The sequence below is a fragment of the Oreochromis aureus genome, linkage group 2, assembly GCF_013358895.1.
Source record: "Oreochromis aureus strain Israel breed Guangdong linkage group 2, ZZ_aureus, whole genome shotgun sequence".
NCBI lineage: Eukaryota > Metazoa > Chordata > Actinopteri > Cichliformes > Cichlidae > Oreochromis > Oreochromis aureus.
This window is the reverse complement of record NC_052943.1, coordinates 16,019,504-16,138,241: the sequence shown is the minus strand read 5'-3', so window position 1 is coordinate 16,138,241 and position 118,738 is coordinate 16,019,504. Positions and strand designations below refer to the sequence as shown.

Sequence of the window (118,738 nt, the reverse complement as noted above, 5' to 3'; positions counted from 1 at the left end):
TTTGTACAGTGCAACATTCAGTTTTAGATGTGTGAGGTCATGGATGCTAAAACAAAAACAAAAAAACACCAACAGCCAGTCTGTTTACATATAAACTGGTGTGCTGGTAATAAAAACCCAGTGCTTTCAACACCATCCAGCCACGACTTCTGAGGGACAAGCTGGAGCTATCAGGAGTGGACCACCACATGTCCCAGTGGATACTGGACTACCTCAAAGGATGTCCACAGTATGTGAGGACACAGGGCTGTGTCTCTGATATGCTGGTCTGCAGTACGGGGGCCCCACAGGAAACTTTGCTGGCACCGTTCCTCTTCACCCTCTACACTGTAGACTTCTCCATCAACTCCCCACGCTGCCACCTATAGAAGTTCTCTGACAACTCTGCCATAGTCGGCCTCATCACAGGTGAGGACGACTCAGAGTACAGAGAGTGGACTCTGGACTTTTTGGACTGGTGCCAGCAGAACTACCTGCTGATGAACGCCGGAAAAACCAGGGAGTTTGTGCTGAGAGGAAGAGGTTGGATAAAATCATCAGGAAGGCCAGCTCTGTTCTAGGATGCACCCTGGATCCAGTGCAGGTGGTGCGAGACAGAAGGACTCTGGCCAAAATAACATCTCTGAGATTCTCCCACCCCATGCATGTAAATGTTGCTGAACTGCAGAGCTCCTTCAGTGACAGACTGCTGCACCCTAGATGCATGAAGGAGCGTTTCTGCAGGTCCTTCCTCCCTGCAGCTGTCAGACTGTACAATCAAAACTGCTCCCAACAAACATGGATGTTTACATCAGCGCTGTAATTTGCACTAATCAACCGAACAACTACTACTGTTATAACTTGCCCATATATATATATATATATATATATATATATATATACTATAAACTATACCTAATCTTAATAACTGTACAGTACTCTGTTTTTGTAACTATTGTCCATGGTGTAAATATTTATTTATACAGCAACTAACTGTACATATACTTATGAGCATTATTTGGAACTTTATCTTGAACATCCACCATTGTAGCAGTGTGTGGACCCCACAATTCAGTAGCTTGTAGAGCCACCTTTAGTATGAATAACTTGAAGTTATTTCAGGTAGAGGTCTGGACTTTGGCTGGGGCATTGCAAGAGCCTTTCTTTTTAACCCATTCAAACACTTTAAGTTCTCAGTTAGAGTAGAAAAGTGCTATATAAGAACCAATCCATACACCAAATACTATTTTACCATTTTATTGTAGATTTGCTGCTTTGCTTGGAATTATTATCTTATTTCATGACACAGTTTTGGCCAAGCTTTAGTTGTCGGACAGATGTCCTCACATTAGACTTTAGAATACTTTGATATACAGAGGTGCACAGGTCCTGTGGCTGCGAAATGAACTTAAATCATCAACCCTCCACCACCGTGCTTGACAGTTGGTATGAGGTGTTTGTTTTTTACCAAATGTGTCCACTTTGGTCTGATCTCTCCAGAAGACATTACTAGAAGTGCAATGGATTAATTGATTAGTAGCACTTAATTCAGTAGTTACTTGGTTTTCCTTTGGTAGCAGTAAATGTCTACTTGGGTTTTTATGAATGCGCACTCAGCCACAGGGGGAAGGAAGAACTCTGTTTTAACAAAAAGAGACCTCTGCCAGGCTCAGGAAGGAGCAGCCATGGATAAGAGTTTAAACTGGGATACAGCAGATGCATGGTACACAGCCTGTATTAACTGTGTGATGTGGTGTAAGGTAACTAAGAACGTTTGCTCATGTACAGGCCTTTAATTTATATTTCAAACTGTCACTGTCTAAATGTGCATTTCTACCATCCCAGTTAATTAACTTAAAAACTGTGTTCTGGGTGGTGAAATGTGAAGTGTGATACTTGCTATTTGAATCCCAAACTAGTGAGCTTGCAGCACACTTGCAGAGCTCTCTAAAGGGTTCCTGCTCTGTATCTGAAAAGGCCGAATATTTGAATCACTTTATAGCAGCGCAATAAAACATTTCCCTTTGGGTTTTTTTGCATGTCTTGACTTCAGATTTGCATCAAAGTCAGCATGAAAATTTTAGACAAAATGTACTTTGTACATAATCACTAGGCTATAGTGGATATGATTATCCACAGTGGCCGTTGTGATTATGATAGCCGATGCATGTTATGTGTTTTTCTAATTAACTGACAAATATACAAATGCCAGGAAGTTTAAAAAAAAATTTCCCAGCACAGTAACTCAGAACTAGCGAATGCTGGCATTTCCCTTAATAAATCACTTTCCAAACACCTTTGCAAAACTGTAGAAAAATACTAGCAGTTTTGGCACTGTACCAGTTAAAAGGGCTGTGACACATGGACAGTGTAAAGCACGATACCCCCTACAGAAAGGAAGGGAAGTCTCAGTGCCATAAAACCTCTCTGTGAAAGCCTGTTCACCCCAGGATTTATAGCTGTGGTAGGAAGCTTCAATTCAAAGTGACATTTGCTGATACAAGCTCACAGAATGAAACTCTCCACGAGGCAATACAGATGTCACTTGGTCTATATTTCATAAGAGAGCAGGGAAGTCGGGCCGCACGTCTTTCATGATTTTTAGGGTTTCTTTGCTGACGTTATTATTAAAATTAGAATATAAATAAATCAGTTGTAAAAGCACAATGGAGCACCTTTCATTTGATTTTGTGGAAAGATGTTTGCATAATGTAAAATGCTGTGATTGCTTACCCAACATTTTCAAAACAACAGAAAAAAGAGCAAATATCTAACTAAAAGTCACTTTAAAGTACTCCAAACAAATCACACGAAGTGCTTGTATTTCATGACAACAGTTTTTGGTGTCAAACTTAAACAAGTCATGCCAGAAACATTATTTACAGCAAGCACGTTGGTATGTGATACATGTGAAATGGGTCACAAAAACTTTGAGGGCCTCCATGTGTTGGTGAAATAGATGAGAAAGAGTGACACCATGTGTTTAGATTAGGTACTATAACTCAATTTCTTAAAAAAACAAAAGTACTAAATGCAGATACATATAAACCCACTAATAAGGCTACACACATATACACATATTGGTAACCGTTTATCTGTGGTTTTGATATTGATTGATTAAACATGAAACAAGATATCTATCAGAAAATCTCATTTCAATATCCAGAGCCACTTATCCTTTGTACAGATCTGGTTTCTGTCATTGCCAAAAGGCATATGTCTTTCTTTGTCTTTCTTTTTTTGAATTTTTGCCCCATGATGAGAAGGTTGGAAGTAAGTTGCAAAGACAGATAAAAGACAAACAATGGCCAAACAATAAAACGTATCCCAAAGTCTCGCTCTCGCACACACAGAAAGGACCCACAGCTCTGTGTTTGACTTGTGGTGCCTACAAACAAGAAACAGGCTGTTTGTCTTCCCCAGGATCAGTAAACATCCTCAACACAAACAAGTTCTTCTGGAGTGAGAGAGGAGAAACTCACACCATCAGGGCAGCTGCACTCTCACTCCACCTCAGCCTTTGATGTCCTTCAGAGAGAGCTGATAATGAAGGCTCCTTACATCTTAATTCTTTTAATTGGAGTGTGGATGTAACAGGTTGCTGATACCAGAGTCTTTTGGCTTGATGAGGAGAAATTTTGTCCAGTTTATTTCATAAAGAGTCATACCTCTCCTGATAGATCACAGTAAAAAAAAAAAAAAAAAAAGACATACGGGGCATGCCTTCAAGCACAGCTCACAAATATTCAGTTTGTTTTCTTTGCTTTCAAAATGACACTTCTCCGAAACAGCTGGGTGCTGTAGTTGTGACCAAACATGACTTCAGCTGCAGTAAAAAGTGTATTAGTCTAGTGTTCTTTTCAGGTTTTACACACTGGCGCATGTGGGATTACATAAAATACATTAAAAAAAGCCACCACATTCACTGTAATGAGGTAAAAGGTCACTGTGATGTGTTTTTTAATGATTTTTTAGTCCACTGGGGACCAATGGCTCAGAGGTATCAATGACACAACAATGCATGTAAGACCACATCATTTAAAGCAACTTGATGAGAATGAAGAAAACTACTAGTTTCCTTCATCTTTATAGTGTAACGCTTCTCATTGGGCCTTACTTTGCAAATGAGCGAAGGGGCGTTTGTGTGTGTGGTCTTTTGTTTTTAACTGTTGCTAAGGGGAAACCAAGGACACTGTAACGCTGCAGCAGCTTGCCTACTCCTCCTCTGGCCACTCCAGGCAAAAGAAAGAAAATAAAAATAAAATAAACCTTCTGCACCTCGCCCTGGGCAAGACAACGAGGCATTTGGTTCAGGCAGCAGCTTGCACTGTAGCCTCAGGTCCTGTCTGGCTTGCACATGATAGATTTTAATCAGTGACTTATGACCCAAACCAGACTACACTCACTGCATTCAAGCTTCAGTAATCTCACAGTCAGCTGTGGTTCATTTTGGACAACCCCGCTAAATATTTGCTGAATCATAGTTAGATAATCATAGTTGAAACTGCATTTCAGTACACTACTGTGTATATTGTTGTATTGACAATAAAGTTCTTGAATCTTGAATCTGGAATTGAATGAATCTCGAATTCGTTACTGTTATTTTCTTAGAAAATTACACGTTATTCGTAAAAAGATATAAGTCAAAGAAAATATAAAATTTATGTGTTTGTGTGCGAGTCTAGGGTTCTCCTGTGTATGTGTGCTTAAGACCAGGATGATCTTCAAGGGCCTGCTTGTTTGTACCTGCTGTGTCATTCTGCTCGTCCTCTCAGCATGACACCCTGTAGCCTTGGATCAGCCCCTTTGACATCAAAAGACTTCTGTGATTCTTATCAGATAATATTCTTGTCCCTCTTCCCTCCCTCTTGAGTCTAGTCTCCTCACACTGTTGACCTGGATCACGCACACTGTTCGTTATGGCCCCTTGGTCTTTCCTCCTCTTATCACCGTGATGGCCAGGCCATGATAAGGCAGGTCCAGGCTCAGGACACAGGGAGGGAGGGAACTGAGCACTCTTTTAAGCAGTTGCACAACTTCAAGGCAGTAAAGCACTAATCTTAGCTGTGTGCACGAGGTACTGTTGTTTACACACTCACAAAAGGGACATATTTTCTTAAATGTATTCTGACTTGTGCAATGCAGCTTAAACTTTAAGTATTATTTTAATGTCAAGTTTATATGAATGTGATTTAGGAGTACACCTGACCTAGTCATACTCATCTTCTTAGTTCAGCTACATCTGACATGTGACAACAGCACATCTGTCTCAGTGGCACATGCATTTATGAGTATACCGGCTAGGGCAGACAGACAGAGGAGACTGGTGTCCAAAGTCACGACCCTGCCCTGACCTGAATGAAGGAAATGGTCACACTGCTTGAGACAAAGCAGGTTAAAGGAGAGTCTGAGGGGCTGGCTGGTCAGGCTCTAACAATGGGTTCGTGCTCTAAGACTGTGGGCCACACAAAGGCCACAGAAACCCCCTTTTTCTACTCCCACATTGCAAAAGAGATGGCATTTCACACCGGCCTGTGAACAGCCATTCAATCAAACTACTGTTTAACCCGACCCCTGGCCTTAACAGAAATTAAGATGGGTCTGGCGGGATGTATTTAGGTAACTGGCCACACTGAACTCACTTCACCTAGCCAGCATCAAGTGAACCAACTGAACCAACGGCTTCCTTTCCAGTTAATATTACAACACTTTGAATTCAAATCTGAAAATGCATTCTACTTTGTAATCACTGCTAATAAATAAATAAATAAATAAATAAATAAATAAATAAATAAATAACATGCCTAGTGATGGGGTGTAAGAAGCAGTAGCACCCTGGGGAATAAGAAACATGACCAGACCCTTCGTCTGGGTCAACTACCCTCAAGCTGGGGCTGAAAGAGGCAACCACATGACCCTCTCTCTTCTCAATGGACTGCTCCTCCCTTCTACCTGTACGTGGCTCGGATCAAGGTGTGGGGGCTGAATATCAAACAGACTGAGGCCTTTGATGTGGATAGAAACACAAACACTGATTTGAGCAGAGTCGTAACAGCTTATTTGTTCCCTTTAGTCATTCATTGAGCTGCTTGTTGAATGTGCATGTCTTCAAAGGACCGCTGCATGCACCAGTGGTACAGTAGCCGAGGAGGACCTGAGAGATGGCTGTCCTGGAGAGGTTGTGGGAAGGCCATCTGGCTTCCTGTTCCATAGATTTGATATTGATTTATTGACTGTACATGGCAAAGATAAGGGGGGCAGCAGCTGCCAGAAGTTCTCCACCGCATCCTCACAAACAATGGACCTCCTGGTCATCTGCATCCTGACTAAATAGTTAATGGATCATTCATTCATAGGTTTTTACAGGGAAAAACATGTGTTACAGAAGAAACAAGTGTAATATAAGGTTTGTCTTTTTAAAGTAACGAGAAATGTCAAAGCTCACTAACACAATTACACAAATTAACCCCTTTAAGGCCACAGATTTATCACTAATTTTACTCTTTATAGTGTATTTAAACACATTTACTGCTCTGCAGAGCTGACATAATGGCAGTTTTAATGTTTGTTGTAATAAAGACTGATCCCAATAATGAGGTGCAAAATTGCATTTACTATTCCTAACAAACCCTAACAACCTTTCACAGTTTACACAATCACAGAAACCATTAATTCAAATTTAGGCTCCTATGAATAACACATCTCCCATTCCTGTTAAGTGAGCCAGGAGCAGTTTGGCCTGATCCCTGTTGTTAGAGGTGTTAAAGCAGTGCCACAGTAAATTGTACTCAAGCCTCATCACCAGTGCAACACCCCCACCCCCCTTTAAAGAAAGACACACTCACACACAGAGAGAAACACTTGTGTCAGCTACCCAAGCCTGTTCCTCTTGCCCACCCCCGAGCCTTTCTTCCCTTTCCCTTCCCCTGCCCACACAAGCCTGTGATGTGACTGTATGAGATAATGAGGTGAGAATTTTATTGCAGAGCTCTGTGAGCCTGGCACCAATCTGTGAGGAGGAGAGCCACCGGCCTCTGGTGTGCAGGCTCTCTGGTGTGGAGCGCCCTCTGTTGATTGCTGTGAGCTCACAACCACTGCTCTCGCGGGTCTGCAACGCACTTCAAAGTGGGAGATCAAGGGTCGACTTACGCATGACATCCAGAGAATGACAATGCCTCAGCCAGCCTGCACCTACTGCAAGATACCAGTCCCTGAAACACAAAGGGATGCAGGCAGCGCCCGCAATACTTTTCTTCATGGAGGAAGCACATATTCACGACAGTGATATACATACAGGAAGAAGGTAGTGCTCTATCTGCATTCTACACAAATACTGGTGGGCAGAGGCAGTGTGGGAAAGGACAGCAAAGGAGACATACCGGCAACAGATTCTTTCAGGCGCTCTGTTTGACTGCTGAAGCATTAATTGATAAGATACACAAGAGCCGTCATCACACCGCTTATCTTTACAGAAAGATACCTCATTATCTTGTGTATTTCAAGACAAACATGTATAACAGCGTGATCAAAGCGTTTTCAAAGTGGGCTCTTTCGGCTACTTTGATATTCTATAGTTGAAGCACAGATGTGAGTAACAGTCACTCCAGCTCCTCTTAAATAAAAAAAAAGCAGAGCAGTTGCATGAATAGCAAATATAAACTTGCAGGTTTAGTTGGATCCTGCTCATAATCATTACTGCAACTGCATCCTGATTGTTTCGTGCAGCAGTGAAAGCTGCTTTACCATTCACACACACACGCACACACACACACACACACACACACACACACACACACACACACACACACACACACACACACACCGACACACCCTTTTCCACCCCAGCAGGCAGCTAGAGGTGAGCCTCTTGTGATCAGGCTGTCGTTTCCTCCGGTTGGCTCTGTTATTCCAGAAAGCCTTTGTAAAGGAGCCAAGTGGCCCAGGCACAGACAGAAGGTGGGCTCCTCGCATGCATCTGAGGATGTCAGGCAGGGGAGGGAGGGAGGTGCTCCTGGCAGGCAGAGACAAGAAGAAAACAAACATGGCGTTGAAACAAGACAGCAGCATTAAATCCTTGCTGATTTATACAGTAAATCAGACCAGATTTACATTGTTGTTATAATAAAGAAAATACATCAAGGATTTACCTGATTGACACGTGTTAACAGATCCAAAAAAAGGGTTGAGATTAAGAGTATGCTCACTTTAAACAAACCATGTGTTGCACAATTCTGGTCAACACGTGTTTGGAGAAGAGTACAACTCAAAAGAGGATCCTGAAATTAAATAAATAAGAAAATTGGAAGTCTTTAACTGTCCGAAGTCTCTCAAATCAAGCATTATCTTTTAAAACTCAAAATCGACCTTTAGCTGAGTAGGAAACTCAAAAAACTGACAGAAAAGACAAGGGTTGGCGTCCTGTTGCTGACAAGTGCTTTGTGCTTTACAAAGTGTTTTATTGTGTGGTCTGAGCTGGACTGCCATGTAGTAGCCATGTGACTTTTCAGAGCCATGTGACTATAATGTTTTGTAAAAAAAGCGACTATGTAAGGGTGTGGGTGTGGAGCCTGAAGCGGAGGAAGCGGTCCAAGCTACAGACAATATTGGAAAATCCTGCACACAAAGCATGACATGCTCGATAATTACAGGAGCACGTTTATCAAAGAACCGTTCCACCTCAGAAGATCACAGGAAATCATTCCATCAATCTTTACAACTCCTCCCTATGATTGTTATTGGGAATACAGACCTACCCCTGGATTATTTTCACTTCCCATTATCTTGTATGTGATTGTTTAGCTTTGTTCAGCTTTGGAGTATTTATTTTAACATACAACACTTCTTATTTTTCTACCTTTCATGTTTAAATTTAAAGTGAGAACATTTTAACAATTTCTCCCCCGTGATTAATAAATTATTCAGATTCAAAGCATGTAAGCCTTTAAATAAAAGCCTGGCTAAGGTTGCTTAATAGCATTACTGCTTACTGAGCCAGTGTTATAATTTTTTCATTAAGCACAGTTTGAGTTTTTAATTTTTTTTTAAAAAACATAAGACTTTATTTTCTAATGTTGAACTTTTTAAGTCAGAATTGTTTATTTTATCTTTTTCAGATGGTGCGATAAAAAGTCTACGAAAAAGTCTAGATTAATATTGTAATTACTGCTGCAGTAATTACAATAATTTACAGAACAATACTGTGCAAAGGTCTTGAGCCACCCTTCAATAATTTATATCCTGCTTCCAAGTAGTCAGACTTTCTTTTAATTTTAAAGTTTTCTTGTGCAGTAGTTCTCCAGACTTCCTTAAGGTCTTTTAACGTTTTTCTTCAGACATTGGCTGCTTTTTAAATTATTTCCTTAGGAAATAGACAAAGGATTGGAAAAATGCATCTGGCTTTTCAGATGATCAATAAATCATCTGACGCTTCATAAGAAGAGGTCTCAGTGGAAGGGCGGCTCTCAGAAAACCATTCTTAAGGAAGGGAAACTGGGAGTAAAGGCTGAGGTAAGCCAAAGTATCCAAGAACTGGACTGAAAATCAATGGCAACAGGTCTTATGGCGTGACAAGTGCAAATTTGAAAGTTTTTGTTCAAATCATTGTCAGCATGTATGGAGAAGGCCAGGAGAGAGGTCCAACAGTGAGTGTTTACAGCCATCTCCTAAACACAGTGGACACTCTGTTATGGTTCGGGGCTCCATTTAAGTTGGTGGTGTTGGGCATTTTGTAAAAACTGATGTAAATATGAACACAGAAAAGCACCATTGGAGTTTGAGTCACCATGCAATGTCATCTAGAAAGCATCTGATTGGAAACAGCATGAATATGATCCCAAACACATAGCCAACTCAGTAAAAGCATACCTGGATAGAAAAACAGAAGGTCATGAATTGCCCTCCCCAGAATGTGGACCTCAACATTATTAGAGCAGAGAGGGGTCATCTTGACAGAGAACAAAAGGCAGCAAGGAAGAACTTTGAATATCCTTCAAGAAGCCAAAGAAAGTTCAGGATGTGTTGAAGAACAAAGGTGCTTGTACCAAATAATGATTTTGAAGAACTTTTGACTATACTTTGACTACGTGTAATTTCACTTTTATGCTTCTACTCGGCTATAATCGGCAGGCATGACTCACACTTGTAGGGACTTTGATTTGCGGCATTGCATCATCTGTACGTAATAACTGATCTGAGGTCGAAGCGCGCCCTCTGCTGTTCAGTGCTCACCCACGGTAACGACCAAAGTGACGTGACTGTCACATTACACCGCCGGTCGGGATGGGTAACAGACACCTCCTCGCCGTCTATATTTAGATGTTTAACCTGTATAAGCAAATCCTAGAAAACTGCAACCATCGGAGGAGCCAGGCGGTTTGGAGCATTAAGGCCAGGCAGCAATGGCCACAGTGAAAAGGGACGACAGGCTGACGAGGTCTCAGAGCTTCGTGTGCGTCGGTTTCGCCGGGTTTTTTAGCAAAACTGTCACGTCACCTTTAGAGGTGGTCAAAATTAAAAGTCAGGTGGGCACTTTTCACTCCAAGAGGGGTTTCTGGCAAAGTTTTCTCATCATCTACCAGAATGAGGGGCTTAGGGGATTTTGGAAAGGAAATCTCGCCTCTTGCCTCCGGTTGTTTCCCTACAACGCAGTTCACCTCGCAACATACAGAAAGTGAGTAAAGTTACTTATATTTATGGTTTGCATCACGCTGTGTCGACTGCATAGCATTTTATGTAATCGTTTGACCCAAATTTATCCTAAATAGTTTGTTATTCAACTTGGGTCAGGTGACGTCGACTTTGTGTTTGTGTTTTGAAGTGTAAAACGGAATGAAACACGCTGAAGTTACAGAAAAAATAATATTCAAGTTAATTCTTTATGTATCAGGACCTAAAAGAATAAAAAATAGTTGATTTAAATGGTCTGTTTGCTTTTATCCCTGAAGTTAAAGGTGCACTTCCTGTTTCTCTATGTGAGTCGCACGCTCCATTTTAAGCCAATCAGAAGGCTGGATTTTCTCAGCCGAGTTTTAAAGTTGCAGGGTTGTCTCTTCCCCGGGTTTTGTCTCGCAGGTAGTGTGCCGTTATTAACCATCGTATCCCTGAGGCTCAAAATAATATATATATATATGTATGTTCCCGAAACTGGTAGAAAATGGTAGAACTAAGTCCAACTTTACGTTTATTTTCTCAAAATTTCGACTTACTGTCGAAATTGCGTTTAATAGATCGAAATGTCCAATTTTGACTTCACTTCAAATTCAGTCAAACCTTTAAGCCGTCCCACTTTTTGCAGTAGACTCAAGAATCCTTCAAATTTATTAGGTTAAACTGTAGAAAATAGTTGTTTTTGCTTGACAAATTGCTCAAATTATTAATAAAACTACATCCACAATATTTGACATTTTGGGTTTCGTTCTTTGAAGATGTCTCAAATTTCCCAGCTCCGCTTTGTTAGGGCTTATTATATGTTGCAGCTCTGATACGTAGCAATATAAACAGCAAGCACATTAATACGTTTATCATCCATGTTGGATGAACTTTGGTTTGGGTCTGCGAGTCCTGTGGTTTAACAAAAAAAAAAAAAAATCCCCGTGAGAGGAAATAATGCCTGTGAGGCAAAAATGAGGGCATGATATACCGATTCAGGGTTAGGTAACTTAAGGACAAAAGACAGGCAGTAAGCAGCCGGCAAGACAACTGTAATCCCGCAAAGAATAGCAAATCTACTGCCTACTATCTGTATTAGTCATTATGTTTCCCGATGACGTGTTTTTGTTTCGTTTCGTTTTGTTTCTTATACGCGTAAATAATACGTCCTGAGTGGCCAACCTGGTGTTCTATGCTGTACACACAGTTCCAGGAAAAGCAGGCCTTTCCCTATATGTCTGTGACCCCCCCCCCCACACACACACACACACACACACACACACACACACACGTGGATTCAGTTATTCACGTGCTTCTGTGTTGGAGGCTTCCAAGAAGTGCTCTGAAATAAAAATAGTGTCCAAAAAAAATATTTCAAAGCAGCAGAGCTTGCCTGACTGCTCTGAATACACTTAATGTCATTTGCATGTGTATTAAATGCTAACGCGATGCATAAACAAACAGAGTGGCTTCTTGTCTTGTCTTTTTATATATATCTATTTATATATGTGTATCTATGTATCCATGTGTATGTATTGTGTTGGACCGTCTGCAAGACAAACTGCCTTACAGGGACATCTGAGTTTTATTTTTCATAGATTTATTTCTTTCCTCTGTGTGCAGGATAGTCCACCTTCACATGGATGAACTGGGCTTCATCTCTCAGTGGAGAGCCATATTTGCTGGTGGACTGGCCGGTGTTGTTGCTGCTCTGGCCACGTACCCACTGGAGGTAGCAGAAACCAGGCTGATCATTCAAAACTGCAGGCAGCCCACATACATCAGCGTGGCTCACTCCTTGTCAAAGATCTACAAGAACGAGGGGCTGCTCGCCCTCTACAGGGGATTTTCCCTCACTGTCTTGGGTTCGTATACACTTTACTACAAACTAATTCGTTTTTAGTAGATCGTGTAAGATTTTGCGTATGAATCTCACGTCACAAAACTCCACCTTTACGTTAAGTTTCATGTCCTTACAGGTGCAGTTCCCTTTTCTGTCGGATGTTATGCAGTTTACATGAACTTGGACAAGCTGTGGCAGGAGCCTCCTGTTCGCTTCACTCCCCTGCAGAACTTAATAAACGGCTGTTTGGCAGCAGGAGTGGCTCAAACCCTCTCGTACCCTTTTGAAACTGTAAAGCGGAAAATGCAAGTAAGTTTACAGAACACTTTTTCTGCTTGTGGGGTATGTTTGGAGAACTGAAACAGGACTATTTTTTGTTTTTCAAGCTGGAAGTATTTAAAATAGAAACATAAAGATAGACAATACACACCTTTGGTAGATATTTTTTAAGGTGTTAAATAGGAGTGTACAGCTGCATAGTGATGCTGGAAATACTGTGTTGGTCTTTTTAATTAAATTCATATTTCTTCTTCAAGTCCCTCAGCTGCTGACTGAGTAATTGGGAAATGATTGTAAACACAACAGGTTTACAGTGTAGATGCTCCTGCATGCTGGCTGTAGTACCATATTTAGTCCATAAGATGGCAGTAGATGTTTGCCTAAGTATGGGCTGACCTTAGCCACTCAATGATTTTGAGTATGGAAAGTTAACATCAGAATTGCTTTAGTAGTGATTTACCTAAATATAAAGAGAAGAGATTTTTACTGCATGTGTTTTAAAATATGGTAATCACAGCAGATTATGTTGGTCTGCACCGGTGTCTATACGCTGGAAAGGACACATTGGGAACAATGGTGTGGCAAAGGACAGGATTCTACATCCGGTTTTATCTGCCTATTATTAGATGGGTTCAGCAGAACAAGGTTCAACAGCAGCTGGGAATGTGAATGTGTCCCAGCTCTGCAGAAGCTATAGATATGTTCTCTAAAGATAGCCAGCAACTATCACACAGCCGGCGTGTGTTTCCAGTCTACTGAAGCATCGCACCAACGTCACTTACTTTAAAGAACAGTCGTGCATAATGGCTTCATTTAGCTATTCAGCTGTAGTGTCTGTCATTAAAAAGCTCAGAGTTAAACATTAATTCAGGACAGAACACAGAGAATGGGGGAAAACAGCGGATGATGTTTGCTGAGGCTTAGGGTAATGATTTAAGACGTGTATAGTTTAACTTGTTGGCTAGCTTGGCTAGCTTTAAGTGTCCTCTACAGATGAAGCTGTTTGAATAGTCCTGTTGGTCTCATGCTTTATCCATGAAACACGATAGTCTACTTCTGATAGTTACTCTCTGAATCTTTGGCACTACTTTGGTGGCCCCTCCTACAATATCAAGATATTTTATACTTACCTGATTGGTCCTGTCCTTTTGCATTTACTGATAAATGACAGCTGAATTAAATCAAGCACATAGTCACATTATGTCCTCTGACCTTCCCGGTTCTGAGTTAATAAGCACCTTCAAACTCTGATTCACCATTTCCTATTTTGGCTTTCATTCTTTTTAACAGGCACAAAGCGCCCGTCTTCCCCACTTTGGAGGAGTTGACGTCCATTTCACTGGAATGATCGACTGTTTCATACAGGTGATTAAACACAACGGCGTCCTTTCACTGTGGAACGGCCTTACTGCCAACACAATAAAGGTATGATTCACTTATACATTGGTAGCAATTTCTTGTTATATGGCCGAAGTACGGGTCTGTTTGATCTTCTGTTATATAAATAAGAGCATGTACATGTTTTACGCAGGAACAAGGGGCGGGGCATGGAAAGTAATGTTTAGTGTGCGTAGTTCACAGCAGGAATTTCACTACCAAGGTGGAACAGCATGCTCCGCTCTTAAAGCTACAGATCCCTTCATAGCTCAATACTGTTTTTACTTGTGACCGTTTTAATGAAAATAAAGCGCATACCAAGTTCAAGTTCTCTGTTGATCTGTGATCAAAATAATAAAGTGTTGGCGTGACTTTAAAATGCAGTTGTCTTTTGTCACTCTTCCACAGATTGTTCCCTACTTTGGCCTTCTTTTCACCTGCTTTGAGATGTGCAAGCAGGTCTGCCTTTACCGCAACGGTTACATTATCTCCCCCCTGAGCTACAAGCTCACACCGGGGGTCGACCAGAGCCTCGGGCCGAACGAGCTGGAGGAGGTCAAGCGCCACTTGAAAAACAGGAACTTTGGCTCAGGGGATTCGTCTTTGAGAAATCGATGGTGATGCTTTACGTGAAAAGATGTCTGGTTTATAAAAAAAAAAGAGAGAGAGAGAGGGAGCGAGAGACTGAAAAATGACACAACAGCAAATCCAAGGGCATCCAGGAGCCTACCTCTCTCAAACTTTTACATTTTATTTAAAAGTATTTTAAAAAGTTGTTTACCCATCCATGTTTTACGATGGCTTTTTACCTGACATGTGCCTTTTGGGATAAATATTTATTTTGAGCTCTTTGCTGCATTAGAATTAGTGCCATAGTCTGCTCACATAAAATAGTTTTTAAAAAAATGCTCATGGATTTTGTGAACTGTGAGCGCCATGTGACAGGTTATAATTTTAATGTATGAATGAATGTAAATTTTTAATGCATTTTAAGTTCAAGTGTGTCATTATTGATGACGTATTGCGCTAACATGGAAAGAAAGAAAAGTGTTTGTGAGGTTTAAATGATTTGTTTTTCATTCTGAAGGTAAAAACATTGATTTAACCTCCTGTTTGCTGAAACCCACATTCCTCTACGGTGACTTTGCCCTTAAGTTGTCTGTCAGCAGTCTAACCTGTTTTCAGTGGTTTAAAGTTGCTATGGATATGGACCTTATTTAAGGTGCTTGTACTTTACAGTAGTATTTCTATTTTCTGCTAGTTTAAACTTGACATGCCCTTTACCGTTTTGTTTACTCCTACAAGCTACTTGTCAGATTCTGTAATATGTGACGCATTATTATATGAAAAGATAATAACAAGAATTTTTTTTAAAGCTGAATACGTTTACTGGTTTGTTTCTGCATTTTCACTTTGGTGGTTTTACTTGAAGATCCGGTCAACTCTTCCACCTCCTCTTTTGCTTGTAGTGGTAATTTGCTTTAGGCCAATTTGTTATTTGGTTTAAAGGTCTGTGTGCTCAGGTTGGGAGTGAAATCAGTCAGGTGATTGTATCACGTCAGCTCACGTGGGCAACTCAGTGGCAGCCAAAGGACATTAACAGCTGGGATGACCTTTACCTACCATAGCTGTGAGGCCTCATCTGCCCCAGAATGACATTTGACACGACCTTCAGGTTAATCTGAATAAGAATGGTAATAATATAACGCTGTGACGGTGCCTGTCACTTCTGTTCAGACGCGACTTTGCAAGTTTTAAAAAGTCGCCAAAGTAATTCAGAAACTTTCCCACATGTGGGACTGATCTCGTGCCTCGATTTATCTGAGTGACAAGGGAAAGCTCCAAATCTGAATCGAAGGTCATCGCTTGGCCCCGCCCACTACTCCCAGAGCCGGCCAATCGCACAAAAGAATCGAAGTTCACGTTTTTTCTCGCGTACAGCCTCCTTAAATCCCCTCACTTCTAGATAGGTTTCGGCCATTTCAACCCCACCAACCGAGGAGCTGGACGGCGGCTGATAGCAACTGAAGATGAGTGAACAAGCTATTTCCTTTGCCAAGGACTTCTTGGCTGGTGGTATCGCCGCTGCCATCTCTAAAACAGCTGTAGCTCCCATCGAGAGAGTGAAGCTTCTGCTCCAGGTGAGTGTGAACTCCTTATATCCCTGTGCAAACACCTGAAATCCTAATGATACTGTAATTATAGATATCAGTCAGATACGTGTGTTGAATACTGCTGTTGCTCATTTGCAGCTTTTTTTTTCTTCTTCTTTCTGTTGTGTGGAGGGGAAATTATTAAGATGCTTGTGCATGTTGCAAATGGTTTAAAATCTAATAGTAATGGAAATCTGCTGCATCGTCAGGAGTAGAAACTGGGCTAAAAATAGTAAATCGAAGCGGCTCTTTCAGAGATTGGTGCAGGCACAGATGAGGAGCGAGCATAATCGAGGCGCACCAGACTTGTTATGTAATGGACCGGCCTGAATGCTCGCAGCCTTCCCAAGCATGAAAAGCAGCACTGTGACAGGAGAATGTAACCGTCTGTTGCCACTGTAGTGTTTAAAGTTATTCTTGTGTCAAGACAGGTCATTAGTTTGGCTTGACATCAAACAGCCAAGGTCACAGCAAGGTTTGCGCCATGGCGCTTCACTGCTGCATTGGGCCCGGCCTCAGCAGCAGCAGTGGCAGGGGGCGGGGCTGCAAACTGTTGAATGAAAGGGCTGTCCTCCTGCACATGAGGGCAAATGTGTGTGACTCAGTAGAATAACGGGAATCTCCCATCTTAGGCAATTCACAAGGTGACCAGGTGAAAGCTTGAAGAGGAAACGGGATATGATGAGCTTCACTTGTTACTGCCTCTAATGCACTGCGCTGTCTCTGCTTTGTTTACAGGTGCAACATGCCAGCAAACAGATTGCAGTCGACAAGCAGTACAAGGGCATCATCGACTGTGTCGTTCGTATCCCCAAAGAGCAGGGCTTCCTCTCTTTCTGGAGAGGAAATCTGGCTAATGTCATCCGATACTTCCCCACTCAGGCCCTAAACTTTGCTTTCAAGGACAAGTACAAGAAGATTTTCCTCGACGGCGTGGACAAGCGGAAACAGTTCTGGAGATACTTTGCGGGTAACCTGGCATCTGGCGGTGCCGCCGGAGCTACCTCCCTCTGTTTCGTCTACCCCCTCGACTTCGCCAGAACACGTCTCGCCGCTGATGTCGGCAAAGCTGGCCACGAGCGTGAGTTCAAAGGTCTGGGAGACTGCTTGGTGAAGATCTTCAGGTCCGATGGCCTTAAGGGTCTGTACCAGGGCTTCAACGTTTCAGTACAGGGCATTATCATCTATAGAGCAGCTTACTTTGGCATCTATGACACAGCAAAGGGTGAGTGTTTGCTGAGAGACATTACAGAGCTTTGTCTTTTTACATAGCAGTTTTTAGCCTTTTAATCTCACCGGCTAATGTTTCTCCTACAGGCATGCTTCCTGACCCTAAGAATACGCACATTATAGTGAGCTGGATGATTGCTCAGAGTGTGACTGCCGTCGCTGGTCTTACGTCCTACCCCTTCGATACCGTCCGTCGTCGTATGATGATGCAGTCTGGACGCAAAGGAGGTAATAAAACCCCAACAAAATCAAAGTGTAACTTCCTCTTCTTTTTTCCCCCCACTGTTCTATTTAAATGAGGTTATAACATCTGTGTGATTGTGTCTCTTCCCCTTCAGCTGACATCATGTACACGGGCACCATTGATTGCTGGAAGAAGATTGCACGCGATGAGGGCAGCAAGGCCTTCTTCAAGGGAGCCTGGTCTAACGTGCTGAGAGGCATGGGTGGCGCCTTTGTGCTCGTCTTGTATGATGAGCTTAAGAAATTCATCTAAGATGTTTTTGTATGTTCACTGTTCATGTTGTGAAGTTTAACTGTAACATATCTTGTACATTTGGAAGGACTTAAATGCCGAGCTATATTTATAGGGACCAACTAGTATTTTCTACTAGTTGTACCGGGGGAATATGTTATGCACTCTTCTCTTGGCCCATTCATTTTCTTTTTTGTTTTGCCCCTTACCAGAATGTCATTCCCTGAACACAGGAACCTTGCCAGTAAGCGAGAAATAAAGGCAACCTACAGAGTCAATCTCCTGCCTGGTTTTGAAGTGTAATGCCATGTATAAAGTGTACGCGACAGAGTGTGACTGAGATTCCCGGCTGCGCGTCTCCTCAGTCACGCCTTCTGAGGAAGATATTTGGCTGCCTCTTGTGAGAAATGTAATCTTAGACTTGCAGGTTGTAGTTGGGGGGGCGCCAAAATCAGCTGCGAACGTTGACCCGCTGACGATATTTTAACCGTGACGTGCTCGCAGCGAAATGATCCACAGAAAGTCATTAGCTTTAGCAGTCTCTTGTGCATTTACAGAATTATAAAATAGTTTCGAAGAACATTTGCACAAGTGACTTCCTCTAGGATTACCTGTTGTAAGGTGGATTATTCCACCCTTCTAAATATACTTTTATCTCCTGCCAAGCCTCTTCTGACTCCCAACTGGTGTGACTGATGACTCTGACCTTGAGCCATTTGTCCAGTTACCAGTTTGACACAAGTTATTTACTGAAGGGATCTTAGGATGAAATGAAAGTGTACTGAAGGAGATTTCTGCATTCTAGCTGGTTATTAAAACGCATCAAGGACAATGTAGAGGGTTTCTAGTGGGGTGCACTGCTTGTGTACACGTGTATTTAAAGGTGGTGTCATAAATTGCTGCTGATACATGATCCTGGCATGCGTAAAGAGGCACATGACTGTCGCTTGTGTAGGACAGGACATAGTGTTCTTACTGGTCCAGCTAATCGAGGGTGGGCAGGCCGTTCTATAAAAGTCAGCTGCAGACTTTGTGCTCTTTGGTTCAACTCAACTTTGGTTCAGGTCTGTCTGTTTAATTTAATTCAAATCTAGCTTGATGTCCAAAAGTCAAGAGAAGTGTATATTTAAACAGTTTGTAATCTAACAGTGGCATCCTGGCACATGCTGGGCATGAGACCATGGGGACACTCGGCAACTTTAATCTCCTCTCTTTATTCAGACATGATAGAACTGCTGCCCCCTCTGAACATCATCTCTGCATTTATGGTTTAAAAACAAACTTTCATTTTTAGAGGAAACTTGACAAATGTTACTAGTAAAAAAAACTAGGGGGAAAAATCTTTGTAACCCAGGTTCTGGATCAGTGGCAGCGTATTCACAATCTCTAGCTGTTTTGGACTGTTAGCGCCCCAGAAATCCTCCATGAGTCTTAAGTCACTGCTGCTTTAATTACTCTTACCATGAGTGAATGAGAATATTAAGGTCTTTGACTCACTGTGCAGCTCTTAAAGTTCATCAGAAGTTTAATTCTGTCACTGGCAATGTGCCTTTAGTGTTTCCCACTCTTTCATCCAGTGATATGTCCTCAAACTTAATCACTTACTTCCAAGATGACAAGCAGAATTAATCAAATTAATCTTGACGAGACACAATGACTACGACTTGGACACTTAACCCAAATTGATCCTGAGTGGAGGACACAGTGCTGCTAAAAAGAGGCTAACAGATTACATGATTTACTCAGCTGGACTAATCTTGCTTTCAGTGATTCACAAAGACTTGGACCCGACCTCTTACCCACAGAAATTAGTTTTAATGCTGTTTTCTCCAGTCCGGTCTGAAAGGCTCTTCTCAGCAGGTAGCCCATAGTTAATCCTTCATTCAGTAGGCCTCACTTTACAGCTGTCTCATTACAGCTTTAACAGGGATCACAACCTTTTACTCGCTGTCTGCGTGGCTTAAGATATGCCACAGCTCCTTGAAGTCCTTTACTCAATTCCTCGGTCATAAAAATAGATGAATTTTGCTGGTGGACTGTATTACTATTTCTCAATATTATTTCACAGTGGCTCCATCGAGTAGTGGTTTACACATTTACATAAGAAAGATTCAGTCCTGGGAGGAAACACAAAGCACATCCACTGTAAAATCTCTGACAAATCAAACATGCAGAGCTGCCCACTGTGGCAACCCCTCGTGAGTAATGGAGCAGCCAAAAGCAGCAGCTTCTCATTATTTTTAGTACCTTTATTACAAACAGAAACACACACTGCTCCCGGACATTTGCAGTTTTTATGATGGAGAGTAGGCGATAGCTTCTTAAGTAAAGGTTGCACTGCCACAGGGGAAAAAAAACACTAATGACATGTAAACCCACATAAAAAAACATTACCCGAAGCATAACATGACCAAATATAAACATAAACTCAGCCCGTGAGTGTTATCTCTCTGTTTTACTACTAAAACTGAGGCTGTAATGTCTCATTATTAGTGCTTTACTGTTATGTTATTATGAAAAAATGTGGTGTAGTTAAAAAAAAGTAATATTTACACAAACTGAGTACAATGCTGTGCTTATGTAAAAGTACATAGTTACATTCCTGTACTACGCTATGCAGGTCTACGGATCACTGAAGATATCCTTTACTACCCTTTACTCTGGGCGATGATAAACTTCTGTCAGCCGGGCTGTTGCGTAATTTCAGCTGTTAGACCGAATTACGTCACGGGGTCATGACCTGAGAGCTTTCCACTCATAGCAGTCTTGTCTATGGTATCTATCACATGATCCCAGTAAAAACAAAGACTCGTATAGTCGCATATGATATTTGCTCTAATACAACGATTCTGGTACATTTAAATGTTACTATGTTGAGATCATTATGCGGGTACTTTTTGTGTGCTAAATGTGTACATAAGCCAACAATTACAAAACGTGCTGAAAACCTTTTAGTTTGAAGTTTTTCAGCACGTTTTGTAATTGTTGGCTTATTTACACAATTTAATCCTGCCAGACATCAGACATGGATTTTTAAGATTGAATTTTTAATAACGACAAAAAACACAAAACAAAATTAAAGAGCAGTGATTGCGCCACCTTGTGGTCTTTAGACGAAACATCACAACACAGCTTTGCTAAAAGCTCTAAAGTTATATTTAATGGAAAATGAAGCAGCCAGAGTCTTTCATGTTTTTTTTTTAAATAACAATAATACTCTGTTTAATGTAAGCTTTCATGCACGCACACACACCTGTTGTTATCTTCTTTCTCTCCCATTCACGCTTTGTCTGTTTAAAGAGCTCCACATCCTTTTCTTCCTTTCATTGGCCCTTGCCAGTATCACAGTCTTGCCTCTGCAAGAGTGCTGAAATAATGAAGTAGTGCTCAGAGAGCTTTTCTTGGGATGTGAGCAGAAGGAAAAGAAGCAGAAGGAATAGACTTGTTTTTCTTGTCTAAATAAATAAATAATAAGTTAAAAATATGGTTGAACCTGAATGTTTAATTTGGGATAGATACGTCATATAATAATATACTATTCAGAACTTGTCACTGTGTATTTTACAATGTGAAGTTGTTTTTATTAGTGTGTGTTCAGACAGTTTCACAGTCCTTGTACTTTATCTGAGTATTTCAGGTACTGTGTGATTTGCAGCTTAAGATCCACCAGCAAAACTTCGTCTTTCAGGTGCTCCTTCTAGGGGTCACCACAGTGGATCATTTGCCTCTGCCTCACCCTGTCCTTATCACGCCAACCCTCCCCATGCTCTCCTTTTACAAACTCTCCTCCTGCCCTGGAAGCTCCATCTTCAGCACCCTTTGTCTAACACATCCACCATCCAAACTGCTTTTTAATCCTGTCCATTCTGGTCAATCCCAGCAAAAACCCAAACATCTTCAGCACTGCCACTTTCAGCTCAGCCTCACATCTTTTCATCAGTGTCACCTTCTTTAAACCATACATCATACTAGGTCTCACTACTATCTTCTATATCTTCCCTTCACTCCTGCTGCTGTCTTTCTGTTACAAATCACCCCTGACCTCCACCCTGACCTCTACTACTGCTTTGGTTGGTTCGCCAAAGCAGTAGTATTTAAGATAAACCAGCAACAACCCCCAAAAAAAAAAAAAAAAAACGATAATAAAAGATTAGAGATGCGGTCTAAGTTAATGCTTCACTGAACAAAGGAGGGAATCACCAATCAAGTATCATTTTCGTAAATAACTCGTGTTTTGGTGCTTATGGATAATTTTGAATAGAGCCGTATTGTGCCACTCTCGCTGTCAGGTAAAGGTGTCGCCTGTAGATGGCACCCTCGTACAATTAACTAGTCAGCACGCGGGGCCTGCCCCCAGCCAATCACAGCGCAGCTTTAAAGCAGTTCAACAAAGTTCGCTTTTTTCCGCTGTGCGACTTCGCGCTAAGAGGAAACAGTCGCTTCTTGTCCGTGCAAAAGATGTGGACGAACAAACCTGCTCTGGCTGAGTGTAACACAGTCAGGCTTGAAGTCACAGATACGAGCAAAACGAGCCTGTTGTAAGGAAGGAACATGTATCTATGGCGCTTCTCCATCGCCATAACCCTCGGCTTGGTTTGGTATTGCTCAGACTGCGGACGCACACTGATTGAGTGCTTATGCTTTCTTTTTTGCATTTACACCCCGCGGCTGCCTGCAGTTAGCGGGCGAGAGAGCGGCACACAGACGGACGAAGAGGCGAAGGACGACACAGTTCAGGTAGTCTGCGCAGTTGTTTGTGTTGACACTAGTTGCAAAACCACCGTAGAAGTGTTAATAATTACAATTGTGAGCGTGAGGTGCGTTTCACAGTCACCTGATGGTATTTTGTATCACCTTTTCACCTTTCTATGAATCAACAGTGAGGGTTGAAATGAGGGTTGTTGCTTGTTTTACTCATAACTTTAAAAAAAGACCACACCAAAGCGTAGGTGTGTCATCTCCCATGTTTACACACATACCTGAACTCTGAAAATGTACATTAAAAATGAAAGTGTAGCCTGGGATGCTTTTTTTTTTTCCTACCGAGGCCTGGAAAAACAGGTTTACAGAGTCCTGCACTTTAATGCTGTAATTTTTATAGCCCCTGACCCTTGATTCATAGTGTTCCTGTTTTCCAGGAAACTGCTGTCGATGACTTGATTGATGGAGACACACCGGACCTGGCTGTGTCGCTGGAGTCTCCGTATCCACATGTGAAGAGATCTTTACAGCAAGGTGAAGCATGTCTTTCACAGTGGAGTAATTTGTCTGTAGGGGACAGGACTGTGTCTGTCATTGCAGGTTAGCAATGCTTTACATGAGGACTGAAGGTGAGGGGTAAAAGTCGGGCGTCTCTCAGCAGATTTTCAGTTCTGTTTCTACTTGATATAGTTGGGGGAAAAAAACAGTTTTGCATTGACACAGACTGGAACTGGAGCTCCAGTTACACAGAATGGGGAGGGGTTTCAAGGAAGAAAAAGCTGAACTGCACACCCACAGCAGATGGGTATGCTATACATCACTGTGACTGTTAAGTAGGAAATAAGATGGAGGTTTTCATAAAGCTTTTGTGTTTATATATGCTCTTTTGAGCAGTGGTAATTGGTTTGTGGTAAGCCCAGACCATATGGGTTTTTAAATAGTTTTTCCTCTTCTTGCAGAGATCTACAGACTCTACAGACATCAAAAACTGTGATAAAGTAAAAAGATAATACAGCTTCTTGTTTTTCTTCTTCCTGTTTTTATAATGATACAAATGAATAGGCTGTCTACCATTTGGAGCTTATGTCTGTATCTATTGGGCACCACAAACATCTCTAAAGTCACTCAAGAATATTTATTAAAAACACTTTAATTTTGAATAAATCTTGTTTCAATTTTATACAAAGTATACAGAAAAATGCCAGATAGTTTGCAGGTGTCTTGTACATTAAATATACACCCACCTGGAAGTTTGATTGGTGCACCTGTAGCTGCTCTTAATGCAAAAAATCTAATTAGCCAATTGCATGGCAGCAACTTGGTATATTTAGGAATGCATATAAGTCAAGGTGACCTGGTGACACTTTAAGTAGGCATGAGGAATGGGACGAAAGGTGACTTTAATGTGACATAAGGTTTTGGTGCTACATGAGTTGGTCTGAGTATTTCGCAAACTGCGTATTTACTGGGGTTTTCACAACTCTCTTAAGAGTTTACAGAAAATTGTCTAAAAAAGAAAAAATATCCAGTGAGCAGCGGTTCCCAGGGCTTAAAATGCTTTGTTGATGCTAGAGGTCAGAGGAGAAGTTCGAGTCAGTTTGGAGTAAACAACATGAAAGCATGGATTCATCCTGCGTTGTATCAACAGTTCTGGGTGGTGTTGGCGATGTAATTGTGTAGGGGATATTTTCTTGGCACATTTTAGGGCTCTTAGTACCAACTGAGCATTGTTGAAATGCTTCGGCCTATCTGAGTATAGTTGCTGACAATGTCCCCCCTTTTATGATCACAGTGTGCCCATCTTCTGATGGTAGCTTCACATCATGGATGTGAAGCAGACAAATCTGCAGCTACTGTGTGATGCTGTCATGTCAATACAGATTAAAATCTCTGAGGATTGTTTCAGCACGATGTGGAATCTGTGCGAAAAAGAAATATGGCTGTTCATAATGCAAAAGGGGTACTAGCAAGGTGTAACTAATGAAGTGGCCAGTTAATTGCTAAATATTAATAATTCTCAAATATCCCTGAAAATTAAATGAGAAACCGTAACAGCCCCACAGTAACACTTGTATTTGACGTTTCTCAGCGTATCTGTGAAATAAAACAGAAGTTGTGTTAATATGAAAAAAACGACAACAAAAAAACATGCTCAGTGAATTCACAGCTGAGTAGCTGAACTCCAGATGGCCTGGTCTTCAAAATCTCGTCATGGAAATGTGTGCCAAGATTTGAGATGAATAATTCTGGACCTCAGAAGTCGTTCAGAAGTTGGAGCTTGAATTTTGCTTTAAAAAAAAAGAAAAAAAAAAGAAAGCTTAAAAGTCAGCTCAGTCCTTGAATTTGATGCTCAGGAGGTGAGCATGGGAGCACAGTGTGAATGTAACTTTCCTTTGTGACTGACTTGCTGTGTGCCTGCTGTTCTCGCAGTGTTTGAATGCGCCTACGCTCAGCTGGTCCTGCCTTGGTACACCGTCCCTGAGTCGTGCGAGCAGCAGCCCCTGCACCAGGTTCTCGGCAGGGAATTCGACTTTGTAATCGACCGCATCATTGAAAGGGCCAAAGACTTTGATGTCTCCCACGCAGTCGTGGGCTCCATTCGGATTTTGACCCAGCACTTGCATAATGCGAAGCAGTCTGACAGGTGAAGCTTTACACTTTCTTTTATTTAATAGGATTCAGAATTCATGCTGTTGCTTCTTTGGTTGTTCTTTGCACTCAGTAACATTTGAGAACTCTATAAATACCTCCAGTGTTTTTTTTTTTTTTTTTTATCGCCTATGAATAATTTACTTTTTACTGTACCTTGCGATAATGCATTTTTCCTAAGGCACATAGAGTTTTAAAAGTGGTGTGCCACATCAGAATTAAGATTATGATCACGCACGCACTTGTGGCGATAAACACTGAGTGCTTACTCATAGTTGCTGTTCTCGTTCTTTTGCTTTCTGTTTCAGACAGCTCTTGTTTAGGTCCAGAGCAGAGGAGATTGTAGTTCTCCGAGAGCTTTCTGATGCTCTGGTACGTAACCTTTTTCGCAAATCTCTCTGGGGCCAAGAAGTCAACCGCTGTGCCTTAAATGAGATCATTGCCTTAAAGGGTAAGGAAGCATTAAATCATCTCTGCAGCAACAGTCTTATATAAGGACTAAGCCTCCCATGAATTCTTTGAGGAGTGCGAGTTGTGTGTAATCCCTTATTGTCAGTGGCATTGTAGAGCTTAGACATGAATCTTAGGTTACATAAAAAGAAGCCTCCTTCTGCAGTGATCTGCCAATCCCCCCCTCAGGGTTTTGTCATTTTTATAGCAACAGATGAAATGCTTCATCTGGAGAGAGACTTGCTGTGGGGTAGGTTTTTGCAATTACGCATGTTGTTCAGTGACAATAAGTGATTTTTACAGCTGTAGTTAAAAAATTATATGCATGTCCATTCTGCTCTGCTGTTTGGTGGTTAGAAAGTGCTCATTTCTGGCAACTGCTCATAGATCTGTAACTAAAAGATTTGGAGTAGTTGGCAATGTTATTTGTAGCTTCAGTGTTGCAGTAAAAATTCTGAATACTCATTTACTCTAGCAATATGGTTTCTTTTATCAATTACAGTTATTCATTTCACAGAGGAGTTGATGTGACACCTTTAAACACTTAATATTTTGAGGAAATGCTTTAATTTTCTCTTATTGCAAGTTTTATGAGAGCACTGTCTTAAATATAAAGCTCAAGCCAGCATGTTGTATCTTGCATAATATGTGTAAAATCTGAAGTGCGCATGACACATGCTTCTTTTATGGGCATTGTAGGATAAGTATCAGGGGTGTGTCTAGCGCTGCTTTTCTGCTGGCCATTTTGAAGACGCAAGTGGCTTAGTTACTGCTTCTCCTTTGGATTATCACCAAACCTCAACGCTTGCATGTGCAATACAGACATGCTTAAGTGAAGTACCACCAGACTTACCTCTGAGAAATACACCTACAGTATTTGGTAACTAGGAAAATCAGGTTGCTGGTCAGTTGGGTCGTTACCTTTCCTGTTTTACTGATATTCTGGTTAAAGCTCCATTCCAGTATAAAAAAGACACCTAACTCGAGGGATGAACCAGTGTTGTATGAACAGGCAACTTGGTACAGAACCCATTTTGAATTGTACCTTCAGGGACTTTGTATCTATGGAATTTATGAAAAACCCCAAAGACAACACAGTTTGACAGCAACAACGAGGTGATTCTCGTTGAGAAAACTGGACAAGTGGAGGGTGGGTGTCAGGCACTCCTTCATATAAGAAGGAAACTGACAGAAAAGACTGTAGCCCTGTAGTTTCTACCCATACTACCTTAAATTGAACGAGTAGTTAAGAAAATGGATGGATAGAAATCTAGATTTCAACACTTCCAAGTCGGGGGGGGTACGCCTTAAATTCCTTACAGGCTCTCAAAAGTTGGCTGATTTAGTTTGTTTACTGATAATCCAGGCTTTTAGGCTTCGTGGGTAGCTCAGTGGTAACTCCCCATCAAAACACAGACTGAAGAGTGTTCAAACCACAAAAGCAGATTAATTAACATATAAATGATTTGTTTTTGTCTTACAAGCTTTCATAATGAGAAAAGGCAAACTTATATTTTAAATGAAAAAGCCTTTTAATCGTGGCTACATAACAGCAAAAAACCTTTGAATGAATACAACGAACTCATACAGTGGTTGGAACAAAACCCCTCAAAAGTCAAGTTACATGTAATTCGCAAAGCAGTTTAAGTGCAGTATTAAACTGTTAATGTGTTGTCTTAAACGCCTGCGTGGGAGTCCTATGTTACTGGGTTACTGCAAAGCTAACTGGAGAGTCGCCAAAAGGCTGTGACAGTTGCTACTCTCGTGGGAGCTGCTTAGCAAAAAATGCAATCTGACTCGAGCAGACATAACTCACGGCTGTATTTAGAGGTTTTTAAACAGTTGAGAATGCTGGTCATTAACTCAGTTTTCCTGGCAGCAGCTTGCCAGCCAGCTCGAGAGCTATGAGGCGAAGGTAACGCAACCTTGCAGGATTACACTAAATTAACAACTAACCAGGAGGCCACTGTTAAGTTGTATTTATTCAGGCAGGGATTTCAGGCTGAGTGTATTTCCCAGTACATTTAGCCAGTCATTTAACTGTTGGAGCTACTATTACTGATCAAATGTGTATATTAGTGATTCAAACAGAACCGTGTATTAATGTTGGCTGTTTTCTCAGGATTGGGACATTTGGTTGCATGGCTGTCTGACCCTGACAATCTGAACCAGCTAGTGGTGAGCCAGCTTGCCATCGTGACACCCAAAAACTCTGTGGAGGAGCTCTATGGATCAGACACTGAAAAAGCCTCTCTGGCTTCACAGGAGAGCAAAGGCGAGGGGGGAGATAGTGATGTGTGAGTGGCTGTCATCTTTTGCACCCCGCTGACTTGACTGAACCGTAGTGAGCCTCAAAGCAATGACTGTAACTGCCACCTTCTGCGTCTGAAATTGGAATTGACCTGGATTTGTTTGGTGGCTTTTTTTTTTTTTTTCTCCCCCTGCAGGAGCTCGCACGGCACAGGGATTTCAGACGGCACCAGGACCAAGGGTAAAAGGAAAGGTGTGTTTAGTGATCGAGCTGTAGCAGCTTATTCAATCCAAAGCTCTGTGAAACTGTGGGAAATGCTACATGTGGTTTCAAGTTTTATCCTTTTACCAGCAAGAAAACATTTTAAACATGAGGGACTTGAGGGAGAAGGCAGATGGAGTGGGTGGTGGGTGTTCTGAGGATAGATGACCGTGCTTGTGCAATGTCTTGTACTACAACTGTTTGATGAATGTGTTGCAAGCTATGTGACATGTTGATTTCCTTTACCAGCCTCCCTTTCAGTGCAGAATTAGTCCCCTGTTTATCTTGCTTGTGTGTCCAGACGGCTAATTACACAAACGGCAAGCAGAATGCCAAATAATTCCTGCCATGTCTTCATGCAACTCTGATCACTCCAACAGTAATGATGTCTTAATAAGAATTGATTATGTCAGGATAATGAACCTTTTGATATGATAAATATACAAATCTTCTCCAACGGTTGCATCAGAAACACTCATCTGTTATAATCTGACAATTATTTAAGTCTGATGGGACTTTTATTAATTGTTATGCTGTCACATGGATCATAAAATTGAAAGGCTGATCATGCTTGCCTGCTGTCATGCCTAACTGAGCACGTGTTGTTTTGAGACTGGTTTTTCTCTCACATTGTCTCATCACCCACTGTTGCTACACTTCCTCACAATACAAGTGTTTTCCTGTTTTTCAGCCAAAGTGGTGTTCATTATCGAGAGTTCATTGTTGTTGTATGCAAATACAAATGCATATACTCGCGAGAGACATAATTTGAGTATAAGGGTGAGTGAAAATAAAGATGTTTCTTGTGCAATGTAATGTATATGTTTTGGGCTTTTTTTTTTTTTTTTTTTTTTTTTTTCCTTCTATTTCAGGCAACAAGTTAAAGGAAGGATGGTCAAAGTTTGTGGACAAGATGAAGTCCAAGAAAGCCAAAAAAAAGAAGATGAAAAAGATGGAGCAGAAGCGCTTGCTGAAGATCACAGCCTACATGGGAGACTTGTCCAGCGATGACAATGTCAGTAGCAGGGAGGGCTCCATTCGCAGCCAGGAGGAGGAAGACTCTGACGGGGTAAGGCTGCTTCATATAATGCAGTGTTATAAAATGAAGACAATAATTTGCCAGACATGACAGATTCATTACTGCTTTTGGCCAAACACCATTAGGAGGACGGCGATATGGAGGACTACCTGACAGCCGTCCAGGAGGACATGATCGAATTCAAGCTGTCATATGAGATGTGGCGCGTTGGCCGCTGGGCTGTCAGCATCCCGAATGTGAGTTATAAATATCAGTGACAGTGTGGAAAGTCCTGGAGGCTTGTTATCTGTCTGCAGAGGCCTTGTAATAGCAAGCACAATGTCCTTGGGTGACATGTTAATGTTTTGAGCTGGATTTTTTTTTTTAACAGTGGTTTACTGCATTGCAGGCTGACTGGGAGGATGAGAAGCTAATCTTCACTGTTCACCTGGAGGAAAAAGACAGTCCTGAGAACCTCCAATGGGACATCAAGAAGAGCTACATGGATATTGTACACTTCAGCAACAGATGGCAGGTAAAAGGACAAATGAAAGTTTTGTTTTGTTCTATCTTTGTTCCCAGTTTTCTCCCTTAAACTGGTTTACTGACTTCTGATTTGCACAGTTATCAGTCTGTTTGGTATATCTTAAATGATTGCACTCTAATGCAGTTCTATCACAATCAGTCCTACGGTGAGAAGATAACAATTGTCATTCTCTTTCATGAAAATAGAATTTGATTTCACTCTTTATTATTTTTGGCAGGCTCTGTGCTCATAAAGTGAATCTGTAATGCAAACACTTTTAAAGCCTCAGTTGAAGCACTGTTTCATGTTACTGATATGCTACCAAATAATACAGCTGAATTGTTTCTTTTTAATCGTTCATATATGCATTATACTCACTGACCACTTCATTAGTTACACCCAATTTCAGTTCAGTTTTATTATATTATATAGTGCCAAGTCACAACAACGGTTGCATCAAGGTGGTTTATCTTGTAAGGTACAGACGCTACAATTATACAGAGAAAACCCCCAACAATGCCCAACAAACAACGCCCCAACAATCAAAGATTTTGGTCCACACTGACTTGATGGCATCACACAGTTCCTGCGGTTGGGTGCACATTAATCATGTCAGTCTTCCATTCCACCACATCCCAAGGGTGCCCTTACTGGATTGACATCTGGAGATTGTGGAGGCCATTGTCGTGTTCACTAAACCAGTTTTGAGTGCTTTCCCAGTCGCCGTTTTCCTTTTTTGGTGGGTGTTATCGTAATTAACTCAACTCCTTTCATTCCTATCCCGGACGAGCCCCCACTTTGTTACGTCCCCACATGAAAGCTAGGCGAAGAGGGTGGGGGACAGTAACAGTTGGATCCGGGTTGAAATGAAAAGAACGCCAGGCAGAGGTATTTAACACAAAATGAGTCTTTATTGAGTTAATTGATTATAATAATCATATAAATGGTAACAACAGAAAGAGACAGCACCGCTGCTTTAATGATAACTCAGACAGGTCAACCCAAAGAGAATGGTGACCACTTCAACAAAGAAAACAACTATAAGGCTTCAACAGAAAAAGACAGCAACGCTGCTATTGGCAATAACTAGGCAGGCCAAACAAAGTAATAGAGGCCGCCGTCACTCAAACAAAACCACTGCCTAGTTGAGCTACTCACAACAAGCCACGCACGGTGGGGCTGGTCACACACACACACAGCAGGCCTTTTCCACACCTAGGCTGGAAACACACACTGACCAACACAGGAAAATCCACCAGAAGCCTCTCCCCCCATCCACACTGCTCTCCTCCAGCTTATATCACCTCTGAGGGTAATTGGTGGTCAACGAGGGCAGATAAGCAGCAGGCGTGTTCTAAAGCAGAAGGCAGGGCAGAGAGAGACAAGGGGAGGGGCAAGAAAGAAGGAGGAGGAGAGGGAGAAGACAACACCACGCCCACACACTCCCACAGCCTCACAGGATGTAACAGTGGGGGTGTGGGAATTGTAGCCCGAGTTTCCTTAGCCGATACGAGTGGAGCCCATTGTGGTCTTCTGCTGCTGTAGTCTCTGCATGTTGTGTGTTAATATATTATTCTGCATGCCTTGGTTGTAACTTTACATTCCTACCATTTCAAACAGTCTGGCCATTCTCATTTGGCCTCTGGCATCAACAAGACATTTTCACCCAGAGAGCTGATGCTGAGTGGATAATTTTCTCTTTCCTGTGAACACTAGAGATGGTTGTGGGAAAATCACAGGAGAGCAGCAGTGTCTGAAATATTCAGATCAGCCCATCTGTCACCAAAAAACTGACAAATTCCAAATTCAAACACAGTTAAATTGCCTTTCTTTCTCATTCTGATCCTCGGTTTGAACTTCAGCAGATTGTCTTGACTATGTCTGCGTGCATCGACTGCCATGTGATTGGCCGATTAGATATTTGTACTAAGAAGCAGTTAAACAGATTTATGTAATGAATTGCTCAATGAGTGTAGTTATCATAAATAGAATAAATAAAGTCTTAGTTGAAATTCATTCCTCCCTGTCATTAAGTTAAAGCCATTAACTGAGGAAGAAGGAAAATCAACCCACAACTACTTTTTGTTGTTGTTTTTGTTGTTGTTGTTGTTGTTTGTTTTTCTTTTCTCCTCCTAAAAGTGGTAAAAATGACACTCTACCTGAGTAGATTTACTTGTCACTGGATTTGCTTCCCTTCCTTTCACTAAGCTGAACTGTGTTTGGGGAGCTATGGAGAGTCTTGTTGAATTATATCAATTATTGGCTTGATCCTCTGTGAATTGAATGATTATCTGAGTCATTGACTTCGCATGCAGGGAGGCACTGTGAAGCAATGGTTAGCACTGTCACTTCAGAGCAAGAATGTTCCTGGTGCAATCCTCCCGGGTGGTTGGGGCCAATTTGTTTTCTGTGCAAGTTCTCCATGTGCCTGCGTGGTTTTCCTCTGGATATTTGCGCTTCCTCCCACAGTCCAAAGACATGGTGATTTGACTAAATCTGACTGTGAGAGAATCTGGCTGTGTGCCTCCTTGTGTAGGCACTGTGGTGGATTTAAGGTGGATGGATGGTAATGTCCAAGTCGCATGCAAGCAAACGAGATAATGATACAGAAGTGAGAGGACGTCAATCACCTTTTCAATTAGTGTCTGTCAGTTGGTTTTTAAAAAGTGCTTGTCAGTGAGTGATGAGAAGGCAAGCTATGTCCTCAAATCAAATGTCTAAAGGACAAGTTTTCATTCCAAATAAAACTTCCACCTATTTTAAGTCATCCTTTCTCCCTATGCTGGCTCAGAAAAGTTTCAGTCTTGTACCAAAAACAGTGCAACTTGGGAAGATGTCAGTGAAACCTCATGTTAAATTCAGATCAACTTTAAAATTCACTTTTTTTTTTTTTCTTTTTTTTTTTGTTTACATAGGATGGATTCTGACTCGGTGTGTATGTGGACATAGAATAGTGTAGAAAGACTTTGCTGGTGGTTTCTACAGGTTAGGTTGCTAGGAATGCCACCGCTGCTGTGTGCATTAGCAATAAAAAGGTCTTCATCACATAAAAAAAAAATACAAAAAAAGAAATAAAATACAAAATAGCACACCTTGCTCTTATGCTTTATAGTTATATTTCATCTTAACACTGTTACATTTACAATGTAATCTCATGAAAGACTTGCTAATTTTGGCATTTTCATTTACATTCAGGGCAGCATTGACTCAGGAGTTGAGGTGGAGCTGGTGTGAACAACAGTGCATGTATTAACTTCTTGGTAGCAGTATAGTGAGACTGCATTTCCTAAGAATTAAATGAGTGACCTATTATTTTGAAATGCCATGCGCGCTTTTCCAGTCTGTATTCATTACGAGGCGTTCCCAGCAGCAGAAATGTCAGCATGAAACATTGAGAAATGTTTTCAGTGATATTGACTAGTATATGCCCATTCTACACTATTATTATTTTTAATTATTATTATCATTAGTCAGAGGTGATTCCAACATCATATAATTGAAGCTTTGTGGATGTAAATGAAATGTTGTTATACGGATATCAAAATGGTATGGATGCTTTTCTAAGTTGCATAGATGCTACAGATGAGTTGTTTAGCACGTTGGTGCTAACTTCAAATGCCTGAGCTTGCACAAATCCTCATCACGTACAAGGAGTTCACAGGTGAACAGACAGTGCTTTGATGACCACCTGTTACAGTGGATGAGGAAATGGATTACAGTTCTAAGCCTTCAACTGTAAAAACTGATTAAGATCTCTTAGGTCAGCTTTAGGCTTTTAATTGGTTTTTTTCTTTGTTTTTGTTTTTTCTTGTCTTTATCCAGGACTCCGCCAGCCTACCCGGGGTCTTGGTGCTGGAGGAGATGGACGGCAACGATAAAGTTAAAGAAGAAGCTAGAGTATCAGTGGAGCACTTCCTGCAAGTGAGAGAGATCACAAGGCTCGGATATGTTGATAGATAAACACTTAAAGTGTCATGTCTTAACAATGTGTCATTTTCCTTCCCAGGAACTGGTTTCAGATAATCTGATCGGTCACACTCAACCGGTATTTCAGTTCCTCTGCCCGCTTGACAAACTCCTGAATGAGAAGAAACATTATGGTGGCGTTTGGGGCCTGCTCAGCGGCTTGGCTTACTTCCTCACTCCCAGCTACGAAGAAGATGAGGTAATGTCTCACTGCCACTTTTAATCAACTTGTCATTTTACAGTGTTTCCAAGGTAACTGAGTTTTGCTTTTAGTTCTGGTAATATTAAGAATGATTTCATTGAGGTTTCTGAAGTCTCGTAATGCTGAAAAATTGTCAGATGGGATAAGAGCACAGAAGCAGACAGACTTGTGGAATATGCCACATCAGCTTCTGGGCACACCTGATTGATTGTGCCCAGAAGTCCAGAAGCTGATACACTGTGTAGTGCATCATAGTTAAATGGATACCAATGTCGCATCTCGGACACCTCATGTCCTGAGGGAAAGGGGGGGGGGAAAGAAAAAAAGGCCAACATGTCATAATTTGTCATGTGACAACTCAAACAGCTTCAGTAATAGCGGCCCGGGACAGTCTTCTGACTGTGGTGACGTGAAAGATGGACTAAAGGACATACAGTCTTGAAAAATGTTGGTACACGGCCATTTATTCTTCGTTTTTAAACTATTTTAAGGCCTCTTAAAAACCACTTACAGCATTACTCGCTTGCTTCCAGGAGTTGTTCCCTGGCTCTTCCTCGTAATAACATCATACAGCATGTGAAAGATTCTGTTAATATAGTGACGAACATGGAGTATGTTACGAGTCTCTGAAGTCTCAGCAAGAATGTCTTCTATCCGTTAATTTTCTTAAGTGCTTATCTAACTCGGGGTTCAGGGGTGGGGGTTGGTGATCTGCAGCCCTGCTGTCATAGGACGAGAGGTATATGCCCAACTAACTACACAAAAATTTGGGGTAGTCTAAACCTGCCATTAGACAGACTTATTTTTCGGAGAAAACAAAAGCAAAAGGAAAAATGATTACTCAAACTGTCAGCTGTAAGCATCGCTCAGAGTGACTTCCTGGTTAATATTGGCCTGATTTCAGTTGTAGACACAGATGCACACACTGATTTCCTGTGCAAAGATCTAATGGACATTTATAGATGTTGTGATATTTGCTCTGTCTACAGGTGCAGCAATTGTTCGTGTATAGTTGGTTTATAAACCAGATATTACCAAATTTGGAAATTGGCAGTGGGTAGAGACCAGTAGCCACTGCCATAATTTAAAATGAATTAAACTAAAAGGCCTGCGTGGGTTTTCTGCAGGTACTCCAGCTTACTCCCACAGGGCCGGTGTTATTGACTGTAGGTGTTAAGTGTAACTCCAGATTGAAGACCAAAAGATTTGGCATAAAAAGCACAGCCAGTGCCTGCTGTGGACAGTTTGGCACACCGTTTCACTTCAGTTCTTTGTGTGTTTATAATTTCGCTTTGTCACCGCTGACTGACTGACCAACAACAGCACAAGCAAGCATGATCCACACACCGGTTGTACCACACACTGTACAGTGTCTCTATCTGGCAACAGAGCTATTTGTAGGCAGACGGGCCATCCCCGGACTGCTAGCGGACAGTGAACGTGCCACATCTGCTGGACTATAAATTCCACTTGAATGGTTGGTTGTCTCTCTGACCCCTGTAATAGAATGGAGACTGCCCAGGCTGGGCTCTGCCTCTTGTCCTATGACAGCTAGTGTAGGCTCCAGCTTCTCCACTTTTCTGGAGTTAATTGGAAATAAATTCCCAGTATAGTTGTCACAAAATAGGGAAAAAATGCTACAAAGATCAAGTTGATTGCCAAAACAGTTTTCATAAAGTTTTACATTTTAAAAGTTGGGAATTGACTACAGACAGGTAAAAGGTGGCATAGCTTCAAGGTGTGAAAAGAAGTCCCTCAAAGCAACGTGGAAGAACCTTAAACCTGCATTCTTTTTAATGGCCATCAGGGGGCAATACCTGTAGTTGTGACTGCAGGTATTGGACTACAAAAACTGCATAACAAAAACTGGGCACTATACACATGTAGCATGCTATGCTATCCACACCCCAGCAAGGATCTGTAAAAATCGTTTTACGTTATATGTCAGTTTCCTCAGTTAAGCCAAAAACATATGTATTGTAAGTGTATATTTCAAATGTACTTTTTTGTGTGTGTGTGTGTGTGTGTGCATGTATGAGAGGGAGAGAAAGAGGGAGAGGTTGAACAAACTGATCAAACAATTGGGCCGGATCTTTTGGGGAAGTGAAAGCAGGTCAGCGGGGAACTAGTGATGCACAGTGGTACCCATAGCTAGTGCACATACACCCATAGTGAAGTTGAATTTTGGTCTGCTGCTTCACATAATTCAACTTGATAGCCTGCAAATGCATGTTGGTAGCATCTGTCTAAAGGTCAAACTGAGAAAATGTTGTTGTAGACTTCTTCTAGAGCTGCAGAAATGATGTACAGCATTCCATGTAACAAGAAACATCCTGTAGACTTGATGTAATTCCCCTTTAAATATTTCTTAGTGAGCCAACATATGGATTTATTTAGTCTCAGCTCTGTCGCTGAGTACAGTCAGAAAGGCCAGTGCCTCAGGGACAGCCTTCACAAAGAGATTGTTTTGTTTACTTTGCAGAACTCGAGCATACAGCCTGGAGCCCCAGATGAAAACACAATGTCATCTCTGCCTCTAGAATCAACAGCTCAGTCTTTGGAGAACCACAGTGCCTCTGATGTCCCCAGTCAAACTCTTCCATCTATTGTTATCTCCCAGTACGATTCCCCTTTAGAACTGCCTGAGGAGACTGAAATTAATCCACAGCCTTCTGTTGACTCAAAGTCCTCAAATGAAAATGGCTCCCAAGAAAAAAATGAGGACTCTGATAATCCCTTAACCTCTCACTTTAAAACACTCCTCAAAGGATTTGGCCGATATAGATCACACGAGTCTCTGGCCTCAACAAAAAACGGCAGTGACGAAGACGTGCCCGACTCGGGCTTGCAGCGGGAGGGTCCAGAGGGCTCGTCGCGGCTTCACTTCAGTGCGAGGCCCAACAAAAAGGAGAAAACGTGTTTTAGGTCCGGAGGACTGAACAAGGCGAAGGGAAAGGAGGCACAGGCTACACTGCAGAGAGGGGACAACTCCCAGACTCTAAAGAACCAAGTCAACAGGGAACAGCCGGAGGCGACCAAAGCCATATTTGATCTGCTGAAAGAAATATCCGGTTTGTTTTAATGTTTGAAGCCACTTTGTACTGTCATGTATACTTCACTCAACATTTTTAAAGCACATTGTAGCTTTTTATATTTATTAATGCATTCCTCTGAAGACTAGGCAAACAGCTGCTTTGGTTTATTTCAGTATAAGAACAAAATTAACCTTTAGAGACTTGAAACTTGCCTGAGAAAGTTAATCCTTTGTAGTGAGTATTTGGTCTGTGTGAACTGTCATGTGGTATTTTAAGGTGAGAGCGTGGCTTGTTTTTAAAAGCCCAAGAGTGGTGTATTCACACTCTCTCACACAATGAGGGGCTGACAGCTGGCAGCCGAGCCGCATTATGTTCTCAAAAGATTTTCTTTAAAAATAAAAATCTTTCTGCATCGAAAGTGCAGATTAAAATCGTGCAGGTCACACAAGAAGTCTTAGACAAAGATGCAGCCTTGATGTTTGCTGTGATGATTTATCAACCTCAGGCAAACCTCACAATCATGAAAGCCCCACCCCCCCCACCCCTCCCTGAAATGAACTGCAACAAGCTCAAAGGCAGAAAAATGTCTGTTTATATTCTTTATGATAAAAGCTGTGGTAGTTCAGAACATCTATGGATATGTTTTGACACTTAAATTGGATTACATTGTATCTTTTTTATAATTTGACACTTTGAGAGAGTTAACAAGCCAATTTTATTTTTATAGCTTAAATCTACAAATTAGAGATTTGCCTCTGGGCTTTACAGTGGTGTTGTACCTCATGTTGTGCAGACGTCCATCTGTGCAGCTACAGCTTGATGTGCAGATGAGAACAGAATTATTAGCCCACCTATGATAGTATTTCCCAAGCGGTGTTAAACGGAGCGAGGAATGTTTTAGCACAGGTAAACATCAAAGTTTTATTTTGGATGATTACATTATTTTTACTTTGCACACAGAAATAAAATTATTTCATAAAAGACAAACTACCAGGGGCCAAATGATTTGCCCCACTGATGCCAACAGTCAATTGTGATTGTTTTTGTTGACAGCCTGCCGTCGTTTAGTGGTGTTTTCAACAAGTCTTGCATACGTCTCCTGAGCAGTCGCAGCCCATTCTTCTTCATCTCTTTATTTCTTCCAGATTTGATGATCTTTTAGTCATCTAATTTAATGGGACGCGACTAGTTGCTGTCATGTTTGAAGACAAAGCAATAAACCACACCCAGTTTTGCTGCTGACTGCTTGAGGTTTTCTGTCAGAATATTCACATATCCTTCCTTCTTTATGATTCCTTCCACCTTGATGAGATTCCCAGTTTCAGCATTCACACCGTTATACTCCCACCACTGTGTTTCACTGTGGGGACTGTGTTCTTCAGATTGTACACCTCTGCTTTCTCCAAACATAAGCAGCATCTCTTTGTTCAAATAGCTCTAGTTTCACTTCATCTGTCTACAGGACAAACTTCCAGTATAGATAATCTTTCTCCAGGTTATCTTTAGCTTACTTCAGTCTGGCTTGAAGTTGTTTCTTCTGCAAAAGCTTTGGTCTTCTTTGAGCCTACAGTTCCCATATTGGCCAATTCATGACAGTTGTTCTTTAGTCACATCGCTCACTAGTTTCCTTTCCACACTCTTCCTATCTCTGGCAGGTTTGTTCTTTATCGTGTGGCTTTTTGAGTTTCTTGATGATACTTCTCGCACCAGTTCTTGACATGTGGAAATGCTGTGATAACTTTGTATATCCATCCCCTGCTTTGTGAGCATCAACAATTCTTTTTCTCAAGTCTAAACTGATTTCTTTTGTTTTTGGCACGGTGCTTTCTCAAATGACAGCTCAAATCTTTGAAGAAGTTTTCATACTGTGTGTAAATTGGAAGATAACCTTCAGTTTTAACTTGACTTTACAAGCACTGAGCATTACAAAGGTAAAGCCTGTCACTGCACAGCAGCAGGGGGGGGTAATAATACTGGACCTTTTTTGTTTTCCTGAAATAATTCTGTTATTGTGTGCAAATAAGGCAAAAAAGCACTTCACACTTTACATTAGAACCTACACAACCTTCACAAACTTCTAGAAGCGTCACCTTATGTATGATGCTTGTATTTGGCACTTTGGTACTGAACACAGTGCAACATTTAGTGAGCTAATGATAGTTTTATAAAGCTATGCTGCTGTGTCTGATTACTTGGATGTTTTTCCCACCCTTTACTGGCAAGCTAAAACATGCAACATAGTGCTGCTCTAAGATGACACTAACACTCTTATTTCCCTTACAGGAAACTCCATCCTCATAAATATCTTCGATACTGTTCTGAAACCTTTTATGCCCATTTTGAAAAAGTAAGTGGCACCAGTGCGCTCCCACGGGTCAAATATTGTTATATCCCAGTCTATGAATGACTCATGAGTTTTGCATATTCTTCTCCAGGAAAGTGAACTCCTTCCTAAGAAAGGTGAACCCAACACAGGTGCAGATGGCTGCGTACATCGACAATCTGCGTAGCAAACTGTGGCCAGAATCTCCTCCACCAATGCCTCATCCTCCTCGTACCGATGAGGAGAAGGACGAGACCAGGGATCGAGCGCATAACCTCATCAATGCCAAATGTAAGTGACACCTCTCTGCAGTGCAGCAGTTGATTTGGCACCTAATAATCCATCTAAAGTTGTTGTTTTGTTTTTTTTATGTCTTTGCCATAGATTCAAATGTTTTGGTCCTGAAGAAGACAGATGTGGAGTCTGTTTTCAATCTTTTCCAGGACAGAGAGGAAAACAAAACCCTGGTTTATGTGAGTATCCAGACTTCCTTTTTCAGCACACCTCATTTATTGTATGGAATTTTCACTATTCACTGTATGTTCCACATAAATCTTTGTTCTTTCTCACGTCTCCACTCCTGTAACAGATGCTCCTGTCATTTCTATTGAGAGAATTTCTCCCCAGTGAGTTTTCACTGAATGCGAGTGCTGCTGTTCTGCAAAAAGTGACCAGCTCTACCAGCTGACCGCCTGTTTTTTACCTGTGCTGAAGTTTTTAAAGTATCCAGTTATTTATTAATCATCTTAAAATGCCTTAAGACGTTTGAGACCACATGTTTCGCAGCTTTTTCATACGTATATAATTTTTACCTCAAAAGTACTGTGAATATTTTGTATTGTGAACTGCTTTTGTATACCTTCACATGTCAGGTTAATGAATTGTGACTGGTGTGTACTGAAAAACATTCTTTGTGGAAGCCAACTTTGAACTTTTATTGTTGACCTCGAGAGAAGAAGGTCACCTATACGTTATATTTCCAGGTTGAATTTCACTCTTCATGATTTAATAGATTGTTTTTCAAAAAAATGTTTTCACTTTGAGAATTTCTGTATGGTTTATACTCTGTCAGAGTTAACTTTTTTCAACTATTGTGAAAACCGAATATCTCACAATTTAAAATCGCCTAAACGTGTCAAAACCCTGCCGGCACTGCTGTCAGTGGAAATTTGAAATTATGCAAATGTGAATTGTTCAGAATAAAATATTTTAATAAAGGTTATCTCAGTCTTTATGTTTATAAGTTAAAATTAGACTGAAACTGCAGTAAATGTGAGCTCTAAATTGGTTTCTGATACCAGCAGCACATTTTCTTTGAAGCAAAACCTGAGTAAAAGAGGATTCATGCGGTTTAAATGGGTTAATCCTCTAAGGGAAATCGCGTTAGTGAAGTGTGAGGTGTATGAAAATAATTACGGTTATAAATTCACTGGATTAAAATACCTTGTTAACGTGCAGACACCATTTATTTATTTCATTCCCAGTCAGCTACGATCACATATGTTTAGCGGGGTCTACACGTTTGATATAATAATGGGTACGGTCTTGAAAAAATGAGGCCTATTCAGATTTTTAAAAATGGGAAATGCTTTTGTTTTTCAGTTCTAATTAAAAGAACAAAACAAAACCAATGTTACTAGATGCTACTTTTATATTCATCGGGTTTCATTATGAAAATGTTACAAGAGAGGATTATTCTGGTCCAGGTCACACAAGGGAGATTATGGGCAGAGTAACATTCATTTTTCATTCTCCTACTTTGAGTCAGGTAACAACACCGCTGAACCAAACGTTCATTTTCACAAGAAAACTGTTAGATCTGATTTAATCCTATTATCAGCCTCAGGTGATCAATGAGAAGTCAGCATAATCTCATGACAAATATGCAAGTGAATTCTTTCCCAGACCATCAACTTGTTTATTAATTCACTTTGGTTGACTGACACAAAAAAAACTAAAGACTGTCTTGCAGGGGGATCATACCAACTTCAATGCCTGTGAATTCTCAGGCCACTACAATCTATTAAAATGTAGGACATATTTATATACCAGACAAATACATTGTCTGGTATATAAATACATTAAATAATGGACATTACTCCCCCAAACCCATAATGTAATGTAGCAGACATAAGCATTAACATTATATTGAAACATACTCACTGGCCACTTTATTACACAGCAGCAACTCTGAAATTATGGACGCACACATGGTCAAACTGAGCAAGTTCAAGTGGAAGAAAGGTGATTAAGTGAATTTGAACGTGGCATAGATGGTGATGGACAGGCTGCTCTGAGTATTTCAGAAACTGCTGCTCTACTGGGATTTTCTCACATAACCATCCCTAGTGTTCACAGAAGAGAGAAAATATCCAGTGAGCAGCAGTCCTCTGGGTGGAAATGCCTTGTTGATATCGGAGTTAAGAAGAGAATGGCCAGACTGCTTCCAGCTGAGAGGAAGGCAAAAGTAACAGCAGAAGAGCACACTAGGTGCCACTCCTGTTAGCTAAAAATATGAAACTGAGGCTACAATTCATCCAGACTCACTGAAATTGGACAAGAGAAGATTGAAAAACGTGACCTGTCTCGATTTCTGCTGACATTCACTTGTTAGTACCAGATTTTGCCATTAACTGGCTGTAGTGGGGGATGTTTTCTTGGCATACTTTGGGTTCCTTGGTATCATCTGATCGTCTTCATTGCTTTGCAAACATCTTCTGGTGGTTGTGTCCAACCAAGCCAAAATCATCTCAAACGTTTTTTCTTATTCTTTTTTTTAAACATGTACTCAAATGGCCTCCACAGTCAACAGATCTAAATCCAATAGAGCACCTTTGGGATATTGTGGAAGAGGAGATTCAAATCATGAATGTACAGCCAACAAATCCTCAGCAGCTGTGTGATGCTATCATGTCAATATGGGAACAAAACAGTTATTTAAGTGAGTAAATGTGGCATAGTCATTGTCGCCAGATGAGCTGCTTTGAGTTTTTTTTAGAGAAAGTTGGTATACAGGCCCTCAAAATGTTGATGTTTTGTTTGAATAATTGACTACATTTAAAAATTAAAAGTTTCAGTACGATAACCTATTACCACCTAATGCTGGATGTGCAATAAATAAGGGAGATTACGTTGACTTTAACTCTGCTGAAGTGTCCTTGAGCAAAACTCTCTTTCCGGTTTCCCCAGCGGTTACAGTTCCTCCTCCCGTCCAGCAGGTGGCAGTGCCGTGATGAGCAGGCGCAAACAGCCCGCGATGTTCAGTAATCCAAGATGTCTGCGCCCTGAAGGATGCTGCTGACGGCGTGAAGGTACAGCACAAGGGACAGGTAAGAGGACAGTGTGGCTTTTCCCGTTTCGTTTGGGTTCAACACGGCGCCGTTTGACCTGCTAATGAGGTTTAAAGCAGAGACGATGTTTGATATGTGTCTGTAGCTTCGTCTGTCCGGTCAGTCTGTGGTCACAAAGTGCTGCTGCTGCTCTGCGTCACGCTCATTTCTGGCTTTTCGGGGTTACAGTTGCCCATCATCGCGTTGTTTGATTTATTAAGATGACAGGATGGAGTCTAAAACGAATACTTTAAAGCACCCGCTAATATTAAAGCATCTGCTCGTTTAACAGCTGTGGACACATCACTGGTCAAAAACTAGATCCTGTAAATCAATGGGAGCCACTTATATCCCGGTATATGTATCAGCTGTCTTTTGTTAAGTGGCAACACTACAAGATATCTAAAGATGTTAGCATATCCAAATGAAGGACCTTGGAAATATCAAGTTTCTTACTTTGAATTTTGCGTAGAAGGTTTGTTTTTTTTTCTTCCTAGATTTCATTTTGTGTGTTTTAAGTGTTTTGGGTAGATGATGATTTTCTGGTGGCAGAAACAGAGGCGTTTACTGGGGTTTATCAATGGGGTTACACGTGGATACCAGGGAGAGACATGGGGGAGCAGTTTTGATACATTGTTTGCAAAACAGTTGGCAATTTGTGAAAATTGGCAATCCAAAAGAGTCTGAAGATGGAATGAAAGTAGACTGAATAAGGTTGCATTTTTGCCCTAATTTCCCAAAGGATCACCAGTTTATAGGAATACAGTAGAATTTTTAATATGTTATTTAATAGAATCATAAATATATATTTAGCAGTGTTAAATTACACCTTCCAATAAATGAATGTGTTCTCACAAACTTAGATTTAATCCATTAAAAGCGTATAGAAGTGGTTGCTGGTTTGTGGAATCCACCATGTTGATCTGACATCTTGAATACAGTGGCTGCGGTGGACATCGCTGTTCTGCCTAATCACGTTTTTTACTTATGTGACTTAAGACCAGCCACATACATAGCATGCCAAAGGCGGAGCAGAAGAGAATTCATGTGCCATAGAGACAAATTTTAAGGTCTGCACCTTGATATTTACAATTTGAAGGATCATAGCCATGTTTTATAGTCTCCGAAGGGGTCGCCTTCTCCAAAAAAAAGTGAAAATGCTAAGGAAAGAGACAAAGCCAGAGGCATCTAGATAAAATGTCATCCTCTTCCTCCTCACCTCAAGCCTATTCTCCTGAACTGAAGTCATGGCTCTAACACACAAAAACCTGCATAAACATGCTTATTTATTCCTGATATTGTCAGCAGATTAGACATGCAACCCGTCTGTCTCCAGCTGTGAGCTGGCTACAACAAAAGTGAGAGCTGGTTATAAGCTAACATTATTCCAGCTAATGTTAGGCCTCCGTCTGATAAACAATTTGATTACATTTTTACATCATATGAGAGTTTATTCACCGAGTGTCCAAGTTCAACAGTGTTAGATCCAGCAGCCAACTAAGAGCTAACAGAGGCAAAAACAGTGGTTCTTACCTGCAGAGAAGTTCAGGAAGTTCCTCAACGACTCACTTCAGTGTCGGTCTTATTAGACAGAAGTGAGCCTCACTGACTCATATCGTGATCCTTTCACAAAGTTTTACAAGCTCGTCTAGAGCAAATAGACATAAACACATATTGACAGCTGAGGTAAACAGCAGACTGGCAGCCTACACTCAGAAATAAATGGCAGATATTGTTGTTTGTCCTAGAGTGACCACCATAGCTACAGTTATGCACGTGGGGAGGGTTAAAAAACAGCATTCATTGGCAGCAATCTACAATCTACTGACGTCTGTTGGTGAGATTTTAAATACCAATTTTAATCTTACTGAAATAAGAGGAAAAAAAAGAATAAAAATATACCTAAAGGAAAACATCCTTGTTCAATCGTCCACATTGTATTACTCAATCATAATTATTGATTCATTAATGTGTCACAGTGTTGCAGCTGGAGTTTAATGTAATTAACTAGATACTGCTAGTTTGCTTTATCTATAACAGTAAAGCATAATCCATTTCTACATTTGCAAAATAAGAAGAAAGTGTACAAGTGAGATGCTGCAGCAGCGTGAAAAGATTGACTGGTTTTGACTTCTTCTGCCATGTGGAGGATTTGTCTGAGGTGCAGAAGAATATTATGGCGAGGTTTGCTTTCGTTGCCATGCCACTGTCTCTCATATCAAACAAGAAGATAGTCCTTCAGAGCGCTTTGGATGAATGTTTCGCAAATCTTTTCCTGCCATGCCCACCTTCAAATGTTCGTGCCCTTCAGCCCCCACAAAATATATCAGTTATTAACAATAAAGAAGGACCCAAATTACATTTCTCCGAGGCAAAAGTTCACACAATAGCTTTCCCAAACTCAGTTATTTAATTTTCCCTACATAAATGATAAATCATAGATATTTAACTTAGTTTCACTCAGTGTTATTCCCCTAGAGTAGCTTAATGTCTCACCAGGGGAAACATCGGTGTAGAGAAACACAGGAAACAAAGTACCCTGGCTGAAATTCATGCCACAGATATTGCTTACAGTGGATGCCCTCTTAGTCTCTTATTCATAAACATGGGACTGAGATTTGCATGTTACAACCCTTCATCAGGAGTGTCTGTCCTATTAAGTGTAATATTCACCCACCCTAATTACGTGAACATCGAAGCCTGCTTGTTTCTTAATCATTTTTGAGTCTGAGTTCATAGCCAGCTTTTGAAAAGGGAATGCACACATGAAGCTAAAAAACAGATAATTACTGCTTCGTTTTAGCAATTATTACAGCACAGTGCTGTGATTAACTGTTAGTGGTTTACACATTCACCCAGCAGGCTGTGGTGACTGTTAATTGCAACTGTGGTTGAAAAGCTAATAAATTATGTGACATTAAAAGCTGTGCTTATGTCCATTTTCACTACCTTCACTCACCTCCTGATATTTGGATGCATAATTCCAGATCATATCTTAACCTAAGAACTTCGATTCAGGTAATGATAAGATTATATTTCCTCTAAACCTGCCTTGCACTAAAATTTAGTTGCGTTAGGACTGAATGTTACTGCAGGCCAGAATATTCAGGTCATGAAAAGCTTTTAAAGGCTTTTTGATCCATTGTATCAGAGGTTTAAATTGGCTCATCGCACTTCCAAGAGTCGTTCAGCCAGAGAGAGGTTCCCCCCCCCCCATCATCTACTGTTTTATATTTTACTTTTAGTAGTTTTTCATGCAGAACAATATAAGATTAAAAAGAATTTTCTCTGGCTGGGTTTAGTGTTTTTTGTCTTTCCTCACCTGGTTGGAACCTGCTGATTGATATTAGAGTCGTACTGTGCTTCCTTTGTCCCTGAAAACTTAAAGGTATTCTCTTTAAATTGCAAAACAAAGTGAAACTCAGCTGTCTGCTGCTTGAGATTAAAGATTGTTTTAAGTAATAAATGACCAATATGTGGTGCGTATCAGCAGTCACTGCAGGTTCCTTGTAGGTATTCAGTCTCTGCTAATTCTGGTCTGTGTTTTTGAGGTCACTAAGCATCCACCCGCTTCTGCTGTTATATATTAATGATACTTCCTCAGTACTGTGACTGTGAGGTCCAGCTGCAGCGGGAGCTCAGACCCAGAGGGGCAGATGGCTTCAGAGTTCAGACTGTTTACTGTCACATTCTGGCTGCTGTCACACTTGGCTTGCAGTTTCTGAAGAATGAATTTTATAATGTCAGAGCTGTGTGTATCCACATGACACCCGGAGATGGCTGAGATGCTTCTCCTGTGTGTAATCATCGAGATGTGTAGCTGTACTACTTCTCCTCCTCCTTCCTCCTCCCGTATTACTTTTCCTCGTTGCGGCGTCCAAAACACGGGGAAGTCTAATGAGGCCACACAAATCACAGATCCTGCCACTTAAACCTACAACATCCTGTTGTGAATTCGAAGATATTAGTTCTAGCTGAACATGCAGTCTAACTCTAGCATGCTTTTTAAGACACCAGTCGGTGGTTTTGATGTGCATTGTGCTTTGATACCAGGAAAAAATGGCTGTGGTGTAGCCATAAAATATAAAACAAGCTCCCCGACTGCAAAATATATCAGCAAATAATGCGGAGTCTGTGCTGTTTTCACTTTTATTAATATATTTCTCAAGTACCCTCTCTGCTGCTGATTCGTCATTGTTGTTGTTTGTTACTTTTTCTAGATTTATTCCAAGTACAAGCAGTTTGTAACACATTCTGTCTTGCCAGTCGAAGATGATGGGGCGAGGGAAATGTAATTCAGAAGAGCCAGTAAAGAAAACTGCCTCCCTGGGATTTGATCACAGGCAAGCAGAGATAATACATGCAGAGTGTTGGAGGGCCGGGAGTCATCACTATTCAAGTACAAGGTCCTGGTTTAAACCTGAGCCACAGTGATGGGCATGTGCTGTTTTAGTAGTCGAGTTCCCTGATATTAAACACGATCATTAAAACAATGCAGATGAGAGCTGCGGCTCATTAACTGTCTCCTTTTTGCATGGTGGTTTCTTATGAGTTTGGCAGGAGATGTCACTCGCTATGTGGCTATTTGACAAAACATGAGCATCTTATTAAATGAGATAGATTTGCTCCATTTAAGCCTCATGAACATCTGTAGGGTAGGATGCTGTTGTTGGACTACATGGCACTGATGTTCCAGTCGATCTAAAGGTGATGGATGGACCAGAGTTTAGGCCTCTGTGCGGACCAGTCAAGTTCTTTCACACAAGACTGGGAAGCCATGTGACTTTCCTGGAGATATTATCTTACTGAAATGATAAGCCACCATATCAATGTAACATACATGTCAGAAAGTTGGGAAAAGGGCAATGAAACACTGGAAAAGCTGTGTAATGTCTTGGTTCCATTTGTTTAACAGCCAAATTTGTTGATTTAGTAACATGATTGGCTACAAAAAGATCATCCCAGATCCCACAGAGATAGAGTATTCAAGAAGTAAAAGTTGAGTAAGGTTTCACCACTTTAAAGAGTGTATGTGTGCAAAAGTTTAACATAAAACAGCAAATCGGCTCTTCAAATGCCTCCCACATGACCATCTCAGATTAGCCTGATGACAAAATTCTCAGGGAAAGATACCTCTTAATAGGATAAATACAAAATATCAGGCCCCTATTGTTATTATTTTAGTGGTAAAAGATATTTCAATATAAATGAAAATGAGAGAGAACCTCATCAAAAATTTTGTATATAATATTAACAGACTTGCTATTTCTAAAAATGCTCATTTGAATTTGGTACACAGTGATCCCGGGGAACTTCACACTGAAGTTGGATGAAAATGAGTTCTTCTCCATATTCAGGCTTTAATATCTGTGAAAGCATTCACCTGATTTAAACTGTTTATTAAAAAAATGCCACGTGGCTTCTTTATGAGAAGCTGTAAATGAAACAGCAGTCCCCTGCATGGAAAGTTGTGATTTCTACAGGCCTCCAAATCTGTTGTCAAAGATCAGACATCTGTAAATTTGGGGGATCCATCATTGTATGCTAACTTGTTCATATTCATAGTCATAGCAGCAGATATTTACCAAACACGTTTGAAGGACCTAGCTCAATTAAATTTTAAGATGGGTAACTGGCTTGGTCAGCAAGTTGCAGCCTCAAGCGGCGGGCTTCAAGATTGCAGTGTTTGTCATATCTGTGTCGGCTATGTTTTTTAACCCTGGAGGTGTATGCTCGGCTATAACTCTATCACATAAAGAAAAAGACATAGAAATAAGCAGAAATGCTGCCTTTTGTGAGCCTGACAGACGGAAAGTGAAAAACAAGAAAATCAAGAGGAGCATCCAGCTTATTATCTGTGATTAGTTCAGACGTGTGGCTATTATTTCTCCACATGGCTGAATTCAAAATAAGCATACACAGTTATGTCCACCTATTTTAGATGCTGGTACAATTGTTTTTTGTAGCTATTATTCATTAATTAGCTATTAATCATCAAGTATGCAAACAATTAAACAATGTCTCTGCCATTTTGAGGTATTAGAAACATTTTTAATGCACCACTCCTATTTTTGGGGAGTCAAAAAGCAACCTTGCAAATGAAAATAGTTATCAATAAATATTGACACTTACTACTATACTTATTTATTTACTTACTTATTAATGCTTAATATTTTGAGAGGAATGCTTTGCAGATATCGTGTGAAGTCAGAAACCAAGGTTTTCTCTTTTGTGGTGCTTTACCAGGCCTTTACTGCAGTTCTTGTTGTGGGTATTTCTGCCTTGAGTTTCTCATCAGTAAGTGAAATTCATTTTGGGTCAGGTTAAGATGAGGTAATTCACTCAGCCGTGGCAGAAATTCTGACCTTCAGAAACCCCTTAGTAGCCTTCACAGTCTGTCAGTCTGTACTGTGAGGCACCATCCATGCATCTTTGCTGCTGTTGGGTGAGTGTAAGCAGAAAGTGTAACTCTATTCGCTTCAGAATTCATCCATCTGTCTCGTGTCACATCATCAATAAAAACTGATGACCTCGTGCTATTGCAAGCCACTAAGATCCATGTAATCTCTACATTATAGTATGATATATCTACCTGCTGGGGAGGTTTTTTCACTAAACTGGATGCTGTGGGTTTTTTTTTTTTTTTTTTTTTTTTTTTTTTTTTTTTTTTAAATCATGGAAAGGATTCCACGATCATCCACTCCTGTTGTTTTTAGTGAGTTCATTCACTAATCTGATGAACCAATGAACCAATCTGTTGATATTCCTCCCTGTTTGATTTGTGTTGCTATTATTGTTGTTGTTATTATGGACTGTGTCACTTCCATAAGATCTCATTTGTGGTTTTACAGCCACAGCATCCAAATATGGCTCAACTCCAGACTGTTCACTGGTTTTTAATTTATGAATAAATAATATACACAGCTCACACCTAAAAAAAACAAAACAAAAACAACAACTTATGAGTGAATGGTACAGCTACATTTCAGGTCCAGAAAACAGCGGATTGGCTGTAATTCCACAGGACCTAATGAAATATTTACATTGAACCCCTTCAATCCAAGCTGGAAGTCTGCACTTTCAGCATGTATCCATCATATATTTGTAACATTATAATGAGATTTGGTTTTATATAAGGCTATTTTCTGTAAAATTCATTTCTTACTGAAATGGAAGTAATGAGTTGTTTATTTCTGAAATGCGCAGCCAAGAGCCCAGAGAGATGAGACCTGCAGGTTCAGGTTTGGGTTAAACCAGGTTGTGCAAGTTCCCTTATTCAGTCTTGAGGGATCATTCAGACTCTTCTTGAGTTCTTCTTTTTATTTGACTGGCCTTTAGCACTTGGCATTCAGCAATCAATAGCTCCAGGGCCGGAGTTTGATGGGATGAATACTAATGTAGTGGAACAGCATTGGCATATGACTGGCTCTCTATAACTTTATATCTGACGTTACCTCTTAATCCTATTGAGAGCGTCCTGTGTGGCACAGTGAATGATGACAGCCCAGTACATTTGTTCTGTTTGGTCACTGCATTAAGCCCATCGATTACAGTTAATCTGTAGCTTCTAATTCATAGCATGGTGCCATCCAAACAGATAGTGTATCCAAGAGTTTCTTACTGCCTGCTGTGAAGGACCTTCCCGTGCAGTTTATTTTGCTGTTAACAGATATTTTGTCGCCTTTTTTCATTCAAGGACACCAGTCGTTTATTGCGGCTCTAATGCAATGCAGACTTTTCTGCATAGATGAGCAGAAACATAAAATTGCTATTATAATTTTAATATGCTTGTGCTTTTTTTCTTCTGGTATCCAGGGACTTCAGCTTGTCTCCAGGGCTTTCCTCCTGTTTATCTTTAATATGCAATAAAATGTTTGACAGCAGAGTTGTGTAGCAGTGGCAGTGGTTATCTTAGAAGTCACATGCACGTGTACCACTGACTCATTGTGAATTTCCCTTATATGAAATGTAAAGGTGATTGTTGCCACTAGATGGACTGCCAAACTAAGAGTTGAATAAAACAACATGTCAGAGGTGTTTTAAAGTCTGCCTAGAAGATAAGAAAGAACTTGGTCCTTTTTATTTGGAATTTCAAAGAATACTAATCATGGTTTCTGCTTGGAAAAAGATGCTGGCAGGTTTTTATCTCTTTAAAGACGTGGAAACAGAAACTGTTTTTTTTTTTCTCTTAAGGCTGACTGATGAGAGCAGAATAAGAATACTTCAGTTTCTGTCAGGGTATGACAAGATTATACTCTCAGGACAGGAAATATCGAGTAATGGATCACGCATTGTAATCTGCTAAACTACAATCCTCCTAATTAGGGCTGGGAATTATCAGCCGAGCTGCAGATACCATGTTATCAAAACACATGAGACACACAAGCAAATCAAGTCGGAGAAAAAAAAAAGAGCTCTGCTAGTTAGAAAATAAGGGTCGTGACATTGATAAAATTCTCAGCTGATAATGACAATGCTTAAATGCAGGTAAAAGATCTTAATAGATGCTGTTTAGCAGGTATAATGTTTATCATTTTAATTAGTGTTTTACCATGCAAAGAATTCCCAAATGAGCTGTGTAGCTGAGGGTGATGTGAATGTCTTTAATTTCCCAGTATTAGTCCATAATTAAAGTACTTGAAATTTTGAGATACACGATTCATTGTGTTAGAGAGAATGTACCAATTTTTTATGACAATCTAGTCAGTATTCATCATGACATTTCACTTAAAACCTCAAATGTCAGATACATGCAGGAAAGACAGGGGGATGGCAACAAATCTGATATAATATTTCATGAAGTGCAAAGTTTTGACCTCCTCGCTGTACTACATCAAAAGTCAGGAGATCAAAAGTCTTTAGGATTTTTCCTGTGGGCATAATGGATATTTGTATCAAATGTCAAGGCAATCCATCCCATAGTTGTCACGACATTTCTTTCAAAATCACAAATGTCAACCTCAGGAAAAGTCAGAGGATCATCAAAGACTTCATTATCTGGGCGCCGTCAACATCTGTACACAATTTAGTGGCAGGCCTTCAAAGAGGTGCCATGCCACCAGTATGGGTAGAAATTATAAATAAAATATGAGAGCAGTAAGTTTACATATAAGTTTCCCATCAGCCATAATTTGACCTTAGTTGCTGGAAAAAACAAAACACTGAGGCGTGTCTATAACTAAGTGTAGATTGGGCGGCTCTAGATGACAGATTACCAGTTTTAAATAAGTGTGGTGATATCTTTGGTTAGGTCTCTTGAACGGTGGTTGAACGTCACACAGGGAGTGTTTCCAAGCAACCTTTTAAACTTTCAATCATTCTTTCATGAAAGGAAATGAGTTAAATATCATCCTACAATCCATAGTGTTGCACCATTTGACAATTATTAAAAACAAACCATAAACATAACAGAAAAATGTTAAACAATAGTTTATTTTCCGTTTCATGTGATAACATGATGATATGTTTTGAACCTTTAACAAGGTCATGTCTTTACAGGACTCTTTGTGGTTTGATGAAAATCCAAGTTCACCCCATGATTCAGTAACTTGTGGAACTACCTTTAGCAGCAATAACTTGACTATTGGTTCTGCAGCCTTTCAATCAGGTTGCGGTCTGGCCTTTGACTGGGCCATAGCAACACCTTGATTCTTACTCAGCCATTCTGTTGTCTATCTGCTGCTGTGTTTGGGATCATTGTCCTGTTGCATGACCCAACTTTGCTGCCAAGCTTTATCTGCCAGAAAGATGGCCTCACATTTGAGTCTAGAACTCTTTCAATGACTTCAACGTACAGGTACTCTGGCTGCAAAACAACCTCAAATCACCATCTCACAACCGCCTGCATGACAGTGAGTATGTGGTGTTTGTGCTGATTTGCTGTAGTTTGAACTTTTCAGATGTGGCGCTGTGCATTATTATCTCCACTTTGGTCTGATCTTTACAAAGGACATTGTTCCAGAAATCTTGTGGTTTGTTCAGATGCAGCTTTGCAAACTTAAGCCATGCTGCCATATTCATTTTAGAGAGAAGACGCTTTCTCCTGACAATCCTTGTTTAGTCTTTTTCTAATTGTTCTGTCATTCATTTTCATATTTAACATGTTAACTGAGGCTTGTAGAGCCTTAGACCTCAGATGTTGTTTTCGGGTTTGTTGGATTTTCTATAAGCATTTCATGGTCTGACCTTGGGTTGAATTTGCTGGGATAGCCACTCCTAGAAAGATTGTGGAATTGTACTAATGTATATCTGAATGCTCCAGACCAGCAATCCTGATCATCCGTTAATCAAGTCAATTTGATTACAACCACCTTGCTGCTTCCCAGCCTTGTAATTTCTGTGTTTTTTTTCACTGGACTGCATAGAGTCCTATGTTCCTATATAGTAGTATATTTTTTTTCATTAGTATAATATAAAATAAATTCTACATGTGTCAGGTTGTGTGCCAATATTTGCTGTGTAGTAGAACTGAGACATTAGTCATTACAAAAATTTATTTGAAATAATATTAAAATTCTCAAACAAAAAAACATTCAACTTAAATATATAAAATATAACTATTTACAGAGAGACGAATCAAAAGGACACAGCTTAAAGTGGAAGAGAAGGAGCTTTGGCTGGACCTGCCTCTTAGAACTAGGTCAGAGCATCATCACCAGGCTCCTGGTTGGTTGTCGCGGCGACTTGAAGCTGGAGTTCAGATTTTTCCAACTCCAGCGGTAGACGCGATACGTGCAAATGCACAAAATGCATTGTTGATGAGGCATTGAGCGTCGTTTACGAAAATTGAATTTCGGCGATTATATTTGAATCAGTGAAATTTTGGCTCAGTCAGAAATATTATAATTCTGATCACTTATCAGTACATATCCATATTTTTATATCTATAAAAACAAAGCTGACACTTGTGGGACTTGATCAAAGGTGTAAGCATCACAGCAGATGCCTTTATGTCAAAGTAACTGAGGATAAAACACAGAAAAACATGAAGGAGATTTTCCTGGCATGGGATTTTATAGTACGTTGGGGTTTTTCCCGGTGGATGAGAGGGTTTGTTCCCTGCGCCTCAGGGTCGGGGAACGGGTCCTGACTGTCATCTGCGCTTATGCACCGAGTGGCAGTTCAGAGTACCCAGCCTTCTTAGAGTCCCTGGGGGGGGTGCTGGAAGGTGCCCCACCTGGAGACTCTGTTGTCCTGCTGGGAGACTTCAATGCTCACGTGGGTAACGACAGCGAGACCTGGAGGGGCGTGATTGGGAGGAACGGCCTCCCTGATCTGAACCCGAGTGGTGTTTTGTTATTGGACTTCTGTGCAAATCACAGTTTGGCCATAACGAACACCTTGTTCGAACATAAGAGTGTCCATAAGTGCACGTGGCACCAGGATGCTCTAGGCCGCAGGTCGATGATCGATTTTGTAATCGTATCACCAGACCTGCGACCATATGTTCTGGACACTCGGGTAAAGAGAGGGGCTGAGCTGTCAACTGATCACCACCTGGTGGTGAGTTGGATCAGGTGGCGGGGGAGGACGCTGGACAGACCCGGTGCACCTAAACGCGTAGTGAGGGTGTGCTGGGAACGTCTAGCAGAGGCCCCAGTCCGCGAGATCTTCAACGCACACCTCCGGCAGAGCTTCAACAACATTCCGAGGGAGACTGGGGACATTGAGTCCGAATGGACCATGTTCAGCGTCTCCATTGCCGGCTGCTGCATTGAGCTGCGGCCGCAAGGTGGTTGGTGCCTGCCATGGTGGGAATCCCCGAACCAAATGGTGGACACCAGAGGTGAAGGGAGCCACCAGGCTGAAGAAGGAGTCCTATCGGGCTTGGTTAGCCTGTGGGACTCCAGAGGCAGCTGACAGGTATCGACAGGCCAAGCGGAATGCGGCTCGGGCAGTGGCTGAAGCAAAAACTCGGGTGTGGGAGGAGTTCGAGAGGCCATGGAAAAAGACTTTCGGACTGCCTCGAAGAGATTCTGGCAAACCGTCAGGCGTCTCAGGAGGGGAAAGCGGTGCTCTACCTGCACTGTGTATAGTGCTGGTGGTGTGCTGCTGACGTCGACTGAGAAAATTGTCAGACGGTGGAAGGAATACTTCGAGGACCTCCTTAATCCCACTGACACGTCTTCCGAGGAGGAAGCAGAGTCTGGGGATGAGGGGAATGACCCGCCAATTTCTGGGGTCGAGGTCACTGAGGCAGTTAAACAACTCCTCGGTGGCAGAGCCCCTGGTGTTGATGAGGTCCGCCCGAGTTCCTGAAGGCTCTGGACGTTGTAGGGCTGTCCTGGTTGACACGCCTCTACAATGTTGCGTGGAGATCAGGGGCAGTACCCTGGACTGGCAGACCGGGGTGGTGGTCCCCATCTTTAAGAAGGAGACCGGAGGTGTGTTCCAACTACAGGGGATCACTCCTCAGCCTCCTGGGAAAGTCTATGCCAGGGTGCTGGAAAGGAGAGTTCGTCCGTTAGTCGAACCTCGGATACAGGAGGAACAATGCGGTTTTCGTCCTGGTCGCGGAACACTGGACCAGCTCTTTATCCTCTCAAGGATACTTGAGGGTGCATGGGAGTTTGCCCAACCAGTCTACATGTGTTTTGTGGACTTGGAGAAGGCATTCGACCGTGTCCCTCAGGGTGTCCTGTGGGAGGTGTTATGGGAGTATGGGGTGTCTGGCCCATTGCTACGGGCCATTCGATCCCTATACAACCGTTGTAAGAGTTTGGTTCGCATTGCCGGCAATAAGTCGGACTCGTTTCCGGTGGGTGATGGGCTCCGCCAGGGCTGCCCTTATCACCGATTCTGTTCATAATTTTTATGGACAGGATTTCTAGGCGCAGCCAAGTGGCGGAGGCTTTCACTTCGGTGGCCTCAGAATCTCATCTCTGCTTTTTTGCGGATGATGTGGTTCTGTTGGCTTCATCGGTGAGGGCCTCCAGCTCGCACTGGAACAGTTCGCAGCCGAGTGTGAAGCAGCGGGAATGAGGATCAGCACCTCCAAATCTGAGGCCATGGTTCTCAGCCGGAAAAGGGTGGAGTGCCCACTCCGGGTCGGGATGAGTTCCTGCCCCAAGTGGAGGAGTTTAAGTATCTCGGGGTCTTGTTCGCGAGTGATGGGAGAAGGGAGCTGGAGATCGACAGACGGATTGGTGCTGCGGCTGCAGTGATGCGGACGCTGCACCGGTCCGTCGTGGTGAAGAGGGAGCTGAGTGTAAAAGCTTAAGCTCTCAATTTACCGGTCGATCACGTCCCGACCCTCACCTATGGCCACGAGCTGTGGGTAGTGACCGAAAGAACGAGATCGCGGATACAAGCGACAGAAATGAGCTTCCTCCGAAGGGTGGCTGGCCTCTCCCTTAGAGATAGGGTGAGAGGTTCGGCTATCCGGGAGGGGCTCAGAGTAGAGCCGCTGCTCCTCCACATTGAAAGGAGCCAGTTGAGGTGGTTCGGGCATCTGACAAGGATGCCCCTGGGTGAGGTGTTCGGGCATGTCCCACCGGGAGGAGGCCCAGGGCAGACCCAGGACGCGCTGGAGAGATTACATCTCTCGGCTGGCCTGGGAACGCCTTTAGTGTTCCCCGGATGAGCTGGAGGAGGTGGCTGGGGAGAGGGAGGTCTGGGCTTCTCTGCTTAGGCTGCTGCCCCCGCGACCCGATCTCGGATAAAGCGGATGAGGATGGATGGATGGGATTTTATAGCAGATAACCTTAAAAATATTCTGCAATAGATACATTTGTTCAGTATTGAACTGAAGAAATTAGGCTTTGTTGTTGGAAGTTTAAAACTAAAAAGCAGTGGCAGACAGCACTGTAAACAACGGTAGCCTGGTGGGTAATAAGCAAGCGAATAAAGCAGAAAACAGATTTTTTTTATGGGAATCTATTCCTGAGAGAGAGAGAGACGGAGAGCTCTGCATGAAGTGTGATTTTTTTTTTTTTTTATTTATTTATTTTTTTTATTGTGGTGGAAGCAAAACAGCAAAAGTAAGAGGGAATTCATGACGATGTTTATGTGAAGCGAAACGTGAAGCTAGTTTGGATCTTCTTTTGCTGCTGGTTCAGTCAATGTTGTTTTGGAGAGAGATCAAACCCGCAGCTTCAGAATCTAGCGCAAAAAAGACAAACACAAAGAGCGGAGCCACCGAAGTGTGGAAATGTTTCACTCAGTACAGTGCGCTCCAGTTGTGAGGCTCCAGCTGCTGTTATGCAGCTGATGAATTGGTAATTGTGCACTGACTGGTCCTGGTATTCTCCTAACCCCAAAACTGTTGCTGCTGAGAAAAATGTAATTTACACAGCTGGAGAAGCAATGTACAGGAAGTACCTCCCCATAACTACACTGCTTTTTCTGATTTCACAGTAGTCCTCCAGTCTCTCTCCCAGTCATTCTCACACAACTCCATAACTATGTTGGTGGTACACAAGGTTATTATCATTAACGAAAACTAACGAAATAACGAAAACTAGAAGTGAAAAAACATTTTCGTTAATGGAAATAAAAATAAAAACAAAAAAAGGAAAACTAACTAAAACTGTAATGAGTGTTCACAAAACTAACTAAAATTAACTGAATTTATAGCAAAAATGCGTTTAGTTTTCGTTGATGTGTGCGTGTCATACAATAGTCAAGGGTGAAAAGAAGTTTAGTTTCAGGTTTTTTTTCTTGCTATGTCTCATTATGCCAGCAGGTGGCAGTACGTTAGTCGAGTCGTCTGTGTTGCTGCTCCGTCCCACGCCGCAGAATCATGTCAGGAAAAGTCTGGAGAAAGCGCCAGAGTCCAATTTGGGATTACTTTGAATATGACTGTGTTTTGGATAAAGCAAGTGTGTTGTAGTGGAACGAGACAAATTATGAGGGACATTTCTAAAAGGAAAAAAATCCCACAAACCTTAAAGTGCACTTGAAAAGCTCACACAAGAAGGCTAACCTAGCTTACCTTGAGAAGGTAAGGGAGCACACTCAACCCTCATCCCCAGAAACAGAAGCTAACCCCAGGCAAGGCAGCGTGATGCATCCCGAGACAACAGGACTGGGATATCTACATAACTGTGTGAGTCAATTGCCTTAACACCCGGTGCTGCAAGAGTTAATAGTCTCATTGCGGCCAAGATATACATTTTATAGTTGCCTGGTATCAGTGGTTGTTCATCTGCCTTTATTTATTTATTTAAAGAACCCATAGGTGGGAATGTGAGTTGTCTGTCTCTGCGTGTTAGCCCTGCGACAGACAGGCGACCTGTCCAGGGTGCAGGGTATGGTAGCTGGAATAGCAACATACCCAAGGATAAGCAGAAGAGAATGACTGATATGATGAAACTGGGATTTTGTTACACTTTATTGCAAACACAACTAAAACTATAACTGAAACTAATCAAAACTAAACTGAAACTAAGGATTTTCAAAAAAATAAAAACTAAACTAAACTAGCAAACAATTGGTAAAAACTAATTAAAACTAATATAAAATTGAAAATCTGAAGTCAAAACGAAATAAAAATAAAAACTAATGAAAATTGCAAAACTATTAAAACCCTGGTGGTACAGGACCATTGTTTTATCTACTCAGATAATCACTGTCAGACACGTAGTAGTAAACAAAACAAAATCAAACATCAACATTTTTATGTAGTTCCAGATTTTTATTAATTGTATTGTAATGGCTGATGGATGGTGAAGACTTTGCAATATAACTGTTGTTGTGAATATGTTCACAACAACAGTTATATGTTCACAACAACAGTTGTGAATATTTTCACAACTGTTGTTGTGAAAAAACAACCCCAACAATCAAATGATCCCCTATGAGCAAGCACATGGCGACAGTGGGGAGGAAAAACTCCCTTTGAACAGGAAGAAACCTCCAGCAGAACCAGGCTCAGGGAGGGGCGGCTATCTGCTGCAACCGGTTGGGGGGTGTTATTTATATTTTACTGCTGTTAATATTTCCATGTCTGTAATAAGCGTGATAGGCAAGGTGCAAGAACCCTGTCTTAATTTGTAATAATGGGGGCACGCCGTGTTTTCTGTGGTTTAATAGGAAGAGGAGGCAGGGGTGGGATTAAATTTTTATTTGTGTTGATGTCCCACGTCTCTAATAAGCGTGGTGCGTAAGGTGCATCAACCTTGTATTGGTTTTTAATAATGGGGGCACACCGTGTTTTCTGTGGTTTAATAGGAAGAGGAGGCAGGGGCGGGATTAAATTTTTATTTGTGTTGATGTCCCACGTCTCTAATAAGCGTGGTGCGTAAGGTGCATCAACCTTGTATTGGTTTTTAATAATGGGGGCACGCCGTGTTTTCTGAGAAACCACAGAGTGGGGAATAAGTTTTTTATCATTAGCTGGTGAGTCTTTAGCTACAGACACACGCCTGTTTGTTTTATTAATTGTTGGCAGCTGAACTTGTTCCGTTTTAGCTGTTGTTTGTTCTGAGCTGCTGCTTTCCTGACAAAGGAAGAAATGAACTCGTTTCTCCCTTTGGAGGAGTGGTTCTTTTGGCTTTGGTTGAAAGTCATCTGAACCTTCCTTTTCTAAAACAACACTATGTTTTTCCCCCTCTGTTCTGTCTAAAACTGGGATGTTTTTACGAGCGGCTTTGAGAAGTTCCAGCTCCATATCGCGACGACGGCGTTCGTTCTCGGTGGCCTGACGTCGTTGCTTTAACAAATACTGTGTTTGTGAAGGTTCTCAGTCATCCAGGTCATCGTAGTCAAAGGAGTTTGCAAAGAAAAGCGTCTGGACTTCTTTGAGTTGCTTGAAGACGTTTCACCTCTCATCCGAGAAGCTTCTTCAGTTCTAAGGTCAAATGGCCGAGAGTCCCAGATTTAAACCCAGTGGGAGTATCCCCCCAAGGAGGGACAAAGGACCCCCTGGTGATCCTCTAATCACATGCGCCAAGGTGTGAAAGCGGGTGTGGGACCTAATCAGCCAGGGTTTCGGGTGAGTTCATTGTGAAACCTGGCCCCACCCTATCATGTGATTTCCTGAGGTCAGATGGCCCAGGATGTGAGTGGGCGTTAAGGCGTCTGGGGAGGGAACTCAAAACTGGATTATAGATGGAAGACAGTTGGTGTCGTAAACCACCGCCTCTGTTCAAAGATGGTCGCTCACAGTGGACATAGATGGCCTCTTTCACTCCTCTTTCAAACCATCTGTCCTCTCTGTCCAATATGTGAACATTGGCATCCTCGAAAGAGTGACCTTTATCCTTAAGCTGCATCTTAAGGATAAAGGTCACTCTAACATCTCCAAATATCTGTTGGTGTGTTCCAGACATTTTCATTCCGGTAAGTTCTAAATATGTTCATATCACTCTTTATAGCCTATTAGTTTTATTTCCGATGCACTCTGAGCTCATAGCAAATTAGAACAAACATCCTACTGACTCACACAACTGATGTTGGTGGTACAGGACCATTGTTTTATCTACTCAGATAATCACTGTCAGACACGTAGTAGTAGTAAACAAAACAAAAGTAAACAAAATCAAACATCAACATTTTTATGTAGTTCCAGATTTTTATTAATTGTATTGTATCCTGGCTGAGGTTTGGTCCGTTTACAGCATCCTGCCATGCGATTACATTTGTTCCTGACCACTGAGAATCCTCACGTTAACTTTTATCGAGTGGACGAAAGTTAGCGTGTTTATATTATGCTCACATAGCTGTGTCGCTAGCGGTCACGTAGCACATCATTATATACCAGCTAGCCAAACTTCAGTAACCCTACAAATGTCACTGCTGTTTAGTTTTCTGTCTTCATTTATGTTGGAAGTGATAGCAGAGCTGTACGTTTGAATTTGTTTCCAAAATCCCTTAGTCAGGACATGCTATATTGTATTTAGATGGAAGCTAGCGAGCTAACTTCCTGCTAATTTCTAACTCTGTTAAATGTCATAAATTCCGTTTTCACGGATACCTGGATGTTAAACTCAATTGTTACACCTGGTAGAGCAGAACGCTGATCATTTTATTACAGATGAAAGACTTTAGACAGTTTTTCAACTCTCAGTGATGCCACAGTGATCGTTTGACTTTGGGACCTGCAGCGGAGTTTGAGCCCAGATACGGCTAGTGACCTCAGACTTAAAGACCGGATAGTACTTTTTCCTTTGGGAAGGTACCATCTGTGCATTCTGCAATTCTGTTGAAGAAAGATGTTGAATCTATTTAATTATTGTAGAAAAATAATTGATTTCTGTGCATTTGTTTTACACTTGCATTAAATTAAAGTTGATTACATTGATTAAAGGCGGGGGGTAGTTCCCCAATATTTTTGCTGGGAGTTGGCAACCCTATTAGTTAGGTTGCTTAATATTTCCACTAAGTACTCTTTAAAATACCAGAATAGGGAGGATGGTGTAGGTTTAAATTTATTAGGTTGATCAGTGTTGCTGAACTATAAAACGTTTTGGGTGCAGTGTATTTTTTGCATAAAGGTATAAAAGAATAGCTTCAGTCTCTTGTTTTGTTTTTTGTTTTTTTTTTAAACTTGACTATGAACTTATACAAAATGCAGCAAGATATATTATAAAATATATCTCTAATATATTATAAAAAACAGTTTTATTGATTACAAAATACGCTGTATCGGATTCATATCAGTATCGGCAGATATCCAAATTTGTGATATTGGTATCGGCCATCAAAAAGTGGTATTGTGCCATCTCTAATATCAATGTATGCTCTCGGTGTTTGCTGATATCAAACTGTGGTGTGAGGACCACTGTTGGTAATCTTTGTAGTGATACTCAGAAGGTCTATCTTATAAAGTCCTTGTTTTGTTTTATTTAGACCTGGTTTACTTCTGGCCGTTGCAAGGCCTGGATTGTGTAGCAGCCAAAAACTCCTCCAGAGAGGCTGTCCTGGTGAGGGAGAAGTTCATGGCCCACTTCTCGGCGGAGGGAGCAGTGTCTTGTCAGCCAAAAGAATAGCCTATTTGAAGTCCCAGTGACTTCCCCACAACGGCTCTTTTAAGAGCCACCCACAAACCTCTAAAGAGCGTTCCTGCCTTTTTAAAAATTTTCTAAATAAATGGAGCTTGCCTCCAAAATAAACTAACCTCTCTTTATTCTCTTAAATAATTGGTCTTCACTAGTGCTGGGTGATATGGAAAAAATATTTATCACGATATGAATTATTTGATATCACGATAACGATATATATCACGATATACCACCTGACCTGTGGTCATCTGGAAAGTATGCAGTCTATAAACAGCGAGTGGAGAGGGTGCAGTCTTTGTTTTGAGTTACCGTAAAGCATGTCGCAAATCCGGGTGCACGTAAAGCAGCACCATGTCGCAAAACCACAAGACGGAGTTTCTTTGCGAAAAATATCATTTTTTTATACTTTATTTTCTCTTGCATAAAGTTAAAAGTATGTATAGTGAGAAGACAACACTAATATATTTGCCACAGGCTATTTAACCCTTTAAGACCTACCATAGAACCAAGTCCGCCAGAGCTTATCTTTACATTTTACATGCTGTAGTGCCATTTGTGGGAGCATTTCAAGTTGCTATACATCAATACAACCGTTATAGCCCAAATTTTAATAATATGTATGCATTAAGTCCATAGTAACTACATAAACTACAAAAAAATTTAAAATCGTTTTTGTTTTGTTTTTTTACATATATTTCTAGTTAGAGAAATTTAAGAGGCTTATCCCTCAAAACTGTAAATACAAAAAAGTTGCACAAAATAGTTTCGGACAGGTAATGGCGGACATGCGATAGTTCGCGCTGACTTATATTCCAACGTAGGAAGTGTTATGAATAGCTGATCGGATCGGCAAAGCGTGTTTCTGGAATATTATGTTTTTGTTGCTGGAAGTGCTTTTTATGCAATCTTTGCAAAGCTATATGTGGAAGGAAACCGTGACTTAGGACAAGCTAATGGAATAAGATGTAAGTACAACTCCTACGGTTTCATATGCAAAAAGAATTATTCCGCTACCTTACCTGGTTCCAGTTGTACAGGGATTTAAAAATAGTTAGGCAAAACGGAGTGTGCCCGCTCCGACCGGTTGTAAAGGGTTAATGATATATTTTATGTAATAATTTATAAAATTAGGGTTAGAAACGATAGAAGACAAATGGCACGATAGACACTTTTCTATCGTCCACACGATATATATCGTCATATCGCCCAGCACTAGAGTCCTGTGAAAACTTTCTTTTGGCACGACTGTATGAACATAATGCTGTGATAAAATCAGCATGATCTGCAAATAAAGATTCTGAGCTTAAATAAAATTGAGTGAAGTGAATTTGAGGTTCAGTTCGCATTAGTTATGTCCTCAGTGGCGATGCTGCTGCATTGCCAGCTTTTAGGATTATTATTAAATCATTTCACTTCAGTCACAGAAGCCTTAATAAAAGCAAGAGTTACAATGGATCAGTGGGAAAAGGGAGATATCAGTGGACAGGATGAGGAACTAGTCTCACCACTACAAGCATTTCATTTCACTTTATATATACATTACTTTGAAAACCTTGATAATAAAGTCATATTTTTCATCAGGTAAGTATCTGGGAACTGAGGAGACCAGCTGCAGGATTTTAGAAGATGAATGTTGTCCCTTTCCTGTCTGTTATAGAATTTTATCTGCTTAACAGTCCTGAACCTTCTTTGTCATATTTCTTTTTTTCATTTCATGATTCTCCAAATGTTTTCAAATGCTGAAAGGTGTGAACTGCGGGCAGGCTAGTTCAGTACCTGGGCTATTTTACTATGAAGCCATGCTGTTGTAATAGCTGCTGTATCCAGTATAGCTCTGTCTTGCTGAAATATGCAAGGCTTTTCCCAAAAAAGACGTCATCTAGATAGGAGCATATGTTGGCTAAAACCTGTACATACTTTTCATCACTGATGGTGCCTTTCCAGGTGTGCAATATCTGATAATGTCTTCATAATAAAACTCTTCTTTGGTCCAGAGCATGTTTTCCAAAGGTAATTTCAAATTACGATTTGTCTGACTAGTTTTCCACTTTGCCTCAGTCCATTTGAAAGGATCTTTGACCCAAAGAAGATGGTGGCCATTGTGGATCTTGTTGTTCTTTGCATTTGTGGACAGATGACAATTTCTGGAAGCGTTCCTGTGCCCATGCAGTGATTTCCATGATACAGTCGTACCTGTTTAAATGCAGTTTAAACAGTCCTGTTTAAATCCACCTGATCCAAAGATGGTGGATTTCCAAAACTAATATTCAGCCTTTTCTCTTATACACAGAGATTTCTTCAGATTCTCTCAAACTTTTGATATTATGATGTACTGTAGATGAGATAGTCAGACTCTTTGCAGTTTTACATCAAATAAACTTGTTCTGAAATTGTTCCACAATTTGTAGACAGGTTTTTGCAGACGGATGAACCGCTGCACTTCTTTTCTTCTGAGAAACATCCTCTAAGATGCTCCAGCTTTTTCTTTTTAGTATCACTTAGTTTTCCAACTCCATGTTAACTTTTTTGAGATTTATTGCTTCCATCAATTTCAGAAAGATATTTTTCATGAAATAGTACTATGTTTCACTTTAAATATTTTATGTGTTTTCTATGTTCTATTGTGAATAAAATATGGGTTTATGGGCTTTGCGTTATACATGGTGTCCCAAAACCTTTGGAACCAGGACTGACATGTGCACTTTTTACATTAAAGTCAAGAAAACACAGGACACAGGATTATTCGACCACAGCACTTATTTGTGTGACATTTCTTCCAGTTGTTATTAATTTCGTGCCAAGGGGGAAGTAGCATGGAAATAAATAGTGCAGGCATTGCTACTGTTTGTCGTAGCCCTGAGGTATTATCATCATACAGTTTACATTCATCAAACCTGATAGCCCGCCCACGTTTATTAGATCCATGTCATGCAGTGTGGATTGGTTGCTGAAATCTCACAGCTTGTAGGAGCCTTCAAGTTTGAAAAATATGTACCATGGTGAATTGTTGAGGCAAAAGTTTAATTTTTTTGTTCTGCAACAAAACCGTGTGCCATCTGTGAAGCACGATTGGTTTGAGTAGCATCAGATCTTTTTTTTTTTTTTTTTTTTTTTTTTAATTCTCTATTTAAGGTGAATGTCGGGCATAACAGTATAACAAGTTTTCAAGTTTATGTATACCACGGTCGGCAGGGTGGTTCTAATTCAAAGGGTGACACCGCAGGGAGAAGGATTGCTTTTAAAGATGCCAGTGATACTGTTATCTGTTGGATTGGCAAATGCAACAAAGAAAAATCATTATTATCAATGTGAAGTCACCGTTTCATATCTTACTCTTGAAGTGTCCGAACCTGACATAACCCTGAGATTTTTCACATGTGAATGAGTAAAAGACAACTCGTCTTCCAACCAGTCTTCCAACAGTATGTCAACCTTTCTGTTTTAAATATTTCCAATATTACATCATGCCAATTTTCTATTGTTGATGGGGTAGGGTTTAGCCATTTTCTAGTAATAGTCTTTTTACTCCCCGCCAATAGTACCTACAACTTTATATCCCTCCTCAGTATTAAGCAAGGAACATAACCAAGGTAAATAGTTTCAGAGTTTAGAGGTTTTTGTTTTTTAAAAACACAGTTTAATGTCTTTTGAACGTCGATCCAAAACGGCTTAGGCTTTGCTTACGCTTAAGCTTTAAGTCCTAAAATATAGGACTGCCCATATTTGTCTTGATGTTGGGCTTTGAAATATCTCATTATGATGATCTCTGCAAGTCAGAGAGTTAGCTGAAGACCATTGGAACTGGTCTTCAGTTTTGATCGGTTAGTCTGAGCTGGGTCCGCTCTTGCATTTTTAGCGTCTCCGATAAAGCCTCCTCCGTTTTTTGCAGCTTCTCCTCGTTTTCCTGGATTCTAGCTGCCGCCTCATCCAGGCTTGTGTTGGTTTTCGCCTTTTCTCCTTTTAAATCTCGGAGTTGTACATCTTGACTAGGGTTGCAAATTTCTGTGAGAATCAGGGTTAAATTCACCGGGTCCTCCCCTCCACTCGCGTCAGCCAAAGCAAGGTTATCTGTGTGACTGCTGGCATTAGTTTCTTCACGTGACTGTGTGTCGTTGATTTTATCGACGGGTAGAGCAGATTTCTTACTTATAATCGTGGACATCATCTTCACCCCTTTCTCAGAATTAGAGGAACTACGATTACCTCTCTTTCTATTATCTTCAGGGTAGTTCATGTTGGCTTTCGAGGTTGTTGACTATGCTGCCATTTCTCACAAACCAGAACCGCAAATCCCATCATCATGTCTTGCAGTTATTGAAGAAACAATGAATTTAAAAAATATGTTTAGAAATTTTACAGGAGAATGTCAGAGCAACAGTTCATGGCCTGAAGCTTTGGAAGGGTTTGCTGATGCAACAGTGACCCAATGCACGCAAGTAAATCAACAATTGAATCGTTAAAATGTGAATAAAATTTGAAAGGGCCGAGCCAGAGCCCTGACTCTTTGACCTGCAGTGAGCTGTAAAATCACTCGAAGAGAAATTTGATGAACTGAAACAGCTTTGTTAGGAGGAATGGTTACTCCTCATCATCGGTAAGGCTCATAAGTACCACCATCCTGAAATATATTTATATTTATATGAATATTGGCCAATAGATTCATATTTTGCACTCACTACAAATTGCTACCAGCACCTGCCTTAAAAATCCAGCATTGGTCAGGCTCTAGTTAGTACTAAACCTTGGCAAGCACAAGTCATTAATAAAAGCTGTAGTCTGGTGTGCATGAGTTCCCGCAGGCCTACAGAGGGAATAGCTGTTGAGAATAATAAACCAACCGCATAAAGGTGCTCTGATAGAAATAAAATGGGAAAAGCCTTCAGTGAGGCACAGTTTTTATATTAACACACACTTACACTTGAATCTATGTCGCTATGCTCCTTTTGATGAGATAAAAAAAGATATATTCTTCATTTGAAACGCAATCTGTGTAGCTGGGAAATTGTTCTTTTTTTTTTTTTTCCCCCACTTCTTTTAGTTAGTTTGTATTTTGCGGAGATATGAAGACGGGAAGGCAGATAATTTGCAACAAAGGTTATTGAACTGCTCTTGATTAGATGTTGTTCCAGGTACAAAACCAGATCCTGCTGAGAAATTAATTACTGTTCAGCTTTTATTTCATCAGAGTGCAACTAAAAGATTTAAAAGATATAGAGAGAAGAAGAAAAAGACATAATTTCCTCCAGGCTGATACAGTGTCTGTGTCATTTATATTGAGCATTCACTTTCAAACTAAACACACTGCTTCGAGACCATTTTGTCCATTTTTCAAGACTGTCATTTTATAGAAAATCAATACCCGTAACCTTCACTTGTAAATAAATAACAGATTTAGAGGCCTCATTGATGTTGACTACAGTTTGGCTTGCCTCCTAATTAAGACTAAAGAGAACCTAATAGCCTAAACAACAAACAGCGGTGGGCTTCGCCGGTGCAATTAAGCCCACATTTTTAATACCAAATTGATTAATTTCTTTAATCAAAGTCAGCATTACCCTTGAAATGGAGTCACTTTTAATTATGCTGAAACACAAAACCGAAGCTGCTGATACTGCTCTGTGACAGCCTGTAGAAATTTCGCAGGCATAATAATGGGCAGGTGATATAATATAGGAGTCTGGTTTCAGATGATCTTTTGACAACAGTCTGTGTAGACCTGCATATTATCATGACAGGTGGAATTTTTCTCGAGCTTTTCCTCCAGTGTGCTCAGTTTTATTGACATGTTTACTTCTGTCAAAGATGCCCCCGATCAGTGGTAGTTTATTCGACAGGCGGCAGGGGAGCTGGAAAAGTTCCAGATTTTCTTGGAAGTATTATTTTTAGAGTTCTGATTTTGGTCATCGTGGCTGCTTTATTAAGGCCAACTGTACGAGTCGATGATTAGAGACTTGTTTTCACGTCCACGGGGAATACCTTTGAGACTGAGCTATGAATTTGACTCGAAGTGGCAATTTGGAGTATTGTCCTAGATTTGCTTCGGTTTGTGCTCTATTATAGCTCACCTCACCTTCTTCTATTAGGCGGTAATTTAAATGCTGGGTTTGTGGCCCGTCATTTATCAAGCATGTTTTAACAAAGTGCTCTCACGCAGTAACTCTGCACGGCCCAAACAAATTGCTCTTTCTGTCTACTCCTTGTTATCAACGAAGCTGTTGCCAGTAATTGCAGTAGGAATGTAATATTCCGCCTAAAGAGCAGCTCAAAATTGTGTCTTTTCCTTTCAGATTACTTTGGCTTTGATTTGATTATTCACAGCAAAAGCATTAAGCTAGCTCTGATTGAGGCTTTTCATGCAGCCTTGAACCATGTTTTCCTGCTTCTGCGCTGTTAATGCAGCTTCATTCCTTGACTCTAATGTAAATTGTGCTGGATGAAACGCACAGTCAGTGCAGTTGTGTTGCCTTATGTAGGTCAATTCTTCTCCGGCGTTCACTGCTTGGCCTTGTGATGAGTGATTTCATTTTGCGAGGGAACTGCAGTTTTATTATTCATACTCCAACAGAGATTGGAGTTGCGGTGCATTAAAGCATGACGTTGTCATTTCCCCGCTCGCAGAGGCGTTATTCCCTTTGCTCCAAATTGGAATTAAACCCAACATGTGATGCTGTCCCTAACTGTTTAGGAACAGCAACCCTCACCACACTGTTAAGCCTCACTCTCTGTGGATTGTGCAGTGTGTCATTTTATTGGTCAGTTATTGTTTTTTTTCCCCGCCTCTGTCAAATTGGTGTTTGAGTTATTTAGCTAAGCTTGCCAGTTAAGCATTCATGAGTTTTTCATGAGTCATTGTTTGATAACAGAAGTGGCTTTTCTCACTTCAGATTTAATGCATACTGGTTCTCTGCATTTTTAACTGCCTCCAAAATTGATCTGACTGCCAACAATTTTCTACAATGAAGTAGCTGAGCACATTAGGTGAGTACTGTGAAATTGACCTCAGAAAAGTAGCAGTGTATGTGAGTCACATTGTAAAGACAGCTATTCAGGGAATCCAGACTAAATGGATTCTATTTGGGACTCTTTCTGCAGCGTGCGTATAACCTTAATGCCCTTACAAATATTGCCTCACAGTGGCTGCACTTTAACGGCTGCTGGATAATCAGCAATCCACATAGAATCGCAACTTTTCTTGGGTGTAGCTTCCCACTGTTTGTTGCTCTGAAGCAGCGTGAGGTCCCATATATCTTTCTGGTACTGTCTCTTCTGTTGATCTAATTGGATACCCTCTGTTGCCTACAATGAATCATTGCTGGACCCCTTCCCTCCCCTCAAGTACTTATTTTTATTGAATGCAGGGTTCCCCTGAATCACAAGTCTCAACTTTAAAACTTGTATTTGTCCCTTGGCTCCAGTCAATGATCTTTTTTTTTTCTTTTTTCCTTTTTTTTTTTCTTCCCCTACAGCTGTGTTAGTATCACTTTTATTCCAGCAGGGGATTATAGGACTCCTTTTATGTCTTTTGCTTCCCCAGAGAAAGGCCAGGAGTTCAGGCCATTCTTCCCACTCTGCTAATTGTCTCCTAATTTGGCAAATGCATTTTAAGGTGGAATGAAGAGAGCCGACCCCTCTTTGCGTTCGTATGAGGCGGTGACACATCCGCACCTTCTCTGTGTATATTTATGAATGCACATCCCTCTTCTATCCTTGACCTCTACAGATGCAGGGGAAGCTTTGACGGAGCACAGACAGTTAAGTCTCGGCACATCTCAAACAGAACTGAGGCGATGGAGGCGTTTTTGGCATGCACTCCATGATTTTTTCTTTTTTTTCTTCGAGAAGTTTAAATCCTGCTAGTTCTTAGGCTCTCCAACGTGGCAGGCATCTCACTCAGCTGCTGATCCACACTGCAAACACCTCCAGGAAAGTGGCTCTAACTGAGCCGATCGAAGGCAAAGATTTTTTTAATTACTCGCCCGCTGCAGAATGGAAAGGCTCGGGTTTTGCCTCTGGGTATTCGTATCGACTTGGGTGTATGATGTTTTAATGAGCCTGGCGTGTGAATGATTTGTTGCTGTTGTATATGCGCGAAAAACCTAATTTGTTTGTTTTTCTTGTGCATTTTCAGTGGATGGATTCTCAGTTGACTTGGAGGCAGATTTAAGACTTTCCAGACAGACCAGGATGTCAAAGATCTCCAAAGCAGCCAAGGCCGTGAAGAAATTGGATGCAGGCAATGTAATCCGGGCTATTGTGAGGTCAGGACAGGCTGCCCCTGGACCTCCGCTAGGCCCCATTCTGGGACAGGTAAAATTACTACTGATTTCACTTCTTGTTCTATCTGTTCGCTCTGAGTAATCACAAGTATTAACTTAATTGAAGGAGCAGCGCTTCATTTTATCAACCGACCTTCTGAACACAGCGCTCATTAACCGCGAAGCAACCCGATCCTTTCCTATTTTCACTTTGCCAATCACATAGTTGCCTCTCTCTCCTCAGTCACCTCATCGTACATCCCCACCTCCACCTCCTTCTCCTCCCTATTCATATTCCCATTCTTATTCTAGTCGCACAGCTCTATTGTGCAGGTGGGTGCCACACACTGCCTCAGTCTGCAACTATTTTCTCACAGTTTCCAGGCCAAACACACCAACAGCAGCAGCTGTCCATATACATTAGCCTCACTCTTTACAAGCCAGCTGATGAAAAGGGATTGAACCTGCGAAGGTTTTGTCTTAAATTCTGGTGTACTTCTTTCTGCTTCAATTGCTCCACAGAGACAGCTGAGGTAGTCTTGTTTTTTATTGCTCAGGGATGCACCACTACAACTTTTTCCCCACTGATGCCAATTCCGACTAGAAAATCTTATGAATTGGCCGGTACAATAATAAAATAAGTCAGCAGTCCTCGAGCAATGAGCAATGAGCAATGATCAAAGTGACGAGAGTGGATAAGAATAGCAGAGGCAGAATTTACTTGGCCATTCACTGCTGATGCTCTGTTCATTAACCTCCTCTTTGTTTCTGATCACAAAATTGCATCTGCGTTAAATTTTTCTTGTAAAGTTTAGATTTTATTTTATGCCATAAAAGGTTCTATCTGCTGCAGCTTTAATAGCCATTGAGGAATTAAAGTTTAATTGTCCTTTGAGAGATAGAAAGAAAGCAACCCAAAGGCTCATTCTCTACATACAAATGGTTCAGTTAGCCTCTTTAATGGACAGTACTCATCAGCCGTGGATGCTGTTGCACACTTGGAAACCAGATCAATTCTCACAGCTAATCCATCTCTGTGACATAATGACGACACTCAGACAAGAGAATGGAAAAATGTACATAATTGCCAGAAAAGCGAGCGCCACATGATTTATAATATCACGGAAGGTAGCTTTATAAGTGAAATCAATTGAAAATATCGTATTTCTCTTAGATGACATCATCAATAGCTGCACCATTACTGTAGCTCTTCTGTATTCTACTGTCACCAGTTGAACAACATTAACCACAACATAAAAATCTGGTGGCTGCGCACTGCTTCTAATAGCTTAAATACAGGTAATTCATTTACTTACAAGGGTTAGTAACGAATAGCTTAACTTAGCCTGGTCTCTATGACAGGCCAGGACTTACATTTGGGGCTTAAACCCCATAGATTTTAGATCATTTTAAGCACGTTTCTCTATGACAAATATTTTCTCCTATTTAATGACAAAATAAGCTAACTTGATCGTCACAAATAATGACAACACACTAACGAAAAATGTCCTGTCTTCCTCCCCCAACCCCAACCAGTCATGGCAGTTGGCTGCCCCTCCCTGAGCCTGGTTCTGCTGGAGGTTTCTTCCTGTTAAAAGGGAGTTTTTCCTTCCCACTGTCGCCAAAGCACTTGCTCATAGGGGCTCATATGATTGTTGGGGTTTTCTTTGTGATAATGTAGGGTTTTTACCTTACAATATAAGGAACCTTAAGGCATCGGTTGTTGCGATTCGGCGCTATATGAATAAAATTTAATTTAATTTAATTGATAAAATTGTTTTTACACTAAAAAGCCAAAACCTTGAACATTTTTGCACTTCATGTGTTTGATTCAAATATACCATACTATTACACAGGTTGAATGCTAGATTTTTGATGTTGATGCAGTAGTGTTTTGATCGCTGAAAAAAAAAAAAACATTGGTCAGTGTTTTTCATATAGATTTATGTACGCTCACTGTTCAGTTTATTGGGTGATATTTTGGTCCATATCAACGTGATAAAGCACACAGTTTCTGCATTTCTTAGCTGGATAGGAATCTCCCGTTCACACCCCAAAGGCATTCTACTTGATTGAGATCTGATTTTGATATGGTCTGAGCTTTCTGACATGGTGGTTATTGTGTTGGAAGCAGCCATCAGAAGACGTGTACACCCTGGATATAAAGGGATGGATATGGTCAGGAACAATACTGTACATTTAAACGATGCTCAGTTGGTATTAAATCTCTACTAGCCTGAACCATTGATGCAAGCCAGGATGGATCCTTGCTTTCAGGCTGTTTATGTCAAATTCTGACACAGAAATTGTAACTCATCAGACCAGGCAATGATTTTCAAGCCTTGTATTGTCCAGTATTGGTGAACCCCTGTGAAGTCTAGCCTCAGTTTTCTGTTCTTAGTTAAAGGCTGGAGGCTGGGAACCCTCTGCGGTCTTCTGCTGCTGTAGCTCGTCTGCTTGTGTTGTGCATTCAGAAATGTTGTACCAAGTGGTTATTTTGAGTCACTGTTGCTTTCCTGTTATCTTGAAGCAGTCTGGCCATTCTGGCCTCAACAATGCATTTTTACCCACAATTGCTGTTCACTGGATATTTTCTCTTTTTCAGACCATTCTCTGTAAACGGTAGAGATGGTTTTGTGGGAAAACTGCAGAAGATCAGCAGTTTCTGAAATACTCGGGCCAACCTGTCTGGCACCAACAACCACGCCATGCACAAAGTCACTTTGATTTCAGCAGGTTGTCTTGACCATGTCTACATGTTTAACTTTTTCTCCCTTACATATGACACCTGACATCCTACCCCTTTACTCTTAATGACACATCAGTATATATGAATAAAGTTGTGACTTAATGACTATTAGAATGTGCTCTGTGCTTTTCCAAGGGTAGCTCGAGTAAGCTGTGCAGGCAGAGATCAATTTTTACTAACCTTTGACATGTCATGTGATTAGGTATTTGTATTAATAAGCTAATGAGAATTTTCTTCCAAACATAATATCTGTATTGTTTCTATGCAGATGACATAATTTTTCCTCCCCTACAGTCTAGTGAGTTTTTCAGTTACTCGATTTTGGAAATCAAAAGGAAGGACTGTCTTAAACCCGCAATAACAGCTCACATGATTTAGTGGAATAAAACTTGTTTCCGGCTTCAGGGATTCTCGGCTCTACAGAAAACTCGGCATTGTTAAAGTCATTGCTTCTGGCCTTGATTTAGTTTTGCTGCTCTCATAGTGGTGTTTACAGTCCCATAATTGATTTAAAAAACAGTGCTGCACACTGCCTCCTCAGCACCAAACAGAAACAGTTGGCACAGTTTGCTCGTGAACTTTTTAAAGCATCTACAACTGAATGGCCAGAAGGAATATTGGATTTTTAAAAACTCCACCTCCAAATGAATGCTATTTATATCCTTATCTGTGGGTTGTGTAAATAAGCAACTGTTTGCTTAAAGGTTTAGATATATAAACTTGAGAGCTGATAATCGTCACGTTAAGATGTTAATTCAGATTTTAGAAAATATGCTTTATTTTTGTAGTACATCAATGATGATTCCTTCTGGAAAACAAACAATCGTATTCTTTCTGTCCAAAAATAAAGTAAGTGGTGGATCTATGCTTTCATCTGAGAGCACTTTCCGCTGCTCTCTCATTGTGCAAGTGGTTGGCACAGTGGCTGGATCCATATATTTGACTTGACACAGATTTTGCACCAGATGCCTTTCCTGACACAACCCTTCCATTTCTGTGCATTTGGGACTGGCACAAGTCACAAACATTGATCTGGCACAAGGAGTGCTCGGGCTTCTGACCCCCTGAGGAAGGGTTTGTGTCTCCTTGAACCGGAGTGCTTTCGCATGTAAGGCACATATGTTAACCACTGCACCCTGGAGCCACAGGATCTCTGCTTTCATCTACCATCTTTTATCATCTGCTCAGAAATATAGAAGCCAAAATTTAACTGCTACCATGTGTAGAGACTGGGAAAACCCAGTTTTATCCTCTCTTTGCTGTTTACCAGTTAGATGTATAATTGATTTTAAGATTTTTACCGATCATATTTAAGGCTTCCTTCCCCTGCAGCTACACTGGAGACCCTGAGTTCCCCTGAGCTAAAGCTGAGAATTAAGAAACTCGCTTTGGCTGTCAGTCAACTCTAAAGGTCATTGAGATTTTACATCTGGCACATTTGGAGCAATTTGGGAGCTTCAAAGGTTAATTGAAAATGAACCTTTACAGCTTTCTGTCTAATTTTCTATAACATGAGACGTTATAAATTTGAAACATTTGATTTGAAACTCCTTTTGTTTTTTAATAGAAAGATCCGTGTTTGTGACTGACAGTTGACATATTTTTACTGGCAGCTAACCATCAGACATGCATAAAGACTCAAACAATAGCAATCATGTATTTATGAGCAATCCTCCTCATCTCTAACATCTTCTTGTCAGAGTAACGTGAGTATTGATGTATCTGCATCAGTGGGAAAATGGCATTTTTTTATATATATATTTAAAGTTTTCTTCTCCCTGAAAGCACCGTTTCCTTTCCCAAAGATGTTATGGTTCAAATTTGATTCCTTTTAAAGATGCTTGGATTTTTGACACCTCACTCTGACGCCGAAACTAAGAATAGTGGTTTCTTTACCAGCCTCACCAAGTATGCAGTTTCGTCTTCTCTGCCCGTCTTTGTTTGTATGGCCTGTTTCACCTTTGAACACTTGTTCCTCGCTGTGTCTTGTCAGAATATTCTGTTTGAGCACGAACTGTGTTAAATAATGCATAGAAGACTCCACTGAGTCTATTTTATGTGATTAGTTTGAGATTTTCTTACTTTCTTACACCACACTTGGTTTTTATTTTTAAAGCCTTCTTTTTAACATCCACATTTAAAGGTTTTGATTTCATGGTTGCAGTATAAATACGAAGTAGCTGCAACATGAGACAAATGTAGTTCTATTTAGGAATCTCTGTATCTCTGTATATTATATACTGAATCAATACCTTAATCTCACACAACGTACAGTGTCGTCAGATAGTGACATAACGACTTTTACATCAGCCTGGAGTTCACTGTATCCTGTTTATAACTCAACTTTTATAAAAATGCAACGCCTACATTTTTTGTTAATTTATTAATTTATTTTAAGGCTGCAAAGTATGGTAACTTGGTAACAAAATGGATCTAGCTTTTGTTGTGCCGTTTCTGGAAATAGTACTTGACTGGACTGGAATCCAGTATTGGGGTCTTTCTGTGTGGGAATTGAATTTTCTTCCCATATTTGCATGGATACCCCAGCTTCCTGCCACCATCCAAAGACATGCATGTTAGATTTACTGGTGATTTATAAATTGATTGTAGGTGTAAATGGTTGTCTGCCCCTCTGTGTTAGACTGTGATAGACTCTGCCTCTCACTGCATGGGCACTGTGTTAACCTCTAGCCCCTCATGACCTTGAATTAGATAGGTGGACGAAAATGGATAGATGAATATAATGTAAATTGATGCCATCAACATTTTTTTTTTGCCATTTTGAAGCCTTGTATGGTACATTTTTGGTCTGGCTATCCTGGTATATTGGAGCTGGTCTATATTTAGACAGCAGGGTTGACTTGGGAACTTATCAGCTAATGGTAGAAAGCCAATTTACTTGGCTAACAAGAGTCATCTGTAATTCTTTATCATATTAAATGGGGTGCTAATTTTGGCTACTAAATCGGGCTTAAAACAAAAGCTGAACTTAGCTGAACAACGGAGTCTCATTTACCCGTCACTGAAAATAGTCACACCCCTAAATCTAGAATAAGAAATCGAGACTCATCTGACCAGGTAACTTTTTCCAATCGTTTGTCCAGTTTTGGTGAGTCTGTGTGAACTGTAGCCTCACTTTCCTGTTCATAGCTGGTGGGTGTGGTCTTCTGCTGCTGTAGCCCATTTGCTTTAAGCTTCAATGTTTTGTGCATTTGATGCTCTTTGCATACTTTGGTTGTAACTTGGGGTTATGAGTTACTACTGCCTTCCTACAAGCTGCAAGCAGTCTAGCCATACTCCTGACCTCTGACATTGACAAGTGTTCAGTGGATATTTTCTCTTTTTTAGACCTCTCTGTAAACCCAAGAGATAGCTGTGTGGGAAAATCCCAGTAGATCAGCAGTTTCTGAAGTACTCGGAACAACCTTTTTGGCTTAACAGCCACTTTAGTGACCTGTCTTCCCCATTCTGACGTTAAGTTTGAACTTCACCATGTCTGCGCACCCTAGATGCTGCCAAGTGATTGACTGACTAAGTCTTTGTTTGAACAAGCAGTTTAACAGGTGTACCTAGTAAATTGTACGGTTTAAATACATTTGCGGAATATTTAAATAAGGGAATTTCATTCCCATTAACCTCTGTACATTTGTCATGAATAGAAAAATTGACTATACAGACCAGAAATTTAAATCCCTGTGGGGGGTTACGTGCTTTTGGAGGCATGCCCAAGTGGCCCTTTGAGGAGCTGGGATTCCTTCATTACTTTATGGGTGGTATTTGACACTAATTTACAGTTTTGATTAAGCACAATTAAAAAGCCATGTTTTTTTTTTCTGGAATTCTTTAATGTCACTAATAGACTGATGACGAAGACACGACGGCGGCTATATTTCAGAATTCTTCCAAGTCACTTTTATCTAAACAGCCCTGGGTTATCAATTTTTGCCTTTCATTTTTACAGCTCTTACTGAACAAATCTGGGGATGTTTTTCAGGTATAAATTTTAAAAACAGATAGTGTAGGGCTTAAGGGATTAAACTGCATTGCTGTCAGGACCTCTATAGTAAAAGGGAGGTTGTTATTTCCATCTGCAGTAATTTGTGTTTGGCTCTGTTCCCCAACTTTTCATAAACATGCAGAAAGCCAGACAAGAGGAGAGCAGCAACAGTAAGACCCGAGCAGATAACAAAGCAGCCCTCATACTGACAAACAGCTATGACATCAGTAAGGTCAAACACACATGAGGGTGGAACTAGGAAGGAGGTGGGTTGCAAAGCAGCTTGCAGAGGCTCGGGGTAGACAAAAGAAACTCAAATAGTGCGCCGTATATAAAGCAACCAATTGGCTGAATTTTTTGTATCAGACCAACTTCCAGAACGTGATTAAATTTAGTAATAACCAAGTAAATTTACTTACTGTAGTGCTACATCGAGGTATAGTGAAGAGTTAATTGTACTTTTGACAAATTCCATTTTATTTCCACATATCTTCATTTCAGAGTTGTAACACTTTTTACTCTGCTGCTTTTTTGACAGCTTTACTTTCTGTGCAGATTTAATAAAGGATGTGATAGGATGAGGAGCTCAAAGTAGAGCCGCTGCCTCTCCACAACGAAATGAGTCAGCTTACGTGGTTTAAATATCTGTCTAGGAGGCTTCCTGGACACTTCTTAGATTAAGTATTTCAGGCCAACAGGAAGAGGACCCCAGCGAGACCTGACACTCGCTGGAAAGATTGTCCCTCGGCTCGCTTGGGAATGCCCCGGTGTCTCCTCTGTAGACCTAGACCTAGAGGCAGGGGCTGAGGAGGGTGGTGTGCTTAGAAAAAGGATAACGGGTGCAGTCAGGAAATTAATCATAATGCATTACTTGGTTTAGTGTGACTAGCAAATTATAAAGTAACAAATGATCCCCGTTTGTAACAGCTGCACCACGGATGAATGATTACACGCAGATGCAACAATAAGCATAATCTAATTCGGTGTTATTGTGAAACAGACTACCCTGCATAAATTACACTTAAGTTGATTTTGATGCTTAATTGATGCTCATACTCATGATACAGTCATATTTACTTTAACAGGGAGACGCTGGCATTATTTTTTCTTAATATTTTCCTCCCACACTTTTTAGAGTGCAGTATAATACAGAACTGCAGCAAATCTTCAAATTTGAAAAAGTGAAATTATCAGCAAATTGGCACTAATTGATTTGACATAATGATTTTTTTAAATTCTCAAAGTGGTTAGTATGTAACTTTCTATTAAGTGACTGATCATTTCGACCTTTGTTCTTTTTTTCTTTTTTTTTTTTGACTTTATGTAATTTCGGCATTACGTAAATGTCACCTTAACGTCTGAGACCTGTATTAGCATGCGTTTGTCTCCACTATTGCATTGCATATCATAAGAGTCTCAGATTCTTTTGCATCATTTCTTTCTGTTAGAGTATACTTTGAAGTTCTCTCCAAAAGCAGCATTGCTGATGGTGTGCGTGCTCTGATGAATGATTTAGACATCTGTCTGTTAAATGTGTCTCCTTTTTTTTTGCCAGAAGAGGTGGGTGTGAGCTCGTAGGCATACTGTAGCTGTCGCCGCGTCAGGGGTAATGAGGTGAGATGGGTTGCGACGAAGTGCTCAACCAAGCAAAACAAAGCCATATGTTTGTCTAAAGGTGCCTCCTTCTGGACTGTTTGAGATGTCATTGTTGTCGGAGCAGCGTGTTGTGTGTATTTGTCTTTGTCTGTTCTCTTGTTCCATCAAGCTCACTGTGTGTGTGGAGCAAACGCTAAATAAATGGCAGTCAGCAGCCACTCTGCTTCAGGCAGTAGCCCCGTTCCTTTAATCTTAGCCAGCCTTTCCCCCTCAGCTTTTTTTTCTCTCCTTGTCTCTGACTAACCACTCTTGACAGGGGAAGTGCAGAGAGGTAGGCTGCCTGTCGGCTGCAGGGCAAATTTAAACAAACGAGAAAAATAAAAGAAGGAATACAAGACCAAAAAAAAAGGGAAAAGTGACAGCTCTGGTACATGAGAATAATTACAGGCTAGAGTGAAATTAGCACAGGCGAGAGGAAGGGAAGAATAAGGCGCACCGGAAAGAGCGGCAAAAGAAGAATGGAAATAGGTGCGCAGCTCGAGCACTTTTCTTCAGGTTATGGGAGTTGGTGGGAGCTGAGGGAAAATGCTGAGCATTGTATTCAGAGTCTAACAGGTGTAACAAATTCTAGGAGGTAGTCATTTGCAGAGGCAGCTGCCTATGTAGCTGCTGCTTTTAGTATAATAGAAATATGAAGAGGTGCCCAACAGGGACTGCATCCAGAATGCATGTGTTTGAAATGTAGAGTGGGCAAAGTAGAGGGAGATGAAAGAAAGAGGGTAGGCGAGAGTTGGATGCTGTCTACTACACTCGATATCCCTCTGTGGTTTTTCCTTAAAAGTGTCTCTGAACTGGAGAAAAATTCCCCACAGAAACTTTAAATGAATTTCTTTCTGTGGTGAAGCATGTACATTAGTCTTAATACATGCTGTAAATACAGCCTGTAAATCAAGCATAAAGCAGCGAGAATGAGCACTTGCATTTTGACAAATAGCCTCAATTTCAATTAATAGGACCATTAAAGCTCAGAGGACAGGCTGATGGGTGCATTCATAGCTGCTGTGAGCAAAGAGCCAGTTCCCTCTGAAAAACATCACACGCACTTACTACAACTCTTGACATGCGCACCCCATCACATCAAGACTTCTCCCTCTCTCAGCATTAACGGCAGACAACACAACAGCACACTCAAGGATTACCGCGAGAGGATCCGAGCTGATGGGGCCGCTGGCATAATTGTGATAAATGACGGCCTTTCGTCAGTGTGCCGCTCCATGGAGCAAAGAGCGTGCTGTTGTGCCGAGAACATTTCGGGAGGCTTCCATTCGCTTAACCAGTTCAGCATGAGGACAACATAAAAACATGCAATTTCCTGTGACTGCACAATGAGAGCTGACTGACTTTAATATAGTGGAGGTTTTGCAAGGAGGAGGCGATTATTTGCCTCTGAGGTCTCTTGGACTTGAATAATTTGGACCGACTCCTTCTGTTTGTTTGTGTGTGTGTGTGTGCGCGCGATTTTCTGCCAATAATGCCTCTTTATAATGGCCAATGAACTGTCAACACTAGGCGACTATGAAATACTTTATTAGTTTGCAGTCTGTCCTGGAGGTGTAGCTGAAAACAGCTGTGGAATAACTTCACAGTATACACATGGCATATGTCCAAGTTCCACATGGTACACACAATGTGTACGACAACCCAGGGGCTCGTTGCACCATGAGGAAACAAGGCACTTGACTGTACTGTACACCCTTTACGCCTGCCGCTCTGACCCACACTCCCACATTTGCCCGACATCTTGATAAGTTTGTGAATGAATGAATTCACCCATTTTTGAAATGGATTTAAAAAGTTGACTTTTTTTTTTTATATAAAATGAAAAAAGACATTTGACGGTTGGATACATGGCTGGAATCAATAACACTTTAGGACAAGAAAAGATCACAAAAAACATGAGTTTTAAATGCATTTTGAACCTCTAAAGGGATTACTTACATTGGTATTCAGTCTTGGTAAACAATTTAGTAAAAAAAGAGCTGTACTGTACACAAAGATGACGCAAAATGCTCGTTGCCCACCTTTAAGCCCAGCCAGTGACAGATTGCATTATTGCAGACAGCATCTTTTGTAGCTGGCAACTTGACTTACGCACATTTTGTTGTTTGTTCAAATTGCTGCTGGATGATTTAAACCGGAAACGTTGACACATTTGTATATTTGCCAGTTGTTGAAGTGAAGTCTACCTAACTGATGTGCATTTAAGTTAAATAAAACATGCCATAAAAATTGTAAACAAAGTTTAGAGATGTTCTACGGTGATGCCCATGAGTCTGCAGGTTTTCACTCCAACTAAATGACAAAGTGACTGATTCCTCTCATTAACATTTTCTTCCAGACAAGACAAACTAGTACATAATATCAATGAGAGAACAACCTTGGTGCAGGGACCCTCCAGAATATATCTGGGAAGTCATGAGAAAATTAAATCTATTATAGAATACAAGAGGGGAAAAAATCTGAGCTCCTCATCCTATTACAATATTGTGGAAAAACTGTATAATTTTACCTCTTCGGGCATGTAAGAAAAGAAAATCTTAAAGTAGAATCACCTGCAATCGTGATTAGACTTTGATTTAAAGGGTCATCATGTTAGACTGTGCATTAACATACTGAAGCACAGTGAAGAGTTCTTAGTGGTAGATGGCTTTTGAATGTTGGCTCTGAAGGAAAAAATGAATCACCACTTCTGTGTATTAAAGTTTTCTCTGTAAAAGTACCCTGTGAAGTGAAGTGAGAAAATGTACACTGAAAGGTCAGAAGCTGTGTTTTGGCATCTAATGGTCTTTTGGCAGAAGTCGTCTGATTTTTTTTTTTCTTTTTTTTTTTTTCCTGAAACCTCATGAATCTGTGCAACAAATTTCTGTTTCTCACCCCTAAACAGATGCAATGAATCAGTGATAGCAGATATTTATCAAGAAAGCAGAATTCTTTAAAAAAGGAAAAAAACAGAAAGAAAATCTGACAATGCAATTCCACAAACGTGATGACAGTTAAATCAAGATTAAACCACGATGAACAATAGCAGACTTCAGCACACATTTCTGAAAAAGTCTTTACAATCTGACAGATGTGTTCACAGTGTTGACTTTTAAAAATACACATCCACAAATCACAGCACTGCTTTTAGAGTTATTCTGAGCACAACAAGATGTGCACAAAGCCAAGCTTGCCAAATGCAATTCCACAGTTCTGCATTATAACCTCTGCTGTTGTACTGAAATTCAGTACAGTTATCTGTTTGGATGTGATACCGGCTTGGCTACTCCAAATTTTCACTGTGGTTGTTTGTGCACGCCTGTGTGCATGCGTGCACGTTCAGAGTGATTCTCTAAAGTTCATGGGAGATGAAAGAGGGTCCTAAAGGCGTCGCCGTGGGCTCCAGGCTGACGTGGGAGAGCGAGTGGCTTTGAGAATGAGACAGTGTGTGATAATTAGAGGGAGGCGCTTTCCCCTGGGCCTGGCCCTCTCCCTGCTCTGTACCCGGGTTTGGCAAGGTCGAGTCTCCCGGTTCTGCTCCTGCCACAGTCCCGCCTCCTGCAGCACCGCGCTCCTGTTTATGTCTCTCCCAGGCTGAGTTCAGCTTCACAGCCAGAGCCAGCAGGTTCTTCCCCAAAAACACAGTGGACACGCGGGGGTCCCTATACCACAGCATCCCTGCACCCCTCAGGGCTAGGGTGAAAATATTGATAGTGACCAAGCTAAGCCAAGGGTACAAAGCCTCCTTGCGGGGTCCTCTCTGTCCTGGCAGACCGGTGGCTCCCAGCTCTGTGAGTGCCACACACGGCAGCAGCAGCAGGAGGGCATAGCAGTAAAAGAAAACCAGACCCTCAGCCCAAATGGGCAGCCTCTGCTCTACAATCCCTCCAGTAGCGGCTGCAGACCCTCCTTGGGCTTCCCACAGCCCCGCCTGCAGGTCCAACACATCCAGCAAGTCAACCACCACCCACAGGAGCCGGCCCCGCACCTCTTGCTTCCTCCGCTGCGGGGTCATGTGGTCAGCTCCCGTCAGGATGAGAAACAGGGAGGGTAGACAGATGGACAGCAGCAGTGTCAGGGTCTTTCTGGCCAGAGGATCAGGTGGCCGACGCTCCTGCCTGTAGTTGTGGCAGACGAAGAAGAGCTTGAGCTGGAGCAGGGACAGGAACAGGAACCAGAGGGCGTTGGCAAATCCACGCCGTGGCGACCGCGCCTCAGACACCACGCCAGCTGAGACAAAGCGCAGCGCGAGCAGGAAGCCCAAATCGCCCAGCAACACTGCCACATATTGCCACACACTAGGTCCTGAAAGACCCCGAGCTCCCAGCATGCTCTGCTCCAGCAAGTAGAGGTCCACCACTGCCATCGTGCTCACCGTGACCAGGGTTGATACGCACACCTGGGGCGTAGGCACCATGCCTGAAAGAGAAATACACAGATGCACTGTGGGAAATCTGTTGCATCGACAAAATTCAGAGTCTGCTCACATCGATGTGCTTGGTGCCATCTGTCCCCAGTAAAGCCGACAAATCTGCAGGATAAGAACATGCTTGTTCCCCCCTGAAAACAAACATGTAAAATAATTTAATGCTGGTTGCTATGGTTAAAGACAATAGCTGCAGAGTAAGCAGTGAGAACCCTTCATCTTTGGCCAGAGCTACATCCACCCTGGCTGCTCAAGCTGGGAAGCCTATTAAATTGTTTTTTTTTTCCCCCTCTGCAGCTCTTTGAATTAAACAGTCTTCATTTTCCATAAAGGTCCTAACATTGCTGCTGTTTCGGAGATCAGAGATTTTTTCCCCCCGAAGTTCTCAGCTGTTACTTTTTTCTGTTTATTGTTTCTGATCCTTTTTTTTTTCTACTCAGCTTATTCATTATTAATTAATTGCATTCAGGCGCAGCTAGGTGCCCTGTCAAAGCCTTTTCTTTGTCTCTATAGCGTGCCATGTTTATTCTCATACTGTGCTGCAGCCTTTAATCATCCCAAATTCCCCTATCATTTCGGATGAATATTGATATTTTTGCTATTTGTTCAGAGATGCGATCGTCTCGTGTCGTTGTGTACACACTGTGCACTCGTGTGAGTGCAGGCTGGCAATGCTAATTTGGCTGAAAATGAGGTTTCACGTTATTTTGTCACAGCTCCTATCTCAGCCACAGACGGTATAAACCCCAGTATTGATTTCAGCATGAGAAATAATCACTGACTTTACAGTGCAGTCGAACCAATGTCTCTTTATCGTATTTAGCTGAAAAGCACAGCACACACCACTGGACTGTCTGTTATCTGCCCAGCACCACTCCTGGGTGTCAACCCATCAACCGGATCGATGGCATTATAATATAAAATCATTACCAGCTCAGATGTGTCCTAACAGCAACAGTTGAGCGTGATCGAGCGAGAGATTGTCAGCATGATCGCGGCCTCTGAGAAAAGTCTGTCCGTGAAAAATGTGTATTGATATCTTGCCGATGGAAGACACATCACTTCCCCCACTGTAAGACTAACAGGAGCTCTGCCATCTCCTCGGTGCTGTCTGAATCATTGAAGAGGGCTGAAGAACTCCACTGGGTAAAAAAAGGGTTTTGAGATAGTGTGTGTGTGTGTGAGAGTGAGAGAAAGAGGAGAATAAGACTGCAAGTGAAAGATTAATAGGCCTTTTGGCTGTCTACATGCCTAATAAAGTGTTACTGCATGATGGTAATAGTTCATAAATAAGCTCAGGGGGAGAGGGGGTGAAAGTGATGAAGAAGGAAAAGAGTCAAATGCAGATAGAAAGTGACTTCCACCCACTTATATGAACGCGTGCGTTTCACGAGCCTGCTCGGTCTGGATGAATCCAGATGCATTCATCACGGCGACTATTGAAGAATCACAGACATTAAAGGTTTGTTCTGAATCAGATGAATCAAAGAGATGAGGAAAGGAACGATCTCGACTGATTAATCTCCCCGGAGGCATGGTGGGAGGACAGGCGTGGATCATGCCAGCAATGTCTGATTGTCTGTGAAGCCTTTTGTCTCACCGCACACGGAAACTTGATTATCATTTCCACAAAATTGAATAAATTTCACCAAGCGGCAGATTGAGAGGATATTGGAATTTAAATTTGTTTCTTGGGGGACAACCCCAGCCTTCAGGAGAGGAGCAGGAGGAGTTGAAGAAGTTCACATCTACAGTTGCAGCCGGCTTTCACGAGGTCGTGGCTTTCGCGTTATTCCACAGGCACCTTAAATTTTTACCCTGCAAATCTATCCGTCAGCCGGGGTTTATGTTTTGACTCCCTGTCAACGCTGTGTAATTTATTCTGCTCTGAGTGAGAGACCGGGATGACAGCCCGCGTGTCCACTCAGCTCATCAATAATGACCAAATTCATCATTCTGCTGTCTGGGAAGTGACACTGCTGTTGACAAGGTGAGGCAGCCTATTCCACTGTAAGCATGAGTAATGGCACATAATAGTGTGCAGCTTAAATATTTGTGTATTAGCATTAAAAATCCATTTTTTTCCCAGAAATGTATCCACCTCTTGTCTTCCTCACATAAGGCATGAGTGCACACCCTGTACACTATTGAATAGGTAATCATCCAAAAAGCACTTCAATTCTTTCCAGCACACACACACTCTCTCTCACACACACACTGACGGAAATAAAGCAAAGGGGGTGGGGTTGCCACTTGCATTTGTTTCCTATTAATACTAGGTGATTCCCGGTTGAACACAAATGCATGTAGAGCAAAGATTAATTTGTCTGCACCTACAGATCATCTCCATAAAACACCCACCGAGGAGCTGCAATTTTCCTCACAGACAAAAATCCTTCACAACTTATCACAGGTGGCACAGGAGCACCAAGGGCATCGGGACAGCATCTGAGCCATTATGTGCAAACTCATTAATTAATAGAGTCAGGGGTGAGCAGCCTCTGATAATGCTGAATAAATCCTCTCCCCAGACATTAAAACATCTGTTGATTTATCAGGTAACAGCCCCAGAGTCTCTCGACGGTCTCTCTGTTGTATTTCTACACAGTTAACACATTTTTCTTTTCTTTCGGGTTGAAATGTGGTTATTTGGAGCTGCCCAGCACGCAGTGCTGCCTTGAGACGTCCTGCATCCTTTAACGATCTCTATTAAAGCGCTTCTCTGCAACACCTGTTTCATAACCGCCCCATTAACAGCAGGTATTGTGGCTTTATCCGAGGATGCCTGTTGGTAAAGTAAAGCAAAGCTTTTAGTTACCCAAACCATTCGTCTTGCACTTGGGCTCGATCTTCCTGGCTTGATTTACAGCAAGTAATGAGGGGTTGTTTTTTGTTTTTTTTTCCCCCGTTTCCTCCGCCAAGTAGAAGCGCTGTCGGTGACCAGTAAAGTCTTTTTTTATTGTCGCTGATGAGCCGGGCTCGGCGATAAAAGTCTTATTCTCTCAGCACGGGTGTTTGTATACAGTCAGGCATCAGGAGGGAGGCTCATGGAGAAGCTGTAAGAGGGCAAAGTCACCGCTACTGCCACACCAAGCAGACTCGAGTTTGAAGGAGCAGAAAAAAAGGAAAAGAAAACGAAACGACTCGTACTTATCAAGATTTCCTCCTCCGTGCAGATCTGGCATGGCAAATCTCTCCTTCTCCGGGCTGCATCCGCGGCTGTAGCAGAGGCTCGATCTGGATCTGGGTCTGTCGCCTCCCGCAGTGTCGGAGTCTGCTGCTGTCGATTTATCTTTTGAAATAGCAGCGGGGGCAGAGAGCCGTGCAGGGCTGCTGCTGGCTGCTGCTGCTCGGCCGGGCTCGGGCTGTGCGGAGCAGCCGGGAAGTCGGTCAGAAGTGGAGCGGCATCAGCGGCGAGGCGATCCCGGCCGATCCTCCCGCGAAGATGGCTCGTGTGAAAAGAGGCAGAGCGGTGCAACAGCGAGGGGAGGACGAGGAGCAACTCACTCACGCTGTGTCCGAGTTTGGTTGTGGTGGTAATTTGTAAGCAGGCTACGTGCTCCAGCACAGACCTCCCACCCTCCCCCGGTTTCCCCTCCTTCCCTTCACCATCAGCTGTGGAAGTTTATCTGGAAGAAGATGCAATGAATATTTTAGAGCACTCTGTCACACCACAGTCTCTGCTTATGGTAATAATGATGATGATGCCACTTGGAGAAGATTAGTTGCATTGTTTGCGAGCAGGCTGATTCCTTATTTACCCTTCTTTGCCTGAAATAAGAGCGGAGGAAGTGGAGCGAGAGATGCTTATAGCCTGTAGACGCATTTAGAGCTCAGAAGGCAGATGTTACAAGTTTAATTAGGCCTCCTTCTGTCTGCTTACTGTCTTAGTCACACAAGGAAATCATTCCTCTGTTGTAGATTAACTCATTACAGCTGGCTTAAAGAGAAGGATTGGGAATTTTCTGGGACGGATCTGCTCAAAAATGAATCGCTTGGAAACTGTTTAAAAATACAAAAAAAGGCGTGTGGCTCATTTCCATGTTTGAGAATTCAATTTCAGCTCCTTTGTCAGCCGCAAATGAAGTTTGAAGGAATTTCACAGTGTCACCTTGTCCTCAAGGTCTTGCTCCTTCGAGTGTATCTGTTGGCACCCCAACATGCACTTTGAGCAAAGGCTCGGGTCCTCGGCTCTCTCGCTCATGTGGCTCTCAGCATGCTGGGTTCATAGAGTGAGAGGTTTAATCAGACTGGTGAGAAAAGGGATGGAGAGTCATCCTTCTTGTCAGATTCAGCTCTGCGCTCCGCTGGCTTCCAAGAGAGGAGAGATTTTCCATTTTCCTCACTTCAGCGTTGGTTTTTGTGTGTGTGTTCCTCACCCCTCCTCTTCTTACTACTGCCTCTCTGTCACCCCCGTTCTCATGTTTATCCTATTCTCTCCTCCATTCTGCAACTAACTCCCCTCCTTCAGTCTTCTTTTTCTTTTCCTTCCCCTGTGGGTGTGGTTGAAGGTCACCGTGCACACTGGCTCACTTTCACAGAGGAAAGAGGGAGAGTGAAGCAGGAAAAAGGACGAGGGGAACAGTGAGAATAGCAGAGGAGCGTGAGGAGCAGCCAGGCAGGCAGGCTGTCCACAGTACTGTGCACTCATCACTTTTTTGCTTTAGACATGATTGGAGAAGTTTGGAAGGACACATGGGCTCGCAGACTGTCCAAGAATGCTTAAGGCGTCAACAGTGAGCCATGGTCCGCACGCTGACCTCCACAAGCATGGCAAATATGGAGGAGTCAGTGGCGTCACCTTCCTGCTCTTGGCTTTATACTCGATGTCATCTCACGACCTGAGACATGCTTGAAAAGAATGCACCACTTCTATAATCAAAGTCAGTACAGCAGCAGCAGCAGCAGTGATATTGTCTGTTTTATTCCACACATTTGTCTTTCTTGTCAAAGCCAGCACCTACATTACCCACAATTCAGCTTTATTGCCAACAGTTGGGATTCAGTCATGTTCTGCAGGTTGTGGCTAATGAAGCCTGGAGCTGCCGGCCCCCAGCAGAGATGAAGAGTGGGCTGCACAGGTTCATGTTTCCCTGGTGCCACATCACCACATCGTTTAATCTTTAAAGTTCACTACTGCCTTTTAACTCAAGAGACATCTTTGTGAAATACAACTCTTTGGCCATTTTTTTTAATATATAAACAGTGGACAGTATCAAAACAATCAAGTTGGGTTGTTGTTCACATGTAGAACACAGGAGGAGGCATGTTCTCACTACTGGATAGGCTCTATATTTTTTGTTTTAGGCTGCCTGTGTAGAATGCGCAGGAGGCACACGCTGGCTCACTGCGAGCTCACGACAATTACCTAATCAATTCCTCCTGCTTGTGGACGTCACATGGACTTTGTAATGAGGAGCTGGCTGCATAAAGATCATTAAATGTCTGCTCTGGCCATGCCCGGGCATTTGTGTTCTCAGCATAGCTGGATGTAGCCTCCGTGAACTCACTGGATGGTGAGCTTCACTTGTGAAGCATTGACCTAAGCCTTGCCGGCCATCGTCTCCTTGGTGTTTTTGAAAATGAACGTGACAAATGAGAAGCAGCTGTGGAACACTTGTAGAGACTTTTCCATAGCAAGCTGCCACGCCCTGAAGCAAACTCTGCTTTGTTGTTTGTTCTACATGCGACCAAATATACAAAAGGAACATCAGACAATCCACAAAGTCGGATTAACTAAGGCCCCAGTCACACATGCCTGGAGACTGCCTCAGAAATGTATATTCGCAGGTTGCAAGGTGAAATTGTTTGCAAAGACCAAAACAACAACAAAAAACCTCCTTGTGTTTGCTTTACAAGTTGTCATGCACACCAAACTAATCTCCAAGCTGTAGAATTGAGAGAGTTGGTCTTCAAAGTAAAAGTTTCACTCTTTGAAATGTCTTGGTTTCAGCAGTAAGCAACAACTTTTATTTTGAACAACCACTTTGCAAGTAGTTGGCAAGTGTTTGCAGATGAGTCTTCTACGCAAACTGCGGGCAAGCACTCCAATCTGCTACCAACCAAGGCAGTGAGTTTTTTGATGCAGCAGCGTATACCTCTTTGCCACAAAGTTTACCTACTGACAGCCAGCAACTTCCGCCAACCAGTTGTCACTCCCTAGTCGGGGAATGCACATTTCTCCCTGCAGACCGGTGGCCCCCTGAGGGTAACTAACTGGTCTGTAGGCCTGTATGATTGTGTCTTAGTAATTGAATTCAGTGGTTGCTGGAGCTTGTTTCAGCAACTGATTGCAGCTAGTCACGACTACTCATTTTTCCCTAACAATCAGTGTTTGCTAGGAAGGCACCAACTGGTCTCTAACCCTTAATTTTGTTGTGGATGGCCGCACCGATAAGTTGAACTCAATTCTGTCCAATATTGTTTCAGTTCACTTATAAACATATTGGTGCAGCCCTCCACAACAGTCCCATTTTTTTTTATTAATTGCACAACCTTAGAAGACTTAAAATTAGGGACCGAAACCATAAAGCCATCAGGAAAAAGCTTACTGAGGTCATTGATCAAGTGAACAAGTTTTCTTATCTCGGTATCCTTTTTGCAAACAGGGGAAAACTCTCTTTTCTGGGTGTTAGAAAGAATGCAAATTTAGATCACTTGCACAATAACTTCTATCTTTTATATACAGTCTGTGGTTCTCGCATCCCGCTGGGTAATGTCTGGAAAAGTTCATGTCTGCAGTGCATGTGCGAAAAACGGCTTTTATCAGCATTCGCCTTTAAATAACCCCTCTAGAGTGCAAAATTCAATACTGCCTTTCTGAATACTCCACAAGGACAACGCCACTTTTGTTAAAACATTGCTATCAGTTTTTGCTTCAGTCTTATTTTATTCCAGCCGCTGATTTTCTTTCTCTGAGTGTTTTGCCTCCACATGTCATGGTGTCTTGTGATTTTTCTCCAGCGTGGAGCCACAGCTGCCTGCAGTTCAGGCTTCCGTGTTCTCGCTGTAGTCTCCACACGTGATTAATCATGTGAAGTGGCAAAAAGCACAACAGTGTCAAGACTGTGAGGGGGACCTAATGGAGTTGAAAATGGGATGTTTTGTCGTGATGCAATCCATTTTGTTGCACCGCCGCCTGCTTTCGCTGTGCCCTCAAACAGCAAATTCTTCTTCTTGTGCCAGGTACAAAAAGTAAAAGCTGTGTCTATTTTAAGCAAAGAGCCACACAGCAAAAACACCACTGAGAAGTTAGGGCTTTTTTTTTTTTCTCTTTGTAATTCGGTTCACTCTGTCAGTTCTGCACTCGTGCTCGTTTGAGGAGCGCTCCTTAGCCCCTTTTGTGCGGGCCTCTATCCTTGCCTCAGCACAGTTCACTGGAGACTGGGGGTGAAAATCGTTATTATTTTCCACTTTTAAGACTAATCCACTCACTCTGCTGTGGAAAATCAAGTAAAATGCATGTCCAGCGTGAACTTAATTTAGTTTGTGCTGTTTGCTGTGTGCTGCTGTGTCTGTTAGACCTAAAGTGGCCTCGTGCTCAGCCTCTCGCTCTCAGTTACCCCGTCTGCAGCGGAGGGGTTCAAGATGAAACCTAATCAGCTGTATGACGCTACAGCGGGGCTGAATGTGATAAAATGCCAACACCGGAGCAGATTAAATGAACGAGTTAATGAAGGTAATGAATGAGAGTGTTTCACACTGAAGAGTTTAATTAACCTCGCCTCCCACCACCCTCTCTCCACTGTAACACCTTTGTCACTGTATCGCAGCCCTCTTCTGTGCCTACCACACAGGGGCAATTTATCGAATGGCCTCTTGTGCCAGGGGCAATTAATCCTCCATCCTGCCCCAAGGTCTTATCCTGCATCTGTACCCTTTATCTCCATGTTTGCCACGCTTCCATAAGCACAGTACTTCTCTTGACCTATTCTCTCTCTCTTTCTCATCTACCTCCAATCTTCTCCCTCCTCTTTCTCTTCTCATTTTTTCTTTCTTTTCCTTTGTCTCATTTCTTTTTTTTCCCCTTGTTCTCTCAGATGCAGAAACACCTGCGACCACACACAGTGCGCACTTCCTCACCGTCAGCAATCCCCGGCAGCTTAATCTGCACACACACCCACTCTTCAACTGATAGTCTCGTCAGATTAAAATGAGGCTGAAATATTCATGCATACACATGCATGCACACTCACCCATATTTATGAGGACCTCCCACGGCCTTTGCTTTACTTTTGTCCTATTGTTCGCTTCAGACAAACAAAACCCCCTCTCTGTGCTCAAATATTGACCACGATAGTCGGCCACATTCTGACAACTTTAATACACCTCAGCTGTCTCGCTTTCTCTTTCTTTTTCCCATTCCCATCCCTTCTCTTCTCTTCTCTCTCTCACACACACTATAGTGCCACACCAGTGCTACATCTTGTTAAAAAGAGTTAGTGAAGCTGAAAGGCCAATCACATTAACACAGAGGGAGTGTCAAAAAAGACCACAGAGAAATATGGTGGAAGGGTCAAATCAAACGGACACTTCTCAGATTTTAATTGCAAATGCCTAATTGCTCAAATAATTATGAGTAATCAGACTCGGCCGCGCTGATCTCGAATGCATTATATAGCAATTACTCACCACTGTCGCTGCTGGATTTAAAAGCAAGAAATATCTTCGTAGATTAGCGCTTAATCCCGGTGCCTAGGATCGGAGAAGGCTTTGAAGATGTGCGGCTCAATGTCCTCGTCCACAGCCGCCGCGGAAGGCCCCGCCTTGGGTGACGGGCTGCGGCCATTTTATACTGGAGAGCTCTAATCAGTCATGGTGGAGGAGCGAGGATTTATCCAGCAGCTCAGATTCGAGGATGATTAGATGCTCAGATGCAGTGAGAGGGGTTAGCGATTTGGCCAGGGCATGAACGTTGCTGTTCCAGCTCTCCCTCACTGATAAATGTCATGGGGAGTTGGAGGAGCCAACCTTGAACCTTGCTTTCATGGCACGCCAGCCCGATGCTACATTTAAAGACTGGGGTTTCAATTATCAACGTGATTCAATCGTGGTTATTACTGCAGTTAGAGTATTAAGTAGCCTGAGGGCAAAATAAAACTTCATCTTCAGAGGCTGAGGTACCTGGACTTCTGTGGAAGAGCTTAATTAAAATATGATTACCTGTCTCTGGTGCATACTAAATTGTGTATGGAGCTCAAGGCAAACTGCCTGCTGTCCCAAGAGGATCATATCTAGTGTTGTCAGGCCCTTATTTGCCTTGTTTTCCACCTTTTAGAATGATTTTTTTCCTGTTTGTTCGAGCCCCTTTTAGCAGCTAAGAGCTGTCTGGTCAGGAAAGGTCACGTGAAGTCTTTGCCTCTGTCTATCTTTAGCGCAGTCCCTTCTCTGTCTGCATAATTTCTCACTGTCTATGCTTAAGCACATTTTAGAAGCATCAGGCATTATCTCTTGCCGGTCAGGGAGCCCATTTCATGGCTTTGTGTGGCATGAAAGGGCCGTCGGAGTCGGTGGGAGAGATCATTATCTGACATGAGCTTACAGAAGGGAAGGAACAGGAGCTGAATGTATGAGGCAGAGCCCGAGGGTTTGCTTTGACTTCTACCCAACATCGCAGCCTTTATATTAATCCATATTTAATTAGACTTTCCTTTAGTGCTTGTTTACTCTTGCTATGTTGTTGTATGGGAGGCGGAGGGAGGGAAGGGCAAGGATAGAAGGTAGTGAGGTTGACATGGGATTACTATTAATAAATACAAGGGGAGGGAAGGTAGAGCCTAGTGAGGGCTCCAGAGACAAAGCTGTGTTTCTTTTCATTAGTAGGATATTGTAATTCAGATAGAACCCATCAGCTCAAACAACGACCTGCTGCAGCTTGTGTGATGTGCTGAAATTTCAATCAGTTTGTTGTTATTGTCTTAGCAGATGCAAAGAAACGCCAGTGAGTAATGCGTAGTAGCATTTTAGACGCTGATGAAGCGATGCGGTTGTGTAGATCGAGCGACTGATTAGCATTCATCAGGTGCTTTTGAAGCCGTTAGAGGAGATGATGTTCAGAGAACTTTCTGCTCCGTTAACTTCAAATAAATGTCTTTCCCAACCTGTCGTTGGAGAATGTCTCGGGATGACTGACTTTTCATCAGATCCACTATTAGAGCTGCTCAGTGTGCTCTGTCATGGAGCAGTAGAAGCTCGCGAGTCCATTAAACTGCGTATTAAAAAAAAAAAAAAGCCTTTTTCCTTCTCTCATTTCTAAAATGAACATTTCAATCAGTGTGTTGCCTTTGGGAAGGATGGCGGGTGAAGGTCAGTTTGAATTTCAGCAGTAATAATTAGATTCTTTATTAGTCTTTGCCACTGAATTCATCTCCAAAAAGGAGCGCTGCAAAGGAGCAGCATTGGCCGGGTGTTGACTTAATGTCACCCATCCATTTTGCTTTCGCTCTGGTTGGCCTCGCAGGAGCTAGAAAATGGGAGCTCATTCATCACTGGGTTTCTCTGGCTCTGGGCCCCAACATGCATTCAGTCATAGCTCGAGTGACAAACACACACGCACACATAAACAGTTTGTCTGAAACAACAAAGGGGCTGTGTGCACACATGCACGCACAGTGGGACGTGTAAAAAATGTCTCCAGCAAAATATCAACACACACTCACCCACTATATATATATATATATATATATATATATATAAAATTAGTGTACAGTGTCACATGGCTGCTCTGAGCTGCTCACGTGTGAATACAGTCAGACCTCTGAAGGTTTTTGATTGAGTGATTGATTGATTGACTGACAGCAGCACAGGCATCTGTATTCTGGCAGCACAGTGTGACATGAGTGATGCTTGGCTGAGTTTTTTTATAAGAGCTCATACATTTTAAAGCAATCCTCCACCATTTTTCCATGTTTATTTCCCTCTCTTCTCCATTTTCCCCCCCCTCCACAATTTTTCCAATCCAGAAAGGAATCCCTATCGGGCAGTTCTGCAAGGACTTCAATGAGAAAACCAAGGAGCTGAAGGAGGGCATCCCTCTCCCAATCAAGATCAATGTGAAGGTATGTCTGTGCAGCTCGCTGTGGGTCTGTCTAACCCCATCCCTGACCCATTACACATAGCACTTAGCGCCCCTCCCTACCACGATTGTGGCTAATTCCACGAGCTGCATAACATTATCGCAGCACTTCCATTATTCATACTCTACCAGCGAAGTAAGCCATTCCATTTGCATTCATTAATGAAGCAATACCCAGAGGAACCTGGAGTCAAGAAGCATTAAGTGCATGCAAGAGACGTGAATTACTCTAAAAAGAGGTGTTATGTTTGTAGTATTTATTTCACACAAGAACATATTTTTTGACTTCCTCATACCTCCCTCCCACCTTTTGTGTGCTGTGTCCTCGCTGCTCTCTGTGTGTTGTGTAATGAGGTTCACAAGGAGGGAAAGCCTAATCCTTTCAGAGGCGTGAATTTATTTTGACATGCAATATCCAGCAACAGCTCTGCCATCACATCTGGAGCCCTGCTTCTGTCTATCAGTGCAGTGCCATCTGCTGGTGATTTGTAGCGTTGCAGTTCAAGCTGCACAGTGTGTGTGCATTCTGCGTGTAATGTGTAATGTGTGCGCATGCAACATGTGTCAGCCTCTGAGAGGATGTTTCTCTGCAGGCCTTCACCTCATCCTTGTCAGTAGGTTTAAGCACATCTTACAGTCCCTTTCATCTTACTTTAAAGGAACAAATTGACTTTTTCAGACATTCCACTTTTTCACTTTTCTTGCAGAGAGTCAGATGAGAAGATCGATACCACTGTCATGTCCGTGTGTGAAAGCCGGGAGGCAATTAGCTCAGTAAAAGGGCTGGAGGCAGGGGGGCAACAGCTATCCTGGGCCTCGTCTGAAGTTAGAAAAAAGTGATGCTTCCATCATATTTCTTCAGACAAAAAGACCAGAAGCCTCAAAAAGCTATTGTGCCAGCTCTTGGTCACAGCAGTTCTTTAAGCTTAACTCTGACATGCTGAGTTGCAGCTGTGGACGATGAGAATGTCATTAATTTTTCAGGTGTTTGAAGCCAGATATTGCACAAATTAACTTCTTGACCCGAAGAAGTCAGAACATTGTCCAAATTATTACAATCCATCCTGAGTGGGGCATGGATGTGAGGAAATACTTTTTATAATTGTTGAGATATTTAAATCTGGAACCACCACAGCTGTAGACTTGCATGAGTGAAACAGTAGTTTTGCAAGAGCTATGCAGCACACCCCGATGCAAACACTGAAACAAAGTATTTAATCATTTGGGTAAGCTTGCTCGGGATAATGTGTATATGTTACGGAAATGCATGTCAGAGCTTATTTATTTAACCAACGTTAACTGTGATGTATTTGACGGCAGAGAGCAAATGAGTCTCCAAAGGGTTTTGGGTTTTTTTTTTTTTTTGCATTGTTTCTTTTTTTAGTCTTCTACACAGAACTCCTGATTATGAAGCAAGTAGTAAATGGATGAATAATTCAAGTCGCATCTGAGAAGTCATTTGCTAATGCCATAGACTGTATCTAAAAGATGGGGGGGAAACCTCCAGGCCTGGAAGTGAAGCCAAACCTGTTTTCTTTCTAATGAATAGTCGGTCGCTAAACAGAGGTCAGATTATATGGAAGTCTTTTATTCAGTTTTTTTTAATTAGGTTTTATAGTCTCAGTCAGTCGGTTAAAACATTATTAAAATTCATTTTAAAAATAAGCCATTTTAGAATCTCCAGTTAACCTAAGATCAGGCATGTCTTTGGACTGTGGGAGGAAGCCGAAGTATCCGGAGTGAACGCACACAGAAATGGGACGAGCATGCAAACCCACACAGAAACGTCGCAGCCAGATAGGGGAGTTAAACCGGGACCCTTTGAGGTTACGGAGCTAACCAAAAAATCACCGTGCCACCACAGTGTTAGTTGAAGTTTTAAAATAACATTTTTACACTGGCTGCGTTGAAATGTCTTTCCAGCATGCTACCTATGGTAAACAAACACAATTATCTTAGATAGTGTGGCCTAAACCTCAAAATGTACCAATAAGTAACAGCCTAAGATTACTATATAATATTGTCGCATGAAAACACTATGTCAGTAACCTTCCATCATTATAGAGTGACCAGGGCAGCTGGTGTGGTATGTAAAATGTTTTAAGTAAATAACAACATTTTGAATTTTATTATTTCAAAACAAGGAACGAAAAAAGTAACCAAAACCAAATCCTAGGACTGGTATTGGTTCATAAATAAATGGTACTCAGCCCTATTCAAAAGGCTTGACATACAACTGGGTGATGTCACAGTGTCTGCCACCATCTTTTATATACAGTCAATGGCTGGTTCGGTGACCACTGCAAAATGTGTGTCGAGATCAAGCAAACAACATAAATCCTGTTAATTAATTAATTTTAGATGCTCAGACAGTTTTTATTTGGGCAAAATCAGCAAATCTGATCTTCTGACTCTATATTATCTATAAGCATATTCTCCAAAATGCTGAACTCCTTCTTAAACGTCACTAGCTGTTCCTTTGCTCCCGCTCCCTCTTTATTATCCATCTTTGAATTTTCTGCTTGCTCATTTTGCTCGTCAGAAAAATCCCCGAGCAGGTGTTTTCTCTTCAGAAACAACAGCAGCTAATTGAACTCTTACAACCAACAGCTTTTCCAAAGAATAAATGATCTTCCTTCCATCGAAAGGTCATATCGTGCGAGATAACATGTCTCCGATGACAAATCACCTGCTCCGCGGTGTCTTCTCAGCTCAGCCTGCACTTTATTGTCTTGTGTTTGTTTAAATTTTTATGTGACAGAAAATAGATGATGTAAAGTACTCTCCCAAGATGGTTTAATGATTGCATTGGCTGTCATATTCTAGCTAATAAAAACCTCCAACCAGGGAAGGAATCTGAATTTGGTGGGAAAAAAAAAAAAAAAAAAAAGCAGGGTCAGAATGACTCAGTGAGGCTGAAGAAATTATTTTTGTTTTGGTCCTGAGGGGAGGACGGAGAGGGGGTAAGCACATGGGGCTCGGGAGCAGATGTGCAGCAGCACTCCTCTAAACACGCACATAGTAGACAGAAAAATGGAAACGCCTCATGCAGATGGCTTGGGTTACTTCAAAGTTAAGTGAGTCTCGTTCATGTAAAAAGCAGATGAAGTGGCACAAGGGATGTGAAAGCTGTGGAAAATGAAAAAATAAACACAAATATCACCCGACACTGCGCTCCCCTCTGCTCTTTGTTTTGGTCAGTGGCCTTTTCTCTTCCGATTCAGCCTCATCGGTGTTATTTTCATGCCACAGTAGGCGGCTGTTCAGTGAAACAGCTCAGAAAAATCCACTGAACGGTACATGCCCAGCACTGAACAGCAGCAGACTGTCACTGTTAGCAAGTATCTGCTGAACATAGTGGAGCATTTAGTGGCTGAAGAGTCAGCTACTCCCCCAGAGGAGCTGGTGGGGCTAAACTAGAGCTAAAAAAAGACTCGCAATTCCTCAAGTGGTCTGAAACATGTCTCCAAATCAATAAATATGCTTTGTATCTGCTGGATGTGTACATAAACAACCGAGGGACTCTGCACCCTCATACGGGAGCAACTTGTCAATCCCAAGGTAACCCTGCCCTAAATCGAGGCTGCCTTGTGATTATGGTAGAGATCATAAATTACAACCGTACATCTTAACTGCACTAAAAAAAGACTTGAAACTACACCTGGAGACCATAAACTCGCCTGGAAAATTTTTGCTGAGATCATAAAGCAAGTGAGAAATAGGGTCATTTTCATTAAGGCTGCAGTGGAATAGTCCAAATAATCCCCTCCTATATCTTCTTCTAATCACTTTTCCTCTGCCGTTGATGGAAAACTTCATGAAGTTAAAAAGGTGTGAAGGAGAAAGTTGGAGAATCCGACTGCTTAGTAATGGGACGCCAGATGTTGTTGACTTGAGTCGAGTCATTTAATCGGAAGGTCAGTGATTCAGTCTCCCTCCAGTCCGCATGTTGAAAGTCTGTGGGTGAGATACAGTGTCAGAATGTGTCGGTACGAACACAGTGGGCATCGACTTTGTAGTGTAAGAGTGGAAATCTAATCTATCGGAATACCAGTCTGTTAATCATCATCATCTTGTCCTCACACAATGTGTTTTTACTGTGTTGGTTCATGCAGGTCGCACAAATGAAAAGTAACCTGTGACTGAAGTCAGATTAATTTACGATAATCCAAAAGGCTGCAGAACAGCGACGCTTAAGCTGAAGACATAACTAATGCAGCCCGATTTATGGGAAAACTTTAATAGAACATTTTCTTAAAATATAAACTTGCATTCTTCACACAAGGCAGTAACTTCATATGGAGGTTTTGTTACAGCAGCATCCAGCTTCACAGTTTTCCTGAGAGTTTAACACAGCATCTGACGCGACCAATATTATTGTGACCAGCTTGCGATCATTTTGCTTTTTGAAATGGTTGCTTCGAAAACCAGATGCAACCACTCTCAAAGACTGCGATAAAACACCAACAAGATTGGTTTGTGACTGAATCGGGTCAAACTGGCAATTTCATGCGGTGATTAACTGTGATAAATTGTCAAAAAATTGCAAGTATGTTGCCATCTGCATACATAGAAATTCTCCAGCCTCAGAAACTCCAGCGCCTGTGACTCCAGTCACAAGCGCTCAGCAGTCGTGCTTTTATGCAAAAATATGACCAATCGGCAACTGTTTGAGTCAAGTCCCCAACCGCAAGTCGTGCACATTGTTGCAGACTGACTCAGATTGATCACAGTGTGTTGGCAATGTGTTTACAAATTAGACGGCACTCTGTGTCATGACACAGAAGCTGGGAACTCGCAGATAATGCAGACGATGCGACACCGAACAGAGGGAGACAGAGACGATGAAGAGGGGAGATAACAGGTGGGAGCCACGGCTGAAAACTGTAGACATAACAAGACTGGGGGACGTAAACAGAACACAAGACAAAGAGAACAACAATTACCAAAATTAAACAAGGCACAACTGAACGAGGAACAAGGGAGACAAAAATACAAAGACTAGAGGAACAGAATGGGAAAACTAAAGGGTTTTTACTAAGTAAACCTAAAGATTTCTGCAACTGAAGGCACGAAATAACAACTCCAAACAGAACTTGTATAAGGCAACAAACAAGATATAGAAATACCAGAAAGCTAAATTCTAACAATGCAGAATATGAAACCCTAATATAGAGATGACCAGAAATGCAAAGTGAGAATGAACCTTGAGAACTCAAAGCCCGGGGTCCAGGTGAGGTTCTGTCCTATCAGGTGACCTGTGTGCTTGTCTTGTTAATTGAAAGCGGTCAGCCACTTTCAAGGTTGAGGGTGGTACATGCTCGAGCTCTGGGTAACTAGTTGGTCACGGGAGCTACTTGCAATCAGTCGCTGGATGTGAAAAAACATTAAATTTTTCTTCTTCCTAGTTGCAAGGAGGTTGCTGTCCAACTTTTATTCTAATGCAGCTGAGGCATTAAAAGGTTCACAGTGAACCAGCAGGTTATGGCATAAACTTTATCCATAACAGAAAAAGACAAAATAATAAGCTGCCTTGTTGATTGGTGCAGTAATTGACATCATAACCTTGAAAACAACTTATTTGAAATAAAGGTTCTCACAGTGGAATAAAGAAAATGTAAATTCTCCCAATCCACTGGGTAGGATTAATACTGTGAATTAATTCGCCCTTAAAACATGAAGCACACTGCTTCCAGACCCCGAAGAAGACCGACTAATATGCGATTATCTTTGCTTTACTCATGTGATATTAAAAGCTTTTTAACTTTTTGCAATTTAACGGGCCTTAAGTTGAATTTCCAGAAATGTCCTAATCTTGTGAGAAGTAGGACCAAGCTATGTTTTTATATTGCTGCGTTAAGACTTTCAGCAAACTCAGCAGTACAGAGAATCCAAATGACTCAAGACTGTGTTTGAAGATTATCCGCCATTTTCAATTATCTGAGTTAAGAAGGTTAATCTGTTTGTTCGTTCAAACCAATTAGACGAATGTCGTAATTCTCCGCCAGAGTTGCTCTCGTGATGCGTGGCGACAGCTTCAGAGCAGACTTTAAAGAATCGTGCTGGAAGGTAGAGCTGCTTCTGACATCTTGGCTCAAAATCTAATTTCAAAATGAGTCGGAAAGAGTTTTCGAACTCAACAAGCTGCTGTGAATGTTAGCTCAGCTGCTGCAATTAGATTTAATTTGTGCTCCTCATGCATTAGCACGCATTCGGTTCTCAGAGTCGTTTTCTGAAAAAATAATTAGATGGTGATGTTTGAAAAACCCAGGAGGCCGTTTCTAAAATCTCCCTTATTATTCTGCATGAAAATGTCCAGTGCATGAAAATACATTTTTTTAACCAGTTTCTTGCTCCTCACAATGATGATGTCAGGTCACAATCACCGGCCACTTTATCAGGTAGACCTATTCAATTGCTCGTTAACATAAATATCTACTCAGTCAGTCAGGGAGCAGCGAGTCAGTGCATTTAGGCACATAGACATGGTCAAGATGACCTTGTTTAAGTTCAAACTGAGCATTAGAAAATGAAGAGAGGTGAATTACGTGACTTTCAGTGCGGCATGGTTGCTGTTGCCAGACAGGCTGGTGTGAGTATTTTAGAAACTGCCGTTCTGCTGGGATTTTCACACACTGCTGTCTGTAGGGTTTACAGATAATGGTCTGAAAAGAGAAAATATCCAGTGAGAAGCAGCAGTCTGGGTAAAAATGCCTTGTTGATACTAGAAGTCAAGAGTAAAATGGACAGGCTGCTTCAAGTTAGTAGGAAGGCAACAGCAGCTCAAATAATCAATCATTACAACCAAGGTATGCAGAAGAGCTTCTCTGAATGCACAAGAAGTGGAACCTCGAAGCAGATGAGCAGACCTCACTGGGTGGCACTCCTGTCAGCTAAGAACAGGAAACAAACTACAGTTCACACAGACTCACCAAAATTGGAGAATTGAAGAAAAAATGTTGCCCGTGATGTGATGAGTCTTGATTTCTGCTTTAACATTCAGATGTAAGGGTCAGAAATTGGTGCAAACAACATGAAATTGTGGATCTGTCCTGTCTTGTAGCAGTTTGGGGTGATATTTCCATAACCCACTTTAGGTCCATTAGTAACAAACAGCACAGCTTGCCTGAATATTGTTTCTGACCATCAGTCCATCCCTTTATGACCAGTGCATCCATCTTCTGATGGCTGCTTCCAGCATGATAACCCATCATGCCACAAAATTCAAATAATCTCAAACTGGTGTCATGAACATGATAATGGTTTCACTGTACTCAAATGGCCTCCACAGTGGCATGGAATAGGAGATTCACATCATGTCAGTATGGACCAAAATTCTGAATGAAGGCAGTTCTGAAGGCTAAACGGGTCCACTGGGTACTGGCAAGGTGTACCTAATGAATCGACCAGTGAATGTACCTGACACATCACAGCAGAAACTGTCATGACCCTCCATTGTAGACGTGTGCCATTGAAACAACCCAATTTGCTCAGCTGTTTTCTGGATTGGGAGAGAACTCTCTTTCTATTAATGATTGTTTAAGTGCCATTTCACTCACAATGTCTCTGCTGACCTCGGTGACGCTCAGTAGACGTGTGTTAGTCATGTCCTGGGCAGCTTTAATCTCTTTTTGGCAGAGCCTGTGGGCTTTGGCTGCGCACATCCCATAACATCATGATTAAAGTTCTCTTGCTGCATGAAGTTGTTTCATGAATTTAGGCTTGTTAAAGGCTGTACTGTGTTTTAATGTCATCATCCTGCCAACATCCAAGTTTGTGAATGTCATAATTCAAAAACAAGGAGCTTCAAATTGATACCGTAGCTGTATCTACTAAAGACAGAATGTGATAACTCGAGAATGGGGTGACATAGGATTTTGGTGCCAGTATTTTTATTTTTTCCAGGGGGATGCAAACACACTGGTGTTAATTTGGGGGAAATAATAATTAGGATCTCTGGTAAACACTGTCCCATGTACTTTGGCTGTGCTAAAGCACAAAGCAATACTGGCAATAGGGTCAGGATCAGGATGTTAAAATCTTGGTTACAATAATATTTATACATTCTGCAAAATCTCATGTATTCACACTCTCAAGGGTTCATGGGTGTTAATATTAATTCCTCTGTCTCTCTTCTTCACTCTCAGCCTGACAGAACGTATGACCTGACGATCGGCCAGCCCACGGTGTCTTACTTCCTCAAACAAGCGGCAGGAATTGCAAAAGGAGCTGGAAAGACAGGTGAGAGGTCTTGCCTCAGTCATGTATCTGCTCTTAAGTTTTTACCTGCTGAGCGCATCCTGTTATGGACACATGTCTCTTCATGGACTCGGATTTGAGCTTTGCTGTGATTGATGTTAAATTCATGACATATGGGGAAACGCTGCGGCAGAGGTGGGAAGTGGCAAACATGGTGTGTTAGGGAAAGAGAATTATGGATTTTCACGTTTTATGCTTCGAGCTACCTTCAGCTGACTTCTGCAACACCGACACACTCACCTGTGCACACAGATTTCCCCCTCGCTTTGCCCTCCTTCATGCCAAACCTTTCTTGATATGTGGAATGAATTTTTATTGTTTTATTCATGCTTCGCCCTCTGTTTTGTGTGCGCGTCAAGGTCACGAGACGGCGGGGATGGTGTCCGTCAGAGCAGTGTATGAAATCGCACAGGTGAAAGCTCAGGACGAATGCTTCAAAATGAGGAACGCCTCCCTTGAGACGGTCGTGAAAAGCATCATCGGCTCAGCTCGCTCCCTGGGCATTAAGGTGGTCAACGAGTAAGTCCCGATTCTGTACTTGGCGTACTTCTAATCTCATTTCATTGAGCTATCAGGAAGCACCAATCGAATGTTTCAGTGCAATGAAAGAATCCCAACAAGTGTTAGGCTGAACAAGAGTGAGGGTACCAGATGGAGAAAAGCAGGCAGGGGAATTTAAGTCTTCATCCGAGCTTTTCAGTTCTGGGAATTCAACTGCCCACAGTTTGCTGTGAGGCGAAAAACTTCTGCAAACATATGAAGAAAAGCTGTTGACATAGCAGGATGAAATGCCTCCAGAGTACTGATCCTTTCTTGCTAGATTCCTACAAACTTCCTCCTGTTAAGATCCAGTGCACACCCACTGATGCACGGCAAAGTGAACGCAGGATAATGTAGAAGGGAATTAAAAAGATCAGCAGTTTTTCAACAACACCGAATCTAGGTTTTTCAGACAGGATCAGACTGATATCCTTATCCTTATTTCATTTCTTTTCATTTATTTCTTTTTGCCATGAACAGACACAGAACAGTGAACAAACAAGAGTGTGCCAGATGGTAATACATACGGAGTATTGACATTATGAAAACAGAAAATAACCAAAATATATAAAAAGGACTCGGTACCCTGTTGGGCTGAGAAATAAGTAAAGCTCATTGCTTGTGAGAGGTAATATATCAAGAACAGGCCCCCACATCCTATTAAATCTACCCCGAGTATTTGGTTTACACACAGGTAATTCTTCTATTTGTATAACAAATAACATCTCCAGTGTGCAAAGGTGGGTGGAAAAGAAAAGAATCAGTTTATTGGCAACCAACATTCACAGATACAGAGCAATCTGGATATGAGGTGGAAGTTAAAAGGTTTCTACAGAGCATCCAGAAATTTCCAGTCTGCTGTTGGGTTTAATGTCTTTGGACAAGGCGGATGACGAACACTGGAAAATTTCTATCCAATACTCGCACAACGTCAGGCAGAACCAAGGAAGATGTGCGAGGATCCCCTCAGTGAGGCGACATTGGTCACACTGTAAGGATACAGATGGAAAAGATGGAAAGCTCGGTTTTGTTTCAGAGTAATACAACCTGTGCATCACCCTGCACTAAATCAATCTGTAGCTCACATTAACTTATGAATAAAGAACATTGCCTTTTCCCAAAACAGTCGGCTGACAGTTGTGTGTTCGTGACCTTGGCCCAGTATAAAAGCTGAAGAGACAGCAGTGGAAAAGCAATCAGCAATCTGAAATCTGGTGTTTGCAACCTGGAGAGAACAGGTAACACTGTTTCATAAGTAGGAAACGTTTCCTTACCACAGTGTCCGAATTAAAGAAAGGTCAGCATTCATTCTAAACATTACTTTTTAGGCATTTTTGCCTTTATTCGATAGTGAAGATCGAAAAGGAAGGTGGGAGAAAGAGCAGGGGGATACATGCAGCCAAGGGTCGAGGGCTGGACTCAAACCCGGCTGCTGTAATACAGCCAAGGGGCATGTGGTCGCCTACTCACCCAGTGAGCTAAACTCGTGCTCAACCTTCAGTCTTTCTAATGGCCAGAAGGGGATGATTCACCTGTTTGGAGAAAATAATTTAGATTACATAGCAGACTATGACAAAATAACCCTATTGCTTATTGGGATGGAGTTTTTTTGGGTTTTTTTTTTTTTTTTGTAAGCATGCACGTTATAAAAGACAACAGCAGCCAACACGACAGTCCAACGGCCAGTCAAACATTGTAACATATTGGGGTGTAGCGAAATGCAGAAATGTGCAGTTAAGCAGGATTTCAGCATTTCAGCAACATCATGCTGTCTTGTAAGACAAACCAAGCTGCTACAGTAACACAATCAAAGACCCAATGAAACTGTTTTCCTTCAAATTTGAAGTTCATTCTCGTCGCCACATTGTCAGAGTAACAAAATGGCCTCGGCATCCGTTCACTTATCACGGTAGATATTCATCAGTCCTCTCAGTCGACCGCCACTCATCATACTCCTGAGATTCAAACAACTGAAGCAGCGCTCAGTGCTGGCAGTAGATGTGGACAGAGGTCACTAATGGAAGCCTCCATGGTTCAGACTCCACATCATAACACTATCAGCGGTAACTTTTGCAGACTCTGAGCATAATCCTAACGGCTTAATACAGTTTGTTTTCTGTTTTCCAAAAACCCAGAGAACGAAAAGTTCCTTCTAAGCTGCTTGTTTGTCTTCTAACACACCGAACACATGAAGTCCAACATTATATGCAGTTACATTAAGACCAGACAACGTTCACGTTTCCATCCCAACATTTGTGAAAAGATGCAGCTAAATATATAAACCCAGAGAGAGGTTCTGATTTTGTTAAAATTGTGTTTATGAGATGATTAAACAAAAAATAACTGTACACTCGAAGGATACTCCAAACTTGATTTTATAGCTTAGTACATTAATGCAAGAAATTTATCGTTTTAATCAAGAGTTTGAATTTTTATTTAATGCTCCGTGTAAATTTAAAGTCCCCTTGTGGAGGAAAACAGACGATAAAGCGAAGTGTGCTCTGCCGCTCGCTTACCTGGTGATTGACAGGTTGCTGCTGGATGAGTGTGCGGTTTCCTCGGGTTCTCAGTCAGATCCATCCCTCACATTTGACGTCTGGATTCATAAAAACAAAGATGCTCAGCTCAAGGCTTCGAAACCAGTATTCACACAAGGTGGATATGATTTTATACAGTCTGTGGATGCTGTAAATGTGGCCACTGGATGTCAGACTGACTCTGTCAGACACACAGAGACAGCAGACATCGTGGACATCGTTTGCAGTGGCCACTGTAGGGTTGTTTTTGGAGTGCTTTTGATTGGCTATTAGACATACTGAAACCCAACACCTGAGACCTTCTTGCAGTACGACGTGAGTCATTGCACAGACCTGTAAAAGCCCCTAGTCCTTTAATAATGAGTATCGAGCTAATGCAGCTGCACAGTGCACAATTAGGCTTCATTAAGACAAATTAGAAAAGAAATGTGCAGAAACAGCCTGCTAATATGCTAAAATGTTAAAAACTATAAATGATGCAGGGTTCCAGGGTTACCATTTGAATACTTAACACTGTTATACAATATCTACAACCAGTGTATCACATCACACCTGGCATTCAGTGCTGAACTATGATCTTTTAGTCTGAATGTTTGTGACTGATGTGATTTGGCTGCTGCTACGATGAAAGAGTATTTGCCCCCTTTTTGGTTTCTTAGGTTTTTGCATATTTGTCCCAATTACATGTTTCAGATCATCAAACTAATTGTAATATCAGACAAAGATAACCTGTGTAAATACAAAATGCATTTTTTAAATGATGATTGCTAAATCTAAACCTACCTGGTGTGAAAAAAAATATTTCTTCTTTGCTAACTCATTAGTTAATTGTGATTAACCACAGTTTTTTTTATAAAGCTGGGTTCACTTTCACCGGCCACACTCAGGCCTGATTACTGCCAGATCTTTTTAATGAAGAAATCACTTAAATAGAACCTGTCTGACAAAGTGAAGGAGGCTAAAAAAATCTCAAAAAGAAACGCATCATGTCACAATTTAAAGAAACTCAAGCAAAGTCATTGACACCTGTCAGTCTGGAAAGGGGTACAAAGTCATTTCTAAGGCCTTGATACTCCAGTGAACCACAGTGTGAGATCCATTATCCACAAATGAAAAAACCCTGGAACAGTTATGAACCTTCACAGGAGCAGTGACCTACCAAAATTACTCCAGGACATCACAAAAGAACCCAGAACAACATCTAAACAACTGCAGGCCCAAATTGCCTCAGTTAAGGTCAGAGTTCATGATTCAACACTAAGGAAGAGAATTGACTTCCATGGGAGAGTTCCAAGGAGAAAACGACTGCTGACCAAAAAAGAACACAAAGGCTCATCATTGCCAAAAAGCATCCTGATTATCCCCAAGACTTTTGGGAAATTATTCCTTTCCCAAAAGTTGAACTTTGAAGATTTGTTACATTTGGCATAAAACTGAGTTCACGAAAAGAACTTCAAGCCAACAGTCATGGTGGTCGTAGTGTAATGGTATGAGGCTGCTTTGCTGCTTCACGACCTGGAAGACTTGTTGTAAACTATACAAATGAGAATTCTGGAGAAAAATGTTCAAGGGAATGTGCAGGCATTACACGGTTACGCAGGAGGACGATAATCTGAAACCCATCAGCAAGTCCACCTCTGGATGGCAATAACATAAAATTACTTGGGGCCTAGCCAAAGTCTGGACTTAAATCCAACTGAGTTGCTTTAGTATGAGCTTAAACACACCGCCCATGCCCAACAACCCTCCAGTGTGGCTGAATTAAAACAATTCCAGAAAGAAGAGTGACCCATTGTAGGACATCACTAACACTTGATGGCAGTTCTTGCTACCAAGGGTGGCACAACCAGTGCCAAGCTGTCTTCTTGCTCATGGAAGTAAAGAGTCGATGTTAAAAGACAATGTGACGTTTATTGCTGTAAACTACATGGTTAGGGCTGTAGCAGTTTATTTTTAAGCGCAAAGGTGTTTCCATAGTGAAAAATGTGAAACCCAAATGTTTGAGGGGAAAAAAAAGAGGCACAATCGGTGTGATAGTTAAATTAATTACATTTTGTTTTCTGTTTAAATTGTAATTACAAATTCACCGCTTAAGGAAAACAAATTGCGTTAGTAGTTTACAGTACAAAGAGAAACATGTTAAAACGCTCAGTTTTTGCTCCTGGTGTTAAAGGGTTAACGTGCAAATTGGGTTCTGAGTGTGTATTATGATTACACTATGAAAGCAAAATATGCTCAAAGTTAGTATGCATACCAGAAACCCTTGATTTTCCAATGTGCTCTTAATGGGCTCACCCACAATGTAGTTCGCAGAGGCGGCGGAGGAGCTGCCCACAGCTGCGGGGGGAAAAAAAGAGAAGTGTGGACGGTCATTAAAAAGCTCCACAAACAAGCCTGAAAACACAAAATAACTAGTAAACCTTTGGAGAGAAGTGATTTGTTTCCTGTGTGGGATGAAAGTTTGATTCCGAGGCTGCAGAGGTTTCTGTTAGAATAAAACTGCTAAACGTGTTTATTTTTCCATATACTGACTGCAAACGCAGCATGCCGAAGCACAGCGTGTAGTTTATAGTGACTGTAGAAATAGTATATAGTGCCAAATCAGAGAAAAAATGGGATGTTATGGGTTTGTACGTGTTGCTTTGGATTGCTTTTAGACGAAGCGCCATAAACCTGTTCGCTTTGCATTTCGTCCTATCCCTCCAGATCTTTATCATTTATGACGTGCACAGCATTTCATGTTTCTTTTTTTTTAATCATGTAGTTTAGTATTCAGGCTCTATCATCTGCTTCTGCCGCTTCCATTTCTACTTCAGCTAATAGTGCTGTATTTTTCCCAGAATCAGTTTCTCCCCCTTGCTTACAACCTAACTTGTCTCGTGGCTGCAGTGCATTTTGATTTATTGGGAGTACTGTCAGTGAAGAAATTGGTATCTCTGCCTTTTTGTACAATGAAATTTTCCCTGGATGGGTTGCTGAACACTGCTGCATTGTGGTGAGCCCCGAGAGAAGTCGGTGCTCTTTCATTCAGGGAGCTGAAAACAAAAAGGGGTTTGGAGTTAATGTTGCAGATAGCTGAAGGATTTCTCCTGTCAAGTTTAAAAAATAAGGGTGTATCTCTGTCCTCATCTCCAATCTTCCTTTTCTCTCTCTCTCTCTCTTCCTTGTCCTCCTCTCCAGTCTATCAGCTGATGAGTACAAAGTCTTCCTGGAGCAGCGAGAGGAGAAGTTGAAAGCGGACGCTGCCGCAGCAGCAGCCGCTGCAGCCGAAGCTTTAGCGGGCAAGAAGAAATGAAGTCTTGCAACATCCCTGCATTTCTCTTTATATTCATTTTATACATTCATGCAAAAACACTGTTAATGTGTGTGTGTCTGAACTTAATAAACACAACGTGTTACACGACACTCTTTCCTTGTCTTTCTGATATTAAGACTTCCCTTTAATGGCATACGGCTTACATCGCCTACATTTCGGCAACAACACCCACTTAGATTTTCAAAATATTTACGAGCCCGCGTGATTAATTTCCTTCCAGCTCAGCTAATGAAAATGTAATTTCTCTGTCATGGAAGGATTTGTATATTCAGTCTCTTTGATGTTATTATCTATTATTAACACTTCTGGAGGCAGTTTGGGTATTTGACAGGTTGTGCATATGGTTTCCTGCGCATTTCACATTTTTTGCTATCTATCAGGGATCTGAGGGGTTCAGCACATTAATTATTGCACAAATCACAAGGACCTCGGGCGGTGAGAGAATTATTGACTTTCAGAGGAATCTTATCGTTCTTCAAACTTCTGTTGTTCAAATTAATGACTTTTAACTACTTAAACTTTGTTTAAATGTGTTTGGTCTGCCAGTGCTGACACAGCTCGTTAGGTGTAACTGTCAGTCGAATAATTTTAGTAAAAATTATAATTATTCAGCTCGTAAAATATGAGGAATATTTTCTTTTATCAGTACTTATTTGTTGACTACTGTGTTCTTGAACTGCTCATGGAACATAACAAGCAATTTAAAGACATGAGCTTTTACTTTGACTCTGAATTAACAGGGATTTTTTTTTGCTGATTTATGTTTAAAAACCCTGAATTATTATTTTACTTTATCCTCATTTTTATTCTATCAAATCAAGATAAACTAGCATAACTGTCAGGGATCTCTAGGGTTTACAGAGTGTGGTCCAAAAAAGTGAACATATTCAGTGAGCAGCAGTTCTCTGGTTGAAAATGCCTTCTTGATGCCAGAGGTCAGACTGCTCGTAACTGATAAGAAGGGGACAGAAACGTAAATAACTGCTCATTACAACCAAGGTATGTAACCTCTTAGAACGCACGACTCGCTGAACCTTGAAGCAGATGGGCCTCAGCAGCAGAAGACCACACTGGGCGCCACTTAAGTCAGATACGAACAGGACACTGAGGCTACAATTTGGATGGCCTCACCAAAACTTGGACAAAAGAAGACATTGCCTCATCTGATGAGTCTGCTGTCACGTTCAGATGGTAGGATCAGAATTTGGCAAAAGCAGCATGAAAGCCTTGCATCGTCCTGCCGTCCTCCCTCACATCAACGGTTCTGGCTGCTGGTGGTGTAATCGTGCGGGGGATATTTTCTTGCCTCACTTTGGATCCCTTAATACTGAGTGGCGTTAGGACTAACAGCCTACCTGAGTATTGTTCCTGAACCTTTATGACCACAGGGGTACACTGTAGCTGTATTTGGAGACTAGCAACACTTTTTTCAAATATTATTTCTTTATTTCATGTTTTTTGATGGTGGTCTGCACCATACCGTGTGATCAAAAGCAAAAAATTAACATCATTGAAAGAATTACTAGGTATATTCTCAGGCAGAAATAAACATAATGGTTACTTGCAGAAATGATCAACAGTTGCAATCACTGGCTGTTGCTAGAAGATATATAATTGCTTGTTTATGTATTATTTTATATGTGATTTTTGCACATACTGATGACTGCTGAGGTGATAATAATTAGAGCAACTCATTATCATGCAATGCTGAATGGTTCTGATTGGGTTCTGGGGTTAATATTGATATTATTTTTACACATAACCACATTTCTCCAAAAAGCCCTCCACTGAGGCTGAGGCCTCCCTCTGCTCTGCCACGGTGACACAAAGAACCAGTGGAGATGATGTGGATCTAGATTGCTAACTTCCCTGGTCGGTCCCCAATCTAATATATGATGAACTAGGGTGACTGGTGAAGCCCCCACCCTCCAACCCACAACAGCCTATTGCTGGCAGTCCCAAATACCACAGACGCCCCCAGGTGACATCTCTCTTTGCTCAACACGATAATAATAACGAGTTTTTAATGTTGTGGCTCATCAGTGTATATCACAAAGATATTGGTATCCAAGTATACTCTTTAATCTGTGATAATGCAATAATGAGACCACTCTTATCATCCAGTTTCACATTAGCTGTGTCTATACTCCAGGTTAAACAGTGGAGATTGGATCTTAGTTTCACCTGGAATTTGATTTGGTTAATTTACCCTGAAATATAAAACAGTTCTTTCCTCATTAGCTCTTTTCTCACATGGCTTCATCCACAACGTATACTGTACTACAAAGCATGCTCCTCTTGTTGCAGTGCTTGTCTTTGCCAGGAGATAGCAGCAGTTAGCTGTGCTGTACTCCCTCCACTCACCTCCATCAGTAACACTGCAGCAGGTACTAGTGGAACAAAATGTTCACTTGCAGAGAAAGGGTGGATGTTTAAGCCTGTGCTTCAACGTGTACATTAAAGGCTTATTTTTTCTGCTTCGTGGCACTGATAGTGAGACCTGAAAGGAAAAAAAAGATGAATATCCATCCATCTATATTCACTTATATAAATAACCATATATGTATAAGTGAATATAGATGGATGGATATTCATCTTTTTTTGTTATTGTTTGTTATTGTTTGTTATTTTTCAGTTTTGTTATATCTGGTTATGTCCATCTTTTCCACTGTGTGACAGTTTGTCCCATATCCCTCTGTACTGTACCTCTAATTTTAGCCTCCGCTCACTCCTTCTTTGTCTCCCCTCTCTCTCCAGCCCTCCCCTCTCTGATCCTTCAGAATAGAGGCTGAGAATAGATGGGAGGCTGTTTCAGTCAGAGCACTTGAGCAGGAATGCCTATATATGGAGTCTTACACCACGCCGAGCGCTGACAGAGTCGCAGGTACATCAGTGAATGTGGGCTACTGAGATTTATAAAGAGGGGTGGCGGGGGGGTCATATGCCTACTATTATGTTTGTGTGTGTGTGCATCATCATAAGTGGGAGGCCAACCGTGTGTGCCAGCGTACATGCAAAAACCTCGATGCCAAGTGTGTGCGTCAGTGTGAGTCAGATAGTGTCTCATTCTGTCTCGTCATGTGTGTGCGTCAGTGCTGTTGCTGAGCGAAACTCGCTCCAGGGGAAGAAATGGAGGAGAGCGAAAAGGGGGGAGGGAGGAGAAGAGGCAGGGATGGTGGGATGATGATAGCGATGATGGTGATGATGATGATGATGATGTGGCTGAGGGAGGAACAGGGGGGCTTGACTATGACGACACAAGTGCATCAGCAGCATTAAGTGCACTTTATTATAAATGCATTTGTATGACAACCAAATACACTTATAAGCATCACAATAGAACACTGGTCCACAATGTCCATTCTGCAGTAAGTAAGATGTTTAGAATATAATCCATCTTATGCAATAAAAATCTTTTTCTTATATGTACAGACCAATAACTGTTTCATACAAATGTACAAATGTGTACAACCTTTCTGAAAAGAACATATGCCTACATCCACAGACATAATGCATATGCATTAACATCTTTTTTGTTTTTGTTTTCAAATATCACACATACAATTATATAATTTTACACATGTATAGTAACTTAGCCTTTAATAGCTAGAACGTAGGAATCAATCCTTTACTTGACCGTAGACAACTCTACGTGAGCATGTCGACACCATGGGAATTGTACCATTCTCAACCCGTGTCGCTTGGTAACTGAATAGAAATAGCACCCCGTCCGTATTTTCATTTTTTAAAACAAAACTTTTGTATTCTAACCCCTCTCAAAAAAGAAGAATCGCTCATTCACATAGTCAATTGTGCCTCACTGCACCGCGCTCCAGTGGAGCAACGATGCAACTGTCCATGTTGAATGGACATGATAAAGAGTTCAGAGTTCAGCAGGTCAGGGCCATTTCAGGCACACAGGAGCCGCTATAAGCTGCCAGCATTTCAAATATTGATGCTGCAAGAATATCCAGCCAACTGCCATCAGGCCAGGAGGGACCTGAAGAGCCCACATTCAGAGTCTAATGTACAGTACAAAGTAGCAGTGGATTTGTGGCATGATCAGAGCCCCAGCAAACTTCCAGACAATCTCTTGTTTGGTGTTGCATCTCATAAAGCAATGGGACACCGGCAACAATACTGAGATCTTCACATGCCAGGATCTCCTCACATGTTTTCTTTTTTTTTTCCTTTTTTTTTCTTGTTTGCACATCACATTGATACACAAGATTTTAGATGGAGAGATAAATATGAAATGTTAAAGGTCTGAAGTCGCAAACTCAAAGCTCAAAGTATCTCAGGTTTTGTTGAATATGGTTGGAGATTTGTTGTCGCCTAGAAGGTTGTGAGGAACAGCTGTCTTCCAGGTCAGAAGACTGGAAAGAAGATTTCAGACAAGAAATCTTTCTTGTTTTTGGTGAACTGACAGTGTTCATCCTAAAGGATTTAAAGAAATTGTAAACATTTGACTTTCAATACGTTTGAGGTTTGGGTTTGCGTTGCTGCATGTCAGGCAAAAGTGCTATAGATCATCTGTCCTTTGAAATAACAAGAAATGTATTGTTCTGGGGTTTTTTTCATTTTTTGTTCACAACAGATTTTTCACTACGAGTGAATACAAATGCGCATCTGGAAGTTAAACAGCGCTTCAGAGAGGTGTCTCTGCCTGATGATATCTGAAGCTCATGTAACAGAGAAGCTTGAGACACCACGTGGACTCAGAACCCAGTCAGTTATGGGTCCACGTAGTTTTGCACCATCGTGTTGAAAATCGCACCAGTTTTGTTGTAGTATACAGATAAATGACTGAACAAAAATATAAAGCCAATCTTTGTTCTTCGGAGACATGTAGGAGTTAAAGTCCTTAAGTTGTATATACATTATGTATATTTATACACTTAAATATTTTTTACTTTTCAGTAAAAGGATCTCCACAAAATATGACAATATGCCATACTTAATGAAGTAAGTCACAGACTTATTTTAGAACGGAGGAACACTTCCACTCCCATCTGAAAGACAAAAAAGAGAAAAGAGAGAAAGACACAATCAGTGGGGCATTTTCATTTTGTGTTTTGTCTTCTTATTAAACAAATCTGAGATTTTACAAAAGAGAGCAAAAGAAAGGGAAAGCTTCTTACCTTTGTGGAAGCACTGTGGCGATGGATGACATTGGAGTTGATACAACTCAGGTTGTTGCCCTAAGCCAGGGGCGATCGAGGCACCTGCCCCAAACATGGGTTCCAGGACGGCCAGTTCCTCCAGGAGGGACTGAGTGCAAGACACGGCAGGCGTGGGCGAGGCGATGGGCGTGGAGGTGGTGGGGCTGGGGGAGGCAGTGAGGATGAGGGGAGGGGAAGCTGGGATGGAGGAGCAAGAGGACACAGGAGATGACACCACCTCGATCTCCATTGCTTCCTCCGCTAGCCCCTCCCCTTCTGCCTTCACCCCGGCCTCAGCAGCCACAGTCGCCCCGCACCCAGCCATGGAGTTACATTGCGCCGATTGGACGCTACAGACGTGGCCCACTCCCTCAAACTGGGAGGGTTGGCGCCAACATACTGGGGTTTGAGGAGATGTTGGGCTCGAGGGATTGGGCATAGGGGAGGTCAAGGGGGAAGAGAGGCCAGGTGACTGGGAAGGAGCAAATTCATCTTGGAGGAGGGTTTCTAGGATGCTCTCTTCAAACAGAGAATCATCATCGTCGAGGAAGATGGGGATGTCCAGACCTCTCCATGCTTTGATGGGATAAAACTCCTTCAGCATGTGGACTGAATCAGCAGTTTCAATGGCTGGAGACAGGAAGGGGGAGGGAGGGGTGGAGGATGGTGATACAGAGGGAGGAGAGAGTTTTGACAAGAGTGGATCCAGGTAGAATCCCTCTGCCAGAGAGCTGATGTGTTGAGCTAGGAGGGATATTTCCGCCCTTTCCTTCTCCCTCTCAAGGGAGAAAAAGGAGAGGCAAGGCTGTTTACCAGGTGATGCCTCGGGAGTCAGGAGGCCTTCGGGGGGGCACTGGAGGGGCCCCAGTGGTACATCTACATACAGTGGACCCCGTACCTCAGGAAGGGTCATAACTGTGCAGTCCCCATCTCCGGGGCTGTCAGGTGTTGGGGGCAATTTCTCATACAGGGAGACACTGCAGGGCTCGATGGGGAAAAGGAGTTCAGTAGATGGGGTAGGTAGTGCTAGAGGAAGTTTGGTAGAGAGGGTAGTGGGAGGAGCAGGGCTGGAGGCAGTAGTTGGTGGGGCTGTGGAGGATGCCGAGGGGGCCAAGGAGGTGGTGGCAGTGGCAGTTGTAGCGGAGGGCGGAGGAGTAGTGGTGCCTGTGGGGTCGAAGCTGAAGAGGGGTTCGCCAAAAGGAAAGCTAGCCCCACCCACCTGGGGGGTGTAGGGGGGTGTGCACACAAACTCTTTGGTCTGCTGAGCTTGTGAGGTGGGCACAGGGGGGAGAGGCAGGGGGAGAACTGGCAGTGGAGGGTCGAGCTGGAAGGAAGGTGGCAGGAGAATGTTCTGGGTTAAAAAGTCTAAGTCTGCTACTGTTTCAACAGTGACTGGAGTGGGGGAAGAAGCAGCTGATGGGGTTTCAGTGGGATGCTGCTGAAAGAAGCTTTCCTCCTCCAGCGAAGAGATACTGGAGCGAGGGTCACCCTCTAGCTGCATGGCCTCGGCAGCAGAGCTCCCTGGTTCATCAGAGGAGCCCACACTGCAGCCAGCAGTGCTGAAGTCAAAGGACTGGCCGGACAGGCCGCTGCTGCCAGGGGTGAACACCTGGTCTGGGCTGGAAAGTGTTTCTGGTGACTGGAGACTCAGGCTCTCCTGCTGAGACGTCCCAGCACTCAGGACCAGGGTCAGCTGTGTCTGCTCTGAGCTGAGCTGCTGGCGCACTGACCAAGCCTCAGAGTCACTGAGAGATAAAAGGAAAACAGAGGAGAACCGAGGAGTTAGGTTGGCGGGATTTGATCACATTTACCAACTTTTTTGATCTCAAAATTGATGGGTAGTGTTTGGTTTGCTTTAGTAAATACCTGATGATGTAGTTGTTGCTGCTGATGGGGATTTCACCAGGCTGCAGTTGAAGAACCATGTAGAGCCAAACCCACGACTGGTCCTGAGCCTGCACGCGCACCACCATTTCAGCTCTGCCCTCTCCTCCTTCCCTCACTGTTGAAAAAGAGTGGCAGCACAAGTTGGCGTTAGTTTGTAATCCTATTAATCATCATAGTGTTTTTCAGTGTGTGGATGTGCCACAGCGCGCCCAAAGTGTGTAAGTGTGTGGGCATGTTTGGTTGTAACTGGTAAGTATGTGTGAAGAGTACACTTACATAGGCTACGGTGCTGAGCAGAGGCATGTGACAGATCCTGTGGGTGGAGGAGGCTGTACCAGGAGCGGGAGCTTAAAGCTGTCACATCAAAGCCAAGATAGGCGCTCACACTGCAGGCGGGGAGAGTGGGTGGCGATGTGTTAGCGGGATAATGTTTCACCACTTTATCTCATAAACATATTCCAGTTCACATTAAAGCAACAGGTGGGAGACGGAATGCTATTTTGTGGGAACTCACCTGTCCTGAGCTGTCTGCAGCCTCATGTCCCGGCCATGCTGGGAGTGGAAACAGGCCAGGAATAAATTGGACTCGGCCAGGGGAGGAGTGGAGGTCGACTCCCTCTCTGCCCCGGGGCTGGAACGGGTCGGGTGGGGCTCCAGAGGAGAGCAGAAACACACCCAGACGGGGTTGGAGGTCCAGTAAGACCCGGCGGCAGGAGAAGTAGAGGGGGGAGAAAGGCAGCGAGCTCGGATCAGAACCAGTTTGTTTCCGGCACTCTGCCTTCGCACGGACTTGGAGGTGTTGAAGCGACAGCGGAAGAGACGGTCTGAAGGGGAAATGAGAGCTTTATTAAGCATCACGTTTGGTTGTCAGTCTGTGTTAGGTAGAGAAAAAAAAAAAAGATTAAACATTTATCTTACCGGTCTCGAGCGATGTAGTCGCTGACAGATTTGTCCTCATGATAAAGTGGTCTGAGGCGTCGATGATATCATACACACTGTCTCCCTGTGCCACAAGATCCACCTGAGAAAGAAACACACACAGCCACGTTAGTTACGAATCCCAAACTCGAGGTTGCTGAACTGCTAAGGCACTGGCCGTGTGTAGACTCACCATGGAGTGTCCGAGGTGCTCGGAGACGCTCTCTGACAGGTACAGAAGCTTCCCTTCTCCGGTCAGCAGCATCAAAAAGCCCGGCAGCGCCTGCATCAACTCCGACAGTTCGTGAAAAGACAGAAACCCCGCGCCCTCCTCGAGACTGACACCAGCTCCTGCTTCTGGAGAAAAGGGGAAGATGGGAAGGGAGTGAAGAAAAAAACAGGGGATGATATTTGTTAATGTAGCTAATAAGAAAGAAAGAACACAATGTGACTGATCTCCGCATAGTAAACGCAGATGCCGCAGCGTGTTTCAGCACCACGGAGAGCGCCACGGCAGCACTCAGGATGCTGAGGCATTTCAGCACCACGGACAGCGGCAAAGTGCCGTTTAAACGCTGTTATCAACCTCAGTGTCGATTATTTACGTTAAATCAGTGAGTCACGGATTCATAGTTTACCCCCCAAATCCCATTTATAAACACAAAAGCTCTTCGATAACACCGAAACACTTGTTGATTCCGCCACTGTGAGAGATGCAGTCCGTCTATGCAGCAGAACACGAGATTCATCAACAGGTCGATTTTATGTATATAGATAAATGTATTTTTGAAAAAATCATTCTTACCCTGAGTGAAGTAGACGGATTTTCTGGTGTACATGCAGGCCAGTGACATGATGTGCAGGTACGAGAGACGCGCTTTATCTGCATCAGATATGGGCAACAAGTCCTTCAGGTTCCGGATCTCGGCGTTGATCTGGTCCCGTCGAGCCTTGGATGCTCCCTTGGTTGAGCGGTACATTGTGGCTGCTTTGCTGCTGTGAAATATCGAAATTCCTCCTGATATAAGTTGGAGAGTTTGTGAGCGGAGTGTTGCTGTTTGAGGTCGTGCCTCGGCGGATCCCTGTCTCCGAGATGTCTTAAGAGACAGTTGGCAAAAGTGGAAAAGCTCTCAGGTGTGTGATCGGACTTTCATCTCAGCTGTTTTCTTTTCCAGAGCAAGGTTTAAAACCTTCTCCCGTCCGGTCCAGGTCAGCTGTAGCTCCGCCGCAGCGTCCAGCTCGGGTGCTGGCCGTGCTGCTGGATGTCTGTCCCTCCTTTCGGAGTGCAGGTGAATCGGCGGCTGTAGTAGCCGTCTCTTGCACAGAAGTCCGGAACCCGTAAATCTGGTTGAGGGACTCTGCTCGCCGGTCACTTATATAGCTTGGGACTCCGTCGGAGCAGGGGGGCTCCCAACGCACCAACACCGACGTAAAACGGAGGGAAGGGGGTGGAGAAGAAAGGAGGGGGCCATGGGGGGGATAGATATGTCTCATATCTGTGTTAGCATTGGTGAAACTCTCCCCCTCCCTCTCCCGTGCCCTCTCCTCTCGGTGACTCTTCCCCGACGTCAGCTCTTCCCTCTACTCGGTGATGACGTAGGGCTGAAATCGGGAGCTCCGGCGACGCAAAAAGCCCGATTTGGACAAAACCGAGTATGGGGCGGAGCAAGCGTAAAACGTAAACGGAGTCACCGGACTCCGGTGTATTGGAGGGGGAGGAAAAGGAGGGGGTGCAGGGAGAAGAGGAGGGGGGATGGGAAGACTGGGTTGAATACGAAAAGAGGTCTCTGTGTTTATATGTCTGGCACCTGAGATGGGCTATACCCGCCGATGCCTGTTTGCCCCGGACCTGTGGGCAAACACGGCAGGTGCTTGATGGGTGCGCTTCGTTTCTGACCACATTCGCTTTCGGCATCTGAAAAATGTGAGATCGAGACGGGGCAGAGGCAGAGCGCGGTCAGCCAGGCTGCCGCACACCGTCTCCGTCTCCTGTTTAATGCACAGAAATGTTTTCCGAGCATCTGAAGCGGCCATCACCGCATAAAACTGAGCAAAATCTGTTGACAGTATCCATTTATTTAGTCTGTTAGATGTGGATTTATCGCATGTTTTCGTGGCTTTGCTGCAAATATTTCATTTTGTTTGTTAAGAGGCGAGCTTTGGCGTTTTTTCAACATCTTTTCAATATAGGAAATCCACATAAGAGAAGTTTTTCTGTTATCCTATGTGTCTGCGTGGGGCACTGCCTGATCCTTAGATAATGATTATCAGATTATTATTATTATGTAGAAATTGATTTTTTTGCAATAAGACTGACGATCCTATTGCTCACAGACTGCTGCAAGAAT

The 118,738-nt window shown here is 42.0% G+C and overlaps 6 protein-coding genes across 7 annotated transcripts; 4 read left to right on the top strand and 2 right to left on the bottom strand.

Moving 5' to 3' along the window:
• Nucleotides 1–10,166: 10,166 nt before the first annotated feature.
• On the top strand, nucleotides 10,167–15,506 carry slc25a43 (solute carrier family 25 member 43). Its single transcript, XM_031745274.2, has 5 exons — nucleotides 10,167–10,648; nucleotides 12,250–12,491; nucleotides 12,606–12,778; nucleotides 14,039–14,173; nucleotides 14,534–15,506. Exons 1-5 carry the CDS (start codon nucleotides 10,377–10,379, stop codon nucleotides 14,744–14,746), a joined length of 1,035 nt encoding a protein of 344 aa, XP_031601134.1. The 5' UTR covers nucleotides 10,167–10,376; the 3' UTR covers nucleotides 14,747–15,506.
• A 584-nt stretch (nucleotides 15,507–16,090) lies between these two features.
• Nucleotides 16,091–18,261, top strand: slc25a5 (solute carrier family 25 member 5). The gene is made up of 4 exons (XM_031745384.2): nucleotides 16,091–16,266; nucleotides 17,017–17,503; nucleotides 17,596–17,736; nucleotides 17,847–18,261. The coding sequence occupies exons 1-4, from the start codon at nucleotides 16,156–16,158 to the stop codon at nucleotides 18,002–18,004; spliced, it is 897 nt and encodes a 298-aa protein (XP_031601244.1). The 5' UTR covers nucleotides 16,091–16,155; the 3' UTR covers nucleotides 18,005–18,261.
• Nucleotides 18,262–22,362: 4,101 nt separating this feature from the next.
• On the top strand, nucleotides 22,363–40,587 carry si:rp71-46j2.7. The gene is made up of 16 exons (XM_039619588.1): nucleotides 22,363–22,720; nucleotides 23,122–23,218; nucleotides 25,115–25,328; nucleotides 25,642–25,784; nucleotides 27,906–28,080; nucleotides 28,231–28,286; nucleotides 29,168–29,364; nucleotides 29,460–29,570; nucleotides 29,723–29,848; nucleotides 33,662–33,760; nucleotides 33,846–34,004; nucleotides 36,490–37,078; nucleotides 39,326–39,389; nucleotides 39,478–39,656; nucleotides 39,750–39,838; nucleotides 39,955–40,587. The coding sequence occupies exons 1-16, from the start codon at nucleotides 22,535–22,537 to the stop codon at nucleotides 40,051–40,053; spliced, it is 2,583 nt and encodes an 860-aa protein (XP_039475522.1). The 5' UTR covers nucleotides 22,363–22,534; the 3' UTR covers nucleotides 40,054–40,587.
• A 1,990-nt stretch (nucleotides 40,588–42,577) lies between these two features.
• On the top strand, nucleotides 42,578–108,512 carry mrpl11 (mitochondrial ribosomal protein L11). The gene is made up of 6 exons (XM_031745686.2): nucleotides 42,578–42,694; nucleotides 69,764–69,942; nucleotides 93,659–93,754; nucleotides 101,919–102,012; nucleotides 102,390–102,549; nucleotides 108,288–108,512. Exons 2-6 carry the CDS (start codon nucleotides 69,820–69,822, stop codon nucleotides 108,400–108,402), a joined length of 588 nt encoding a protein of 195 aa, XP_031601546.1. The 5' UTR covers nucleotides 42,578–42,694; nucleotides 69,764–69,819; the 3' UTR covers nucleotides 108,403–108,512.
• Nucleotides 79,815–86,418, bottom strand: tmem265 (transmembrane protein 265). The gene is made up of 2 exons (XM_031745495.2): nucleotides 85,848–86,418; nucleotides 79,815–82,690 (listed from the first exon to the last, which is right to left on the bottom strand). The coding sequence occupies exon 2, from the start codon at nucleotides 82,686–82,688 to the stop codon at nucleotides 81,624–81,626; it is 1,065 nt and encodes a 354-aa protein (XP_031601355.1). The 5' UTR covers nucleotides 82,689–82,690; nucleotides 85,848–86,418; the 3' UTR covers nucleotides 79,815–81,623.
• Nucleotides 108,513–111,928: 3,416 nt separating the features above from the next.
• npas4a (neuronal PAS domain protein 4a) lies at nucleotides 111,929–117,717 on the bottom strand. 2 transcript variants are annotated; one of them, XM_031735346.2, is made up of 8 exons: nucleotides 117,196–117,717; nucleotides 116,584–116,747; nucleotides 116,391–116,493; nucleotides 115,987–116,296; nucleotides 115,749–115,858; nucleotides 115,452–115,587; nucleotides 113,565–115,330; nucleotides 111,929–113,435 (listed from the first exon to the last, which is right to left on the bottom strand). In XM_031735346.2, exons 1-8 carry the CDS (start codon nucleotides 117,368–117,370, stop codon nucleotides 113,407–113,409), a joined length of 2,793 nt encoding a protein of 930 aa, XP_031591206.1. In that variant the 5' UTR covers nucleotides 117,371–117,717; the 3' UTR covers nucleotides 111,929–113,406. The 2 variants fall into 2 exon arrangements, with proteins under 2 accessions (XP_031591206.1, XP_031591266.1); XM_031735406.2 differs by having other exon boundaries at nucleotides 116,584–116,744.
• Between the last annotated feature and the right edge of the window lie 1,021 nt (nucleotides 117,718–118,738).

Coding starts and splice junctions, on each gene's coding strand:
- slc25a43 (XM_031745274.2), top strand. CDS start 10,377: ATGGCCACAGTGAAAAGGGACGACAGGCTGACGAGGTCTCAGAGCTTC. Junction 10,649..12,249: donor CACCTCGCAACATACAGAAA/GTGAGTAAAGTT, acceptor CTCTGTGTGCAG/GATAGTCCACCTTCACATGG. Junction 14,174..14,533: donor TTACTGCCAACACAATAAAG/GTATGATTCACT, acceptor ACTCTTCCACAG/ATTGTTCCCTACTTTGGCCT.
- slc25a5 (XM_031745384.2), top strand. CDS start 16,156: ATGAGTGAACAAGCTATTTCCTTTGCCAAGGACTTCTTGGCTGGTGGT. Junction 17,504..17,595: donor CATCTATGACACAGCAAAGG/GTGAGTGTTTGC, acceptor TTTCTCCTACAG/GCATGCTTCCTGACCCTAAG. Junction 17,737..17,846: donor GCAGTCTGGACGCAAAGGAG/GTAATAAAACCC, acceptor CTTCCCCTTCAG/CTGACATCATGTACACGGGC.
- si:rp71-46j2.7 (XM_039619588.1), top strand. CDS start 22,535: ATGTATCTATGGCGCTTCTCCATCGCCATAACCCTCGGCTTGGTTTGG. Junction 29,849..33,661: donor ACTTCAGCAACAGATGGCAG/GTAAAAGGACAA, acceptor GTCTTTATCCAG/GACTCCGCCAGCCTACCCGG. Junction 39,390..39,477: donor TTTATGCCCATTTTGAAAAA/GTAAGTGGCACC, acceptor ATTCTTCTCCAG/GAAAGTGAACTCCTTCCTAA.
- mrpl11 (XM_031745686.2), top strand. CDS start 69,820: ATGTCAAAGATCTCCAAAGCAGCCAAGGCCGTGAAGAAATTGGATGCA. Junction 69,943..93,658: donor TAGGCCCCATTCTGGGACAG/GTAAAATTACTA, acceptor TTTCCAATCCAG/AAAGGAATCCCTATCGGGCA. Junction 93,755..101,918: donor CAATCAAGATCAATGTGAAG/GTATGTCTGTGC, acceptor CTTCACTCTCAG/CCTGACAGAACGTATGACCT.
- tmem265 (XM_031745495.2), bottom strand. CDS start 82,688: ATGGTGCCTACGCCCCAGGTGTGCGTATCAACCCTGGTCACGGTGAGC.
- npas4a (XM_031735346.2), bottom strand. CDS start 117,370: ATGTACCGCTCAACCAAGGGAGCATCCAAGGCTCGACGGGACCAGATC. Junction 115,331..115,451: donor AGCAACAACTACATCATCAG/GTATTTACTAAA, acceptor TTTATCTCTCAG/TGACTCTGAGGCTTGGTCAG. Junction 113,436..113,564: donor GCCACAGTGCTTCCACAAAG/GTAAGAAGCTTT, acceptor TTTGTCTTTCAG/ATGGGAGTGGAAGTGTTCCT.